Source organism: Pholis gunnellus (assembly GCF_910591455.1).
Source record: "Pholis gunnellus genome assembly, chromosome: 17".
Taxonomy (NCBI): domain Eukaryota; kingdom Metazoa; phylum Chordata; class Actinopteri; order Perciformes; family Pholidae; genus Pholis; species Pholis gunnellus.
In genome coordinates, this window is record NC_136544.1 from 10,135,094 (window position 1) to 10,256,989 (window position 121,896).

General features: G+C 42.1%; 8 protein-coding genes across 9 annotated transcripts; 4 read left to right on the top strand and 4 right to left on the bottom strand.

The window, feature by feature from the left end:
* Window positions 1–13,887: 13,887 nt before the first annotated feature.
* notch3 (notch receptor 3) lies at window positions 13,888–42,525 on the top strand. Its single transcript, XM_079176954.1, has 32 exons — window positions 13,888–14,223; window positions 15,310–15,382; window positions 25,920–26,062; window positions 26,164–26,499; window positions 27,178–27,300; window positions 27,409–27,642; window positions 27,747–27,902; window positions 28,015–28,200; window positions 29,239–29,352; window positions 30,519–30,632; window positions 31,588–31,821; window positions 31,993–32,103; window positions 32,215–32,407; window positions 32,577–32,722; window positions 33,058–33,291; window positions 33,442–33,594; window positions 33,712–33,940; window positions 34,064–34,265; window positions 34,384–34,540; window positions 34,638–34,822; window positions 34,944–35,076; window positions 35,177–35,547; window positions 35,674–36,200; window positions 36,299–36,625; window positions 36,717–36,865; window positions 36,955–37,180; window positions 37,289–37,379; window positions 37,533–37,701; window positions 37,840–38,144; window positions 38,256–38,403; window positions 38,482–38,579; window positions 38,674–42,525. The coding sequence occupies exons 1-32, from the start codon at window positions 14,163–14,165 to the stop codon at window positions 40,159–40,161; spliced, it is 7,416 nt and encodes a 2,471-aa protein (XP_079033080.1). The 5' UTR covers window positions 13,888–14,162; the 3' UTR covers window positions 40,162–42,525.
* Window positions 42,526–45,761: 3,236 nt separating this feature from the next.
* LOC306709962 (retinol dehydrogenase 8) lies at window positions 45,762–48,736 on the bottom strand. Its single transcript, XM_079178297.1, has 7 exons — window positions 48,598–48,736; window positions 47,350–47,487; window positions 47,093–47,254; window positions 46,822–47,001; window positions 46,640–46,733; window positions 46,332–46,515; window positions 45,762–46,207 (listed from the first exon to the last, which is right to left on the bottom strand). Exons 2-7 carry the CDS (start codon window positions 47,444–47,446, stop codon window positions 45,998–46,000), a joined length of 927 nt encoding a protein of 308 aa, XP_079034423.1. The 5' UTR covers window positions 47,447–47,487; window positions 48,598–48,736; the 3' UTR covers window positions 45,762–45,997.
* Window positions 48,737–53,210: 4,474 nt separating this feature from the next.
* On the top strand, window positions 53,211–55,106 carry soul5 (heme-binding protein soul5). Its single transcript, XM_079177479.1, has 7 exons — window positions 53,211–53,229; window positions 53,386–53,445; window positions 53,542–53,623; window positions 53,721–53,826; window positions 54,250–54,389; window positions 54,517–54,680; window positions 54,810–55,106. Coding segments are annotated over exons 1-7 (666 nt in total). The 5' UTR covers window positions 53,211–53,227; the 3' UTR covers window positions 54,922–55,106.
* Window positions 55,107–56,774: 1,668 nt separating this feature from the next.
* On the top strand, window positions 56,775–60,483 carry nr5a5 (nuclear receptor subfamily 5, group A, member 5). The gene is made up of 7 exons (XM_079177439.1): window positions 56,775–57,007; window positions 57,788–57,903; window positions 58,164–58,305; window positions 58,614–59,368; window positions 59,544–59,663; window positions 59,800–59,947; window positions 60,088–60,483. The coding sequence occupies exons 1-7, from the start codon at window positions 56,914–56,916 to the stop codon at window positions 60,333–60,335; spliced, it is 1,623 nt and encodes a 540-aa protein (XP_079033565.1). The 5' UTR covers window positions 56,775–56,913; the 3' UTR covers window positions 60,336–60,483.
* Window positions 60,484–60,870: 387 nt separating this feature from the next.
* On the bottom strand, window positions 60,871–84,293 carry camsap3 (calmodulin regulated spectrin-associated protein family, member 3). Of its 2 annotated transcripts, none has more exons than XM_079177438.1 (17): window positions 83,806–84,293; window positions 77,390–77,646; window positions 70,426–70,566; window positions 70,104–70,190; window positions 68,743–68,881; window positions 68,509–68,648; window positions 68,320–68,404; window positions 68,175–68,217; window positions 68,017–68,072; window positions 67,709–67,745; window positions 65,530–67,621; window positions 65,316–65,440; window positions 64,595–64,878; window positions 64,397–64,481; window positions 63,661–63,779; window positions 63,439–63,557; window positions 60,871–63,320 (listed from the first exon to the last, which is right to left on the bottom strand). In XM_079177438.1, the coding sequence occupies exons 1-17, from the start codon at window positions 83,936–83,938 to the stop codon at window positions 63,021–63,023; spliced, it is 4,242 nt and encodes a 1,413-aa protein (XP_079033564.1). In that variant the 5' UTR covers window positions 83,939–84,293; the 3' UTR covers window positions 60,871–63,020. The 2 variants fall into 2 exon arrangements, with proteins under 2 accessions (XP_079033564.1, XP_079033563.1); XM_079177437.1 differs by having other exon boundaries at window positions 67,709–67,781.
* Window positions 84,294–87,362: 3,069 nt separating this feature from the next.
* LOC306709220 (serine/threonine-protein kinase pim-2-like) lies at window positions 87,363–89,355 on the bottom strand (the record flags this gene model as incomplete). Its single annotated transcript, XM_079177287.1, has 7 exons — window positions 87,363–87,460; window positions 87,578–87,751; window positions 87,969–88,041; window positions 88,470–88,688; window positions 88,810–88,854; window positions 88,956–89,050; window positions 89,310–89,355. 7 exons carry the CDS (start codon window positions 89,353–89,355, stop codon window positions 87,363–87,365), a joined length of 750 nt encoding a protein of 249 aa, XP_079033413.1.
* Window positions 89,356–92,340: 2,985 nt separating this feature from the next.
* On the bottom strand, window positions 92,341–99,345 carry xab2 (XPA binding protein 2). Its single transcript, XM_079177962.1, has 19 exons — window positions 99,222–99,345; window positions 98,675–98,823; window positions 98,276–98,399; window positions 97,995–98,192; window positions 97,610–97,744; window positions 97,348–97,512; window positions 97,051–97,195; window positions 96,809–96,960; window positions 96,588–96,707; window positions 96,340–96,471; window positions 95,546–95,677; window positions 95,242–95,355; window positions 94,964–95,126; window positions 94,676–94,866; window positions 94,399–94,521; window positions 94,114–94,285; window positions 93,788–93,914; window positions 93,541–93,653; window positions 92,341–93,404 (listed from the first exon to the last, which is right to left on the bottom strand). Exons 1-19 carry the CDS (start codon window positions 99,255–99,257, stop codon window positions 93,343–93,345), a joined length of 2,553 nt encoding a protein of 850 aa, XP_079034088.1. The 5' UTR covers window positions 99,258–99,345; the 3' UTR covers window positions 92,341–93,342.
* A 2,241-nt stretch (window positions 99,346–101,586) lies between these two features.
* LOC306709432 (myosin heavy chain, fast skeletal muscle-like) lies at window positions 101,587–112,689 on the top strand. Its single transcript, XM_079177567.1, has 40 exons — window positions 101,587–101,677; window positions 101,801–102,038; window positions 102,301–102,444; window positions 102,580–102,736; window positions 102,883–102,910; window positions 103,056–103,167; window positions 103,262–103,354; window positions 103,440–103,503; window positions 103,895–103,993; window positions 104,089–104,192; window positions 104,275–104,413; window positions 104,522–104,640; window positions 104,746–104,895; window positions 104,983–105,153; window positions 105,249–105,555; window positions 105,818–105,885; window positions 105,968–106,055; window positions 106,135–106,252; window positions 106,351–106,474; window positions 106,574–106,710; window positions 106,816–107,071; window positions 107,295–107,537; window positions 107,640–107,816; window positions 107,894–108,039; window positions 108,154–108,244; window positions 108,338–108,727; window positions 108,826–108,952; window positions 109,038–109,156; window positions 109,323–109,519; window positions 109,629–109,812; window positions 109,892–110,057; window positions 110,154–110,278; window positions 110,646–110,954; window positions 111,043–111,246; window positions 111,334–111,459; window positions 111,569–111,739; window positions 111,873–111,977; window positions 112,049–112,144; window positions 112,250–112,381; window positions 112,576–112,689. Exons 2-40 carry the CDS (start codon window positions 101,820–101,822, stop codon window positions 112,591–112,593), a joined length of 5,823 nt encoding a protein of 1,940 aa, XP_079033693.1. The 5' UTR covers window positions 101,587–101,677; window positions 101,801–101,819; the 3' UTR covers window positions 112,594–112,689.
* Window positions 112,690–121,896: the final 9,207 nt, after the last annotated feature.

Genomic DNA, 121,896 nt, shown 5'->3' on the forward strand with positions numbered 1-121,896 from the left:
AAGATGATTGTATTTTGCCCAATATTGACTTTATCTTAGATTTGCCTTATTTACAGTATTAAGTATTCAGTTCATTCTTATTTTATAGCCCAACTACCTCTAAAGCAAAACATCAACCTGGTATGCATATTGGTATTTTGGTAAGTTGTAAACAACTTTCCTCCTCACGAGAACATGTATATTGAGACTACTCCACCTGAGTGCTGTAACACACCTACAGTGTTTTACTGTGGGAGTGGAAATATCCAGATCCAGAGCATAATTGTTTGGTTTCAGAAGGCTCTGATTACACTGCACGAGCTGGAGCTGTTAGTAGTAGTTTTATGGCATTTTTGGACCTCTGCTGGCCACATCTGTTGTTTTGGAGAAGGCAGCAAATATAGCAGCGGCTAAAACATTACATGCAACACTGACACACGACTTTACCAGAGCTTTAACTAATATGAGGGTGCTCACATAACGTGAAAATTCCAATGGTTTGCTCATTTCACCGTAGCCCCTAAATGCTGTTCTATTATTTGCAGCAAAGTGAGCAATTCTCAGGGTGACCTTAATGGCGCTCATGGAGAAATTACAATAATGAGGAAGTTCTCACACAAGAAAAGGATTTTCATGCATGCTCAGCCAAGGCCACTGAGCACTCTTATCTCTCCCTCATCGATCCCGAACCTCGGAAAGCAGCTTTTCCCACACAGAGTCCCCTCACTCAGCAGCATAAACAAATACACACAGCCTGCCATCTGCATGTGGAGCAGCAGAGCTTACTTAGGACACACTGAGGGCTTATTCACTAACATCAGAGCTACTGAAACCTGCTCACAGTGGCCTAGCTGTGCTATGTCTGGTAGGGAAAGGAGAATAAAGAACAAGTCTCATCTGGGTATGAGAGGAGTAGTTGAGGGAGGATGTAGAGAGTTGGATGGGACCGAACGATGGAACACATTAGGATGTGGAGGGTGCCAGGCTGAGTCATTTAGGTTCATAAAGCCAAAGCCATTTGCCCACACAGAGCATGTGTTTCTGTCATCAGGAGGATTGTATGCCCTGAGTGCCTATCACTTTAGGAGCTTTTTGTTGCTTTGAACATGCCAGCGTTCAGGCCACAGCCCCCATCAGGACATCCAGATGAAACAGGTTTCAGCCTTGTTAAAGCGACGGTAAATATCTCGTGTGAGCAACACATGTGAGAAGAGAAGACCAAACATCCGAATAACTCAAAATCTAGAGTATGCAACAATGAAGTCCCCACCTGTTCGAAGGTTTCACTCAACTCAGTCCAGGTCAAACCTATCCCTTCCAAATACCACAGTAAATTCAATTTTGAAAACTGCATTTGGCGGTATTACAACCGGATTTATGCTCAAGTTATTTTACTCCCATTTGCAAAATGGGAAACCTTATTTGTAATTAGTTATGCTTGCAGAAGTGCAAAAGCCAGACTTGGTATTTGTCATCTTACACAGTCAGTCAGTATTACTGGCTAAATACAACTATCCACTCAACGCTCCTTTGTCCAAGACATTACATGATGGAAAAGGTATTTTGCGAGGGCTGTGCGGAAAAGGAAATCCAGGCATTAGTCACTCGGGCCCCTTCAGTGCTGTCACAGGAGGGACTTTCTGACTTCAAGTAAACGAAAGGATTCCTAGGGACTTGCCACATTTTGCTCTTCTTTGATGTCTCCTTCTTGAGCATAACATCTGAATACTATTCAAACAGTGCCCCCGCATTCATTCATCCAGCCTTGATTTTTGAAACCACAGGGGTGGTGGTGCCTAATTGTGGCGCGTGAGATGTGGTTTGTTTTGTAAAGGAATGATGACAGATCCAGGAATTCAGTTCAGTGTTTCTATACAATCTTCTTTAGTGTCTTCTATGTTTGAAAATGAACTCTCACTGCCTATTCCAGATCATTCCTACACACTGTCACTGGGATTAAAACTTCACATGGAAACATTAAAGCTGAGGGTAGGACTCCGGACTCAGGTTTCAGAGGAACTTCAAACAGTCTGGGACTGGAGGCCAGTTTGCGTAAAACCACTAAATAAGGCGACCCCATGTGAAGGAGAGAAATTCCCCAGTATATGAGGGCGTGGGCAACCCACTACCCTTATTTGTGACCCCCTCGCTCCTGTGCCTCAAGCCCCACTGTGATTGCATTGACCCTCTTCCTCCTTTTGCCCCTAAGGCTGCTCTTATTGTAGCAATGTGGGACTCCAGTGCTTCCTCCTCCCCGTTTGTCCTAGAGGAGCTTGGAGAGACCAGGGAATTAGAACAAGCTGTCGAAACAGCATTTCCGTGGGAGCGCAGGTCAAGGAGACCCCCAAGATGGCCTTTCTCATATATGTGGGAAATCCACCTCCAAAACCCACTGCTAAACAGGAAGAAGTCTGTGTCCCAACTATTCACAAAGATTATAAAAAAAGATCAACCCATAGACTGAGAGGAAATTCAATGTTACTGATCTGACAAAAGCAAATGCAACATGGATAAAGGACAATTTGATGGTTCGGGCCAGCATAGCAAAATACATGATTACATTAGTTACCTCTCACAAAACAGTGTTGAGTGATGTGTTGACACAATCTGTGCTGTTCACCGTACTCTCAACATGTTATTGCAGTAACGTATCTGAACGCATGCATGTGAATTGGAGACAGGAGAAGGAAAATAAATCAGTCGGCATCCACTCGCTTGATTCACAGAACGATTCCCAGTAATTATGTCCCATAAGGGAGCCAATAGTGTAATTAGGGGTTACTACGGAGCAGAGTGTGTACCACATCTAGGATCCCCCAGGGACTGTGTGCCTCAACATGTTCACCAGAGTGTGAGAACCTCAGCTCTTGAGCTCACCTAAACACATAGAGTTGCTCCAAATACCCCACCACATCGTCATCTTAAATGACAAGTTTTACACCAAATGATTCATTTGCAAAAATGTTTAAATGTTTAATCTACACTTTCACGCATATTTATAACATGTCATTGGCACTCCAGATACACTTTTTTTTCTATCAAGTTTGGCTATGTCGGGAGGAGGCCGTGGCAGTGTGAGAAGCCTCTGAGGTATGGAATCTCATGACACACAGTGCAATCATTACTCTTTCCTTTGACTAACAGAATATGAATGACTCAAGCAACAGGTGATTTCAAGACGTTTTTTCTCCTCAAAGCAGCAGGTGCCTGCCTCAGTCCAAACAACCCAGCAGGAGCCTTTACTTTCTAGTGTGAGAACCACAAAGAAGGTCCAAGTACAGATGAGACCGCCTTCTGGCATTTCCAACACTCTCTGAACCTATTCTAGTAAAGTTTGGCCATGCCCACAATAATGCTGTTAAGTTTGCTGGTCAAATATTCCAAAATAATAAAAAAAAATTTAGATCTTGATCTATTTCCACCAATTATATTCCCTCCATTTCCATAGTATTTAAATGTTGTTTCCAGAGCAAGTGACTGTGCCAGCAGAAGCACAGGAATGGTCAGACAAGACACAGTTCAGTCAGTTTTTAATTGATCGATAAATTCTGAGGAAAGGTTGGTTAATAACTGAGGGAAAAGAAAGAAGTTCGAGATAAGTATATACATTAGTGCAGACCAGGTCTTAAAGGGCACCTGTGCGTTTCTCCTATAAGGACCATCACTTAACTGACTTCTGTTTTTACTGCAGGGGCCTGCAGTGACTATCCCCTATCCTGTAATCTAGCCTTCATCCTACCTGTCATAGGTGTTCTGTTGAGAGTCAGTGCCACAACCTTGGAAACTGTGATAGGGGGCATCGGTCCTCATATGCCCAGCCCCCACCTCCCCAGCTTTGATGGTTGAGAGTTTGCAGGGCCTGACAGCTGCTCTTAAATTAGAGAGTAGGAGAGAACACAACAGGACCCTGGAATGTCTGGATTGTCTGGATTGCCTTTCTCTTCCGCAGAGTCCTGGGAAGATGGCTGCAGCTAAGTCAAAGTGTTGGAAGCAGTGGATATTAGAAGATTAATAGATCTGAACAGCAGGGACGGCGGAATTGAACATGTCAGATATTGGTGACAGTCTCGTGGTGTCTGCCCAGGGCCCAATAGTCAGGCCATCCTGAGGTGAAACCTCCTCTCATGCATTATCACACCTCCTTCATTAGTTGCTGGGGGAGACAGTGACCAGGTCATTGGGATCAGTGTGGCTAGAGCCTTGGTTGTAAAATTGCCCGGACAATAAAGTCAGCCTCAATAAGGGTGTAGTGGCCATTCAGGAGAGATTAGCACTACACAGCCTGGGATCCACCCAGGAACACAATCTTCACCTAAAGCTGCAGGACACCAGGCAAAACACAGGTCAAGACAGGCAGTGAGGGAGGAGCGTCACAGAGTTTCCAAACAACAAAATCTTGCAGTCGTGAGGGGCTCACATGAGGTGGAAGAACATAGATTGTAAGGCCATGGGAGAGGAAAACAAGAGATTGATAGAGTGGGGGACGAGAGGATGGGCAGGATAGAACAGACGAAGGAAGAGAGATTAAAGGAGTGGGCTGAGCTTAGAGGCACAAGCTTCCAGATAGTGGGAAGGAGGTTGGATCCAGCCGTCATGCTGATTTTCTCCTCCTCCTGCCATATACCAGTGTGTTGTTTTTCTTCAATATGTTTTAATAAAAGTGGAATTACTGCAAGCCCTCCTCTCTCCTCTGCCCCTGGGTGGTGTGATGTGGAATGTCTGCTGCTTTCTGCCCGCTCTGCACTGCAACCAAGCCTTTCTGAAAAGGGCTACTACTCGCTTCAAACCATACATTTGACCCATGTGACCCATATACAAAGAGCTAAATATTAACCGCAACACAATAACAGTGAGCACGACTTAAAATGACAATGAACCACTTTTTATCTCTATATATGAAAACAAAGCAATGAAATGAGAATTATTCAAATATCCGATTTATTCTCAATGACAGAGGCTTCGAAGGCCCTGTCACAACAGATAATCTGTGTATGTGTTTGGAATAAACTTCAATCAGCGTGGTCGACAAACCTTTAAGAGTTTCCTTTTTAAAGCAGGGTAGTCAGCCCTCAGGCACAGAGCACTTAAGTCATATCGACCCCAAACACTTCACTTTAGTCCCACCCTGTCTTATTCCATTACTGCCTTCCTTATCACTCAAGTGTGCCTTCAGGCCAGCCTTAGCCAGAGGAAGGAATGTGGCGTACACCTTTCAATCTGTGTCCAGTAAACCTGCCATTTCCCAAATTCACCCGTTTTTCTTGACTTGATCCTAAGCTGACCACAGAGCATCGTCAGCCACTTTTTTAATAAAGTACAACAGCTGCTGTGGCGGGTCTGTGTATGATAACATCTTTGACCGGATCTGGCTCTGCTGCTGCCTTCCACGACCAATCCAATGTGATGAAGAGGAGGATGGCTGTGGTAATAACCACACATGTAACCTCACACCACTTCAGTGGGCTGGGACAAAAGGGCCGGGGGCTTCCATGATGGATTTTGCGATCAGAGACTGCTTGGCCGACAAAGCAAGCAGGCCTGTTGATTTTGGCAAGGATTTAGTCTCACGTTGGACAGTGTTGGCAAGATTCATGCCAGACACTGCAATAGCTGCTGTCCATCTACAAAGCCATAATGAGTCAAGTTCACAAGTACACTCATGCAACAAATACATCCACCGTTTGTTTTTTACATAAGACCTTGCAAGAATCAAACTGCAGTGTATGACATCTCTGACGTAGATTACATGGAGATGTATGTGTTTGTGGCAAAAACCCTCATGTTGTGCATGTGTATGTGTATATGGCTGGGTTTGGTGGGTAGGCAGGTACAGGCCAATTATCCCATTCTTGTTTTTTTTAGTAGTAATTATACCTCAGTGGTACACTGTCATTGTTGCTCACTGGCTGTTGTTTTGATTGCGCAGCAGTCAGGTTTAGTGTTTTCTCCCTGTTCTTTTCTTAAGGAAGATCCTGGCTCAGGAGGGCTCTGCTGGGACACGTAGAGGCACAGGTGAGGCTGTGGGTACAGCCTCTCTCACCTCGGTGTGTAAGTGTGGGAACCACTCAGCCGGCAGTAGTGCATGAGTAACGAGGACCCTGAGGGAGTGTGGCGTAATCTCCACCTAATACTCTAGTCTCTTTCGCTCGCTCGGCGGAACACACACGTTCACTCAGAAGACTGAGCACATTCATGCGTTTATCTCCATCAGCATGCAATAAAAACAGCAATCTTCAACTGAAAGCTCATCCTGAAATCACATAGACACGGTCATATTTGTGTTGTAAATACAGTCACAGCCTGGTAAATAACACCTTTGGTTCCATTGTTGGACATGAAGGAGCTTGCATAACAAATCACATTATGAAACTAACCAGTTAGACAAGTATGTGTCACAAATTTGGAGCTTGGTTTTGTTTTGAATTAACTCCAATGGAAATCAAAGTGAGACATAATTACATGAGTATTAATAAAAATGAATCTTTAATACCAGAATTTAAATGCATCACAAATACTGTGAACACATGGATTTGGTAATGACACCACCTCTTGTCCAATGCAGACAGCTAGGAAAGGCTTCAGCCCCCTGAGAGCCTGCAAAGGATAAACTGGTATCTACAATAGATGGTGGATTAAAACACGTGATGACAATAATAAATAACTCCTATCAAATTTCACTATCATCTTCAGCTCTGTGAAGAGCGACGAAATATGGCATCAAAACAACTAAAACTCAGCCACCCACTGAGAACTAAATTACGTAATTGCTAGTTTAGTGCCCAGCCAAAAATGGATGTTTCCCTAAATGAATACAATTTGCAAAACCATGTGCCGCAGAAAAGTATATACATGAATTTTTACACATATTCACCAGTGCATACTGTGCTCGAGGGAAAATAATTGATTTTGCGGTGTAATGTGGCCATCTCTGTGAAGGAATGTAAAGGAATGACAATAAATTTCTGTTCTAATACAGATTTTATAGAGCTGTGTTGGTGGGGCGGTTGGGGGCAGTGGGCTGGCAGCTGTTGCTGGTGTGCGGGGGCCCTCAGGTCTCGGCCTACCCCTAATGGCCAGACCAGCTGTCGGAGTTCTGTCTGTAGGGGCGCGGGGCTTCAGGAGGCGGGGAGGGCATGAGAACTTCCACCCCCCTGGCCTGGGAGGCGGGTCCCCGCCTTGTCTGCCCTCCTCTGAAAGGGGGTGATTGATGGCGCAGGGTTGACACCATGCTTCCCCAACAATTGACTCAGGAGGGACAGAGGATGAACAGAGAGCTCGGGACCCCTCCACGTCTTTCTCCTCTGGTTTTCAGAGGCAAATGTGGGATCAGTCGCAATTATAATTCAGTCATTTTTCTCAATATGTCTTTTATTTGACATTTTTAGTGCAGCATATGCCCCTCTAAACACTTTTCAAGACTGCCACTGCAACCATTCTGCAGACAGACTCGAGTTATTTTTTGCTTTATTCGTCAGATTACTTGGGTTTGAACACAGTTTTGTCAAATGGCTTAAATGACCCTCTGCCTTTGGTTAAGATAAGCCCTCATGTTGCAGCAGGCCTTCAGTGCCCTCTTCCTTACACCAGTTCAATTAATCCTAACAACAGAGCAGAGATCCACGGTGCTTCCAGGGTGGACAGTGCCACGGCCTCAAGCGTGTGTGTCCGGTCATCAGTGGGTATCAGCCCAAAGTCTCAGCACCGGGGCCTGCAAACACAGACCTGACCTTTTGCACTAAACCCCAGGATCCTCCCTGGATCCCTTTCAGCAAGTTGCCAGCACCTCCGTTCTCCTTCAAGATTTACAGCCCCGCGGAGGGATAGAGGAGGTGGAAGGAGGGGGGGGGGGGGGGGGGGGGGGAACTGTCCGGCAGCTGTTCACAGTGGTCTTAAGTAGCTATTTCACACGGAAACAGAGTCATAGCTTTCTGAATTCCTCCAGCTGGCCAGTCTCCAGCCTGGTCTGAAATACATTCCCGCACAGAGATGCCTTTGCACTCTCTGCCCTCCATTCTCACTGTTCTGTAGATGCAAATGCCTCCAGACCTTCCACTGAGTCTCAGTCCACTGTCCAACCCTCTGTAGATTTATACCTCAAATGGAAGAGACAACAACTATTCCATCTTGATTAGTGACAGAGGACCCTGATCTTGGAGAGAAAGGTGTTCAATTCCACAAGATCTCTGTGTCTTTCTTGTCCCACTGTCTTCTGGGACAACAATTTAGCAAGACACATGGGACAGTGAGACGTGAAAAGATTCCCATAGGTAAAAAATCTATTTCCTTCCTTCTATCTGACCCTGTCCCCTGCAGAGACAAGTCATGTGTACACATACAGGATTTAATGGCCATTTAGAGAGCTTGTGTGAATGTCAAACACGTTTTCCCACAATCCAAAAAGAGATCCATCATTCACATGTGTTTACTCTAGGCAAAAAGCCCCAGCCTCTCAGTCACTGTGTGTGTAGGTGTGTGTGTATTTGCGTGTGTGTGTGTGTGTGTGTGTGTAGGTGTGTGTGTGTGTCACAGAGAGTGGGTGGAAGGAAAAGAAGAAAGGAATCACGGTGAAAGAGGATACTGAAAGTATGAACACAACTCGATTAGAAACCTCTGTTTTTTGTAAGCTTGGTGAGAAATTAATTAATCAGGGACTAGGAAAGCACAATGTGTTTTAAATGGTTTATTCAGAACCTTTTGACTTGACAACACAGTCACAATTAGGACAAAACCAGAAGATAAGAATGTAGTTACAAAAAGACAAACTTTTCACATTAAATTAAAAGGCATAAATCCAAATACTTCCTCGCTACTTTCAATTAGTATTGAAAATGTAGAAGATTAAAACCTACATAAACATAAATACCACAGGAATGTCTCTGCTGTTTCCGAAGATTCCTGGGAAAAGCAGAGGTGTTCCTTTTAGATCCAAACATCCCATAACAGAGCAGAAACACAGATAAGTTCTCTTATCACTGTGGGACACTCTTGTGTGTGAGTTCATTGGGGCTGCTTGTGCTATTGTCACACATTGAGACAACATCAGAAGTGTGCCTACGATCTCTTCAAACCTCAGAAGCCCACTACACTTCAAGCTGAAGAGCTTACCCACAACCCCTGAATGATAAAGAGATCATACAATTATGAAGCAGCCATAAAGGAGACAAAACAGATCATCGACCTGAACGCTGCGCTGCAATTGGCCCTGACGTCTGTCTGTAGGGGGTCTCAGCTGCTGATTGGCCATGACCGGTTTTGTAGAGGGGCTTCTAATCCTCTCCACACTCTCTGTGGGTGCTCTCGGGGCTTTTCCCACATAAATCAGTCTGGACTGGGTGGTAAAGTCATCACGTCCACTGTGTCCACAAACACTGCCTGTTAGCACCCCTATCACATGGAGCGTGCTAGCTCTGAAAGGCCACTGAGCATGAAAGGAGGGCACTGGCTGACCACGCTGTACTATATGTAGGCCGTTACTGGTAACTCCACTTAACACTCTACTGTAATAAACATAAAAAGACGTCGTCACTGTTGGAAAAAAGCTACCGTGAGCTTTGTCTTTCAAGGCAACATGATCCCATGGGAAGGCGTATAAACAGCACGCCACTTTTAAGAACATTTCACTTGTCATGCACAAGCATTTTGAGCTTTTCGTATGTCGTTTTAAATAAAACTACTCACAAAGGGACGCTTGGTCGCAGTTTCAAACATATGGTTACCTTTGTGAACGTATACAAAACTACTTGGTTATGTTTAGTCAAAGAAACTACTTGGTAGGTTTAAGAGATGATCACTCTATTATGATGACAAGCCCTGTGTAGCATTCAAGCCTGAGGATTGGCCAGGCGTCCATGACGTGAGGCGCTGGTAACCCCTTTTTTTGTTCAGGTCCTATGCCTACGACCAATGGGCTATCCTGACCCTAACCACTCAAAGTTAATGCCTAACCTCAACCAGATACGCAGCTACCAGGCTGCTCATGAGTATGAAACTATTTTTTTATCGAAATATTATTTTAGGTTGGTCTCACTGACCCCTGCAGTGTATGGACACACTCCCCTGCTGTGTGAGTGCAAAGCAAGGCTGGGTCAAGAACGACAGTGATAGCACGAGCAGTCCATACCATTTTGCCTCAGAACCCATGGGTGGTCTTCCCTTAAACGGCTTTGGTCAGCTTTTCCCTCTTGACACTGCAAAACGCATAGTATCATTCACATGCAGTTCTGGATAAAAGCCTTTCTGTTGGCAATGTGCTTCACAATAGTGCTTGTTATCCCAAGGTATCAAATGCTCAATGGAAGGAATTACAGAGTACTTTGTACAGCTGGGTATACAAAAGCAGAAAGATGGTAGAAAGACAGGTTCTACAATAAATGTGTACACTATGATGTCCTGATTACCAGTTTCTTTTATGATTGCTTATGCACAATTTAAAAAAACATGGGCTCAGTTTGTCAAAGTACTACACACAATTCACACAACCACACACACACACAAGTAGCAGCACACCTCAGATCTTTTGCAAAATGAAACTTTTAATAATTTATGAAAGAAACAATTTTGTCACTGTATGGCACACGTGCAGTTAATTCGGTCTGACTCATTGAACCTAAAACACTTTTAACATTTCTACTTTTCTAATGATATAGTCTGGGTTTGATTTGATAGTAATGTGAGAGTGTAGTTCATGAATGTATTGACCAAACACAACAGACAAGACAAGTACACTGTTGGAAATATGTATTTATCTTGTTGTAATCAGTCAATACCTAAATTAATTTCCAATGTTTTTACAGAAATTCAGAACAGAGCGTATTCTAAAAAGAATACAGTACATAAAAATCGAAAACATTCATGGAGACAAAAACAAAGCATAGAGTTAAATTAAATTGCTAATACTCTCGCTGCTATGTTGGCTTCCATTGCTGTTGTAAACAAGTACTCAACCTGTGGTCTTTTGATAGCGCTTACATCCTGATTGATGAAAATCCAGCACTTAGGTGTTTGGCAGGAGTCAGTCTCAATAATTGCTTTGTATGTGTCATTTTAGTGTGTTAGCAATTGAAAAAACCTATGAGCAATGCTCACAACTGTTCAAAGGGAGCCACTCTATTTTCAACAGAGCACAGAGCTATAAATCCTGACCTGTCTCCTCTATGTTTGTGCGCTTGGAGATTCCCCCTGAGTCCTGCGCGAGAACTTTGTCGCCAAGGCTTCCACTCTCACACTTTCTCTCCAATACAAACAAAACACTGACTTATTTCCTCTGTTTGTGTGTGTATGGGTGTGTGTGTGAGGGGGGGGGGGGGGGGGGGGGGGGGGGGTGAGAGACAGAAGAGATAACGAGACAAAGATGTAAAATGGGGGGAATTAGGAATTCAATAAAATTACAATTTACAGACTAGCGTACGAAATGTTCCACAGAGAAACCAGAGGCGGTCCTACTGCTGTTGTTCACACAAGACGTAGTCCACTGTTCTTTTATTGCTGAAACAATCAAGGAAAGGTCATATTTCCAGAGGGAAGGGCTGGAGCAGCCACCTCCACTAATAAGATCAGAGAGAAAGAAGACAAACTGGAATTTTCTCATTGGCTCTTTACTTTCTGGAGTCAAGCGGCACAGATTGTAATCCTCTCGAACAAAGCATCGTAGCTTGTGAGTGAAGAACACTGGAACTCTTGTGGATCTTTCAGCAGCACTCTTTCAAGGTTGGATGCAACAAGTTTAATTACATACAGGGGTTTGAGAATTCATTAATAGGAGAATGAAGCACTGAAGCATCTTTGTATTTAATTGCTTTTTTTAAGTGACAATTATACTTGTTATTTTGTGCTCTTTAAAGAAACAGGAAGATACACATGTGATGCAATCCTGATCTTGTTTGAATAGGATATTAAATACATTGCAACAATGTGACTGATAACAGCCTCGACCATCAGAGATGTAGAAGCCAGCCTTTGTTTTTCGTGAAATGATCAAGGTCTTCCGTTTTTTTTAGAGAAACAAGGCGGATGGGGCATTTGTAGACTTTGAGTGCCTAGATAGCAACATACTGTAAATACAACTGTCTGTCCCTGAGCACACTGAGAAATATCTCCCTGGGACCTTCTCCAACTGGAAGCCAAAATACTGCCAACACCTGCCAGAATGAGCTGCGAGTGCACATCTCCAGAGGGTGAAAGAGAAATTTCACAGCCAGATGAAAACACAAAAATACAGCTTATTACACCTACTTGTAATATAAATAAACCATAGTGCGCCTTCCTCCTTGTCTCTGTCTAGTTTTCACTTTTATCTGGAGGCGCAGTCAGAAACTATAATCTTGGATGCAAGCCGTCATTAAGATGGCACGATTGGGTGAGATTTTAAAGAGGATTTGCAATCAGTTGCAGTAGTGTCCAAGTGCTGATGAAGAATGCAGGAATAAGTAATCATGGAATTGAGCACAAAAAGCTGCATCCAGCTATTGAAAACGTTGCACTGCCCAACTTTCATCACATGGTGGGTGCCAAATGAAGCAGGTGTCTGTGAGGCCTAACAAGCTCTTTTCACTGACCCCTATAGATGACGTCACATGCACTAACGAACTTCACTCCAAACCAGCCAGCTACATTCATGGCCCTGCCTGTAATTTATTCAAGGCCCAGGACCAGGAATAGTGTGATGGAGAGGGGGAGACGGTGGTGTAGGGGCAGTGTGCTTGAATATTAGTGTGCCGCCCTCCCCTGCAGAGAGAAACTGTGTCATAATGCCGGAGTCCTTTTATGATTCAAATCAAGGCTATTGTCTCTGTAAGCGACCGGCTCCGCTCTGTGCCGCAGAACAACCGAGGCACTATACGCCGGCTGGAGAAAATGAGTCCACTGCAATAGGCTGAGGAGGTGCAGGCTGAGACAGCGGGATCGCAACTCAGTACCATGGGCCGTGGGGATAACAGGAATGTCTGCACTCTCTGCTATCACGTAAACACAATTCACTCTCTTATCTGCAATTCATAAAATGTAAACACACAAACAAACACACAAGTAAGGCTGCACAGGACACACTCTAGTCAACTGCCATAATACAGAAGCTACTTCTCTTAAGACATAAATTAGGAGTCTTATTTGTTTTTTTAACTCATACACTCAAAACTAATGATACGTCGTTATCTTTTTGTCAATGCATTAGCAGAAATTCACAGTTCGCAGCAGAATACATTTTGGTATTTAAAACGCTTCAACCTCATTTCCCCAGCATATAAAACACCCACCAAAATTAACACAAAAGTGAATGAGTACCTCAGCCTCCTGAGTCCTTGTGTTTATATCAAAACAAGTATTCTGTGGTTCAGGATTTACTGAAGATAAGCATAAATTAATATGAGATATATTAGGGGTTGTAGAAATGTTATATTTAGTTTTTTCACAAACTTAGGTAATTGTTGGCTCTTTGTGGCTCTAAAATAACCCATAAAAATCACCTGTTGATTGAATGCTGATTATGGAACAAAAAAATCTACTAAATGTTTTTTGATAAAAGCAGCTTTTCAATTAATGTCTCAGCAAAGTATTCATTTGTATTGGTCGTTTAGACCGCCTCAACTAGTGGTCAATATATTCTCCTGTCTCCATTCTCTTTAGGGAGCGAAATCATTCTAACTATTCTGTTTTTTGTTGTGTGTGTGTGTGTGTGTGTGTGTGTGTGTGTGTGTGTGTGTGTGTGTGTGTGTGTGTGTGTGTGTGTGTGTGTGTGTGTCTGTGTCTGTGTGTGTGTAGGTGTGTGTGTGTGTGTGTGTGTGTTATGAGGGTTATTGTGTCGGTACGTAAAAGTCTCACTGCGCACAGACTATCTCGTGTGGGAGAGAGAGAGAGAGAGAGAGAGAGAGAGAGAGAGAGAGAGAGAGAGAGAGAGAGAGAGAGAGAGAGAGAGAGAGAGAGAGAGAGAGGAGGCGGAGTAACATCAGACGCTGGGACAGATCGGGAAGCAAAAGTTTTTCAAAAGTTTCAGGAGGTTAACCGAGAATCACAGCAGCCTTGGCCGAGCTGCGGAGGATAATACGGGATTGGGACCTAACGCTACACTTTCCGGCTGACTTTATGAAAAAGTCCCTATCGATTTTGGAGCCTTTATTTTTATGTGAACTTTATAAAGGATGTATTTCTACTAAAAGGCCAACTTGAAACGTTGGAAGTTTTTCACCGAAATGGAAGGGAATATTCCATGGATTATTTTGTCATTTTTATTGTTTATTCATATTTGTGAAGGTAAGTCAAATTAATTAAATGCAGTCGCTATGCACCCAGAGCTAGACTGGACATGTCTGAACTACCAAATAAAATAAAATCCAAACGAAATCGGGAGAATATCGCTAATGTTGTCGTGACATGAGACATTTGTATGTGCAAAACAGATATTGTACTTTTTATTTGTATTGCATTTTAGTTTGAGTTACCGCAAAAAGATAGGGAGATAGATACCGAAGACGTTTTTTCTCTAAATACCATACACACAATTGTTTTTGTGTGTATAAATGTCTTACTTCTGTATAGGGGAAAGTGTTTTTTGTTGTTTTTTAAGAAATAACAAAGGATCTCTCTTAGTTTCGTCTGTTAGAGAAGTCTGGTGGTGGGCTATGCCTCCTAGTAAATGAGCGCTGCTGCTCCACCGAGTTAACAAACCCCGAATTGCAGAAGTGGCTCCAACATCAGCAGCACTTTAAATCTTTGGCTGAGGAGCGTGGGCTTGTGAAATGATGCCTAACATAATAGCTGACTTTACAAAAAGGTATTTATTGTATGTGGGGAGGGGGCAGGGTAACAATTTGTTTAAGCTAAATCAGGGGGTGATGCACCGAAGTTACCCCCTCCCTTTCTAAACAAAGACCTTTTAAACAACTGATTTTTCCCCCCTGGAAGCGGTTGAGCAATGACTGTCAGATATGATAAATTAACGTCTCTTAGACAAACTTGTTTCCAAGCAGAAACAATCTCATGTCAGCATGTACTTCTATCAAGGGATCACAAAAGTTTATATGCTTTTTTTGACAAAGTAAACAACAAACAGGCGTGTGTCTGCAAGATGCCACAAGTGGCCAAAGGCCTGCTAAAGACATGCTTGAATTCTGTATCAGTGAGTTTTAAGAATTAAGGAGGTTACATCAATTTAACTATCTTCATAATACTTCACATATAGTTTAGAAAGATCACATACTATTTCAAAGGAGTATTAGTGATAGTATTGCTGAGATTAGTTACTTGTAGGGTTACGTGTTCCCCCTTAGGTTGAAGTGGATGACAAAAATTCATTTGTCAGTTGTCTGGTTCTCTAACAAATTTCTCTAATTTCCACAGGGTCCCGTTGCATGGATAAATACAGACCTTGTGAAAATGGAGGGACATGCTTAGATTCACCTTCTCGGTGCATGTAAGTGGAACATATTTAAAGATCTGACTTTTCTCCTGCATTACTTCTTAAACTCAGGCTTTTTTCAGGCATTCAAACCACTTGTTTGTAAATTGACAGGCTGTTATTTGTCAGTTGGTTCTTCAAAGGTTCAGGAAAAAAATGTAATCTAGTCTAAAACTTAAACAATTCAGTGAATTTGCTCTCATTATATCCTGTTGGCTTTTAATTTACAACAGTTACATAAAAGTGGTGAAAGATGGGACACATTAAATTAGGCCTACACAGATGAGCACCATCAAGCCTCAACATGTTGGGCAGCTACACTCATCTTTTGCACCTGTTAAAGAGCGTTGTCAGACATGTATCACATCATTATGCTGCGCATAGCAAGTCAAGTTTTCGATCTGTGTTTTTCATTGTTTATGTGAGTAAATTTCAAGGCTTTAAAACATTTCTTTGACAAATTGTCTTCATTTGGTGCCTGCTTCAGGCACTTTTGAGCTCTCACATCTTTTGACAGTGATAAGGCTTTTGTTTTTCAAATTGGTGGGGGGGGGTTGTGTAGGAACCTATTACAATAGTCAAGTTAAATGGCCTACAGTGTCTTGCCCGGGGGTCATCTGTCCTTTTTAAGAACCCTTTAGCTTAGGAAACATGCCTGAGTGTCTTGAGATACTTTCATTGATAGAACAAAAACTCCTGGGTTGCCGGCTGCTTCCCTCCAAAACAGTACATTTATTATTTTATTGGCATGGACTTTACAATACTGCAGGGTTCAAAGTTGAGCCATTACCAGGAATGCACTTTTCACAAGCAAACATGAGGGAATTTTTATTATACATATATTTCTTCTTCTATACATGAAAGTAACAACATGGTTCTATAAAGGGTTTGTTCTGCCAGTAGTCGCCATTGCACACTAGACAATGTGTAACTCGACTGCATGTGGAACAAGTAACTACCTCCCACATTTTTTCAATCATTAGCTGGAGCCAAGATGGGTGAGTGTCATTAAGTGAGTCAATGTATAATTGTATGCGGCCAGATCTTTTTTTCTTTTTTTTTCTCAACACATCCAACATCGTTTTTCTGAGCAAATCATTTTGTGTCAACACCAAACAGAAATAGCACTTCCCTACCACAAGTGAAAAGTAACACTCTCAATGTTTTACTTAGTTTCAACATTAGTCTCCAATGTTTTCTCATGGAAGATGCCATTCATTCATCCTTTGTGCTCCTTCAATCCTTTTGTGCTGTGTACATGCGTTAGAGGTGTAAAGGTCGGGCACGTGTCATTACTATGCTGGTACAGTGCCAACAAAATGAAGCACTTAAAGTGCAAAGGGCAATTATGTCTCATAGAAGGGGACATCAAATGTCATACCACACAGCGTAGAAAGAGTCCCATGGCAGGGCAGAGCAGTGGAGCGGAGCGTGGACACATGAGAGTGGTCAGACCAGTCCTAGACAGAGGTGAGTGGTGGAGCCACCCCACCCCTTCCCCTGGGAGCCCACAGAAACGGGAGATTGCAAACAGCAGAAAAGATCCTTTCTTCTACCAGATACCTGCCTGTAACCTGGCACCATCAGAACAGGGCGTAGAGAGGGAGAGAAGAAAGGCCATGGCAAAATGAAGCCGATAAACAGGGTGGAAAGACAGAAACAAAATGCAGTTACAAACAGATAGGCCTACATGTTTTGGCATTTGAAAGGAATTCGGAGAATCAGTAGGAAATAACTTAGCTTGAAATCACCCCTGTTCTACAGAACCACACACACTGGTCTTTCTAGAGAATGTTCATCTGTTCCTACTTGTTCTCCAGACACTTGCTTGTTTAATTTTTCTTACTGCGGGTATCTTCTCAAGCGACCGTAAAACTGAGTGTATGGCAGCTACCATTGTTACTGTCCCAGATACCAATGTATCGTCTCTCTTGTTAGCAAACACAAACACACTATAGCTCGAACATGAAAGAAAGGTTCTCTAGCCTCTTAGTCATTTATGTGCCTCTGAGTGTGGCTAGTCCTCAGTTGGCTTAGTAGAGGTTGCAGGCCAGAGATGCTGATAGGAGATTACAGTGGTAAACTATTCAAGTGAACATACTGATTCCCATTTCACCTCTTTCAGTTGCTCAGTAAAAATCAGTCAATGCTTTTAGTCTGAGTGGGTTGAGCATTCCAACCTTGGTACTAACTTCCATCAGAGATTGACTGCAACTGTTTGTCAGCCATAAATTCCTTTCTTTGTGATTGAAACAATGGTTGAACATGATGTAGAATGACTGGTTGCATTCACTATTCCTAAAGTGATCACATTTTTACACAAAATAATTTGAAACTCCAGTGTACAAACACTGCAGTAACAAAGAAGTGCAACTACAATTGTAAATTGGTAAATAGGGTGGTTAGGGAAATCCAGTATTTACAGCAATCTGGTATGAGTCAACTTGTGTTCAGCTCAGAATCCATGTCAGACGTGGGTTTATGTGAGAAATGGTATAATTAAAGCAGGTAGAATGTGTTTGATGAAGATGATTACCATTGAAATTGATGCACTTCATCACCATATGAATCTTCACTGAAACGAGCCTTTGTGTCTGAGTCTGCAAACACAGTTGTATTCACACATGCACTGGTGGGAGTGTGGCTTTTACCAAACCAGAAAGTAAAAGTTGCATAGTAAAACCCAAAAACATAAACCCAATGGGTAAAATCAATTAGATTTTTTGTTTATAAACTGCCGCAGAATTTAATTACGATTGGATTTTCATCCAATCCCAAAGCATACACTTCCATCTTCTACCAGTTGTCTTTGTTTGAGGGCTGCAGATAAGCACATGTAGGTGAGATTTTGTAGTATGTCTGTTCCAGAGATAAAGATGCTCCGTAACGTCAGCTCTTCAATCCAGCCTTTGCTAGGTTCAAAATAGCACTACACAACATGGCTTACATTCAAAATACAGTGTTGTAATATGAGGTTTTATCTACATTTTCTGACACACTGTTCTCCTTAACAATTAATTTTAAGTAGTGACCAATAAGTCTCCTTTCTATGATCTTACTGTGGCCCAGAGTTTTGAACTTGACAGTGAAGGGTTGATTGTGTCACAGAGAGTGCGGCCTTCTAGGTGAGCAATCAGGAAGTCCAGTTGAAGAGCCTTGGGCCCCTCGGCTCCGCCCTGTGAGCAGAAAGTGCTGCCTTGCGAGGGCCACAGCGGCGTGGCCGGAGGAGAGATAATTAGGCAGATTGAGAGGGTGTCATTCAGAGAGGATCCAGCTGGAGGGATCGGACTGGGGGCAGGGAGTGGGTAGAGGGAGGCTGGGTTGAAGCGAGGGATGGGGGGTGGGGGGGTGAGCTGCGTAGAGGACAGCTGGTGGATGTTGTGATGGTAATCCAGTGAAGTCAGATCTTGACAAAGGGGAAGCATAGGGCCAGGTGCTGCCATTGAGCAGTCAGCCGCCCCCATACTGTGAGAGACAAGCTCGTGGAGGAATGAAGCCGGTAGCTCACAGTCCCTCTAGCACATGTTGCCTCTCACAGCGCAATGGCAACCAGGTCCACTCTTTCTCTCTCTGCGTGTCGTCCCTGCTCTGGCGGCTCATCCTCTGCCTCTGTGTCTCAACACAGTGGCAGATCACAGATTACGTCCAACTCTTTCCTCTGAGCTGAATGGAAATAAACGTGTGGCTTCTTCGCTGCGTGAGGCCCATGGATGGATACAGTGGTCCCCTTTATGTTATTAATGCTTTGCCCTTGGCGTCAGTAGCAGAGTTAGCATATAAATTGTGAGTGTTTTGTTATGACCCGGCAACTCCCAGCCTCTTAGAACATGATGAAGAGGACATCTTTGACTTTGATAGGGAGCAGACTGTCCAGCAAGGGAGCAGACTGCTGTTTCTCTAGTAAAACGTTTTTTTATTTTATTTCACTTCAAAATACCAGGAACTGTTCATTTGTTTAAAGAGAATGGACACATATTCTTTTAGATGTTTTCAATAAGGACAAATTCAGTTTTCAGAAGGGAGAGGGTACAACCTTTCCAAATGTGAAATGGGGCAAATACAAGTTAATTTACAAAAGAAATGCATTTCTGCAATTCACTAAGAAGCGGAAATACACACACATGCCAATGCACATATTTACTGACGGACCATAGCAAAGGGACAGCTTATATTGTTGGCTTAGTTCAGAGCACCTCGGGGCTAGTGTTTTCTTTGGCATCTTTATGGTGGATTAGAAAGGAATGCTTAGTAAGATTCCTCCTGTCCCTCTGGTGCTTTCAGGTTATTGTCCGTACCTCCCATCCATTCACCCTGGTTTTCCCTTCAGGAATGCCTTCAACAATACCGTCAGCCTAGTCTCATTGGAAATGGGATGTTTGGAATGACTTGTTTGATTTGCAATTACTTTGCAATTTTCTGAGGCGACATATAGCCCATATCACTCATGCTGTCCTGACAGGCAGATGGAGCCATTGTCATGTCATTAGGAAAGCTAATGCATTACAGACCCAGTAGTTTGAAATTACTTAAGGAGAGCAGTTGTCATATCTATGAGGAGAGGAGTACTGTCTGACCAAGAGGTTACGCCATCATAGGGAGGAAGATTTGGGTTTGTTGTCCTTTTTTTTTTCTCTGGGTCATGACTTAAGTCTGAGCTGTGGTTCCCAGGCCCCGTCACAGGAAGTTGTGCCTTCTGACCTCCGTGCTACGCACATCCTGTCTTATCAGAGAGGCTTAAGCAGCTTACTCAGCCCAGCCAGGTCTCCATGCTCCTTAACTTTCTCGTCTTTTGAGTCATTTTATTTCACCCTCCCCACATATGCTAAAACTCGTATTATCATTTACTACTTGGAATTTATATCTGAGTATGTGGAAAAGAAAAGAAAAAGTTGCGCTCTCACACGTCACACATTTGCAGAAAACAAACCCAGTGTGCTAATTGATTTCATATTTTTGCATTATTGGCACAGGAACATCTAGTTGGAATTTATGTATTCTTCTTCTTTTTGGAGTCAATGTATGTCCGAACCATATGCTTTTGTAGGGATAAGCCTGCCTCTGAAGCCTCATCCCCTGGTTGTTTGTTCTTATCCGTGAGAAGATGACTTCTGAAGAGACATTCGGGCAGGCGTGATTGGAATAACTGAGGCCCGCCAGCAAAATTTCCCCAGTCTCTCCCTCCCCTTTAGAAGAGGAAGGGATGGGTCCATCATTAAATGATTCAGGAAAAGGCATTCATTTTTCCACTAAGCACATTTTCCACCGACATCTTGATTTCAATGTTTACCTTCTCTGTATTTAAGGTTTTGGGACTTAAATACCTTGCCACATGGATACAAGACAAACTTCCTACATTATTATGTATGTCCACCAGTCTTCTTTAACTAGTACTTCTTTGGCTGCAGTTAAGGTAATAGACATGTTCTGGCTGTTATCTTTTGCTTATTAATAAGAGCCTTTGCCAGTGCAACAAAAACAATTTCATTCTTTCAGTCAACATTGTTAAATTGGAGTGTGGTTCTGTTTAATCCACTGTAATTGTGCAGCAAATGTTTGCTCTGAAATGAATAGCAATACAGGCCATTAGAAGTTCTAAGATCATTTTTGTCACGCCATGGTTTTGCTGTTAAGGCTAATATGAGAAGCATTGGACATTGAAGTTGAACTTTCATGTTAGGTTGGGGATGGGGTCCCTTTTTTATATTTCACTTTCAAAGTTTAATGGAATCTGGTTCAGTTTAGGTGGTTGGGTGGGGTTTTCGTGGTTGAGTTCAGTGCAGAATGCTTTGAAAGACCTCGACCCTGGGATTCATGCAATGTGGTTATGGGCAAATGTGTTGCTATTTGAAAAATTTCAAGGAGCAGTCTTCCAAAAATCTGTTGACACTTGAGGCAAATTGGTTCGGATAGTGTACAGACAAAAAGTTTGGAAAAAAACTACCATCTCTCATTGTGTTCTTTTCATAGCAGTATTAAAGAGCACTTAGCAACAAGGGAACATTTTTTTTATTCACTTGGTGCAGAAGATCTGTGCAGTCCCCACTGCCAGGCAAATGCCAGACATTTCTGGATTTATGGTCGTATACATGTGAATCTGAATCGGAGGTGAGAAGGACGCACTGGCAGCCTTCCTAGCTTTCTAGTCAGATTCATTACTGCTTTTTCTCAAGAGAAAGTTAAATGTCCTTATATTCACATGTTTAATATTCATGCTCTGGGGGGGCTCTGGAAACCTCCTTCTGGAGATTTCAATACCTCCATTGTGTGTCAAAGCACAATTGTTGGAACAAACTTTGCACTTTAAACTGTGAAACACGCATCCTTTTAGACATGATCATACTTAATTACCAGTCTGAATTGGTGCCGCACGGCGCTCAGCGCTACCTGCATATGAAGGGGATCGGTCCTCTGAAGTGCCCCAACTGTCCTTACGAAACCCTGTCTCCCAACACCCCCTTTTTCTCACTCCGGTCTCTCTCACCATGGGTTACTGTTGCCAGGCTACAGCCCAGGCCTGTTGGTCCATGTAAGCCCAGGCCTGAAAGACTAGCTGTTTGGGTCACTGCTCCCCCCCAGCACTTTCATACAAAGGAGTTCTGACTACTTTAGCTCTTTTATTTGGGCCACAAAACACTCCCCAACCCCCAATCTGGCTCTTTGCTGAGAAAGGGAGAGCCAAGCTGGGGAGAGCAGAGCAGAGGAGGCTGTTGGGAGGAGGAGGGGGGATGTGGATGGGATCCTGTTGGCAGTGTGGTGTCAGTATGGACTCGCATTAAGGAGTAGATCTGGTTCCTGCTTGCTTGTAGAAAGGAGGGGGTGAGGGAAAGACGTCTCTGTTGAGAGAAGGAAGGAGACGCTGTTTCCCAAAGATCCTAATATTGTTTTAGCAGCCTTAGACTCAAATGAATTCTTAAAATTTTGATTAGCTCTTTTCATGCAATTTAGATGTTGAAATCTTGCCCAAAGTCAAAAGATAGTGGTTCTGTTGTTGTTGCTCTTCCTCTCTATTAGTTTTAGGAAATGCCCTCTGAGATAGGAAGACTCCTTTATACTTGTTGCTTTGTGGAGCATGACTGTGTGTATGAACCGTGTCAGAGATTACAGCCTCTTTGTTAACAGGTGAGTCACCTTCTGACCTCTGGCAGAGTAGCTGTTATTGTATAGGAGAGGATGAGCTCAGGTTACCCTGCTTCAGTGACCCAGAAGGCAGGAAAACTGGCATTGTGTTACACACATAAAGGTGACAGAACTCACTTACGTAAATCAAACTGTTTTAGTCAGATGATCCTCATACTTGATGTAGAACAACTGAGCAATCACAGTGCACTGCTGTAACGTCTTATTTCATATTAAAGAAATGTTTTGGAGGGTAATTTGCACTTTAAACTCTTCATTAAATGTTTAACAATTGCCATTGTCTTTCTTCTTTCTTTTATTACTTTCTCTGTGTATCTTCTCTTTTATGGGTTCACGATACTACCCTTCCTCAGAGGCTGAGGCTGGTTGTAAGTTTCTTTTCTTTGTGTTTGGGTGTGTAGTGATTGTTGCATGTTGTTTGCATTGTTGCAGTGGTGCCTTCGTGTCAGTCTTTAAAGTTTGTTAAGAGGAACTGTTAATGCATGCGTTTGTGAACGATGACCTCATCTCTTGAGTATTGTGAAATGGTCAATGTGTGTTTGTGTGTGTGTGTGTGTGTGTGTGGTTATGGGTACTGGGAATTTCCCATGAGTAAAAGAGTACAGTTGTTTTGGCTTAAAGTCTGACAGGAGATGTAGATGCCAGACACCCAGAGGTTCACTGACATATGTGGACAGATGCGCGGTGCCGGGGCTGCAGCTGGCAAAAGTCCTCATATGTGTTGACACGGGGAGATTACCCATTCTGGCCATCCCTCCAGTGTACTCAAAGACCTTCTCCTCATCTGCTCCACTCTCTTCCTCAAAGGTCAGAAGTCGACACTCACTAAATATGACTCAAGCCCATTGCGCAACAGCAGCTAGCACCTGCCTTCCACATCCGCCACAAATAAGGCAAATGGGCCTAGGCCAAGGCATAGTTCCTGCCTTGCTGTTCCCAGAGGTAATGGAATCCGCAAGGTTGTAAAGAGCCTGATAAGGAGACTCTCAGGTGCACCAGGACAAAGTTGCATGTCTCTCACAGTGTCCGCACTGATAGCGTACTGATTTGTGTGTTATGGGAGTAGCATGTTGGCTATGAGTCAGACCTAGACAAAAGACTGTGTGTTTTGGCTGCTCAGTTCAGTGTGTATTCGTCAGGGAGGACAAATTATTTATCAGACACAACTACTATCGTCATTCTTACACACACACACACACATGCACACATCTACACTATGATAGACACAAATGAAAACAAATGCACTTTATTCTCATAGCTGAACACACTTCATTCCAGATATCCGCCAACATGCACTTGAACACACAATACTTTCTGGAATGAGTTTTAAATTATTCCCTGTCTACACAGAGTCACGATGGTCTTCCTAGAACAACAGCCTGTTAAGACTGTAGCTCTTTGGCTTTCATGAGCAGTCGAATGCCCGCAATACAGAGTGGCTCCGGAAGAATGTGTCAGTCTGTGTTGTACTTTTCAGCTCTATAAGCAACTTTCTTCACTGGCCCTTTAAAAGCCCTCTTTGTGCCACATTTGTGTTTCATTTTTTAGTGACACCCTAGATTCCAGACATAGTTAATTTGCCTCTAAATAAACCCAGCCAAGCCATGACAAATAGCCATGGTGACCAAAAGTGTGGGGGTGGTGGGGGGGGGGGGGGTGTGTTGAGTCGGGTGTCAGGCTTGCTTGTTCGTCTGTGAGGTTGCTAGGACAACAGGGATCGTGCATTCGGAGTGAGTCCAGTGTTTTCATAGCAAGGGACGAGGGGATTACAGGAAATATGACATGACATTCTTGCTGGACCAGACCACTCTCTCCTCCTCTTCGTCGCCCTCTCCACCAATTCTACCTTCTAAAGACATTCTCTCCTGCAGAGAAGCCCCAACCCACTCCCTGCAGCCTGAGTGACATTATCATCACAATTAGACGGGGGACCTCTGACATTTGACCTCTCAGCGCGTGAGAGAAGGGGGTTGTCGGGGGGGGGGGGGGGGAGCCAAGCTGGCGTTCTGGGGGGCTTTAGGAGATGGAAGAGAAGCTGTAATAACTATCTGAATAACCTTGCTCAACAGTGGTGCTCTAGTGCAGCTTCACTTTAACTTTCACACCATGGGAAAAATCTTCATTCCCAACAGCATTTATAGTTGATACAGATAATTGATTTTTTTTTTTATAGACAAACAAACTATTACTTTGGAGACATATAGTTTATTAAGGGGGGAAGGTACATCACAACAGTAAACGATGAACTAACACTAGTGTAGTGGTGATGCTCCTGTTAAAGAGAATAGATGAAAACCCATTGTTGATCCTGCCCAGGGGTTCCTTTCCAATGAAAGAGAAGACAGAGCCCAAGGGCGGGCCAAAACCTAGCCGTCACTGCCCTGTCATCAGCATCAAACAGCCTGTTTGAAGAGGGGGCTTGTCCCCAGCCAGGGGCTCCATTGTGGGTATAGGGTTACCAGCTCATACTGTACTCCTTAGTAAGTCCAAACCTTGTCTATACTCCCATAGGACTTTTACAGAGTACTATAGGAAGCAATGTTTATATGTTTATCTCAATTTCTGAGTGGAGCAGGCTTAGGTCAGGCTTACAAAACGTCTTCACAGCCGACATAGCGAACGCAGCGCATAAGCAAAGCAACAGCAGAAGCTTCATTTCCTCACGTGTGTCTACACAGGATGCGTTCAGGCACATTATTAAGTGTATGTCACCTGTGTTTTTGTAAGTAGCTGTATTGATTAAGATAGAAGCCTGTCTGTTCCATAAGTTGTGCGTGAGATGGATGACTGAAAATGTTGTTCCATTTAGATACCACAGCTGCTTCTCCTATTCGGTTCTTGTGTGCTGCGTGTAGTCCTCGTTTTTCTCATGTCAGTAATTGTTGGCAGTAATACGTTTCCAGACTGCTGTTTCTGGGTGTGTTCTTTTTCATATACGAGAACAGAGCAAGAGCTGAGATGCGGAAAACTGTAACCGTTTAAGAAGAATGTTAGCTGACATGGACAAACTGAGGCTTTTTAGTTGGAAATAACAGAGGATGTGCCTTGTGAAGCCTGTACGACAAAGAGAGATAGCCTCCCTCCATCTTCAAATTGTTTTGAGTGTATGTCTGTTTTACTTTGTGTGTGTATGTACTGCATGGTAAGTACTTATGGGGTAAGCAATGTTATTACAAATTCATTCCAGGGTGCAGAAGAATTACTCAAGCCAATGTATGAGTCAGCCAGCAGGCCTTGCCAAGGTGTCAGGGGCCCTGATTGCCAAACCCAGAACTTAATGGGATTTGGGCTACACTGGAGTTTGAGTGTCACAGCTCGGTCTTTAATACCTTAGTTTGTCATCTTGTGATCTGTTTTGACCTCCGGGTCAAAGACATCCTAATGTGTGTGTGTGTGTGTGAATTTGTTTGTCCAGATGTCGTCTGGGATTCATTGGTCCTCTCTGTCAGCACCTGGATCCCTGTCATCGATCGCCATGTCTGAACGGAGCAGCTTGCAAGAGCCAGGTGGTCAATGGTATCCCACAATACACCTGTGTGTGCCAGAGAGGGTTCAGAGGTACATTTATCAGAGTTTGTCTTAATTAGAGAGATTGGATCTGAGAAGGGAGATTGAAAGTTCCTATTTTAACTTAATACAATTCACTATTTAATTTCCAGGCCAAGACTGCTCCCTCATTGATGCCTGTGCCACAAGTCCCTGTGCCAATGGGGCCCGTTGTGCCAATTGGAATAACCACTACAACTGTTCCTGCCCACCTGGCTTCCAGGGAAAGAACTGCCGCAATGACATTGACGAGTGCCGCAAGCCTGGCGTGTGCCTCAATGGTGGCCTCTGCATTAACACCCACGGGTCCTTCCGCTGTCAGTGCCAACCTGGATACAGCGGGCGCACATGTGAGGTGTCCACCCTTCCCTGTGCCCCATCTCAGTGCCTTAATGGGGGCACCTGTCGCCAGACCAGCGACCATTCCTACGAGTGTGCTTGCCTACCAGGTAGAATAACTCTTTATAAGTGTAATAGACCACACATGTACACACACACACACACAAAATAAAAAAAGTTAGTGTGCAGACCCTGTTTTTTTCCCAGGCCCTTAGCACAGGCATACAGATGTTCCCAGCCTGATGATGTAGCTGTTAGTGCTGTTTCTGGGATTAACTCCTCCCTCCCAAGTCAGCTTCCTGTCTGCTATTAATAGCTAATGATGGGAGATGGGATGGTGGGAGAGTTGTAGAGGCAGCCCGCCGTCACTCTACTCCACTCTGCTCTTTTCACAACAGAAGGAATTTACTTTATGGGCCTCCTGGTTTCCCACTGGGGGACTGACAGGAAATGTCTCTTGCCAGAGAGGAAGTCATTGAAACTGTGAGAGATTATAAAACAAGCAAACACTGCGGGGAGTGCGGACCTCTGAAGCAGGCAAGAGTCACGGCTGTTGCTGGCATAGTATGGGAACCATCATAAGAAGACGTAAACACTCAGACACCCTCTGAACCTTTTTACTGCCCACGTTACCCCACGCCGTCTCTAGTGTGGGAAATGTAACTCAACGTCATGAGTGGAGATGCTCTGTGTCTGGAACAGGAACCACTGAATGTTTAGTAAACGCTCAGTTGGTGTATGTTACTGTCTATCATAACTCTTTTTTTTTCTCTCTCCTTCTGTCTCAGGGTTTGAGGGACACAACTGTGAGAATAATGTGGATGACTGTCCAGGTCACAAGTGTATGAATGGAGGAATATGTGTGGATGGAGTCAACACCTACAATTGCCAGTGCCAACCAGAATGGACAGGTACATATCTATTAACAAAATATACACAGTAATATCAACTTTAAATATAAATATATATATATCTCATGGTGAGTATGTACAAGCAAATATATCATCTAATCACTCTAGGGCAATACTGTGCTGAGGATGTCAACGAGTGTCTCATGCAACCAAATGCCTGCCATAATGGGGGTACTTGCTTCAACACCATCGGTGGTCATACCTGCGTCTGTGTTAACGGTTGGACCGGAGATGATTGCAGTGAGAACATCGATGACTGTGCCATAGCCGTTTGCTTCAATGGTGCCACCTGCCATGACCGTGTAGCATCCTTCTTCTGCGAGTGCCCAGTTGGAAAGACGGGTACGTGGGTTTGTCAAATGGCCCCTGTGTTTCGCTAAGTCTTGGCTGCTGAATAGTTTATTTCATGTGTTTTTTGTGTGTGTCTTCCTGTGCCGTCCCCACAGGTTTGCTGTGCCACCTTGATGACGCATGTGTAAGTAACCCTTGCAACGAGGGGGCAGTGTGCGACACCAACCCCCTTAATGGCCGTGCCATTTGCACGTGTCCTGCCGGCTTTGTAGGAGGCGCCTGCAACCAGGACATGGATGAGTGTTCGATTGGTAAGTCTGCAATTTCTTTAAATAATTTCTCAGTTACTGGTAATAGCCTCTCCGCTTGGTCTTTTTCCCTTTAGTGTGTTTCATATACTGAACCTCAGCCTTGTGCCCGCAGGTGCCAACCCATGTGAGCATTTTGGTAAATGTGTGAACACAGAGGGCTCCTTCCAGTGTCAGTGCGGCCGGGGTTATGCCGGCCCGCGGTGTGAGATTGACATCAACGAATGCCTGTCCATGCCCTGCCAGAACGACGCCACTTGCCTGGACCGCATTGGAGAGTTCACCTGCATCTGCATGCCAGGTATTCAGGCCTGTTGTATTTCAGCACTTCCAATGAAACAATACAGAACACCTCAATTCACCCTGATCATCCACTTAAGACAGCCACAAACCCATAGCAGAGTGGAACAACTTATTATTTAAACTTGCAGAAGCATCATCAACAATTCTGCCAGACTGATTGCCAGTGTAGACTGTTATGTAATGCATTCCCATTGACGTTGGGGGTGTGGAGGGTCTGCGCTACTCTCAGTGCACTATACAGCCAGACAGGGTATTAGTTTGGACTAAGTGATGGTTTGGACACTCAATGACAAAAACACAGTGAAACTCTCACGCACAGTCCTACATGCATCCTGGGGTTTTGGGAACTATACAAATTAGAGCTGGGAGTCGGGTCTATAGGACTGTATGTGAGAGAGGGCGAGCAGTTAGGGGGAGGAGTGTGCTGTGAATACTAATGAGTGGTAGAGTGGTGGGAATGGAGCGGAACAATAGGGCCCCTCTGTGCTCCACTTTGCACCCCTCATACACAGAGAGGGAAAGAGGCCTTTTCCCAGAGCCTCTCCCCCTCCCCCTTCTTTTCCAGAGACAGGCCCTTCCTCATAACCCTCCTCATCATCAGCCAGCCTGGCAAAGCTCATGTGGAGCTGCTGATTATTTCTGATTCCACGCTAGCCTCTCCCCCAGCACTCTGATCCACACTCTGTTTCACCTCAATGAAGGAACCCTCCGTAGTTTGCTAACGCAGAATGTATAACACGCATCTGTTGAATGGGACACTGACCCAGGGAGGGAAAATGCTCTGATTTCAGGTCAGTATAGTGGGAACACTGGGGATGCTCTAGGGATCTTTTATCCATTCTGTGGTTCAGCAGAGTGTGTGTCAAAGTGTCAAAATCTCTGAGGCCTCCCATGAGAGAACGGTTTCCCACAGATCCTTTCCCCATCGCAAAGAGTACCCACTACTACTGACATAGCCGTACATAAAAGCGGAACATAATGAATCTGCTTCAACTGCAAAAACGTATGTGATTCAGTTTGAGCTTCTCTCTTCCAGGTTACATGGGGACTTACTGTGAGGTTGACGTAGATGACTGTGAGAGCAACCCATGTGTGAATGATGGTATCTGTCGGGACATGGTCAATGGCTTCACGTGCACCTGCCAGCCAGGTAAGACTTCTCTGCCTTGCTGTGATTTTTCTTCCCTGTGTTTATTTCTATCCCTGTTAACAACTCAGAGAGCCAAAGTTTAAATGTCCACAGAAACGGAGGAGGGAGGGCAGGCCTTGCTACTTCTGCCTGCTGGTGTTTAGAGCCCACAAGGCAGCCTGTCCTCTCCTCCTGCCTGAACAAAGACACTATTGTGACCCCCGCTCCCCTCCTCTGTGGAATGTGGAAGGGACAGCAGTCTCCCTCATCTTGCCCTGGTGGTGGTGGGGAACAGCAGTCCTGCTAATGAGATTCTTTTCCAGGTCCTCAATTTACATCTGGGACAGACGTCCCCTCTCCACCCCCCATCTAGCTATTGAGCCGGTGGAGCTGATGCAGGAAGGGGATGGGGGGGGGGTTCCCTAAAAGAGAAAACAATCCCACCGTCTCCTCTAACCCCCCCCCCCCCCCTTTAGCAGCCCAGGCACCAACACACAGACCGTCGTGACACTGTTAATCAACTGAGCAGTGTGCTACGAATGCACCAATTCACCCCTGTCTGGGCACTTTGCCCACTGATTTCAAGCCTGCTCAGTTTCTCAAGCTTTTCAAGCCAGTAGATTTGAGATATTATTACTTTTGTTATCATTCATAATTAATGTATTCATTCATTATTCATATTATTGTTGTTGTTATTGAGGCTGTTGTTAAAGCGAGCTGTTTCTCCACACATTCTATATAATTTATTGTACCACCGAGTCAAAAAATGCCAGTGTAGAGAAGCCATTGTACTAACACACAGAAATGTGACATAACCTGAAGTGAAATAAAGCTGCCTAAATTGGATTTTGCTTCCCAGATATTTCAAACCACCTGATAGCAATATTCATTTATTTTCACATCCACCTTGTGTGCACTACATTGTAAGTCCCTTCTCATAAACAGTATCAAGGTCACAGGCTTTCCAATGCATTCTGTAGTGGTCATCTTAACACTGGTCCAAGTGCACAGATGACATGTCCTTAACCAGTCGAGACGCTCTCAAACCCAACCTGAGCCAGACGTCACTAACCTAGCTAAAGACCTCTGCCCTTCTAAGAAGAGACAGAACTGCCCTCTGACCTGAGCACGGACCCTTCCACTGGACCTTCTTTCTGACCCTTCACCTCTGTGTTTGTATGTCCCAGGGTTTACTGGCACCATGTGTCAGATCGACATAGATGAGTGCGCCAGCACGCCCTGCCAGAATGGAGCGAAATGCTACGACCGGCCCAATGGGTTCGAGTGCCGCTGTGCTGAAGGTAAGGGCTTCTGTACCAAATAGTTGTCAGTGAATAATTGTTAGGATGTACACAGCTCAAGATGTCTTCCCAGGCAGAAGAGCAGATGAGCCTTAACCACTTGTTGGGCTGCATTTGGTCTTTGTTAAGTGTTCGTTGTTTTGGGGGGTCAGCTATTTCCCTGGATGTCTGCTGGCCAAGCAGACTGACTTGAGGCCCCTAATCCCCCTCTTTCCCTCGCCGGCTCTCAGGATCATGGGGTCACTGAGGACCAGTAGTTGCCAAGAAAGGAGCCTTGGTCATCACCCCGACATCTGTTCATCTATTAAACCCCCACACACCACCTCATGCTGCATCTTATCTTTCATTCCTTCACATTCAGTCATGTCCAAGTTTGAAAACAAGCCCAAATACAGTGAGCCACATAAAAGTTTGTCACAAAGACCGCATGTATGAGCTGACTGTGTGTATACATTGAAATGTAACATGTTTGTTTGGACCTAAACCTACCGAGGAGCCTGCTTCATTGTTTCAGTGGCCAGCTGCTTGGTACTCCCTCTGTTTGTGGGCCCCTTCTGTTGAGTGAAGTGGCCCTGTTTGACGTGGCGCAGTCTATTGTTCCCTCCGCCACTGAGAACAAAAGCAGGACTGGGAGGCCTGTGTAGGGCCCTTCTTTACTGCTTTGCCCAACTCGGCACAGCACTACACACATACCACACAAACCAACACACAGACATTGTCGACATGGAAACCACAGTAATCTCAACCCAAAACCTCTAGAAGCTTTTATAAAGAAAAAGTGGGAAACAGACGGAGGAAGTTCAACAAAATCACTAATCAATTGAGAAAAGGTGGAACATTGGATAAAAATGGAACTTTAGAATTATAAATGCTTTCATTCAGAAAAAAAACCTTTGCTGCATCAAATGACCAGATAAACAATCTACATTTCTTCTTTTTTTTTTTTCATCTTTAGGTTACGAAGGGACACTCTGCGAGAGTAATATCAACAACTGTCAGCCTGACCCATGCCACCATGGTACTTGCATAGATGGCATTGCCAGCTACACCTGTAACTGTGACGCTGGCTACACAGGCTATCGCTGTGAGAACCAGCTCAATGAGTGCCACAGCAACCCTTGTCAGAATGGGGGCAAGTGTGTGGACCTGGTCAACAAGTACATCTGCCAGTGCCAACATGGAACCTCTGGTAAGAGGAATAACTTCAAAATCACATAGTCCGACCTTGTTAATTGAAAACCTTTTGAATTGTTTTTGTAATAAAAATAATTCATTTCCAGTGACTTTACTGCTAAATCATGGTGTATGCTCACACATCAATGTAACAACTCTAACTTTAAGTTACTCTTTGTCAACACAGGCACAAACTGTGAAATCAATTTTGATGATTGTGCCAGCAACCCATGTGACTATGGCATCTGCAAAGATGGCATAAACCGCTATGACTGTGTTTGCAAACCTGGCTTCACCGGTAAGGCCCTTTGACGGTGAAAGCACACATTTGAGATTAGTAAATCAGTCCTCATTGGAAATGTTTCATATTTTCTTTCTTCTGATCGTGTCTAAAAATCTCTCCTGCCAGGTTCCAAGTGTAATGTGGAGATAGACGAGTGTGCATCCAGCCCCTGTAGAAATGGGGGGACATGTGTGGATGAAGAGAATGGATTTCACTGCCAGTGTCCGGAGGGGTTTAAGCCCCCTTACTGTTACTCTCAGGTGGACGAGTGTGGCAGCAGCCCATGTGTCCATGGCTCATGCAGGGATGACATCAACGGGTATGATTTGTTTCAGACTTTGTCGCAGTTTTAAGTGGAATCTTGTGTGATATCAAGGAGAAACTTGGCACCAACACCTTGCAAGCTTGTTGCTAATCCTACAAGTCACAACTTGTACACGTAGAATGTGGCATCTTTTGGTGTATTGACTGTACTCCTGTATTTCTAGTTATCGCTGTGACTGTGAGCCCGGATGGGTGGGGAAGAACTGTGACCTGGACAGGAACGATTGTTTGCCAAGTCCCTGCCAGAATGCTGGCACGTGCATCGACCAGCTCAATGGCTTCACCTGCAAGTGTCGCCAAGGCTTCAGAGGTAAGTGTGTGACATGGTAGCACAACACACAGTAACCGCTGGAGTCATCAACATCAAAAAGTACAACACAAAGAGAGGAATACACACGTACAGCACATGCAGTAAAGTTGTAACTGAGTAGCTTATAGACTTAATAGACCATTTTTTTTGTCTAAAATGATTCATACCATGTCCTTCCATCATATTCCTCCTCCTGAATGCCAATGATTTACCTCCCCCTAGTGGTGTATTTAAAAAAAAAAGCCAAATTCATTCACCAGTGTTTGGCCAAGTCTCAGACTCATGAAAATTGAGTTCTGAAATATGTGTTAATGTCTTCTCTGCCTCTCCGACAGGTAACCTCTGCCAGGTGAACATCAACGAGTGTGCATCCAGTCCCTGCCTGAACAAGGGCACTTGTGTGGATGGTGTGGCAAGTTTCACCTGTCTGTGTGAGCTTCCTTACAATGGACCCACTTGTGCTGAGGTCCTCACCCCTTGTTCCCCTAACCCATGTGCAAATCATGCTATGTGCACACACACACCAGACTACTTGGGCTATCAATGTAACTGCCAGTCAGGTTGGCAAGGTAAGCTAATTCTGTACTTCTCATCTCACCGCCTCCTTATCTATTGTGAAATAATCGGCCTTGAATCTTACAGAACGTGTTAATGCATAAACGCTTATGATCTTGACTGTGAACCTAAACCTTATTGTACACTTCTTTTGCCCTTTTCAGGTCAGTTGTGCAATGTGGATGTAAATGAATGCATCTCAAACCCCTGCAAGAACCGTGGGACCTGCACCAACACACTTGGAGGGTTTGTGTGCTCCTGCAGAGCTGGATTTACTGGGCTAACGTGTGAAACGGACTTCAATGACTGTTCTCCTAGTGAGTAGCCACGTAAACCTAGCGTGCTGAATTACTATAACTGTCTGTTGCTATCCAACACAATACCAAGTGTATACTGTTCTTAACCAAAGTCATCTTATCCTTTTGTGCTATCAGATCCGTGCCTAAGTGGAGGGTCCTGCACAGATGGTGTGAACTCCTTCTACTGTAGCTGCCTGGCAGGCTTCACTGGACCCCGCTGTGCTTTAGAGATCAATGAATGCCAGAGCTCCCCCTGCAAGAATGGAGGCACATGCACGGACTATGTTAACTCCTACACCTGCACCTGTAGGCCTGGCTTTACAGGCATCCACTGTGAAACCAACATCCCTGATTGCACTGAAAGGTGAGTGTTTTGAGTCATGGAGACATCCCACATTGTACTTTATCAACCTGCTCATATACACATTTATATGACTTCTGAATATGACAATATAACTTAAGTCCATATGTTCATTCATGTCTGCAGCTCTTGCTTCAATGGAGGGACGTGCACAGATAAAATCAACGGCTATTCTTGTACCTGCCGCTCAGGCTTCACTGGCTCCCACTGCCAATACGAGGTCAATGAGTGCGACTCCCAGCCCTGCCTCAACGGAGGCATCTGTCAAGATGCCCTGGAGTCCTTCCGTTGCTCCTGCCCTAAGGGTTACACTGGCAACCGCTGCCAGGTACACACACAGTCACAGACTCCTCTTGAAAGGTCTTTTAAGGGCCCTGTGTAGTCATGAATTTGTTCTTAGACTAATAAATCCTGAGAATTTTTCTATTTGCCTCTTGCCTACCCAGACACCAGTCGACTGGTGCAGACGCTCATCTTCCTGCCAAAATGGAGGACGCTGTCGCCAAAAGGATGCTTCCTTCATCTGTGACTGTAATAACGGCTGGTCTGGACGTTACTGTGACATCTCCAGGGTCTCTTGTGAGACAGCTGCTCGCCATAGAGGTATGCGGGTATTGTATGTTGTTTAACCTCTTGGCCTGTGTTTGTGTTGTACCCGAGTCATCAAGGTTACATTTTTCTTCCAAACCTTTCTAATCAGGGCTCCAGACAGATGAGCTTTGCCACCACGGCGGTCACTGTGTCAACACTGGGAATGCCCACTATTGTAAATGTCCTGCTGACTACACCGGAAGCTATTGCGAAAGCCAAGTGGACCACTGTGAAGACAAACCCTGCCACAATGGCGCCACCTGCAGGGGATATGTGGGAGGGTATCAGTGTGACGTGAGTACATTTCTTTTACAATACTTTGTGCTTCTCTGTCAGATTTGAGTAAAGTCAGTATTCACACAGTATTCATCACAATTGTGGAGATAATGTAATTGTCATCTGCATGTCCTTACAGTGTATGCCCGGCTTCACTGGACAGAACTGCGAGATCGAGATCAATGAGTGCCAGTCTCATCCTTGCCAGAACGGAGGCACTTGCATTGATCTGGTGGGACATTACATCTGTTCCTGCCCCCCTGGCACACTGGGTATGCAAGCACATATTCAAAAGTGTATTACTCGACATTACACTACATGGGAATACAATATAATAAATGTATAGTATTTAATAATCCTCTCTTTTTAAAGGTGTTCTCTGTGAGATCAATGAAGATGACTGTGCCCCACCTCTGAGGCTGCGCAGTGCTCCCCCCAAGTGCCTGAACAATGGCACCTGTGTAGACAGAGTGGGTGGATACCGCTGCAACTGTCCCCCTGGATTCACAGGAGAAAGATGTCAGGGAGACATAAATGAGTGTCTCTCTAACCCCTGCAGTCCCTCAAACAGTCTTGACTGCATCCAGTTGCCCAATGACTACCAATGTGTCTGCAAGCCTGGATTCACAGGCCGGAGGTGTCAGAGCAGGTTTAGTGTCTGTGAGTCTCAGCCTTGTCAGAGCGGAGGAGTCTGTTCTGTATCCAGCAGCTCTGCACTGGGATACACGTGCACGTGTCAGCTTGTAAGTACACATTCACATTAAGGATTTAAACACCTAATTGGATTTTGTAGTTTGTGCATTAGAGCTTTTGTTATTTCTTTATTGAAAGTTCAACATCTAAGTGCATGAGTGATTGTTTATCCTTAGGGTTATGCTGGGCCCAATTGTGAGAGAAGCATGTCCTGTCGGGAGCTGCCCTGCTACAATGGAGGCAGCTGTGCGCTCACCACGAGGGGGGCGCGTTGCTCCTGCCTGCCCGGTTATGGTGGGCCCCAGTGTCAGCATCGCAGTAATGAAGGCTGCTCTTCCCAGCCCTGTCGGAATGGAGGGTTGTGCACTGAAGAGACCAGCTTCCCCTTCTTCCACTGTCAGTGTCCCAGTGGCTGGACAGGTAAACGGTGCGAGCAGAGCAGCAGATCCATTGATCTTGATGCAACACCCTCATGCCCTCTAGCAGACTGTCAGAGCAAAGCCAAGGATGGTGTTTGTGACAAGGAATGCAACACATTCTTTTGTCAATGGGACGGCGGTGACTGTTCTCTGGCAGTGAACCCCTGGGCTCGTTGTGCAGACTGTTGGCAGGTCTTCAACAACAGCCAGTGTGATGAGTCCTGCAACAACCTTGACTGTCTGTATGACAACTTTGACTGCAAAAACAAGGGGAAAGTTTGCAAGTAAGTTCACTTTTACTGCTAACGGGATTCCCCAAAATGTTTCTCTACTGATCTGAGAAAAACTTGAGCTGATCCTTTTTTTTTTGTGTTTTCTCCAGTCCAATATACGAAGCCTACTGTATAGACCACTATGCTGATGGAAAGTGTGACCAGGGCTGCAACACAGAGGAGTGTGGCTGGGATGGCTTGGACTGCGCAGGAAAGGTTCCAGAAGACCTTGCTGCCGGTGTCTTGGTTGTGGTCGTCCTACTGCCTCCAGAGGAGCTTCGCCGCACCAGCACAGCTTTTCTGCAGAAATTGAGTGCAATCCTACACACCACAATCCGCTTCCGACTGGACCACAATGGAGAAGCCATGATCCGCCCCTACACCCGCAAAGAGGCACGCCTCAAGCGGGAGTTGCAGCCTCATCAGGAAGTCATCGGGTAAGTCAGGCCTACAATAAACGTAAAAGCTGAACTGTTTCCTGTAGATTGTACAATACACTAAACACCTGCCTCTCTGCTATCCTTGTAGCTCGATAGTGTACCTGGAAATAGACAACCGTCTGTGCTCTCAGGGCTTTGAGGACTGTTTCCCTACAGCTGTCAGCGCTGCAGACTACCTGGGAGCCCTGTCAGCTGTAGAAATGCTCCGCTTTCCTTACCCCCTCAAAGAAGTTCGTGGTGAGTAGGGATACTCGAAGAACACAAAATAAACTTGCAAGACTAATTGGGCACACATGTGTGATTACTTCTTTGTCTTCTCACCACAGGTGAACAGATTCCTGATCTTGACCCCATACCTCAATGGGGCAAGCTGATGCTGGTGGGGATAGCTTCTCTTTTCCTTTTGGTCATCCTTGTGATTGGCATGTTGATTGCTCGTAGAAAGAGAGAACACAGTACCCTTTGGTTCCCTGAGGGCTTCTTCCTCAAGAAGGAACCCAGCAGCAACAAGAACCGCAGGGAACCCGTGGGCCAGGATGCTCTGGGAATGAAGTAAGTTACATGTGTGCAAAATGTTATGCTAATGATGTTGTTGGGACTGAATTACTTCAGCAATGCTGTTTGTGCTTATATTGTTTAACATATTTGATCTGTACACAGACACATGCCAAAAACCGTGGAGGAATCTCTCCTTGGAGATCACAGTGACCATTGGATGGACTCAGACTGCCCCGAGCCAAAAAGGCTCAAGGTCCGTTACACACCTTCTTTACATTAATACCTGTTTCTAGTCAACTTACATACAAGCACAAGAGTGTGTATGTACATTTTACAACAACATATCAGCCTGTATTTAAGCCTGCAGTAAGTAACGCAATAGCATTTTCTCCTTCTGTGAGTTCAGGTTGAGGAACCGAGTATGCTCTCAGACAGTGAAGATGCAGTGGACAGCAGGCAGTGGACACAGCATCACCTTGCAGCCGCAGACATCCGTGTGCCCCCCACCATGGCCCTCACCCCACCTCAAGGAGAGTTTGAAAGCGACTGCATGGATGTTAATGTCCGAGGCCCAGGTTGGTATTGAGATAAACTAAGTTCTAAGATTGGAATAAAGATTTGCTGGTTTTCTATACTTTCTTTGTATGATCTGTTGTGTTGAGCGCTTCAATAGGCATAAACTCATCCGTGCCTGTTTTCTCATCTCCTACCAGATGGTTTTACACCTCTGATGCTGGCATCATTCTGTGGAGGCGGCTTAGAGCCCGAGGTAGCAGAGGAGGAGGAGAATGAGGAGTGTTCAGCCAACATCATCTCTGACCTAATCTACCAGGGAGCCTCCCTTGCTGCCCAAACGGACCGCACTGGTGAGACAGCGCTCCACTTGGCTGCTCGCTACGCCCGTGCTGATGCTGCTAAGAGGCTGCTGGATGCCGGGGCAGACGCCAACGCTCAGGATAACACAGGACGTTCACCGCTACATGCTGCAGTGGCTGCAGATGCACAGGGTGTCTTCCAGGTAAACAAACATCAAAGAGTACTGTTTATTGGCCACATCACTTGTAAAAATGCTTATAACTGATTTTAGCACATGTATTGTATTAATCATAATGTTGAATTTTTCATCTAGATTCTGATCCGAAATCGGGCTACAGATCTTGACTCCCGCATGTATGATGGCTCTACTGCACTGATCCTGGCAGCACGGCTGGCAGTAGAAGGCATGGTAGAGGAGCTCATCACTTGCCATGCTGATGTCAATGCAGTAGATGAATTGGGTAAGTGTGTGCACATTTTTATGATAATATTCATTGAAACTATAGATGTGTAATCTCATTGTTTGTTGTCTCTTTAAGGTAAATCTTCCTTGCACTGGGCTGCTGCCGTGAACAATGTGGAGGCCACTGTTGCCCTGCTAAAGAATAGCGCAAACAAAGACATGCAAGATCTGAAGGTATGACATCCACTGAAGACTTTCGCAGCAGCTTGGCTTAAATAGAGTGTTTGTATCTAACGCAGCATCTGTTTGTTTTGTTGCTGTTTTTCAGGAGGAGACCCCTCTGTTCCTGGCAGCCCGTGAGGGCAGCTGTGAGGCTGTGAAGGTGCTGCTGGCTCACTTTGCAAACAGAGAGATCACAGACCATATGGACAGGTTGCCAAGGGACATTGCTCAGGAGCGTATGCACCACGACATTGTGCAGCTTCTTGATGAGTACAACACAGTAAGGAGTCCCCAGGGCCATGGAGGGGTTGGACACCACCTCAGTGGAGTACACACTCTGTCTCCACTCATGTGCCCTCCCAGCGCCTTCCTGCCTAGTCTGAAGAACACCCCGCAGGGCAAGAAGAACCGTCGGCCTGGGGCCAAGGGTTCAAGCCTGGGAGGCCAACATGCTATCAGTCTGAAGGAGTCAGTCAAGGCCCGTAATAAGAAGCTGACCTTGGACATGCAGAGTGCTTTACTGGAGAGCTCAGTTACCCTCTCCCCAGTCGACTCACTGGACTCACCCCACGGGGGAGCTAGCAATGCTGGCTACATAACCAACCCCACTTCCCCTGTGGCCATGCAGTCACCAGGGCTCTACCACTCCTCCATGTCTGTCCCAAACACCCCAATGGTACACAGTAGCATGTTGGAGGGAGGTGGCCCCTTTGCTGTGTCTCTAGCACAACTCAATGACCTGGGAGTGGGAGGAATGTCCTTGCGCTCCATGGCTTCAGATGTCAACCATGGCTACGTGCTGAGTTCAGGCCAGATGGGGCTCAACATGGGCTTGGTCAGTCCTGTCAGTGTACCCTTTGACTGGCACAGCCGGATGTCCTCCTCCCAGTGTGGTCAGCAGGTGGTCAATCTTGTGCAGAGTAGCCAGGCAGGCATGCACCCACAGAGCCCAGCCATGCAGCAGCAGAACATGCTGATGCACCAACAGCAGCTCTACCGTAATGCCATGCTGCAGCCCACACCGGTTACCTCCACACCTTCGATCAGCCCAGTCAAGCTGCCCTCCATTGCTGAGCAGCAGCAGCAGCAACAGCAGCAGCAGCAGCAGCTTATCAACCACACCATCACCAACCAGCAGAGCATGGCCCGCATGGGCACCTCCACCCCACCGACACCCCAGACCTCCCAGCCCCCACCATCCTTCTTCCAGCAGCAGCAGATGTCTCAGCAACCTCCTCAGCCCCAGCCTCCTGCTCAGCCCCCACAGGCAGCCACGCCAGCAGCCCAGGCCACTCAGGCTGTGCCCTCCCAGCCGAGTGGCAGCACTGCAGGAACGGAGGATTACCCAACCCCTCCCTCTCAGCACAGCTACTCATCCGCACTAGATGCCACGCCCAAGCATTACCTCCATTTGCCCAGTGAGCACCCCTACCTGACCCCCTCCCCTGAGTCCCCAGAGCCCTGGTCTAGCCCCTCTCCTCACTGTGTCTCTGATTGGTCAGATTCCACACCCAGCCCAGCAGTTGCTGGCCCTGCCCAGACCCAAATTACTCAAATCCCAGAGGCCAATGGCAAGATGCAGGTGTTTGCATGAAGATCTCATGGCCCCTGCTTGAAAAGGGACCTGGGGTAAAATAATTTGTGGACTGGCTCTTAGGCCCGTCTGTTTATATGTGTCAGCCTGTTTCCAAGATTTTCATTGGATTTGGATTGACTGATTATCACGAGGACCGTCTGCTAGTGATTTTGCAGAGAAAAAAAGTAAAGGGAAATGTGTGTTGTCTGAAAAAACAGCAGACAAATTAATGAAGTAATTCTGTCACAGATGGACTTGTTTTTTATTATAAAAAAAAAAGTATATGAAGAAAACCAAGTCTTTCATTTCAAAGACTTAGGGATGCTCTCCTGGAAACTAACAAACGTTTAAAAAGTAGATAAGAGAAAAAAGTTCAATGTTGAAGGGAATTCATTTATTTTTATTTATTGTTTTTATCTCTCTGAATTGCTTTTTTTAGGTGTTTTCACCCTCTTTCTGTCCTAGCCTCTTACATAATGTGCCACTCCCTCCTATTTTATACGGACCGCCAACATTTCTATTTAGCCAGTGTGGCAAGTGATGGTAAAGGAATATAATTCATCATTCAGACCAGTTAACAGACAGAAAGAGAAATGTTCACCTCTATTAACTGATATTTATTTAGGCCAACAACAACTGGTAAAGATGAGAAACTGGTTCTAGCAGATATATATTTTAAAAGTTGCTCAGCAGTAGTGGTATGTTCTGATTTGATTGAATTGTGGTTATTGATTACTTTCCATGTGAGTATTATGAATAAGAATGTAGATGAGTGTCTCTGAAGCACTTCAAGTGACCAGCCTCAAAGGGCAAGTGTGGGTCAAATACAACATTTAACTGCAATGGATATTTATAATATATGTGTGGCATTAAATCCATGGTAATTTTCCCTCTGAACATTCAAAATAAATTAGCAGAGTAAAGGTTTAGGTGTAATGCTCCAATTTATCGCTGACTCTACAGGAATCTTACCTCCATTCTACTGTTAGCCCTGATACATGTATTGTTTTGCCTTTAAAATCAGCCTCTCACTGCCTTTTTTTAGATTGTTTTTTTTTTGTTCAATTTGTTTTATACTCTGTATATTTGTGAAAACCATGGATACCATTTTTTTTTTTTTTTTAACATCACTTCGGATGTACTAAGCTATGCTCATCAGCTGCTATTTTATGTCACTCTTCCCTGCAAAACATTCCTCCATTTTCAATTTCTTGTTGAACATGGATGCTGTACCGTTCAGCAGCATCCAACACAGAGTAGAGCCAGTTGACAGACAGGTAGAGGTTCGATTTGTCTACGTCCGTCACTGGACTAAACGGAAACATTCCTGGACCATCTGTGGCAGTTGAGGTCTCGTTGACACTCCTGACCTTGTCCCTTGTAGTGTATGTGGTGGAGTGCTGGTCAGTGTGAGGGTGTGGCTGCTGGGCTGTGACTGCTTATGCCCTGTCACTCCTCAGGGAGGTGTTTTATGGCATGCAGTGGGACAGTTCCCCTGCATCTACAGTGGCTCCCAGTCCAGGGGCAGCGGAGATGCATCTTAAGATGATTGTTAGAAGAGACTGAAAGGAAAGAACACTACTATGTAGTGCTGCACCCTTAAACGTTTTACAAAATTCTGAGATGACTCTCCCAGTTGTCCAGCTTACACCTTGTGTTATGTTTGACCAAGTCTTTACCCCCACATGACCTGAGTGTTTAGGATAGAGGTCATCCTCTCACTTACTGTGGACATTTCAGCATTAAAGTCAGTAGATAATAGTAGAATTTTGAGAAAGTAACCATTGCATTTTCATCTTGTGACATCATGAACAGAAATTAGTAGGCCACCACTCCTAGCTACTACTTTTGTGGTGACCTAACACAGCCCATAGTTGTGTCATAGAGTTTGTCTTTCATTCATTGTTTTATCCTGTTCACTATAGACCCAGCTACTGTTTTGATCAGACCTGGGAAACATGTTGTTGTTCACAGTCCAGTTCACATTTTACTTACAAAAACTGTTTTGTTTGTTTTTTTATTTTTATATATAACTGGTCTTTCAATTTTCCTACCAGGTCGCACTAAGTGTTTTGTACATTTCAACCTCCCAACTTCTGTTTGTAAATATGTTTGTTCTGGGTAGATCTTTGCTTGAGAAGTCTTATGTTTCTGAAATGATTATGTACTAAAAAGGACAAAAATAAAATGTACTTCATTTAGCATTATTTGAAGCTGCGGCTGTGACTGATATTTTATTGGTCTTGTGTTATTAGAACAGTCATAGATATTTTCTATCATTATTAATTTCTATACTTGTTTAAAAGTAGTTCAAAATCACTGTACATAATCCTTTCCACGGTTATTCTTTCTACAGTCAAAAATTGTAAAGGTACTTATAATAAAAACTGTAGGGAACTACATTTTTTTGTGTCCTGGTTTTCAGTAATCGTTTCATATTTTAAAAGGAGGATATTCATTAATTCCGGTTCCTCATAGTCATAACCATTCAAATAAAACTAAAAATACAGTTACCTGAGATGAATTATTCAACAATTTTATAATCTGAAATGTTACAATTTCTGTCCAATACAATAGCCAAATAATAAAGGCTGTCTTTGGGTCTCCTGTTAGATAATACATTCTTGAGTTTTTAATCGGAGATTGTGGTATTGGACTGCATTATATATAAACTACCCATTATTTTTGCACACTAACACAAGCTCCAGCCTAAAATAATTACCAAAACGATGACTGAACACCTGTCTGAGCTCCCTGGATCAGCTAGGTTTATATTATAATATTGGATTGTATTAGAATGACTATGTAGCTGCTTGTGATATTATGTCCAATTAAAAATAAGGTAAAATGGGAAAAGATGTTAAAATGGCCACAACCTATTGTACACAAACCACTTCCTGAATAAGGACAGATCGAGATCTCTCATCTTATATTTAGTTGCTACGTTCTTGATGTTTAGCTTGCTCTTTAAATTTGGCACAGGAGATTAAATCCAGACTCGGTCAATTATGGTGCAAAACTGTTAGCAAAAGATGTGAAGTAATAATAGTGAGTTTGGTCTAACTGATGCCATATCTTTTTAACTAAAATAACAATGCAAAAATAGAGCTCAGAGAAGGTTTTATGTTTTTATCACAGGGGTTTTTATTGTTTTTCTGCTTCTGATCCCAGTTTGTTTCTCAGCTTTTCTTCCAGTCAATTGCAATGACGCACAGCAGCGGTTTTAGTCATAGTGGGGTGTAGAGACTACCTACCCGCCAGGACAAGTCTCCCTCGTCGAGGTCTACTGAGACATGAGCTTCAGTTTATTTAGGCTATACAAGAGTGTGATGGGACCAGTACAGGACAAGCAGGACCATTTATCTCCTGTGTTGCTTTGTCCCATCAGGGTATAAATGCTGTCTCTGTAAGAGATTGAATAAATAAGAGCTATGAACTGTGGGGTAGACGTGGAAGACTTTGAAGTAAGTAATGTCAGTAAACCTATTTAGATTACCATTCCAGAGTGAATTGAGATGCAGTAAAGGAAGAAATAAGATTTTTATCCTCGCCTGGTGTATCATCTAAATTTCAAAGGCAATGTCACTGTTTAAACCAAGAGCTTATGGGTAATGATGCAAGAGAACGTATTCTACCAAAACTGGGACTGCAAGTTTGATGACAATACACAGATATACAACATTTATGATACAATTTATATTTATACTCAGGCATTCTCCATGTTTTGGCCATGTTTCAGTTTACATGTTGACTGTTTAGTGGGAGTACTACTTCAAAACACTATTTATATCCATACATAGCCATGTTACAACTAACATAAATCTCCCAAAAGCATTGGAACAACAACCACAATGAATATTGATCAATATTTGTTTGACTGAAGAGCTCTATGCTGTATCGGCAGATGAATGGAGAGGGCTTTATGAATATTGATAAATGGAGAGGGCTTTATGAAATATTCACTGATTCGTCAAAACAAACTGAATAAAATAAGATGTGTTGCTGTGAGTGCTTCAATACAACCACCAGGTGGCCAAGAACAAAAGAGCGTGGATGTTGCTCCCTACGGTGCAACTCAGCCTAACATGACGAACGATATGTCGACTGACTCCACTCTGACTTCCTGTCGGAACAAAGTAAACTGTTGAACCGTAAGTCACCACAATCAGGCGTTTTTGGCATCAATAACTAATGCCTAGATATTTTGTGAAGTGCAGCTGTATACGTTGACGTGTCATACCTTCGTTTCCCTTCGTTAATAGTGGACACTGTTGTACTTTCCAGCGATACTAAACACGTCATAGATCAGTCCGGCACATGGACCCTTTTACAGAGATAGGACACGTGTCCGTCTTGTGTAAATATGACGTCATGTTCTCGTTGTAATCGGAGCGACTCTAGGGGGGGGGGGGGGGGGCACAACTCTGGAGGGGGTTGCCCTTACCGGGGAGAGAAGACTGATACTGTTGCTTTAGTGTAGCTTGTTGATTTCTCACTTAGGCTGCTTCCAACTAGTGCTGGTGAGATGAAGTTTCATGAAGAATTGGTTCACAAAAAGGGTGATACTGTATTTTGCCCTTATAATAATAGCAGGAGAAGCATTGTTGTGTGTTTCTAAAACTGGAAAGTGGCAGTGGTTTAACCGGACAGGGGCCAGTGAATATGCTTGTGTAACTATGATAATGATGTAGAGGGCAGCCTTTTGTTTTTATCAAGGAACAATCATTTTTTATCGTGTCCGGGCGTCGGGTGTCATCAATATCACCATTGGTCTAAAACGGTACAAGCCTCGATAGGTGCTTCAGAGAAACCTTCCTGGATCAGCACAGCATCACTACGTGTAACTGGTAATGAAACAGTCTCCATGTAATACTGACGCCTCTATATGACCTAGACATGATAACGAGACCATCAGCAACAATCTGATGGATTGGCTATTTCTACATAATGCTTGTTATCCGTGCCACTGGGTCGGATTCTGATAAAATCAATAGAAACTCCTTCAGCTCAGACTCCATGCGGGGCCTCCAGCAGCGACCAGCCTACCGGAACTGACCCAGATCCGGCCTCCCTGCAGGCACCGCCAAAGTAAACACAAAATTAAAGTTCCTTGTAGTAGCTGAGTGAAAACTCTTGCAAAAAAATACATGAGTTTTACGCAAGACTGATTCTTTCTAGCCATAACCCCTTTTTTCAAGCAACCAAGGACGCGTTTGCCTTGCACATGACCACAGATGACATAGTTGTGAGCATCTAGTGACTCGTATGCTCTTATTTTCTCTCCGGTGTAATGTCACACACCATGTTTCTTCACCAAATACGCCTTGCCTAAACCTGAGCGTTTGTGATACCTTCATAAATTAAGGTTGATCGTCGTCGTGCCCTTTTAATCTTCCCCCGTCCAACACGTGGGCAAGATATTGCTTATGCAGACGTCTATAAAGGGAGCCTTGGCGATGAGTCGATGCAGCAATGCTGTTGTCAACTACGCAGGATTGTATTCCTCTTAAAATGGTTGTGGGGACGAGAGCCTACTCTGGATGACATCTACCTGTCTGATGTATGAACAATTCTTTATTGTTAGACTCATTACAGTAGTACAGTTAATTAATGACAAGAGAAAAAAGTAAAACAAAAAAATATTCTATAATAAGAAAGAAGGTCCATAAATACGGTGTGCATAGTTACAGTACAGGAGTAATTCACATTCTTGTTAAAGCTAATGTACAGTTTACAGACAACATCCTACAGTTGGATACTTAAAAAACTGTGACAACAAGTGGTAGCTACCACAGTCAATCCCTGTCTCCTTAAGAATAACATGTACAGTCTATGGAAGCTGACAGTAAAATCTTTATTTCTTCCCTGGCCTCCACTGCAGCACGCGCAGCACCCCGAGAGTAGCATTGAACACGCTGCCGTGTTTAAAAATCATCTTATAGAAGGTGTCCAGAGGCAGTCGACCAGTCGGATCTGCATGCTTCAGTGCTGTCATGGGCATGTATAGGCGGTTGGTCTGGTGGCGCAGAGGAGGCTCCTTGGCTGTGATCACTTTAACAGTTTGCTAGAATACAAACAAGAATATGTCAACACTGTAGCAGGGGGGTTTGTTCGTTGTGTGTTTCCCCTGGCAAAACCAATTTTTGTTTGTGACCTTTTAAACTCAAATGGAAATTGTCATCACTTGCCTCAGCCACTTCCTCTGGTGTCTGGCCCAATGAGGCGAAGACCTTCATAGAGTACGGCAGGTAAAGTTCCCGGAAGATTTTGGCGGTCTCCTCGTCCGTCCCTGATAGATCCATCTTCTCTGCGTCCTCATACACTTTCCTTTCAAACTCTGTCACCACAGGGCCCGGTTCCACCAGAGTTGTCCTTGTGACAGAGATAAAAAATAAAAAAATAACATACATATTGGACCACTATTGCATTACAGTCAACACCTTGTAAATGCATTACTTAAGTTGTTGGGAAAACATTTTTCAGGACATGTAATCACTTGATGTTAAACTTCATTGCTTGCACTGCCAGACTTTCACAAAATCCTTCCACAGCGAATTTGGAGGCTGAGTAGACGTCATTGAACAGAAGCCCTGTGTAGAAACAGAAGGAAACCTGCTACTGTAACTCTCTTTTAATGTTTAGCTTCTTCTGTAATTTCACTGACACTAACAAACGCACCTTGTATTCCCATGACACTGCTCATCACCACAATATGGCCGCTCTGCCTCCGCTTCATGTCAGGCAGCAGCTCTCTCACCAGCCGTGCCAGGCCAAAGAAGTTTGTGTCAAAGAGCTCCTTCATGGAATCTATACTTTGGCACTCCAGTGGTCCGATCATGCCGACGCCAGCGTTGTTCACTGCAACAGCAGAGTATGTCGTTATATGCTTGTGGATATTTAATTCACTTAAAAAAAGGGTCTGTGAGGATGCGAAGGAGAGGTTACATACCAAGAACATCCACCCGTCTGTCCGGCAGGCCGTTGACACACTCTTTGATGGAGGCTTCACAGCAGGCATCTAACTGTTTGATTTCCAGGGTTTTGTTTAAGGAGTCACCTGCCGCTTTCTCCAAGGGCCCCCGTTTCCCAAGATCCCTCATTGTGGCAACCACTACCTCAGATAAACAATGAATACACAGGCAGTAAGTAGCTGTAGTTATATCCGTCGTCCACTCTGTTTTTGGTTGAGGAGAGTGAATGGCTGACCTTTAAACCGTCTGAGCTCATCCTTGGCCAGCCGCACAGCCACAGCCAAGCCAATGCCAGACGAGCACCCAGTCACCAGCACCCTCCTGGTTCCCATGGCCGTTTGACCTCTGACTTCCAAGCTTAAAGGGATCCTCGCTGTCCAGTCAGGGAAATTTAATTAAAGGAAAATCCTCCCAATATTATGCCTTCATCACCATTCTGTACAATACAGATGTTATTTTGTGATTCAGCATTGTAATTAACTTACAACAAGGTCAACCCATTTTCCCTAATAATATGTGTAAATTTAAACTATTGATTTATTTCTTTGTCTTGAATGCTATTTCAACATACCCAGAACATGTGCAAGATAATTGATGTGAGAGAGTCATTTTTAATAAGCACAGTAACAACAAGAGTCCAGTCAATAAAAGCCAACACATAGCATTGTATGCTCAAATTGCAGCAAATCTTGCAGCTGCGTTAGATTATGATTTAATGGCATTACTGTATAGTTTCTTTTTTACATGTATTATCTTTACTCTCCTGTATGATCACTGCATGCTGGTGCAAAGTAATAAGCCTTCTAAGATGCCTTTGTTATCCCTTTGTTCCCTCGTAAGCTGATATACAATCCAAATGTTTAAACCTTATGTTGTTGATTTGGAAAATATACCACCCATAAAGCCACTTTGGTAATTGTTCAAAGATTATATTGGCTCTAATCTGATTTATGTATCCTGGAATTTTTAGCTGCCTACAAATGCAAGCTTACGTCTTTAGAGGCCCTTCATTCTCACTCAGAGCTGTAACAGGTATAATCACAGAGAGTATTATGTGAAGTGTCATGGCATGCACAACATGGTAATAAAATAATAACAATTCAAAAATAAAAAGAAATCCAGTCCTATCCCAATTAGTGTGTAATGTAATGAAGGCTAATACTTTCACATATTTACATGGATGCCTCTGAGTTCATGGTTATGCAAATACAAGTCTTTAGGCATTAAAGCAAAAAAAAAGTTAGCCTAATTTTTTATAAAAATCTATAAAAAGCACCTCAGCATTTATAGGATTATGTCCTTAGTTACTCCCCACCACTGCATGTCATCCAAATTACAGTGACACCACGGGGGATGAAATATAGCCTACAAAACGTCACTATAGACTGTGAGTATGACAGATTTTTTAAAACTCCCTATAGGACGAGTCATCAAAGTCCAGAGTCGGAGGCCGGTTTCCGCTTGTAGGTGTTGTTCTACCAACCTGTAGAGCGTGGAGCGCGTCCTCCACAGCGGCAGATAGTGGAAATAAAAACACTTTAACCACTAAACCAGCGGGTCCACAGCGTAACGTTACTGCATGTGTGAGAGGAGCGATACCACACAGCAGGACAGGCGGCTACATAAGCTCGGCGATTACCTAAATGGGTCACAGAGGGCGAGTCAGTGTGTGGGAGTTGTAGTTCTTGAGGTGACTCGTCAAAACTGCAGCACATCGCGTAAAACGCTGTTTGCCATATTACGGACCGCTCACATCACTGTGTTAAGTTATGGGTTACACTTTAAACTATAGCAAGTAGGCTACTCGCGTGAGTCTCAGAATTGGATAGAGAAATTTAAGATTGTTATAATTAGTAGTAGTAGTAGTAGTAGAACAAAATGTCTTATCTATACATTTCTATCAAGATGTAACTATAATTGAGCCACAACAGTCATACGGTCCTTTATACAATAAATAATAATTTCTTATTTCATTCTTCCATCATCTACTGCTCACCATGCGATTTCTTGGGAGTTGGTGACAAAGTACGATACAGTAGCCTACTACAGATATGATTAACATTAGTGCTTAAAGTTTGAATGTTATTACTCGTCAAGAATTGGATTTTAATTTTGACACTTCATTTAAAATTTAAAATGACCGGTAGTGATACTTCAAAATGTTGCATTTCTAGTATCTCAGTTCTTAAACATCACCGTATTTTAAACGTATTTTAAACATAGATATGCTCACAGTTCAATATGTAGCAATTAAATACATAGTCATAGTAACGCATCAACTGTTTCCATATACAGGACAAAGAAGACCATGTGACACAGACAATCAATTTGTATTTATTACATAAATATAACAAACAGTGTTCTTTAAAAACAACGAATGAAACAAAAAATATACTAGATTGTCAAACAAAATCTCCATTTTCTTCTTTAAATGTCGCTGTCAAAGCCACACAGGAGTCGGTTTCAGATGGAGATCTGTAAATAAAAAGTATTAGAAAAAAATATTCACCGTTGGACCATTTTTAACGTCTTTTCACCAGAGACCATACTCTTTTTTTTAAACGTCTTTTCAACGGAAAGATGTTCACTTGGATATTAAATACTTGTTTGTATATTGTACATTGTATGCCAAACAACAATGTTTTGACCGTCTTATTTGTCCACCACTTTGTTTTACTCACTTCCTCCCCATTTAAACTGTGTGCAGCCCCACTCGCTTTCCGTCGTGTATTTTATTTGTAAAATGGCCTAAAAACAAAATGTTATAACGTTTGAGCCAAAGTTCCTGCGCATGCGTGTTCCAGCAGTAAATACACACGTATAGAATGTACGGACAGAATGTACTCTGCTCGCATTACGATGTACATGTGCATGTTGTTGACATACAGTCTATGGTTCCATCTATAAGATGTTTTATATGAAACATTAAATGCGTTCAAATCACGTCTTCGTGTAGACCACATTTCACCGGCCAGTGTAATATGACTTTGTAGAAATACATTCACAGTAACTAATATCATATTTCAACCTACAACTGAACAAACCGTCAACATTTTAAAACAAATTGGTGTTTTGTGACACGTTGATGTTGTAACGATTGAAAAGACGGCGAGAATAGGATTAAGACGTTCAGACCGAATTTCAACCAGAAATCAACGTTGAAATCCAGGTTGGTGCTCACTGGGTAGCAGGACTACAACTAAAAGAAATGTCAAATTACCTTGCTTATGCTGCCCTCTGTTGGCGAAACCCAATGCCAGTAAACTATCCATGCAATAGTTATAAAAGCATACAAACAACCTTGAACAAATAATAATCTATTAACTACAAATACTGAATACAACGCCAATTGTTCCCATACGTCAACGTATATTTTTGCGAGCAATTCACACGACTACACTGTTGTGCCTCGTGATCTGCAGTGCTAGTTTACATTTGTTGATGACTGCCTTGTGTTGCACCGGTGGCTGCTGTATTTGAGACATGAACACACAACAATTTAACTGCAGCAAGAACATGTGCCTACTTACATGTTCACGCACGCATACAAATGTCCACAATTTAAATACGCACCACCAGCTCGTAACCTCTTTCGTGTCGGATCAACCCTGCGCGTACTGATACTCCAAATGCAAGGGGTGATGTGGAATGGTCCAAGTCGCGGTAGAAACGGGGGGTTTTATGCAATGTTATTACAATACTATGCAGTCTATGTTAAAATATCATGAAAAAGTCATGGTGTAGTATGTAAATAAAAAGTAATTGTATGTTATAGCATAAGTATTATACCATAAAACAAATATTATAGGATTCCATGAAAATGTCGTAAATATGTCACTGTAGTATGCCACAAGTTATTCCATAAGAAAGTCACAAAATCACAGTATAGTATGCCATCAAAATGTCATCAAAAGGTCATAGTATTGTATGCCATAGATAAGTCATAGTATAGTATGTCGAAAAAAGTAATTAACAAAAAGTCATAGTACAGTATAAAGGTCATCAAAAAGTCATAGGATTTTATGCCATCGAAAAGTAATAGTACAGTGTTTCGTAAAAAAATGATATAGTATAGTATGACAATAAAGTAATTAAAAAAAAGTAATATTATAGTTTGCCATTAAAATGTCATCAAACAATAAGGAACTCATTGGTTTCTGTTATATATGTTCATACTAAAAATACCTCTCTAAAACATTAGTGTGAAATATTACACTTTCCTCAGTGAGTTGCAGTCGACAGGAGGTCAAATATTAGACCTTAAGGCATTCACGTGAATTTACCTTTATTTCAACACAAGAATTTATTCTATGTTGAAGAACATGAAATAGTCTCCATACTTGTTCAATTACGCCACTTAAAACAATCATCAGGGTCAACATTGCTTTTTAAAAAAGCAAATCACAGATGTTTGATTAAGAACTCCTCCAAAGTCACTTACTTGACTAAGGGGATGGAATAATAAAAAATACAAAAGCATGGATAAGAATATGTAACAAAAAAGTATTTTATAATTTTTTAATTTTACAGTTTTTCTCTTTGTTTGTTTTTTAGCATGATTGGTATTTCTTTTGTTATACCTTCTTTCAATTATGATGATCATTTAAGATAACATCTATACTCAGGCGTATAATTCAAATAATGCTTTAACAATCACATTCTTTAACAAAATCACCACATTTCAGTGTACAATTTCATTTTAATTGTTCAAAGTTCTTTTTTTTTTGTCACGTAGCCTGATTGTGCACTAAAGCTCTATTATCTGTTTGAGTGTAATTGGAACTCATGTTTTGTGGTTGAATGCGTTTTTTTGAAATTGGAACCATCTGTACAGATTTGGTGGTCCCCTGGCACAAAAAACGGTATCGTGATCTTTGGTCTTTTGAACAAAAGGTGTTCAGTAAGAACTTCTTTTGTGACATGATTCTCACATATTAAGTCCATCATTTCTATACGAGCCACTTGTTTGTTTCTGCATGCCAGAGCTATAGGTTGGGACATTCTGTACAACGTGGTGAGAAGTAACACCATGTGGGAACTAAATAAGTTTAATTTATGTTCTGAGACACGTGAGCCACCACCTCACATGATTGTTTTGTCAAAATGTATACCACCTGATATGGCTTTGTACTCAGATGACCTTGTTAAATACAAGCTGAATCCTCTGTTGAATCCTTGGTTATTCACATATTCTAATATTTTGATTATAAAGAAAATAAATCAGGTTTACATGGACTTATACTTGCAAGTGACAAAAGTAAAACAAAAGGGGACATTTGGAGTATTTTGCTTATTGATTCGCAATTCTCTTTTCTATCTGGTATCTCAGTGGCCACTTCAGCTGTGAAATGTAATGGAATCCAATAAATCAGCTTTGTCTTAAATTCTACCTTTACAAGTGTATAATGCTGACACTGTCGGAAAGGCGTCAACAAATACTGACCAGCCTATTTTTGTATTTTACCTATTCTTTTTTTAAGGTTAAAGACAAATGACATTTGTCAATAAAAAGAATACTGTTTTATATTTTCCCATGGTGACTTGAGAGATCAGATTTTAAACATGAAAAGAGATCCTACATCACACTGCAGCCAGCCAGATTAGGATTACCTCTGTCTCATCTATACGCCTCTTCTGAATCATGTTGCACACATTCACCCACCTACATACACACAAACACATCACTTAACATACTTCTAGCTGACCTTTGGAAGATGTTTTTAAAAGTCAATGAAAAGATATCAACACCTCTCTGGCTGCCTCAACCAGAACTGAGCATTGAAAGTGCTGTTCTATTGAATTGTGTTAAACTTATGTGTCCCCACAGAGTAGTCCAAACTAGATCTCTTTAAGATCATCGACAGCAAAGATATGTCAGAAGTTACAAAATGTGTTCTGACACGTGTTTTGGTGTTTGTTATATAATTCTTCACATTATCAATATATAATTATGTTACGGCTTTTGGTTCCCATTGGTCAGATCTGGTTTGTATTGTGTGTCCAGGGAGTGGCCAGTTTTCGTTTCATAACCAGACATGGAATAAATAGTTGCTGTGGACCAGACTGCAAAGATACAGTTTTTGAAGTAACACAGAAGTCAACTCTCTGCCACGATGTAAGTACAATTTTATGGTTCATATTGTCTTTGATGGTATTAAATGAATGAACAGTTCTTGGTGTGTGAACTAAGCTTCAATGCTGTGAGAAAATGATCCTTTTTTCTCTGAGTGAACAAAAATGATTTTGTGAAAACTCTATATATGTGTTGCAGGATTTGCCTTTCGGTGCTTGTTGGCTTCCTGTTGGTCTTAACAGCTGAGGCCAGAGTTGGGTAAGAAATGAACGCACACTTTAAGTAGATTGTCGCATTTGACCAAAATTGGCATTTGTACCTTTTTTTTAAATGTTTGCCTTTCTCACTATACAGAAACTCATCTCAGTTCAAATTCTGTTCTGAGACAGAACAGTGCCTGCTGTTTGATCAGATTTGTAACACTGATGATTACGAAGTGAGTGTCTAAGTAGAAGAGAAACCTTTTCACATTTCAGGTGCAAGAGTCTTTCAAAAAGCCTAAAAGTCTTCTCATGTTTGTTCATGTCCATCAGGTCCGTCACTATGACTCTGTCAATTGGGTTTCAACTGACGAATCATCCTGGTTAATGGACATTGCAACAATGACAGCATTCAGACGACTGTTTGCCTACATCTCTGGTACCGACGAGATTCAAGTGTTATTTATATATGTTTTATTTGATCTATTATTGAAAGAGTTAGTCTTTTTAAGATCTACGTCTTATTCAAGAGAGACACACAGACAATCAGAACTGCACACCATTTGCAAACACAATACAGTGGTGCAATATTACAGAAATCAATGAAATTAGTCAAAATGAGTATGAAGTTTGAAACTTTTTTGTGACTTTTGTTTTTCCAGCCTCTGTTTGAATATGTTGTGCAGCTAAAATCAAAATGCCCCTTTGACCTGACATCATAATTACTGTGTTTAGCTGTGCTCAGAGAGCAGAAATAGTTTGGCGGTGTTATAGAATATTCAAGCCAGAACATTTTGTTTGCTGTGCATTTCCTATTTTTGACCAGAAAAACATGTTGTACTTTCAAAATGTTTGCCTACAGGAAATAATATTAAAATGACAGCTCCTGTTCTCGTGAAACGCTCTCGCAGCACCTCATTCTGGGGAAAGAGCACCTACACGATGAGTTTCTTGCTGCCAGTTGAACATCAAAAAAATCCTCCCAAACCGGCTGATAGTAAGGTAAGCTTCTTTGACAAAAATGAAACACATCAACCTTCATTTAGTGATGCCGTGGTGCCATGTGTGAATTCATTCTGTGAAGTCTACCTTCAGCTCTGGCAGGTAATGAAACGTTGTTGATTTGCAGGTGTACATCAACAAGATGCCAGATATGAAAGTGTATGTACGCAGCTACGGAGGATGGATGATGAGCTGGACTGAAAAAAAAGAAGCAGAAAATCTGCGCAAGGACCTTGATAAAGTGGGTGCAGAGTACAAAAAAAGCTTCCACTATGCTGTTGGATATAACAGGTAAACAAATGAATCATTGTGTCAGCGATAATCAGAAAGAAAAGCCCAAAGACAAACTTCAATATTTGTTGATCATTTTTATTTTGTGCAATAAATCACTGTGTGTGCATTTTGTTTGTTTTTTTGCAGCCCAATGACGCTGTTTAACAGGCACAACGAGGTGTGGTACCTCGTTGAGGATGAGCCGGTGTGCAGCAGCAGCAGCAGCAGTGAGGAAATGGATTTTTCTCCTTTCTCCTAAATATTATAAGCCGTGTGCAATGACAGCTTACAGTAAACACATATAAAGAGATGTTGTAGCTGGACATTGCCTCAAGTCATAAAGTGTCATATGAATAACCTGCCAGCAAGAGCATAGATTTAAAAACTGCTGTTGGATTTGAATCAATTGAATACACCATGCTGTACTTGTGAAGATGGTTGTACACTGGCTTGTTTGTTGTTGTTTTTTGTTCTATTCAATAAAATTACTGCATTGCATTTTGGTGGTTCTTAACCAATAAAAGGCCTCGTCTTTGGACTTATCCTAAAATGTGTCAAAAGCAGCTGGTTTAACAATAGATGAGGCCTGCAAAAGACAACGTCTAATCCAATTTAGAGCAGAATTATTCTACAATACCACTAGATGGCACTGCTTACTTCAAGAATACCATTATGGATTACACATACTGCCTGATATTTCAAGCTTGTCCTTGACATATGATAGGGATTGTTGAAGGTTTGGAAGATTTACCCTATGAGTGAGAGTAGACAGTGTCAGGTGTCTGAAGCCAGACTGGTAAAAATAGCGTGAGGACTCACTATTTTATTGATGAACGTCGTAATCCATTTACAAGCTAATGTGCAGGAGTCATAACCATCCACCCTTGAACTGCCCTATTGCTTTGACGTCACTGTGAGCTTCATCAAAGCAGCCACTGCACCTTATCAAGCACCGGCTGGGGAAGTGGAACAATGTAATCACAGTCCCTGAGTTCAGCAATTGGCTAATATTGTTTTATACTGAGTTAGGTTTATTGGACTTTTCTTGATTGCAGTTTAAGGAGGATCAATTATATTTCACTCGAGAATGAACAGCTGATGTTGAACTTAAATTCAGTGGTGGAAAGTAACTAAGTACATTTACTTAAGTACTGTAATTTACTACAGTTTTGGATAACTTGTACTGGGTTTCTGCATCCTTATACTTCAACACCGCTACATGTCAGATGGAAATATGATACTTTTTAATTCCACTACATTTATATGACAGCTATACTACTTAACATTTTACATAAAAAAACAACCAGTGTCTATCAGTTGTTACCAGTTATACTAAAGAGTGACTTTCTCGCTTAAGATCTCACTCTCAGGTGGTTTCATTAAAATTACCCAAAGAGAAAAAATCATCAACATTTTCACAGAAAAGGAGAAAAAGTAAAAGAAAAAGACTACACATTTGTAGCTAAACTTTATTTTGTCTTGTTTATCCCAATACTCACTTCACAATGCCTTGTTTTTATCTTGTGAACCTTTGGAGGGGCCACACCACTAGGATGGGACCCACTGTACTATATATATGTGTGTATACTGTATATAAAGAAGTTAAAACTAGATACACCTTGACCAGCTACAACAGTAAAATGCTACTTACACATTGATGCAACACTATTTTCTGATATAACAACATATCATTCAAAGAGTGTCTGCAGTGAGTACTTTTACTTTTGCTGATAATGCTTTTAGTATTAGATTCTTTTTTTTTACATTGTTTCACTGGTACTTTTACTTAAGTAAACAACCTGTGTATTCTTACACTGTTGCATAAATTGCAATGCCGCAATACAAAATGATAATTCAGAAATTAAAAAGAGATTTATTTTAGTTTTGACTGTGATTAACTGCACTCTTCAGGTGAACCTTATCTTATCAGCTGAGCGCCAGGATGGCTCAAAGATACTGTAGTGATTTCACGACAGTTATATTCCAGCAGGTGGATATCTGACTGTCCCCCGTATAGGGGCTGGCTGGCTGGCTGACTGAATGGGTAGGACTGCCAGTCAGGAGAGGTTTTATAACACAGACTACAGATCAAAGTTCACTTGTGGGCCACGAACAGCCATCAGTCCACCGGGGCTGTTGGGCCTGCCAGCGGGCCGTTCTGTGGCTCTCCTGTGTCTGTCTGGTCTCCTGATCTCTGAAACAATGAAGATCAGGCGGTGCTGACTCTGAAGCTCATGTCCAATCAGTTATAATGGACCTACCTGATTATCACCCAGAGCAGCCACTTGTCCACTACATTGGCAATTACCCAGAGGATCCGTTAACTTCGGAAGGATCATCAACATGTGAGTATGCGTTAGTTAGATAGTACAGGTTGTAGACAGGTTTCAGAAAATAATGTTTGAATTTGTATAGTGTTATAAAGGTATCAATGTTTTAAATGTCTTGTTTTAAAGTTGGAGTACAACAGTGTCTGGAAATGTATATTTTGAAGAGTTGCGGAAATTATATTGATCACGTCAATGTTAAATTCCCCATTTACAGAAGTAAAGGCGTAAAGTTGTTCACCGTTGTGCTACAGAATTAAATTTGGTAGACTGGGGATTACGTAAGGCTCATATCTGTGTTCACAGTCAAGCAAGTCAAGCTGAGTGATAAGGTAGTGTCTGTGACAAAGGGATCGTCCTGTACTGTTCTCTATTCTCTCAACATGCTGAGCAATAAACCCCATTAGATGACACACTTGTGCCAGCAGCACAGCACTGACCCAGAGTAATCTACGTTATTTTAACTGACTTAACCTCATAACCTACCGTTATTCCAGACGTATTATCAACTCGGAATCTTCTTTGTGACTGACTTGAGATACACAAATCATTCCCAATAAAAGATACAACACAATTTAAAGTCTAGTTACTTGTATTTTTCTAAAAGTAAAAAAGAAAAAGAGAGAACAGAAAAGAAGCTTGACGCAGGATTTGCTTGGCACATCACCAAAACAAAACCCCATTTTACAACCAGCACTTGTTTTCTCACCTTGTGCAACATTAGCGTTCTTCGGCATCAGCAGATTGTGTCGTACTGTACCTTTGACATTCAGCATTAATGGTGGTGTCATTCTCCAGCTCAGGAATTAAAGGCAGATACAGATGGCAGACCAGTGTCAGAAGAGAGCTGTCCCATCTGTGGAGACAAAGTGTCAGGATACCACTATGGACTGCTCACTTGTGAAAGCTGCAAGGTAAGGGATAGAGTTTCTGTATTCTCTAACAGTACCATGAAGCGCTTTGGTGTCTGTATTGACCAAATAGTCACAGTCAACAGCTATAGAACTAAGCTATATTAACTATCACGATTTATTTTTTATATTGTCACTCACAAGACACACAGGATTGTCTTGTGATCCACCGGGAATGAAGCAATAGATCCCAGTCTCTCTCTCTCTCTCTCTCTCTCTCTCTCTCTCTCTCTCTCTCTCTCTCTCTCTCTCTCTCTCTGCAGGGCTTCTTTAAACGCTCAGTGCAGAATAACAAGCATTACACCTGTGCAGAACAACAGAGCTGCCCCATGAACCTTTCGCAGAGGAAACGCTGTCCTTTCTGCCGCTTCCAAAAGTGTTTGGCAGTGGGCATGAAAAGAGAAGGTACAGTAAATAGGGTTAGGAGGTAACCCTACCCCTCCCACAAACATACACACATGCACTCATGCCTTGTACTTGTATTCCGCTCCATTGTGACGTGCCTTGTTCCACTGACATGCATGTTCTTTTCTCCCCCATACGACTTATCTAAGAAGTCATAAACCATACAGTGCTGTAATGCCCCAGATTATAAATGACGACGTTCTATCTGAACCCTAAGACAAAACGGTTACATGAATGAAATCATCTCTGGCAATGTCTTGAAATCTTGTTGAGAAATCTTGATCGTTTGTTTCATCTTCTGTCAACAGCAGTAAGAGCAGATCGTATGAGAGGTGGCAGGAATAAGTTTGGCCCTCTGTACCGGCGGGACAGGCAGATGAAACAGCAAAAGGTGTATCACCAGCCAAACACTGCTCCCTGCAGGATTAAGATGGCAACTACTCAAATACATCGGCCCACAGCACCAAGTGAGCATCACCTAATGGGCAGTCACACAAGTGCTCCATTTTCTTCTGACGCTTTACATCAGGCCCACATATATCCCTCTGGCATGGGGCAGTCGGGTGCTGCCATGCCTCTGGACTGCACTATGAATGCAGACAGGGTGCTCACCCCTCTCTCGCTGCCCTACTCTGGACTGTACCACCGCACCTTCCCCGGATACCTCCAGGAGAAAGGAGAAATGCCTTACAGCTACAGCCCGGCTCCAACAAACTATGTGCACCCAATTTCGGACAATTCATTCACACCAAGAAGCACGCCAGCATCATCCCCCTGCTCAACACTAAGCTCATCCACCCCTTTCTCACGGGCTCCCACCCAAACCCCAGACACCCCCTCATCGGCCACTCTTAAACACAACTTCCTCAATCAACTCCTGGAGGGGGAGCAGGATGAGAGCCAGCTGTGTGCTAAGGTCCTCGCCAGTCTGCAGAGAGAACAGGCCAACCGGGGCAAGCACGACCGCCTAAATACATTCAGCATCATGTGCAAAATGGCAGACCAGACACTGTTTGGGCTTGTGGAGTGGGCTAGGAACAGTGCACTCTTCAAGGAGCTCAAGGTGATGAATCACGAATTATAAAGTTACATAACCTTTTTTCGCAGTGGTAGAAATCTACTGTGTGAGCAGACCCATTTGACACTTTTTGCTATATGTTTGGTGCTTATTTGAGCTCGAAGGTTGTAGTCTTTCATTTACAACTACATCAGATCTATTTTGTTCATGCTTCCCACAGGTGGAGGACCAGATGGTGCTGCTGCAGAGCTGTTGGAGTGAGCTGCTGGTCCTGGATCACCTCTGTAGACAGGTGATCTACAGCAAAGAGGGCTGCATATATCTGGTCACTGGACAACAGGTAACGTTTACCGTTAACATCTGGAATTGTCACGATCATCAACAATGTCTTTGGATTGAACATGTCTTGTTTTGGGTTGCACAGAAACTTTACATTTTGAACTCTTGATCACCAGCTATCTCTCATTCTGATGTAGATTGCGGTGTCGACCATCATCTCTCAGGCAGGAGTGACACTGAGTAGCCTGGTATCGAGGACCCAGGACTTAGTGTCCAAACTGAAGGCATTCCAGTTGGACAGACATGAGTTTGTCTGTCTCAAACACTTAGTGCTATTCAACCCTGGTGAGCTTTTCCTTTTAAAAGTCCAGTTAGACTCTTCATAGAAGATACACATCCGCCTTTTTTTCTTTTTCTTCACGTCAGTCATGCATGCAGCTGCTATTGGTGTTGAGGGTGTATGAATTATATACTTTCTGCTGTAGATGTGAAGTCAGTGCAGAGCCGCAAGCAGGTGGAGCAGACACAAGAGAGGGTGAACAGGGCCCTGATGGAGCACACCCAACAGAGTGATCCAAGACACTCGGACAAGTTTGGCCAACTGCTGCTACGACTTCCTGAAGTACGCAGCATAAGCTTGCAGGTTGAGGAGTATTTGTACCAGCGCCATCTTCTGGGAGATTTGCCATGCAACTCTCTACTCACTGAGATGCTGCACACCAAGCACAGCTGAGAAGATGCTGCTGTATCTTCAAGCCCTCTTCAAACGGTGGCACAGTCCGAGTGTGCTGCTGTGAACTTTTGTACCTCTCTTTAGGCCTTTCAGACCCAACTTTTGATGATTGTTGCAAATAGTAAATGGCATGCTCTCTTTAAAAGCCCATGCTGCTTCAACAATATTTTGTAAACCTGTGCCATACTTACCCAAGTGTCCATTATTAACAGTATTACCACAGCCAAACAGTCCAGTCAATATATGTTGCTGTCAGTATTGTTAGACAGATTTGAGATCCAAGCACTACCAATCGGCAGAAGCGATTAACTGTGTAAAAACTAAACATCTGAATAAAGAAACCAATGTGTATTCAAAACCCACAACTGAATTGACTCAAGCATGGATTAACATTAACATATCAGTGTTGGGGTTTTTTCCAGTATCTGCCAGAAAAGCTCCTTTCTGCAGCACGAACTGATCAACTGCACCCAATCAAAATCCGAACCAAGGCAAATGGGAAAATAAAAATGGGAATGACAAAACATAGATGACGATGATTTTAAAAGTATTTTTATTCGTCTGGTCTAGTTGCCAAGGATAGTCAATTTATGAAATGATCATACATGATGTGCTGGCACAGGTTTGATAAGAAAAGAAAAGGGAAACAACATAAATGTTATGACAACTTCTATGAAATGAATGTGAGACTTACCACCTTAACCTAAAAAGACATAGTCAGAACCTGAAACTAAACATCAAATGCACCATCTAATGCAAACTAAATAAATACACCTCTGGGTAACGTGGGGATTTCTAGGGGAGAATTGCACAGAATCAAAATAATGTTTAACTACCACATACTACTATTTACAAACACATAAATACAAACATCCACCAATTCCATATGCACTCCTCCACACTCGCTTTTAATCAATCATCGTATTTCCTGAATGCGGCTCTTCACGTTTCTTTTGTCCCACATCTGAATCACATTCAAACAACACACAATTTGTTGGAGGCAGTCAGTGATTTGAAAGAAGACAGCTGCACCACGGCAGCTGCTGTAGTGCTAAAGACTGCAAAAGGAGGGGAAGAAGAAACAATTTCCAACAGGGTGTGTGGCGATATTGACCTGATCATAAGCAACTGCAGGGTCAAGAGTTTTTCCTAACAACGTGGAAACACTGCCAGACAAAGTGTTTTACAATGGCGTCTTACATTCCCCCAGTTATAGATGAAGGAGTCTCTCGAGACTGTGTGGGGAAGATGAGGGCTGTTACAGTCCAGAAGGATCCTTCGACAAGAAACCTACTGTTTATATGCAGGTGCACACAAACAGGGAATCATACAATAGGAAACAGACTCCTAGTGACCTTAAGGATTTATTAATCCCTAGACAAAAGGTTTAAGCAATTTGTAGTTGTTTGACTTTTCATTCTCTTACACTCATTCTCATCTCAAACATACATCTCACTAATGCTTAAGCAGCAGGCTAGCTTATTCGTAGCTTACAAAGGTCAACTTACTTTTTACAAATCATTGTCAAAAAAAAAAAAAAAATCTATGTGATCAGCATTCAGTATATATTAAATCAGCATGGATTATCATTTTCACACATAGCTGTATCCAAGAAATAATAAACATGGTAAAGCCCTCCTTCATGTTTCCAGTAATTGTTTTCAAGAAAAGCTCGGATAACATTTCAATTCATCACATGTCGAAAATGAGAAAGCAAGTTAAGAGGAAAAAAAGTCACATGAATTTCATTCTTCTCTCAGCTCTCAAAGGCTGAAGCAATTTGTCCAGCAAAAACATGTCAAAATAGTATAAAAAAAAACATCCAGATGTCTACAGCTGAAGGAGTTGGAATTGAGTGGAATGCGCAAACTATGGGGGCACAGGCAGTTTCTAGGTGTGCAAGTCCAAAGACAACCACAGTAGCCACCACCAGTGCAGCCCACATAGGAACCACCCACTATGCTTTTTTTTTCTGGTCCTGACAAACCAAATGAAAACACCCTTGAATGGAATGAGTGGTTAGTGTGTGCGCCCTACATTCATATGAGAGCAGCATTACCTGCCATTCATTTTCAGCTAAGATCTCCTATCAGAACTGAGAGCTGAGCCACTCGTCTCACTAGACTGGAGAGAGGGTGAGCCCTGGAAGAAGAAGAAAAGGCAGCAAAAGGAAAAGCAAGCAGAATTGAGAAGGGGCGGGAAACTACTCTGGCCCAAAATACTGTGTGGGCGAAGGCAGTGTGGCTGTCCCCTCTTTTTCTTACCTAAGAGTTGCACAAATGACTCCAGGGGCAGGGTAAGGCAAGGCATGAGGAGGCAGGGTGCAAGGGAAAGAGAATTCTTCATCCCAACAGAATCAGTCGCATTACATTTTACAATCCAGGGAGACGAGGCAGAGCCAATCAGAAGCCCTCAAGAAAGAAACTATTGTAACTACATTGGCTGAATGAGTGAGTGATTGGCCCGTTCTCTTGGCATGTAGAGTTGACTGAATTGCTCTGAGGGTCCAGGTTGATAGCTGGCCAAAAGCCTAAATCAGTCATGCTGTCCATTGCTAGTTAGCTGGATTTTGCACAATCTCAAGTGCCTCATTGGCCAAAACAGAGGACAAAAGGAGCTATTCAAGCTGGGAGCTTGTTCCCTGAATGGTAACATCTCTACCTATCTTCACCCAGCTCTCTGACATTATTTGGGGGTGCCAAGCTTCTTGGGAGTTCCTGGGCGCTTTTGCCAAAAGTGACCGGGGATGGTGAAGGCGTCAACACTCATGGACATAGTTTTGGACGGGATGGCAGTGAACTGCTTGCGGTCAGAGCTGTACTTGTAGATGGACTCAACCATCTCAGGTGCAATAATCCGAGGGCCAATACCAGTGAGTCGTACCATCTCCTCAGTTTCAGGGTTCATGGTGTAGACTGCTCTGAACTGGCAGCTGGCATCTCTGAAGAGGATGAGGAAGTGGTTGCCCGTGCTCACCTCCATCTCCTGAATGGGAAGAGACAGAAAAACAACACACAAGTTGAGTACAGTAGAAATCACAGTCACTTATAGCCTAGATAGGGTGGCCCTTTTTTTTGGACTCTGACACAGGAGGGTAGTTTACCTCTACAATCTTGTTTTTCTGTGGTTCATTGACCTTGCCGGCCAGGCAGCAGCGGGTGATAGCATTATGGATGATGAACTTGTTGGACTTAAAGCTAGGCTCCTTGTAAAGCTTTGGTCCTGTAAGACAGAGCATTTCATAATGTTATTAGGCCAACAAAACAATGCTTACTGGAATCATTTGCACAATCAAGTTTAGTTGGAAACAGATGTCTACACTGACCTGTATATTCTGGGATTGAGGCAGGGGAGGAAATAGTGGAGCCATTCTCCCAGTCCTTCTCTCCGTTGTGAGCACTGACTCGTCTTGGTGACATTAGCCTGGAGGGAGAGTGTGAACGGCTAGAGGGAGTCAAAAAAAGAGAGTTTTGTGAGAAAAGTCAGTTATAGACCTTGAGGCTGTGTACATTGTTTGTTACATGTACCTTTGCCCCTGACAACACTGATAACAGTTACTACAAAACCTGTAGTTGTCGATATAAAATTATACACACACACACACACACACACACACACACACACACACACACACACACACACACACACACACACACACACACACACACACACACACACACACACACACACACACACACACACGATACCAATATTTTATGGGAGGCAATTGGTGCTGGCTCAAGATATTTTGATAGATGATTAATAATAATTTGTACATAATCAACAAACACACCGGATGTAATCCTTGTTCGTTTTACTACACTGAATCACAGTTTATTATGTAATGATATACATTTTCTAATGATATTAGATATATTGCCCAGCCAGAGTTTATAATGTAAAATTATATTAAAAAGGTGTAAAAGACTTTTTTTTTCTTTGGGACTTAAAATATTCTTGTTGTAAAACCACACTGAACACTGATTTACACTATATTATGTGCCTCCCACTTTATAAGCATTTATTAAGAAAATACAAGCCATCGTCACTGTGCAGGTTACCTGGGAGACTTCCTGACAGTCAGGCCTCCAGAGTCATTAGCCATGGAGGACAGGTTCATGGTTGAGCGGGAGTACACCTTGGTGCCTAGAAGGAAGAAAAATAAACCAATTTGAGTAACTAAATATAAAACGCGTGTGTAGGAAGACAGCATACAAAGTCTGAGACCAAGGTGGGTAAAGAACATCAGAACTATTTACCAATAAAACCCCTGGCAGGGCTACGAGAGAGGACGGAGTCATCTCTGAACACTGCCTTGGGTCTCTGCTTCTTGACGCCGCGAACTGTGGTGGGTTTCTGCCTCAGCACCTTGTCCAAGTCTTCCATGATCTTCAGCTGGTGTCTCCTCTCATACTCCAGCCGAGTGAAGTCTCCTCTGCGCTGAGGAGTCCCCTCAACTGGTGGGGTGCGTGATGCTGGAGGGGTACCTGGAGTCTGGGGTCCGTCCTGAGCCCAGCCTTCGATGATCATCCACTGAGGCTTGCTAAAAGTAGAAGAAGATACTGTGTAAAACCTCCAATGTGTGACACTGATATCGCTAAACCAATGATAACTAGAATTACTGTTTGTTGACGTTTGCACCAAATTTGAAGAAAGTTTGAAGAAGTTCGTGAGATAACACGTTGACTAGAATGAGGCGGATGGACAGACAGCGCAAACGCATAATGCCTCTGGCCATGGCTTTTGGTGGCGAGAAGGCATAAAAACATAACTGGTGTATCAGACAAATGATGGCAACGATTAGTTTCATTCAATAAACCCCGGACAATAAATCAGTAAATCCTAATCAGATACAGTATGCTTAAAAAATATGGCTAAAATAATGTCCAAATATGACCAATCTTAATGTAAGATATTATATGCCACAGTCTTCATTTGGTTACGATTGCAGGTATCTGAAACAAAAAAAAAGGGTCTCACTTTGATTCTTTTTCTTTTTCCTGCTCAAGTTTGCGTCTTTTCATCTCTTCCGCTCTCTTCTGCTGTTTTTCCAGCAAAGCTGCTCTTCGCTGGGCCATCTCATCTTCCGGCCGTACTTGGTCATCCTAACAATGAAGACCGAAATAAAAAGGCATGAATGCACTGACCTTACAAATGCAGCATACAAGGGCATACAGCAGTAATAATTGCCTACCTTGAAAAAGAAACCAACCCCTCCTTTCGCCTCCGACTCCGTCCGTTCACTCATTGAGTCGGAGAAAGCGTCCGGTACTTGGTCGTCGTCGTCCTCGCCATCTCCTCGCATAGCAGACAGCGAGATCTCTATCAGGCTACTGCGTTTGCCATTCAACATCCCTGCAGTGGCATCACTCTCGAAGGAGCACTCTGATGGGGCACCAGAGCTGCAGCCCCCATCTGCAAGCCTTTCCTTGTTTGCCAAAAGACCATGTGAGGGCCCGGCCTCCAGGTCCATGCTAAATATACTCTGATCGTCATTGGAGCCGACCTCTGACATTGTGTCATCAGGACGGGGAGTAGTGGTAGGAGTTGGTATAGGGGTCAGTGTTGGCGTGGGGACAGGAGATGGTCCAGATGAGCGCAGCTCATCTAGGTTGTCAGAGTTACCAATGGTGAATGAGGACAAAGTCTGGTCTTTGGATTGCCAAGGATTGACACGACGAAGGTGGGGGATGCGGTCCACGTTTCGAGGTGCTGTCATCATAACCCTTGATATGGTTGGAGCCTTAACGTCCAAGGAACGGCTGTGTTGGTTGTGGTTGGGGCTTTTAGGGGGCACAGATTGGGCTCTACGGTGGACTTTAGGGGATTTAGGAGGAGTGGTGTGGTTTATGAGTCTGTGGGATGGAGATGGAGAGGAGGAGGCTGAATTGAAATCTCGGGTGGATTCGCGCGATAGGCGTGAAGGGGCTGGGGTTGAGGTTTTAGGGCTGGAACCTACAGCTTTCTTCTTGACTAAGTGGTTCTGCTGCTCGGTCAGCCGCTGCATGTCACTTTGTAGAGAGCTAAGAGCTGCAGTCAGCTTGGACACGGCATTGTTATAGTCCCCTAGTGGAGCTACCATTTTCTCACCATGAGTCCCAGAGCCCTTCTCTCCTGGTGTACCTGCCTTTTCTTTAGAGTGACTGACCTGTTTGTTGAGCTGTCCTACTTTGACATTACTGTCATCCTCCACTGAGGGGAGCTGTTCATTTTGTTCTTGCTGCTCTTCCTCTTCCATTCGAGCTAGCCTTTCTTCAAGTGTCAAGCGAGAGAGGTCTTCTTCTGTGGATGAGGCGCTGATCTGACCATTCCCTCCTTCCCCTTCGTCCTCAAGCTGCTCCTTCTTTAACTGCAGAAAGGCACTCTTCCCCAGCCTTTGTCGGTGCTTTGCAAAAATGGCCTCAATGCGTTTTTTCTGGGCTTCAATAGCCTTGCGCTTTTCTTCAAGCCGAGTTCCCAGCTCAGACATCTCATTGTTGAGTTGAGGGCTATTGCTGGGGCTTTCTTCAGACTTCTGCGCCCATGTGGTCATCTGAGAAGAAGAAGAGGGGTCGCTGGCTTTAGGAGAATCCATAATATGCTTCTTTTTGCGTTCTGCAAAGCTGGTCATCTTCACACCACTATCAGACACCTCTTTGCCATGGCCTCTGGCAGAGTGTGAACCAGCAGCTGGCGTGGTTGGAGTGGACTGGGCTTTAGGCAGGTCTTCTGACGCATCAGAGTCTACACTGCCATCTCTCAAGACCGAGTCATCATCTCGAGAACATTCAGAGGCGTTTCTGATGCGAGTGGGCTCCTTGGACTCTCCCGTGGGCCGGTACATCATTCCTGAGCGTGGAGGGGCAGAGCAGCTGATGGGTGGTAATTTGTTATGTCTGGAACTAGCAGGGTCATCAGGAGAGTGGAGGTAGAAGCCATCAGGCGCACCATCAGGGTGTAAACGAGGCTCCATCTTGCCCTCGTTGTGGATAATTTGGAGAGCTTCTTCAATGGTAGGCAGCTCTCCCGTTTCACTCGCCACAAGGCCGTTCTCCTCTGCCAACCTTGGAATACTAGGACTCTGGGTGGCCCAAGAAGCTCTTTGTGGACCGTTGGAGCCAGGGGGTTTGCTCAGCAAATGGCTGAGGTCTTCAGGAGGGGAGTAGGGCACCCGGGTCATATTTTGGCCTGCTGGGTTGAGTTGGTCTGAGCTCACAGAGCGGGTTATCACAGGGTTGCCCATCACGATGTCCACATCACTGTCCAGGCCAAAAGGAATGCTGAAGGACACCGCTGACAAGGGGCGGCTAAGAAGAAAAATAAGCGTGTGTAAGTACAATAAAAACAAGTAAAACAAGACAGTGTTTCAATGGTAGTGAATAGATGAGTTCTACCTGAGAGGTTTTTTGCTCCATGTCTTTCCAACTCCTTCTATATGAGACATTGAGGTAGACTGAGTCAAAGATCCTGAGTACAACGGGGGACACACAGACTCGTAAAGGCATGCACACCACAAAAGGGATGCACAAAACAAGCAATACACCAACAAAAAAGGAAAATACGAAAAAAATAATAATATACAACACGAAAAACAACTACAAGACAAACAAGGATTGAGGGGAATAGGTGAACCAGATTATAAAATGATAGCAACATACAAAACACTGTAGCTAATGACGACAGGACACTGTCTTAATCTTACCTGACGCAGGAGAGGAGATGGGTAGGAAAGGCTTCTTGAAGATAGAAGGGGAGGTACTATAAGGCAGAGAAACATTCTTTTAGTTCAAACAAATGCACCATCTAAACAATATGCCAGACTACTAAAAAAGCTAAATCATATTCAGACAGCTTCTGTACCTGCTACCACTCAAGCTACTTGGTGTTACTAGTGTGGATCCATCTAACAAAAAAGAAAACACTCAATCAGACTTTGCCACGGATACTCATTGTAATGATCTCACTGAGAGGATTACACAGTATTACAACAGTTGCCAACACTTACCCAACGTGTCTATTGGCTGAACAAATTCGGGCTTTCGTACTTCAAACCAGCTAAGCAGTTCTGCTAGGAAGCTCAGCAAATTGAGCTAAATAAATCAGACAGAATAAGTCAGGCATTCAGAAGATGGAAGAATGTTTTTGTTAATGTCTCAATCAGTTGATTAATGATCAGGAGTTTGAATGCAAGCACCTGAAGCTCCTGTGGGGTGTATAGCATGTCCTCCAGTGCCAAGTGACAGCAGCTCTTCAGACAGCTGTCACAGAATTCATGGATGAACTGCAGGTTGTACAGGCCGTCTGCTACAGACATGGACTCCTTCATGCAAACATCTTACAGAGAGAGAGAGGGGGGGGGAAAGTGTTAAACTGACAGAAGCATATTAAGTATTAAAAAGCTATTCAGGGCTACAATGTTTGCTGGTACCTTCGAGTCTTAGCAGGCCAGGGCAATAGTAATGTATGACGGCAGCAACAGCACAACCACTGGACAAGTCTTTTACTTCATTCACCACCGGAAAGATGGGCTTTTGTTTGGACTGCATTTTATCCTTCCTGTAGCGGAGCTTTAAAAAAGCAACAACACACAAACAAGTCAATCAAATCCTGCAGGGTGGCCTTAATGGTAATTTGTTAATGTTTATATGAACAATATTTCACATATTAGTTCATGTTAAGACCATCATCAAAGTCAGGGTTTTCCAAACATGGTTGGAAGTCTATCCACACTGTGACACATAACAGAAAATGTTAAAAAAACAGACTTGCAGTATGCATGTAAGAAAGGAAAACAAATAAAGGTCATGCTAATGTGTTCAAGAGAGAGCTATGGCGAACAGATGACAGATGCAACGCGAGTGACTTAATCAGAGCAGAAAGAAGGAAGGTTTTGTCAGGAGAAAAGTGGGACAAATGAGAATCTCAGAAGGCAAGAGAGGGAGAAAAAATGTTTCAGGTGCAACAGTTGAATACGGCATATATACAAACAGCTCACTGTCTGCAGGGACCAGCTGACTAGAAGCTGGTCTAACCGCCACAGACATTCACACACAATCACAGAGGACCAGAGAAACCGGTTGTACATGGCAGGTTCAAGGCCGGCTGGAGTACCAATTGTGATTCATGCACCACTCGTTTGTCAAACAAACAGTGACCCCGCCCTATTGACGTTTCTGCTGTGACGTGCACTTTAATGCAGGTTAGGATGTGATGCACATTAGTATTCTCACACCAGCATATGGAGAGAAAAAAAAACAAAAAACAAACACACCTGACCATCAGATATTTGCTGATAAATTTGATGAAGACACTGGAGAGATGGAGGGACAGGGGGAAGAGGAGGAAAGGAAGGAACTTACAGGAACAAGTTTCCAGTACCAGCGAGTAGGACACTGTCAGAGGAGGAGGAACAAGAAATAGAGAGACAAGGAAATGGAGAACAGGAGCACAAGGAGAGGTATTAAGCCGAGAGTGGAAGAACTAGACAAACTTGAGAAAGGGCTGTGATGACGGTACTTTCTTGTAATGACAAGACAACCTTGTTGACAAAGCAATGACGCTACCCTTTAGTGTTATTGTGTCAACCAATACCGGCTGTGCTTGTAGCATTCGAATGGGTAAAGGCCTACAAGTGTAGCAGAACCGACAATGTGAGGCTTAATCCACAGTACTTTGGGTGCCTTTTCATAGCACAGAGTGCATAATCCTCGACAGATTATCATGCGTGTCTGGTTATAATGATGTGTGACAAGAGAAAGCAATACGCTGGATGTGTAATGCAATACTCACAGAGGGTTGAACAGGTTGGGGCTCTGTCATGGCCTGAGACGTGTCATTCTGGGCTCCTTCAGTACGTTCTCTTAACTTCTGGTTTAACTGAGAGCATGCCAAAGACGACAAAATGGTTAACATGCATATATGACAGATTTACGGTATACTGTGCATTATCGCCTTTGTAAGACACAGTGGGTTAAAGATTTACAGCATCCTTATTTATGTAGCTCAACAGACACTGGATCATCTACAACAGTGGTTCTGAACAAGTCATTTTCCAAACGAATACAATAAAGATGTGTTCGAAACAAGCATTGCTTCTCTTTGGCTTCCTTACCCGATTAACCCAATGAAGCAGAGCCTCCTCCCAGTTGGAGGCTCCGCCCAGGAGCTCGGCCGAACCACACGTCCTCACCGCAGTCACCGTCTCCAGAGCTCCCATGGCCATCAAGGCATCTATCACTGCCAGGTGAGCACTCTGCACCAATCACATGGGAGAAGGAAAAGACAGCGTTAATCAATTACTGCAAACACCATAATGCTGGACACTGACACGTTTACTGCTCTAGCAGGGCACTGCTTACTGCAGAGCAGAGATCACAGCTAACTGCTGCGGCGCGACCATTATGTACCAGCAGCATCCTCCAGAGGTCACCAGAAGCCAACTGTGAGTCAGCAGAAACACCAACACGAGTTTTACAACAAGCAAACGCACACATCAGTAGTTGCGGGTGAACTTTGGACCTGTGTTTGTGCAATCATTAAGTCCTTAAATAAGCAATGGACCCGTAATATGATAAGATGCGTGTCCTAGGACCGTCATTCCTCAGCTGCTTTACCTTTATTTGCCTTCTCTTCAGTGTGCTGCCCTTCCCTTTTTGCACAGTGAAATATTGCTCTATGACTCATGTGCAACAGACTACAGGACGAGGTGTTGTTACTAGATTACCAGGAAGCACAGCAATGAATTCCCGGTAAGAAACAGGGGCTCCGCGTCTTTTTTGCAGTTTTGGCGTATGAATCCGTTTTTGTCAGACAACATAATGGATATAAAATCTAATGAAGATATTGGTTTTTTTTTAACACACAAATACAACAATCAAACCATGAAAATGTCATTCAACATATTTGACGTTGCCAAGCATATGTATCCGACAGACATAAGTGCATTTCATTATAATTGGAGAGAACATCAAAGAGCCCTTTCTAATGACTCGAGCCCATTAAAATGCACCATCAACACTGTCAGCTCAGTCAGACAGAGCGCCTTAACTCTATAAACCTGTTAGCTCATTAGAAGTTTTGCAGGGTATGTGCCACGGATCAACAACCAACAGCACTGTATATGGCTGACCTCCACATTGTTGTCAATGATTTGGATATTTGAACCATTTTATGAACCTTTGATTCATAGAGGGGGTTTATGCCTGATCAGGTACCCCTTTCATTTGTCCAGGTTTTCATCCATTTTTTTTCTTTTGCAATTATTAAGATAATCCCAGTAGCTGGTAAATAAAGTTCTTTCTAGTTTTAGAAAGTCTCAACAGGATCATAGGTCATTAACAAAGTCAGGACGAGAGGTTTTTTTTCTATTAATAACTCCTTTGTTTACGATAAAGAAATTGAACACATGATCCTTCTATTTTTGTATCGGCTAATTGCAACAAGCACCTTGTTATGATAATCAATTCTGGCCAACAGAGAGGACAGGCAGGTCGAAAACAACACATTCCTGTCATGGGGCCACTCCTTCAATCTCCAACCTTCAGTTTTGAGCCTAATCTGTGGAAATCAGTGCCTGTTCCCCTTTACGACTTACGAATTCCACTTCAGAGGCCAGACATTCTTCCTTTAACCTCTTACGTTGTCCCAGATGATGGCTGGTGGCAGTCCAGCTGCGTGCTTGAGCCCTGTCTGCATGTCTGCCTACTCAACACTGATGTAAAGTGCTGACATGGGCAGACCCGGTGCTGTGGCAGGCAGGGTGGGCGATGCCAGCAAAGGCTTGTCAGATAGCATTGGTCCAGGCTCTCTGGATGTGCTGCAGTCAGTCACTGCTGGCCTGCCCTCCCCAACACTGGTGCCACAATGAGGGCTGCTGCTTGTGTGTCTGTGGCATGACTTGTCTGTTCAGAGGAAATGTCTGCAGTACCGAAGGGGGCAAATGGCCTGCTACAGGGACTGGGGCTTCTCAGAGCTAGCCACAATCTGACATAAGTAAAGTAAAAATACTAAAGAGGGGAGTCCACGTCTCACAAACCCCGAAAATATCAAACAGACTTCCAGAATCTCTGCTTCTTAAAACATGGTATGGATTGGCACATATTCAATAAGATCATATATCAACTTTCATTGATGTTATCAATATATTATCATTATCAAAAAACATTCCTTAGCCAAAAATAAGACTCCTGAGCAAATGTAATGTTCTTTCTGATGAAACAGATCACTGTTATTTTCCGTGCATTTGCCATATTAAAATATTAATAAAACATTTTAAGCGTTGTTAATTCAACTTTATGTTTTTTAACAGGGTCTTTGTTAGTGGTGGGGTTGTACTGGGCGGCATTATATTGACCTGTGTTTCTGTGTTTCCAATATTCGGGAAGGGCAAAATATTAGATCATACTTCTCAATATAAAGCATTCCAGTTCAACCCAACTACAAAACTCAGCATTATTTTCTCTGTAAAGGTAGGACTGAGAACAAAAGAAACAAGACTGCTGCTGAATTGTGCCAGTAGCTGTGTTTCAAACACTCAAAGTGATTTAATACAGTCACATATTTTTGCATTTAGCCACAAAGTGTAATCATAGGTCGGAGCTATTGTCACAGTGTGAAAGGAGACAGGATGACAGAGAGAAGGAAAAAAAAAAGGAAATGAAGCAGAAAGAATGACAGACCTAGTGAAAGTGGCCAACCCTGAGGTCATACTGTACAACAGAAGCGAGAGTAGAGGGTGATTCATGACAAAAAAAGGGCAGAATAAACGGGAAGAAGGGGGGTTGCTAGTGGATTTCCCGCTGCAGACCCAGGAGAGCTCGCTAAGCTAAATCACAAGTCTCCCTAATGAGAGGGGAGAGAGGAGCCTGCCAGATCACCATAACAACCAACCAGCTGACCCACAATGCATCTCAACACAAGCCTGACCGCAGCATTGCTCCGTGCCCCTGGCTTAGCACCGGCCCTCTGCTCTGAACAATCCAACCAGCAAACCAGTTAGCACCCAGAGACAGAGAGAGAGAGGGAAAAGTAATACCCCATCAATTAATCCCATAGACATCAAATCTTTAAAAAGGCTCTATGTGGCAAATGTGCTTGCATAATCATGTCAACAACCAGTCGTACAAAGAAGGCAAAGGCATCTTATGGATCATTAAGCGAGATTATGAGAGAGCAAAATCTGATTGTGTCTGAAATATGACTTAACCCCACCCCACCCTTCCTGCCTGGTGCCTACAGAGGGGGAGACAACAAGGGGATCAGCCAGGTCTGGGACCCAGCAGGGGACCTTAGACAAGAAGCACATGGTTATATGTATAAGAACTGTATGCTTAAGCAAGGAAAAGCACGTCTAGGATAGCTTTACACCAAACTTGCTTACCATACGGTAGATATACGTTTAATTACTACTCCACAATCAGAGAAGGCCCAAAGCAGAACAAATGGTGTAAAATGATGGAAAGCATTTCTGATAGTGTCCCACTTCTATTTTCAACTAAGCTCCTGACTGATGCTCACTTGACCAGAAACCTGCCAACACAGCAGTATGATTTAAGACAAAGTGTCAGCGCCTATCCAAAACCAACAGGGGACCGGGAAGAGGGTTAGCTGCATTATAGCTACATGACTTACTTTGTCACTGTGGGAACAAATGCTCAACCCCATATCTAGTGTAATTAATATCAGTACATTTGAACTGGATGATTAGGATTATATTCTACTGTCTCAACCAACAATACATGTAACAAATCAGTTTGATGTTGCGAGACATGGTAGATGCAATGGTGGTCATCTCTGGCGTGTCATCCAATCGTGGATGATGACGTTCAGTCTGCGTGGGAGATTATCTCTAATCTGGGCTGGGCCACCACCAGAAGGACAGTTACCAGTAGGGCGCGCACACACACACACACCCACCCACCCCCACACACACACATATATGCATATATACATATAGATATAGCAAGTAGGGGATGAAGGCAGCTGGGGGTTCCTCTGCTTAGCCCCAAGGATGTGCCATCTACAAATGCTAGCTTGGGTAGCAGGAGAAGTGTCGTTGATTTACTGTTTCAAGATGCATCAATACTCATCTATGTGTTCATCAAAGCCATGTACCTATATTTTCTCAAGGTTCAACATTTTTGGGGGTTTTGTGGAAACTATTACAAGAGAATATCAATGATAAATAACATAAAAGTCCTTTTTTTTACAGATATGTCCAGCGTGCATCGGTTTACAATAAACCGCCACTTAATATGAACTAAATACGGAATTGCATAAGATACCACAAGATGCTTCATATAAATCAATAATGCGTATTTACGTTAAAAAGTTTATAAATATAGTGGTAACAGCATGTAAAAAAACAAGATAAGTAAATAAATACATTTTGCCTTCTTTTCTGAGCTTATTTTGTCAAACTAATTCATTTTTAGATGTGACCTCATTCCTCATATTACCTACAATTCAGAGGGACCATCTTCTTGTCCCAGATCACGCGGCTCATACCATTTTCTTCGTGAATATTTTTGAATCTCTTTACTAAGGAATTTCAAGGTCTAGAAGTTGGGGACAAACAGCCAAAAGCGTCTTCATCATGTAGCAGAAGCTTACAGTTTGATTTGCCCTACTTTGATCAGATTGTGTAGTTTTATATAGAGTGGGTCATTGGCGCTCTGCACTGATGCTGGTCCAGCGACTCAAGCCAGTACCAGCATCTCTATGGGTTAGTGTAAGCCTACATCCCTGGATTTATACACGAGCCAAATTTCATAATTACCGGCAATGAACAAAAAAAATATGTCACATGTGCGATGTATCAACAACGTGAAAAGTCATCAACAGTTTAAGGCTTGGCAGATTAACTGGCAGTTAGTGTTAACTTGTCAGCGACAAACGCGACTCAACATACTTCTCTGTACATGCAGTATATCTTATCCTCTGGTTTGATATGGACGTTTGAAGATTTAATATACAGCAGCGTTGCAGGAGATTGCTGCTGCTGCTGCTGCTGCTCCAAAGCCATTTACTAGCCAAGACCCACATCGATGCTCCATCCTTCTAATGCTGCTGCAGCGTGACCCACTTTCTTCGCTTGCCACACTGTAGCTACAGTGCCAGTCAGCGACAGATAAGCTCAGAGAGGAGCCCAGGGCCAAGCAGCGACTGGAAGGCTCATATACCGAAGCATCAAACGGGCAATGCAGCATTAACAGCACCAGCCGAAATAAGAGTTTAAAGGTTTACAGCTGAGATGGTCCACGGTCTGGCCTGAATGCATCACCGAGAACTGAGAAGCACGCAAGCAGACAGACTCACGCACACACAAAGTACAGCAACATCATGCATGAAGGCCCATTATTGCTGGTGCTGTAGTCTACAAACTACAATTTTTAATCTTTCATGCTAGTATAACAAATATTTTCCATTGAATGCCTTATTGGTGCCGCAGTATAAAATGGTATTTCTGTCAGTGCAGGTGGTTATTGTCAGAAATCCTTCAAGGGAAAGTAGGTATGTGATCCTGTCTGCAGTCCTGTGCAGACCTATAGTAGGTGGACTATATGACCACACATTCAATGCATAAGGGGGGTGCATGTGACATGCTTTAGGCCAATGATTGATGAGATTTTATCAAAAGACTAAACCAATGCACAATAGCAGCACTCACAATGACTGACATTGATGGCAAATGATTGAAATAGATACTGAAACTTACATTGTTGTGTAATTACTTTTTGGAAATTGAGGTAGGTAGGTACAGGATAAGGCGAAACACTTGGTATTTATAAATATAAAGGAAATCCCCATTAAAGCAACCTTCTCCACTCTGTCCTTACCAGCGCTCTTCCTGTGCAGAGTCTTTCATCTTTATCTGTACGAAACAAACTGTCTGGTTCCAAAGTACAACAATAATATTTTCATACTAGATGTAGCTGTACCACAATATTACATTAAATAACATCCAAATGCTCATATCACCAGGCTTTACTGCTTATGGTCACACAATTTCTATGTTATTTAATTTAGAAAATGTTACAAACACACGCACACCTTTTCCAGCATACAATTACGCTAATCAGCAGCAGTGCTGCACCTGCTACAGTGGCCAGGAGACAGCGGCGGTGGAACAAACATCTTTCACCTAAAAACAACACTATCCTCCCAGATCCCTGGAGACTCCCTACTTAGCTTTAAAATAAACACGTGAACTAAGATAACCGGGCAAATGCAGTTGTATGTCACTTTTTGAGGAAGATAATAATCTGCATAGAGAGAGGTTTTGTATCAATACTACAATTGAGTTACAGTGAGTCATTGTTGCGTCAGCTGAAGCAAAAAAGAAGTACATGTTCTAACAAACCTAAAAGCATCCCTCTCCTTTCAGACTGTTAAGATTCCTAAATTGAAAATAAACTTAGTTATCTCTCGTGTTCAGGCTGACGAATTCAGTACTATATTATGTGTGTACAACAGAGAGAGTGAGAGAGAGCGAGAGAGAGAGAGAGAGATCCATTTTCAAGGGGAAAGAGGACAAACCAGTTTCTCTTGATTTAACTCACTGGGCCAGCCCAGAGCACACTCTCTCAACACAGAATCTAAAGTTTCACTAGAACGATTTAGCCATTGTCCGGATCTGGAACATCTATTGACTCTCCCTCCTTCTCAAAGTAGTCCTCCCTTGTGTCACCATGACTGCCCCTTGTCTTAGCAGCTGGATCCACTCATCCTCTGGGATCAGCTGGGGGGCAGCATGGGGGGGGGGGGGGGGGGGGGGGGGGGCAGGATTGAATGAGTGGGGTCTTTTTGATGTCCTTTAATCCCCTAGAATCAAAGCATAAACAAGCCCTTATATCAACAACCGGGGCCCACTCGACCCCTTGGGCTTTCCTGCAGACTCCTGGATAGCAGAGCATCCGGTTCCACAGGAGATGTTCACTCCTTAGGGCGATAGACAAACAACAGCTCTGACATTTCTTTGACTCAATCCCTTCCACTACCAACAACATTGCATGCCAGACTAGTGTGGCTTCATCCCCTATGCGTTTACGGTTCCTATGAGCGGAGCATAACGTTACCATTTTGACGGGTTTGTGTCGGAGGTCTGCATCGGTCACCGGTGTGTCCTGGTCTTTGGAGACGATGCCTCTCTGAGTGAGGAGCTGCAGCAGGGCGACGTTGTCTTTGGGCTGTGCCTCGGCGCCCCCCAGTAATAGGCCGTACGTCCGGCAGTAGAGCTCTGAGGACTGCAGGAGGCGCGTGACTGGCGGTTTAAGGTGCTCCTGCTCATACTGGTCACAGTAGAAGGGGTCACGCAGCTCTGCAGGGACACTCTCTACCAGGAGACAAAAACATACAGACTCAGTTAGACGGGTTCATTGAGCAGTGGAGCCTGGAGAGAACTAGTTGCAAAATTGTACAAACAACATGTTGAGGGAGATGTATAGGTGAAATTATGAATGTTTGAAAATGGAAGGAAATTTCTCTAATTCGTCATCAATGATCAGCTTGAGCATGTTTTTTTTGGTTGATGGGGTGGAAACCTGCTTTCTGCCAGGTTTTGCCGGCAGATTAAGACCAAATACCCTCAAGCTGTAATCATACGAGTGAGTAGAGCAGAGCAAGCATCAAGGTCAGTGGGGCATGATGAGCTCAGAGGTTGGCATCTGCAGATTACAAGATGCTCCGCCACTTGTTTAGAGACTATGTCCATCTCAGAAGCAGACATAAGCAACCAGACCAAAAACTAACAGCAAATGAGAAAACTCAAACTATGTCTCAAGGAAAGGAACGTGTAGTGAATATGTAGCACTCTCTATTAGTAGCTAGATGAAGATTTTTAAAGAATCTGTTCCAACTGGTCTTTCTGTAAATAAACAAACCTAATTATGAAAACAGACGCTGGACACACCCCCTGTGAAACTGGTTTCTCTGCATCCAGAGCACCACACTCAACAGCCTCATCTCTGTGTAAACATACTGGAATAAGTGTTAAAGGGCCTTCTGGGGAAACACGTTGTCTGTCCGAAGAGAAACTCATGAGTGTCTACGAATGTGCCAAACAGAAAACAAAGGGGTTATTACAAGGGAGGTGTCAGTATCATTATAAAGTCCTGCAAGATCCACTGACATCATCAAAACAATACGCCCAGCTTCAAAGATTTAACAATGCCCTGTTCTCCGTCTCTCACACCATGATGACTATAGTTGTCGGACAATATTGTCAGTCGTACCACATGGTCCATTTTGTTGTAAATAAGCTCCTGGTTGCCAGAACAACAATGCTCACTTTACTGCTGTATTCACTGTGACACGCCCACCTCTAGCCCTGGTCCCTTGTACTTACATAATACATGTAAAAGAAACTCCTCCCACGATGACGTATATAAAAAAAAACTTCCCCAGAAGGCAAAGCAGGATGCAAATGCCACTACTGAGTGAGATGAGAGAGATCGATATGAGCATGATTTCCATATGAGACAGTCCGGCCATGAACAATGACTTAGTGTCACAGAAACAAACTCAAGGTTGTGTATCCTTACACAATTTTCCAAAACTGCACACAGCACAAAAATAGCACCAATCATCAGAGAGCACACACCTAATGGTAATTAACTAAAAGGAATAGAAGGTAATACAAAGAATGACCAGTTAGCAGCCTTAAGCGTCATCAAGCCCAAGCCAAAAGGACTGTGAGGCCTCCATAATGTTGACATCAATAGACCCCCAGGGAAATATTTTGATTGAAAACACAAGCTTGCGTGTGCGTGTGTGCGTGTGTGTGTCTGTGTGTGTGTGTGTACAAACTGGAGCAATAGCCTCTCTGTCACTTTCACAGGTCATGGGGTCAGTGCTTATCGTCTCTTCTAAGTAGGAAGTCAAACGTGGGCAAAGTGTATTAACACGTGAACACATTATCATGGTGAGCAGGGAGATCAGTCATAAAGTGGAGAGGTTCGAGGGAGCATACGGAGAAGATTTCGATTAAGAGACTTAATCCCGACCACCTGCAGGTGTTCTGTACTGTAGCTGTAGGCGGAAAACAAAATGAGAATTTCTCTACAGCAGTGCCACATTGTTGTTATTATCATCATAATAAAAAAAGAAACCGAGAAAGACAACAGCACCGTATCAGTGGTGAGCCGGTGTGTAAAACTGTAAAAAGAAACAAGCCATTAAAAAAGTATAGTGGGACTGGCTGCAGCTTTGCCGTCATGGCTGCAACAGTTCAGCCGTGTTTAGCTCCCGTCTGTCCTGACCGACATTGCTCGATAGCCTGCTGATAACAGGAGCCATGTGTCCTTCTGCTTCATTGGCTGACTGAGCTAGCGTGCTGGTCCTGTCACAGGGCAGCACAAACGCATCCAAACAGAGGATGGTGAATATCAGCCACAGCTTAAACCGGACAAGATCCCTTCTCACTTTACATTTAGGTGCAACAATCGGCATTGGATTGCAAGAAGGTTATCACGGTAATAGTTCATGTTAAACTAACCCCCTCTATTAATGACATGGCACAGCAGGTTGCAGAACCTGCTGGATTTGACGATCTAAACTAACCGGCTGCTTACTGGAACCCTTCAGGAACCCTGACACAGATTAAATAATTCATAAGAGCTCAGATATGCAGAAGTGTGCAAGGTAGAAGCATACAGACAGGAAGTTTAAGATCAGCCGTACTTAACCCCTCGTCGTGTTTAGACATCAGCGCATGCATACCTGCCCAATCAAAATACCTAAATATAAATTAGTGATGATTTTGTTTCCTACAATGCCACTTCAGGAGAACATGTTACAAAAGTATTCACTCCGCATTACGTGTTTTTATCATGCTGTTGCCTGTGACTTACAAGTCTGAGCTATAAACACTCATCACGTGGCGGATCAAACACAGATGATTATCCACTCTTCAAACAACAAAGCAGGTTCTGTTTTCTTGCCCCAAAAATTGAGACGTAATGAGAGGGGCTATGTTAATACCCCAACCTACACGTGACCACCAGTTCTGAGTGAAATGGTAATGCCACCACAAACACTACAGCTTAGACATCTCAGGCACGACTGGAAGAGATGATGCATTTATCAGATGTGTGCGTCATCTTCTGGCTCGAAAGGAATATCCGAAATCGTCAATAAACTGCCATTGCATTGCAATTTCAGCTAATGTGACAGTTCATCTGTTCCACTCCCTTGGTCAACCGCACACAAGTCAATGAATCAATAACCAACATCTGATTGAGGCTGCGCTCAGAAGGGAAAAAGCACATGTCAAGCACTACTACACACGAGGAGACTCCCAACCCCCCCCCGAATACATGCACAGGTCAACTTGCCACGAATATGCCGGCCCTAACAGCCCTGTGTATCCTGTACTACATCCTCACTGACAGTGCTCTAGTATGACATGAGAAGCAGTGGCTTTAAATTGCATTAAAGGGCCAGAGTACACAGACGCACATCCTATCGTCGGAGATCGTGATTACATTATGGGTGCTTGAGAGCCCGACAGGACGACAGAGTAACAAAGTGTGCAGGATGCATCTGCCTTTGGGACGTGTCCTCAAGTTAGAGACCAATCAAATCTCTGTGTAACGTTCTGTAGCGTATTCCCTGTGAAATGACTTCTCTTTCAATGAAGTCTCACATTATCCTGAAACACACTGCGACTCAGTATCTGTATCAAGGGGTTAACCCGAGTCTGGGAGAGGTTCATATAGTGAACCAATAGGATTTCCTACATCTTGAGTAAACACTAAAAGCAATTAAACATCCTCCTCAGGTCCTTGTCCCTTGTTGACTCATCATAGTTACCAGGTTGGTGAGAGGATGAGTAATAATTCCTATAGGCTTTCAGTGTGATCTCAGCAGCTTTGTAGCTAGGTGGAGCTAATATGTAAAAGAAACACACGTTTTGAAACATGCAGGTACAAGGTGGTTTGGTTTCACTGACCCAAAAACTAAAAGCAGGAGAGGGTAACAAAGAGACTGATGACCAAAACATCTGGGCAATAAGCCGTTTAATCAGTGGGAACTAAATAGTTAACAGACGAATTAAAAAGCATGGAAAGTTTATGTGAACTAGTTCCTGCCAAGCCTCCAAATCAAGTGAATCAAGAGTATCAAGAGTTTCTGGTCTCATTCCAAAGTAAAGTTACAAACTAGTTTGAGTCACCCTTAAATGATTCATCTGTCACAGCAACTACAAGGGAAGATCATAAATGTCAACCTTGCCCAACGTCCTTTCCTTCACCTTGATTATAACATTATACATAAATGACTTGTCAAGGCATTACAAAAGATCACAAGACACTCCTCCCAGTCTCTGTGTTTGGGGTACTGAGCAGCCAAACATCTACAATGCACGTCTTAAAATGTATAAAGCCTCATGAAGTAAATGTGGAAATATGAATAGAAAAAGAAATGAGTAAAATAGTGTAGTAAGTACTTTTTGACATCTATAACTGTGATAAACCAGCATTAACTATTTAAAGCGTATTAGAGCAAGTGATGAGATTTTATGCTGGTTCTTAATGTTATTATGAAAGTCCAAACATAATGTTACGAGGTGGATCAAACAGCCTATAGGGAACACCCACGTTGTGTGCCGTCTATTGCTAGAACAAAGCATTGTGGGGATGCTAGATCTCCTTTCCTCTCATAAAAAGGATGCTTCTGTGTTTCCTTAGCGAAAGGAGACATAAATATTTGCAGCAGCTCTTTTCTTTAGTATTTAGAGAAACTTAATGTTAGGCACTGTTGTAAATTGATATTTTTACAGAGTCTTTACTTTACACTATAGGTTTAATAGTGGTGAAGATCTTCTAGTGACTATGTTTAAAATGGTTTTCTGTGGAGTATTTTCTGGGGGGTGTGGGGGGGGGGGGGGTTTCATGCTAGCATAGGTATTTCAGTCCAAGCCAAGCCTATAAGCAGCTTTCAGATTATCGTGATTGCACATGGATTCAATTTAGGGTAACTTATATAAAGACTAGAGATCTTTTTTCATTTTGTTGTCATTTGGCGCTTACCAGTTCCTATTAAAAGCTACCGTCTAACCGTAGCATTCCTCTATCTAAATAAAGATATGGGACGCAGACAGTCTGCCGTCTATGTGAAAGTCCATTTTGTAGTGTAAACACTCAGAGATTAAAAATGTCGCCTATTGTTATCATTAGGTTAATTGACCTGGAAGAGCTGAGGACCAGATGACCCGGTCTGCCTCCTGCTGTGCTATCTGTTGTTCTACCCGGCAGGGCTTTTTTGGGGAGGGGACTAGATGATGTCATCTTGACTTTGCAGAAATGTTCCTCATGTTCTTGTATCTCGGCATGGAAAGTCACTTTGACCAGAGGTGCGTGGTTGAGGTGCTAAACAGAGCTGCAGCAGCAGCCTGTGGTCCTGGACACAAGGCCGGCCTGGGACTGTGTCGAACGCAAGTAAGATAGAGGAAACTTCACACATCCAATGTGATCCAAACCTTCAGTATTAACTGAGTATTTACTTACATAAGAATAAGAATGTGCTTCTATACTGCCTTTTATCTTCTGTCATTTAAGTAAAGGTAACCAAGTACTTTAGGATAAACAGTCCAAGACATCCGTCATTAGACTACTGTGTCTACTCAAAATGAAACAAAGGAGCATACTGTTTTTGGTGTCTTCTTTGAGAGATCTAATCTTTAGCAGATAGAGCTCTAAAACAAAAGAGACTTCTTATCACCTCAGGGTCAAGAGCTGGCGCTGTTCTTCTCCTAGTCTCTGGAAACCTGAGGCAAGCCTACGTCTTAAGATACAGTGTGATCTACGCAACACAATTAATTTCTTAGGTGGGTGTGTTGTGCATCACAGGCTTTTGTTGACTGAGAATAGAAGAAAGCCACTGACAAATTACTCAGGTATTTCACTCGTTTCCCTAAAGTGAACAATGAGCTATTTGCACGCAGCTCTTTGGTCCTGAATATGAACTGCACTGTTCACATTGGCTCCTCGGGGCTGTCAAAGCCGAGAGTGAGGAGCGGGTATAGGCTACTGAAAAACATCATCTACGCCCCATGCGCTGCTATATGTAACCGGATTAAAAACATACCCAGTAAGCCTGCAATTTGTGTCTGAAGCCTGGCGGTTAGAAATACGTCAACAAAAAAAAAAATGGGTTATCGTGATAAGGCCTAGGGGGGAGGCCCGTTCCTCTGACTCACACATAGCGCACCTTTAAAATGTGAGTGAGAACAAATGACATGTGTCAGAGCCACAAAAACCCGCACCGTGCATGGTCCCCCTTTCATCTGCTGCTCTTTGTGCTGAAAACCGCTGAGCTATACACACACACACACACTCACACACATACACTCCAGTTACCCTACATGCATGTGCTTTTCGCTACACTGCTGAGCAGGATATAAATATTGACGGTCAACAAAAGGATAGTGGTCTTTACATGACTTCTCATAATAACATTGACACTCACCAGGCCCGCAGCCTGGACTCAAACCCACCTGCACTGCCGTAGGACTTTGCCAACAGCCATCCGACACTTGCGCATATTTTTGCTTTAGTACAGTCATACAAATCCAATGGCTTTATCTCTGGGACCACAAAAGTCTTCCTCATGGTAAGGGAGTCCACCATAGCGAGTTTGCAAAAACAAACAAAAAACGTGAAGCGTTGCTGGCTAAAAAAAAAAAACGCTACAAGACAGTACAAAAATATTCAAGCAATCATTATTTATAGCGGACTGTTCCACACGACCCGGAGGGCTGGGAATACAACTGTGCGTTAAGGTTTTGTCGGGAAAATATCCGCCACGGAGCTGCTTCCAAATCCAGTTAATGTCCCTTTTCTGTGCGGGTTTCGTGTGCGTAATCCCGGTTAAATCATTCCGTACGACCGAGCAAAGCCCCGATCCGCGGGGATGTCAGAGGAAAAACAGTACTATTCCCCTCGTTTTTGCCCTTCTTCGTCCGCATTGCTGTGTATACTCCGTTCACTGTGCGCAGCTCCACTGAGCCCGGGCCGATGACTGACTACCAGGTGCTCCACACCGGCATCACTCACTCATCTCTCCGTCCAATAGGAAACGAGTTTGAGCCATGAGGGCGGGACCTCCCTGTGTGAACACAGACAGCAGGTGGAGGTGTTGGTGTGACTTCTGCTACAGGTTCATCTGCTCAAACGGGTGAACGCATGACCGGACACCCTCTGACTGGAAACATTAGAAAGCTAAAAGTGACCTCATAACACAAGTATTACTGTGAATACAAAAATGTAAGATTTCATCTTTTATATATAAACCACAATGTAAAAAGTAAAGTCCTGGATTCAGAATGTGCATGAGTAAACACAACTGCTAACACCTGTGTGGGTATGCATTATGCATTTAAAAAAAAAGTTGATGTCATGTTTTCAATGTAAAAACCAATGTAACACTCTAGCAGTCAGATAAATGTAGTTGAGTAAAGTCTCTGTATAGAGGTATAAAGTATAAAGAAGCTTAATTGGAAATACTCAAGTACCCTCAGAATTGTACATATAGTACTAGACTGAATATACTTACTTTCCACCTCTGAAGCCGACATTGTGGTCCCTGTACTGCCTGTATTTACATTTGAAAAGTCTCACGTTTTATTTTCTCACACTTGAAAGGCGGTAAATTCAGGGTCAAGATACACTGCGAAAATGTAGGTCTTTAGCTTTCTGTTAATGACTGTCTCAGATGTGATGACCCCGGGTAAACACCGTCAAACACCAGCCGTGCTGCAGTGACCTGGGCAAACTCCATCAGCCTTAGGGGTGCTGATGTGAAGGACCCTGACCTCTTGCAGACAGAAAACAAAAAAGAGAAGCTCTGACCCAAGATCACTGAAGCACGTTATCGATCTTTGGAAAGCTATTTTAATGACTTTGATTTGCTTGTGTGTGAGAAATATGACATTTATCACAATGTGCCTCTAATTTTTAATTGTGACTCAGGAGTTTCTTTTCAATTGGTTTTGAAGTGTTGTTTCCAGAAGCACCATCCCATTGAAAAACTGAAATCTCAAGAGAGCCTCATCACATGATGTTCCAAGAGCACTCAGTGCCCGGCTGCAGTAACTTTGTAAGAGGATTACCTCTCAGCTATTTCAATCTAATTATGAAAGAAACAATGTATCCCTTATTTCATTTAACTCTTATGGTGGTATGAAAACAATTGAAAGCATGAGGCCTTTTACATTAAATACTGAAGTAGATGTAAATCATATTTAATCTAAAAAGACAAATACTTTACACATCTATTATTGGAGCACATCAATCTTAATGTGCTTATTGTCCGATTTAAGAAAGGAGTTTTGCAAGAAATCCTCTATTCAGTGAATGTCAGACTTGAATGCTCCTCTATAAATAAAATGTGCCGTCTGAAAGAAAACCAAATTAAAGCTGGGAGCAGCATTGGTCGGGCCCTCGCACGTTCACCCACATCGAGGGTACTGGCAGGACTAAATGTGTTTGACAAGTTTTGTTATGTTTTGAGCATTTTTAGCCCCTCAAAAACACCGAAGAATTACAAATTCAAAGAGACAAGATCATATTACTCATATCTTGCCTCTATTGATTGGTTGCTGGTCAGTTTTAGGGTTGATTGATTTTTATATTTTTCTGATGATGTTTAAAACATGTAGTGGGAATGGCTGCTCCCCTACATACTAACACACTGTTGCCTCAGAGGCAGGACTCTCTGGCTGCTCCTAAATCCTGGATCGAGACCACAGTCCAGGGTCTCAGCTGTCAGGGCCTCAGTTCTGGAGCTCCCAGCTTGAAGATCTGAGGTTTGCTGCGTATTTTAAATCACTCCTCAAAACCTCTTAGATACACCTTTTATTTACATTAACACATGTTTTATTGATTTCCTGCTCTACAGTGTCTTATCCATTTTGTTTGTTGAGTTCTCATTTTTTATTTTGTTTTTTTGTAGTTCTTTTAATTCCCTGAACTTATTTTAAAATATAATCATGTTTTAGTCATGATTATTGTGTAAAGCTCCTTGTACCTTTGCTTTGAAAGATCTTTTCTTAGGCGTTTTTGCCTTTATTTGACCGTACAGCTGAAACACTTTTAATCAGGCCTAAAATGTTCAATGAAAAGTAAACAACACTCTATGTGTCCTTTATCTACAAATCCTGATTCACTTATAATTTATTTTTTCAAGATCATTGCTGTCAATATTATTTATTCGTATACCATATGTCTTTCACTATAATGGAGGAAAGAGCTTGAAAGTTCATTTAAAACTCAAATTTATTTTCATTGTTCAGTGTTAAATATCACATTATAACATTATAACATTATACATTATGAATAATTTGGCCCAGCCCAAGCTCTCTAAGAAAACGAGGAAAAACTCCTCCAAATCCTGATTGCAGGAAAATGGGAAGAAACCTCGGGAAAGGCAATTCAGAGAGAGATCCCCTCTCCTCGGACGGCTGGGTGTGCTACAAGATCTGCAAAAGCAGGAGTTACTCACGTTCTCCTTCCTGTCAAAGAGGCAGAGCAGCATTAGTATTTGAATGACACTTATGCATGACATTAGATAATATTAATATAATAATTCCAATTACTAACTGGCTGTTCCTTTGTGGCATAACTTTGTCCTGCAGAATGACGATGAAGTTCCTCACGTTCTCCTTCCTGTCAAAGAGGCAGAGCAGCATTAGTATTTGAATGACACTTATGCATGACATTAGATAATATTAATATAATAATTCCAATTACTAACTGGCTGTTCTTCTGTAGAATAACTTCGTCCTGCAGAATGACGATGAAGGAGTTCCTCACGTTCTCCTTCCTGTCAAAGAGGCAGAGCAGCATTAGTATTTGAATGACACTTATGTATGACATTAGATAATATTAATATAATAATTCCAGTTACTAACTGGCTGCTCTTCTGTAGAATAACTTTGTCCTGCAGAATGACGATGAAGGAGTTCCTCACGTTCTCCTTCCTGTCAAAGAGGCAGAGCAGCATTAGTATTTGCAGGACAAGTTTGGTTTGGTGTATTGGTGTTTGTGTGTCCTGTTAGTTTTCTGAGAGCCATGGGTGAATGCGGAGCTGCTCCAGGGTAGCACGCTTCTTGGGGTCCTTGCTAAAACATCTTCGCAAGAAATCCTGGCAATCTGGAGAGAAAGAAGGAGAAGTAAGGTGAGGGCAACGGCTACAGTGATCCATCAGAATGTCAACTGAAATCAACAGATATGATTCTGCTGACATGTTCGTGAGTATGTTTTTCTTACCTTCGGACAGCTTCCTGCTGACCCCCACAAGGTTTCTCAAGAACATGTCGGTGTTAAAAGTTGCATCACTGTGGAGCATTTCAAAGAGGACCACTCCAATATGCCACACTGTGGTGGGTCCGGCTCTGTACCTATGACGATTACACCACTCTGGGGGTCTGTAAGCAAGGGTACCTAGAAGATATAGACATAATAAGGTAATGAGGATGAGGAGCTGTGTCTAATTGTAAAAGTCACAGATGGGTAAGTTAGTGAAGAGCAGGAGTAAAGCCAGACATCGTACCGTGGAATTTGCAATAAGAGGTTATTCTCTTGATGAAGCGGCTCACACCAAAGTCAATGAGACGAACTCGCGGGACGTCCGAGCTCGTCTCAATCAAGATGTTTTCACACTTAATGTCCCGGTGGAAAATGTCTTCCTCATCAAGGTAAATTGCTGCATCTACCAGCTGTTTCAGTATGATCTGACAGACAAAAAGAGAGAGAAATGAGGGATCACAGAGGAGGATGGTTTGACATGTTTTCATGGCTGTGACTCTGAGCTGACTAAAACTACAAAACCCAACGTATCCAGAACCTTCTTTAAGCCATAGAAACTGAAATGCACAAGACATTTTCAGTAGATTGCGTAAAAACCACATCTGTTTATTTTTCTCCTCCAAATAAGTTTAGTTGACCTGGAGCTTTGTCTACCATCTGTTTGACTGCCTCCACTACTGTTTCTTGATCCATCAGAACAATTACTTTGGTGAATACAATGTTACCATGATCAACAGAAACAATGACCTAAAAACTAGGAAAATAAACCTTAAATTGCAAATGAAATCCTTTTAGGTAGTCTCCAAGTTCCTGTAAAAAGTTAAAGACACACACGGATTCTCCAGCAGCTTACCTTGGCCTCCTGCTCTGATAAGGAGCCTCCGTTGCCTTGGATGTGCTTGCGTAGGTCCTCGGCGGGGATCGGTCTCTCCATTACCAGGATCAGCTCCTGGTTCAGATCGTACCAGTCCAATAGAGACACAGGTGCTGACATCCCCACTGATCTACTTGTTGTTTCCGTCATTTTCAACATGATGGCAACCTCCAAGGGCAGCTTCTTCCCAGTTTCATCCTGAAACATCACAACAGAGCGGAGGATGAGAGAGAACCATGATTCATCCATAATACATTCAGAAACAGAGTGCAGTGTTGAATACAGAAGATTTTAACAGCAGCAGGTGTTGCTCACTCACCACATCATAGTGAATGTTCTTCTTGGGAATGCGTTTGATGGCAACCTACGAGATACAAAAAAGACTTGTGTTAGCACTCCCTGACCAGATCGTGTGTGTGTGTGTGTGTGTGTGTGTGCGCAAGATTGTGTGTGTGTAACACTTACAGGTCGATTATCTGCTCTGCGATAGCCACCAAACACAGTTCCAAATCCTCCTTTACCAAGCTCATCCTCCTGTTTGTATTTGGCCCCAAATTCAGCTGAACAGAACAACACATACGATGTCTTAATACAGTAGTAACACCGAATATATGCTACCTAAGCTCTAATATGAAACCTTCCTGTATTATACTTAATATAGATCCTAATTTTACACTAAGATGAGGTCAAACCTTACATTTAATAATAATAATAATAATAATAACGTTGTTTATATAGGACCTTTAAAAAAAGAGTTTACAAAGTGCTTTGACAGGCAAAGCAGCAAAAGCAAGGCAATAGTAACATCACTATACTGACCTTTTAAGGCATATAGAGACTGACTGGTCTTCTTCAGGTATGTCATTTTCTTTTTCTTTTTGGTCTTTGGTCCATCATCGGCGGCGGCCTTCCTCTTACCGACTCTCCCATCCTCCACAGATGTATCGCAGCTTTCTACAGAGGAGAAAAACACCCAGAGGAACATCAACTGTATGGTATTGTTGTGTTAGCTTTTTGTAAAGACTTACACTGATATGTTAACACATGTGAGGCACATGCAAACCCACAGTTACACACCCAAATATTCTTTTAAGTGTGTTTATCCTGGATGTCATAGAGCTTTCCAGAAGTTCAGAACATTGTGTTTCTAAAGTTTGTATTATGTTTGTTTTACAGTCACTCGTCATCAGAGATTGAGGATACCAGCCAGACTCTGCAGTCAAGTCCTCTTTCAAGGTGTTCTCTCTCTTTATTGTTTTCATTCATGTGTTAGTTCATGCAGTTCAAATTAACTATAAATGTGTATACGACTTGTTATCAAGCTAGGCTGTGAAGTAGTTCTATTACACTGTTCTTGATACTACTTTAATTCAATGTTACACTGTTGATGCGAATGAGTTCAGTTAAGCTGGTCATTAACGATTCTATTGGTTTATTAGTTTTCTTCTAAACATGCAGTACATTGTGAGTTTTGTGATGCAATACAAATGTCCCTTTATTAAGTAAGTAATGAACTGCAACATTTGTGTATTGAATGTCTATTGTGATTATTTTATTTGTTGGGAATTAAATGCAAAAGTAGCGGGTTGTATTACCCTTTGTAAATAAACGGTAACATTCGGGCAACGTAAAATCACGGTAAAACCTAGTTATCCTACTATCACCTACCGTAATCCAGTAAATTACCGTTAATTTACTAAGATGAGGTCAAACCTTACATTTAATAATAATAATAATGTTATTTATATAGCACCTTTAAAAAAAGAGTTTACAAAGTGCTTTGACAGACAAAGCAGTAAAAGCAAGGCAATAGAAACAACACTATACTGACCTCTTAAGGCATCTACAGACTGTGTGGTCTTCTTCAGGTCTGTCCTCTTCTTTTTGGTCTTTGGTCCATCATCGGCGGCGGCCTTCCTCTTACCGACTCTCCCATCCTCCACAGATGTAGTGCAGATTTCTACAGAGGAGAAAAACACCCAGAGGAACATCAACTGTATGGTATTGTTGTGTTAGCTTTTTGTAAAGACTTACACTGATATGTTAACACATGTGAGTCTCTAGCCCAATACAATTAAGGTGAATGCAATTTAGTTTCCTTTGCTCACAGCATTGAAACATTTAACAACAACATCTATTTCCAAAAACAGGCTCCTTGTTACTCTGGATAATCTACTAGTCTCACTGTAATCAGTATCTATTGGACCAACCTTCTACCAAATAAATAGTCCAAATGAAACTATAGTGTGTTCGATAGATTATCCGTCCAGGGAACGTTTTGGGAAAGAGATGTTGCTTTTGAATTTTAAAATGTTAATTGTTGATGCTGTGAACACCAAAAATGAAATTCCTCTTTAACACCTGGGTGAAATCAAAACTCTCAGACACAGATCTTTTAAAACCTGAGGAAACTTGGGAGAAATTATCCAAACTATCTGCATAAATAGATGCGATTAGAGGGAAGGGATAATTTGTTTTATTTGTAATTTAAGTGAACTGAAGTCTATTTAGATCAATATACCAACACCCCAGTTGATGTACATTTCTGTAAGAGATCTGAGTACATCTTCCACCACTGTCTGAACCCCGTGTTTAGTAAACTGATGATTGGATACACTCCCAACAGCAGATTCACATGATCAGCTTACCTTTCCCAGAGTGCTTTGAGGAGGATGCCGACTCCTTGCCAAACAGGTTGAGGTCAAGTCTTCCCTCTTTCTCCTTCTTCTTCTTCGTTGGTTGTCCCTCTCCTTCTGTGGCTTTCCTCTTCACTCCCCTCGCACCGAAGCATTCCTTGGAGGTGGATGGGTCGTTACTTTCTGAAAGCCTTTTCCTTTTGATGGGGGTTAAACTATCCAGACAGGTCTTTCTTTTAACCCCCCTAGTCGTGTCATCCTTTCCAGGAGCTGAACGTTTTGACGACATGCTGATATAGTTGTGAACTGTAGAGATATATATATATACGCGATAACTTCAGAGCAACCAGTGTGTCGAATCAATGCTTGAATCTAACTGACTGAATTTGCCAATGTGTGTGTTCTTAATCCGTGGTGAATAGAATGTGGAACATGATGAGTTGTTCTAGCATGAGGCCATGTCTGTACCATCACAGTCAAAGTTCTGGAATATGCAAATGAGTGTTTAGTGCTTTTAATTGAATTGTGTGTATATTCTTATCCACTGAAACGATGCATACAATGCATAAAATACACAAGCGTACAATGCTTGATATTGACTCCCTCAGTCAACTGGATGACTTTACCTATTGAAATGCCCTTAGGTTGTTTTTATGAACCATTCATATTGATCTAAAGTCAAACATTTTAAGGAATAAATGCAAAACTATTCTTTGCTTTCTGGTTGGCAATGTTGTTCAGTCTGTCAAGCCACCATTTTGGTCCAGACTGAAATATCTCAACAACTGTTGGATGGATTGAACTTTGGTCCCGTCTATCCTACTGACTTTAGGTGATCACCTCATTTTTATCTAGCAACGCCAAGCAGTTGACATCTGTGGTTTTTGCATGTGAAGAAATACACTTTCCTGCCAATGTTATAACATTGTTCCACTGATCATTAGATAACAGTAATATCAGTAATATGCCAACACAATTATAATGCTGCACTGTGCCAGCAAACGGCAGGGAAAACACAGCTAGCAAGTGAAAATGGATAAGCATGAACAATGCATTTAAAAGAAAAAAAAACAAAAACAGAGTGAGCTCTTGTCTGTAACAATTGCCAACTAGGTGGCCTTACTGTTTGCCCAAAACAACAAAGAAACATGAAATGCATCATTTCTGTGTGCCAAAAGGAAACATTTGAAACAAACACCAAATGGAAAGTTTTCATGAAGTTTTTATTCATCTTTTTTCTTTCACATGAACTCAGCAACAGATTTAAAATAAATGTTTGTGCCCTTAGTGGGGTCTGAGGATGGTCGTGTTAGCTGGTTGGTCAGTTGGTCATTTTCCTTTTTAGCAATAATAATCTTGTCCATACCAAAAACTATCAAACTGCATTGGGTCACGAGCAGACCCTCGACAACACTGACTGACAGAAACTACAGCATCAATACCTACAGCTTCTAAAATGATCAGTGGGAAAGTAAACACCTGCACCTGGCACCAAAAAGTGGGCATGAGGAACTGACTGCAGGGCTGTTGAATAATGTTTTAAATGCTTTGCTCCTATTATTCAATTCAGTCAAACAAGCTGTTTCTTGAGTCTACGTGTACAACCAGAAAATTATTTTAATATTTGGATGGTGAACCTTTTTTTTGCTAATTTTGAAATCTTTTCAGGATCATTGGGTTTTGTAAGACACCAACATACTAGAGATCGTTAAGCCAACAATGTGAGGCTTGAATGCTCAGCTCCACTTTCAAATGAATGCCTCCCGTTGGAAAAACAAAACAAACAATGCTCCTCCCCTTTGTTTTCTGGGGCAGAGCTTCCTGTCAGAACAAGAGCTCTGCATTTATTAAGTGTACAAACGTGTTAATTCTTTTACAAAATGTTTTTCAGAAACAAGAACTTCACCAGACTTCAGTTAGTTATCATGTAACCACATATTAGTATTTCATAACAGAAGACTGCTCATTTATGCTTGAGCTTCATACTTGAGAAAGACTGACACCATATGGCCAAAAGTAATACAAGTTTATATATTTGCGTACTGTACTACAAAAATCCACCAGGAAGGAAAAAAGGCAAAAATGCTGCCATTCTATAAAGTAAATTGATACAACTAAGCAATTACACAAATTTGGAAAAAAATGGAGCATATTCAATGTCTACAAGATAAATCAGAGGATTGCATCTTTGCAAAATACAGCAAGGGAGGAATCCTTTAGTCCTCTTTAAGTCCTCCAAAGACGGCTGTGGGGACACTCTTCTGTTCAAGCTGCACCTCTGCAAAAGGACAGGACGAAAACAACAATTTACAAATGCATGTTCATGAATAAAACATGTCCACATTAATGTTTAAACAAACACCACATTTTCCTGTTTTACTGCTGAGGCTAGGCCTGTAGTGTCCGTCACTCACCTTCTGGTCCCTGGCCTTCATCACCTTCATCCTCGTCATCATCGTCAATGTCAATCTCATCAGGATTGGCTCGTTTGGAAAGCTCAGCCAACTCGCTGCGAGAGGTGTCACTCCTGCAAAGGCACATGAAGAGGATAAAATTCATGTGTCTCCATTTAGGTCGGAGCATGAAGTCCAATTTTATAAAAAAAAAAAAAAAAAAAGGCATAACTTTTCTCAAGAGAAAACAAAAAGACAAAAGACCGACCTGACAAAGAGAATCTTCTCTTTGGGTTTGGGTTTGTCCTGCTCGGCCTCTGCAGCAAGCAGCTGTGCTTTCTGCTCCAGCATCTTCATGTCATCGAGTCCCATTTGGCCCGGAGCAAGATCTGACACTGGATACAAAACAAATGGTTGGACAAACGGAAACATTAGCATGAGTACATTCATCCGTGTGCTGTTCTTAGGGGTAACCTCAGGATTTTGGAAAAATAGCATGCGTGGCTATCAAATGAATATTATGAAACATCCCCTCCCAAAGTTCCGTACTGCTTATTCAGCTCACGGCTAACAAGTTAGTGCAAGCTCTCTCACCGGTGCCCGTGGAGCTTGTTATTGCCTTCATCATCTGAGAGGACATGAAGTTGACCTGGGTGTTGTATGTGGCTTGGACACTACGTTTGATCCTCAGCATTTCTCTGATCGTGTCCTCATTTCCATGGCGGATCTCAAATTCTTTCCAGGCTTGCCAGAAATTTGCGGTCACCTGAAAGACCCAAGTTCATAAATATATCAAGAGGAATTACGATGTGCACATCACTGATGGAAATGTGGCACTTTATTCAGAAACGGGTGACGGCAGGAGGTGGTTTATCTCACCCGTGGGTCGCAGATCTGCGAGCAGTAGGAGTAGATCGCTCTGGCCCGATCAATCTCGCCAAGTTTACTCTCCATGTCAGCAAATCGCTGACACATGTCCCTTGCATGCTCATCAGGAAGGACCTGGATAAAAACAAAAAGGTATAATTCAGATTTTTTGTTAATTCAATAATGAATACAACATATTCCCCTAAATGCTACACACGGTTCCTTTATTTCAACAGAAAAAAGAACAATACCACATGTTGTCATACGCGTCGATGCTTTTCACATGTACCTCGATAGCTTTCTGGTAAATGGCTCTGGTATACGTGACTCCATAAATTTCAGCTGCTCTCTTGATGTAGATATTGAACATGTGATGTCTCTCAACAGTGTCTACTGCCTGCGTTGCTCTTTCATAGACAGCCATGGCGTGTCGTGCCAATCCATATCCCTCCTCCAATTTGGCATACAACAGGTAAATGGCTGGAAAGCAAAACACAGTGGCACATTCAGCATCAATACATTTTATAAAAAGAATCCTGCATACAAGTTATCAATACATTTTGACAAAGGTACTTACTCTTGGCAAACTTGGCAGGGCAGCCGTCCAGGGCTTGTTCAAATAAATCTCTAGCTCTCTCCAGCTTCTTGCCCCCATAACGATCAATGAACTTGGTGAGGTAAGTGTTCCAGATGTCATAAACATTTGGCCACCTGAAGAGAGCAATACCGCGCTCGTATGCCTACAGGAGGTATCAACAAAGACATTGAAAAATTGTTTAAAACGGGTGGTACGGTGATCAAGGCTAGAATACATTTTGACAATGTTGAATTAGTTAATTAGTGGCATGTTATTACTTTGAAGCTTTCCTCAAAGTAGTTGTGCTCTTCAAGGAACATGGCATAATTGATGATGATCTGTGGCGTGGCGATGCGGAGGTCAATGATGCGATCGTAAACTGCTTTGGTAGACTGAGAAGAAGACAAAAAAGGAAAATGGAAGAATTCAACATATACCACTCACAGATATGAATGATTTCAAAGACCCAGGGGATCAGAATCCTAACCCAATACTTAATATCTTAGAGATAACCTGTCATGTTACCTTCTGTATACCGTTGGCTCATATGTAGTAACATACACCTGTAAACAGTGAGCTTACCTGGAAAGTGCCGAGACTCTCCTCCAGGTCCGCCAGCATGGACCAGACCTTCAAAGACTTGTAAACTCGGTTTTGGACCGGCTCAGATACATCAAAGTACTCCGCCTTCTTGGATGGGATTGCTGTAGCTTTCTAAATTCAAATAATTGAAAGAACAACATATTTCTTACCTCTATATCCACAAAACATGTATACACAAATACACAAGTGGTCTCATTTATTTAAAAAAGTGCAATCAGTAATATTCCGGTCCTTGCTCAGATTTGCCATAATTCATTGGCAGGGACTCAAATCAAGGCTAGTCATTTATCCGTTGCTCAGATTTCACCTTTTGCCCCAAATCTCTTCTGTTGTGAATACTCTAACGGCCTAGAGCCCTAGACCAGTTATCTGGGATGCATTTGGTTTTGTTTCCCCCAAACAAGTGACCATCTCTGCATTCTCTGAAAGATTGAGAGAGCTTCAGAGAAAGCAACCAACAGTATGTAATGATTGTTAGTCACAAGTCAAGCTATTGTTAAAGTTTAAAGACTAACACTACACGAAACACCATTATGATATGCAGCCTCAGGTCAAATCTATGGACTGCTGCATCTGTTACCAGGTGTTAAGTTTGAAAATCATAAGATAAACCTCGACAGAGAAATGTGCTTTCAGGAAGTAAAAATATGAGAATGTTGTTGTAGTTCCTCAGTCCTGCCACTAGATGTCACCAAACATCTAGTGTAACTAGTGCTACTAGTTTACTGATGGCACCTGTAATAATGAGCGCAGACGAGATGCAAGTGTCTCACCCTCAGTATGCGGAGCGCCTGTTCATAGTTCTCATGGCGTAGCTCCATCTCTCCATATTCACACCACACTGTAGCGAGGTCATCCACCTGCTTGTAGTTCACCTTGGTGGCCTTCTCAAAAATGGTCCTGGCCTGAATAACGGTCAGTAAACGTTAAGAAATATCAGGAATAAAAAAAAATAAAAAAAGGGCATCTCAGAACTGGAGAGGGTTTCCATAATGCCCGTGGAAAGCCCTCAATGACTTACATCATCCAGCTGCTCGTTTTCCTCGTAGAATTTAGCGAAGGAAACCCAGAGAGAGTGAGGCTTCCCCGTGGCCTTCATTGGATCTATAGTCTGCACCGCCTCAGTGTATGTGTTGATAATCTGCAGAAGATATAGCGAGTATGGATATATTAGTATAATACAACATAAATGCATGTTTTACCCGTGTAGCGTTTGTTAAAAAAAGACAACCTGAAACGTACCTGCCGTGCATTGCCCTCATACAATTTGACCCGCTTGTGCCACTCATGAACATTATGAGGGTTCTGCCGCAGTAGAACACTGTTCAACAGGAGGGGCCGCCGGGCTATCAGCTGCTCGAAGCGGGCCAGTCTGAGCTCCATGTCGATGTCCTCTGGGAGGAGAGGGACAGAGAGTAAGGCATGCATGACAAGAGAAGTGAAAGCAAGGAACTTGGGCAATATTAATGAATCCACACACACACCATCTTCATTCTTCCCCAACTCAGCTGTGGTCTCCATCTTTGCTGCGATCATGCTCTCCTCAAACTGGGCGTAACTGTCAAACACTTGTGTGAAATCCCGTACTGTTACCACTGTAAGGATGGCCTCCTCATACACATCACGGGCCTGAGAAAGTAAAGACACATAAATCATCATAGACAGTAAGTCAACAAGCTTAATATTAAGCAGCGGTATCTCGTATTTTGTATAAAATATATTTCAATATGATGAAGTGCTGTATGATATGTATAAATTGAAGCTATTCGGATGATACACACCTTCTCAAAGTGACCACTCCTAATGTAATAGTCGGCTAAAGAGCACCAGAGTTTTCCAAGTTGGTCTGTGAAGCGAGTGAGGCCTCCTCGGATGATGGCCCCTACATTGAGTGACGTCACTTTATCGGGGTTCTGGGAGATCAGGTCGCACAGCTCATGCCACAGCTGTCCGACAAATACACGTGGAAACAAGATCAATTTTGCACGTCAGCTTAAGAAAAAACAGGCAAATTTGGAAGTGCATAGGATAATAAAATCTTACTTGATAGTTAGATTTGCCCTCTTTGGACACAAAGCTTTCGTCATTGACAACAGCTGCTAGTCGCACAGCTGCTTCATCCAAGCGGCCAACAGACCGCAAGTAGTCTATGTACTCCTCTGCATTTTCTGGAGAAAGCTGCATGGTACAAATAGCAGACAGCACATGTGAAGGACATTTGTATTATTCTAAATAAGTGTGTTTTGCTTCTTCATCAACATTTGAGCGATATATAGTATGCTGTTAAAGCTTTTTGGATAATTGGTAAAACATTCGCAAGACAAAATCAGCAAATCCAGTTGCCACGGACAGCACACAAATACAACTATTAGTGTTCCTCCTAAATAACAGCTGTTTCATTGAACTAGCTTTGGTAGCGTGCTCTCACCTTAAGGTACCTGCGGTACACTCGGATTGCAGTCTCGGGCAGAGGGAGGTTACGGGCAAAGCGGAGATACAGAGGCCAGATACGCGGGTGCTGAGTAACAGGAAGAGCTCTGAGTGCCCGGTCGAATGTTTGCCGGCTTCTTGTGATCTTGCATTGAGATACAAGGAACTGGCAGTAATCGAGCCATATTCTGGGCATCTAGTTTAAGGAAAGACAGGCGTTAAGTTTCAAGCACAACACAATGGAATGTTATTTTGTACTGTCAAGTGGTTCAGTATTACCTTATGCATGAACACCAATGCTCTTTCATGGCAATTATTGATCTCTTCATATCCTGGTTCAGTGACACATTTCCCTTTGATTTGTTTCCGTCTCTCTCTCAGATAATTGTACCACAGCTTGTAGCTGTAAAATGCAAAACAATTTAAGAAAAAGGTTAGACCATAAGCAAATAGTAGTTGTGCACAATTTAAAACCTGGTATAGCCATCTGGCCACTCATCACCTAAATAAAAAAACAAGGCATCAAACTATAACAATGTTAGTCTCAATCGCAAAGGCACAATATTCATGCATGTTCTAATGTGATTGCTATCATTTGGATTTGCAGGTAATCGCAGCCAACTGCTTTTCAGTACAATGTTGTTGCTTTGTGTGTAACGGTCCTGTCACGTTAACTACCTGCCAGGCAGCTCCTTCAGCGCGCGCTCGTAGATCATGTTGAGGATGGATTTGGCTGCATTCTGTTTGAACTCAATGTAACGCATCCAGCACTTGACCGAGTATGGGTTCCTGATGATCTCCTCTTCGTATGGCAGATCATCGTCCTCCTATCGGAGCCACAAAGCACATAACACGTCGAGTAACGTAACAACTACAACATGAATAACTTAAGAGTTTCGTTTGCTAAAGCTAGCATTAGCGCGACGTTACTATAACGTTGACAATACATCCGTTTATAGATTGTAAGTCAAACATAAATAAATCTGCGATAACTATCATAACCACTAGTTAAGAGCCAAGAATGCTTGACAACAAATCTCTATGATACCTAGCTTACGAACCATAACAAGCTAACTTGTTACACACAAACACACGGCTATGCTAACGTTAGCGCTTTAGTAAAAGTTAGCTAATGTTAGCTAAGTAGCTAACACTCCCTGTCAACAAACGCCGTTATACTGCAGCCATACTGCAGCTATACTGTATATGTAGTGGTGTAACTTACGAACATAACATCGGGTTTTCCGTTGAGTAAAGGCATTTCTTCCAGAGGAGAATAGCCGTTCGAGATTTAAAAAAAAGGTAATGCTAACTGTAGCTAACACTTCGGTAGCAGACAACTCAAAGCGTGTTGGGTGGAGTTGGGATACTTCCGGCTTCGTCACGTTACGTCACAGCAACGTCAGGTCCCATTATTTTGTGCGCAAAAATATGGATCTTGTAGCAAATGTCGTATTTGTGCTTGATCTGCGTATTACAAAGTCTGTATCGTAAATTATATTGTGTCACCTTACCACTGGCAAATTTAACCAGTTGGCTGAGCATATTGCTGACATCATGTTGCAATCTGAAATACACAGTAGTGCACACTACTGCACATTCATTTATGTATATTTTGATTTTGGTAAATGTCGTAATAGTTAGGTATCTGGTAGTGTAGCATGACTGATAATGGAGTGACTGTTGTGATAACCTGAGGCCAGAACAGACCCAGTCTTGATGAGACCGTTTGGTCCAGTGTAAAACTTACACTAAGTTAGTGTGGCTCAAATGACAACATACACAACATATGCAAATTGTGATGTAAATTAAATATCATAACTAGTTTCCAGAAGTTAAGAATGCCGTAAAGTCAGTTTTAAAGTTACAAGGTAAACCTTTTTTACTTTTTGAAAAATAAAACTATTAGTGTATAATTTGTTCTCTCAAAACCACAGTGACATAGTTTTTGAAGGATATTGTATTTCCATAACAGCAACAACATCCTATCAAATGTAGCTCAAGGATAAAGAAATTTGACATCTGAGTTGAACTTATTATAGGTCTTATCTCAGCCTTGTTGGCAAACACTTTTGTACTCCTTTTAAGGCAAGGTGTAATACCACTTGAACTTTATGGAAAGGGCCTTACATTCAATTTTACCAGAGCAACATGAGCTGTGCAAAATATCCTGCAACTATATACCAGCACCCCTTGGGTGCTTCTCCAAAATTAAGTTCCATTTCTGGCTATGGTCATGTTTAATTGCAGGGCAAGTAGAGACAAGCTCTATTATAAAATGATGAAATCCTTCTCGAGTAGGCTAAGTTGGAATCTAAATCATTTGTTATTTAATTATTTGATTAAATTATTTGTTGAAACAAATAACATAAACACAAACATGTTGCACAGCATCTATTTTGGGACATACTTTGGACTTTGGTTAAGTCCAATAGCTCTCTTTAAAACATGTGCATGACATTGTTAACATGTCATACTCTTCAAAATGTATATAGTGTGTGAGGGACTGTAAGCTACAATGCTAAGTTTTATTTTAATTATATTTGTAATATTTGCCAATGATATTCAATTGTATTGCATTTCAAAGATTTGAAATGTGGACAAGCTCCGACACTAAACACCAATGACATTTTAGTTAATCTCAAAGGGCAAAGAACTTATGGGTTCAAAAAGGAAAGTCAAAAGATTTACTAAATAGATTAATATGTATTTGTCGAATTAGCTATGTTTTGTAAATAATTGTATAACACACAGAGTGTGAGTTTTGATCCCATCTTGCTGGATTCATTTATCATTTCTTTTTTGTTGTTTTATTTCTTTTTTTACATTTAAGCAATGTTGAATCTTAAACACGCAACAAGTTTACTAAGATAGGTCTCAGATGAGAGGGATGCTTGACCAAATCGAGAGGGGGAGTGTTGCTGACTGGGCAGTTCCAGCCTCTATAAAAGCAGCAGCAGCCTCAGACTCCTCTGAGAACTGACAGGCATCACAGGTTAGTGCGTTGTGTGTGTTTATGCTCATATCATTTACTTACAATCAAAATTGCATTAATGTAATGTGACTTTTTGTCAGCATGTTCTTTTCATGTCAAATAGTCTTGAAGGGATATAAATAAGCAAATATGTTACTTTCTTTTTTTACTTTAAAGCAAGCTGCTAAATATATTTTGCAACTAATAATAGTGAATTTAGAAAAGTTTGTTATTTGATATTTTTTGAATGATCCAAATAGCTTTGGATCACTGGAGAGACTATGAAACACAGTCGTGTAGAAGCTTATATAACTGACGTAATTGTAAAGGCAAAGCAGATGTATTCATATAGCAACAATTCAAACACAGAGGCAATTCAAAGTGTGTTATAAGAAAGTTATTAAAGTGAGAACAAGAAGCTATACAAAAGCAGAATAAAATCAATCAAGATAGACCAAAAAGAATAATAAAAAAATTTAAAAAAGGAAATGAAATACAAATGACAGCTACACTGCAGTAATAAAAGCTTATGGAGCCACGCAGGTTTGCTATAACAGGTTAAAATTAATGTAGCGTGACTGCTGTTTACTGCTGCTTTAGACAGTGGAAAATATTAAAATTGTCTTACCTCTTCAATGATCAACTCAATCTGTCTTTAACAGCATTCTAAGGTAACAAGCTGTGGCACTCATTTGGGATAAACTGAGGTAAGACATCACCAATCACACAACCTCCATAACAGTCAAATACAAATACTACCATATAATACCACCAAATACTATCACAATGAAATTATTCAAAGTAATCCAAATTCTTTCTTATCTTTTCAGTCCCAAATAAAGTGCAACCATGAGTACAGACGCAGAGATGGGGCAGTATGGGCCTGCGTCCATATACCTCCGCAAGCCCGAGAGGGAGAGGATTGAGGCTCAAACTACTCCATTTGATGCCAAGACAGCCTACTTTGTGGTCGATCCAATTGAAATGTACCTAAAGGGTAAACTCACTAAAAAAGAGGGTGGCAAAGCCACAGTTGAGACAATCTTATATGAAGGAAAGGCACCAAAGGTAAGTGTAATGAAGTGCATGAAACTCAAATGACCCCAAACCAACTGATGACATTAAGATATTGCTATTTTACTTCAGAGACTTTCTTAGCAAAAGAGAATGAGATACATTTTATTTAACTATTATATGGGACTATGACTTTGTGACTTGACTAATATTATTTAAATTAAAGGTGAATACATGCTTTATTTAAATGTATTGTTAACAATGAAATAGGATGAAATCCATCCCAATTTACTTTTTTACTGCATTTTCTTTTTAGACTCTCACTGTCAAAGAAGATGACATCCATCCAATGAATCCTCCCAAGTATGATAAAATTGAGGACATGGCCATGATGACCCACCTCAATGAACCTTGTGTGCTGTATAACCTCAAAGAGCGTTTTGCATCATGGATGATCTATGTGAGTGTTTAGATCTGCATTAACATAAAGAAAAAAACTTGTATTTTCTCGACAGCCACTGCTCTAAATGAAATGTATACAGTATGTCAGATGTAAAAGCAATGAAGTCAAAAGGGAACTTTCTTCCCTTTCCAGACCTACTCTGGCCTGTTCTGCGTCGTCGTGAACCCCTACAAGTGGCTTCCTGTGTACGATGCTCAGGTTGTCAATGCATACAGAGGCAAGAAGAGGGTTGAGGCTCCACCCCACATCTTCTCCATCTCTGATAATGCCTATCAGGCCATGCTCACTGGTAAGATATCGTATTTTGAGAAGACGACAGATGAATTTATCTTTACGTGACACACTAAACAAGACACAGCAGTTATGACCTGTGACTGTATTTCGACAATATATGGTATTTTATGAGATATTAAAGTATTTGTTTGTTTATTTCAGATCGTGAGAACCAGTCTATCCTTATCACGTGAGTGAATACACATATCAGAATAATATATATGTATATATAACATATATAAAATCATATAATATTATGTTTTATGTATCTATATAATATATTATAGAACATTGATATGACTCAAGTTTTCTCCCTCCCCTCTTCTTTCCCCCAGTGGAGAATCCGGTGCAGGAAAGACTGTCAACACCAAGCGTGTCATCCAGTACTTTGCAACAATTGCAGTGGCTGGAGGAAAGAAACAACCCGAGACAGCTAGTAAAATAAAGGTATATATGGTCACTTTCAATGAAAAAATGGAAAAGCAATTGTTTGTTAGTGGATTCATTGCAATCTACAATATGTTTTTTAATGTTTTTGTAGGGTTCGCTGGAAGATCAAATCATCGCAGCCAACCCTCTGCTTGAAGCTTACGGAAATGCCAAGACTGTGAGGAATGACAACTCCTCTCGTTTTGTAAGTCTTAAAAAAGCATAACATACACATAAACGTTTTGAGCTGCGTGTCAAAAACTCTGCTAACTTTAATCTGATATGCTTAGGGTAAATTCATCCGAATTCACTTTGGAACCAGTGGCAAACTGGCCTCAGCTGATATTGAAACATGTAAGTAATTTTCTACATTTTGCTGTGAGACATTTGTTTGAATTTGCAATTGGTATGGTGGTAGTTTTGCAAATAGATTAAAAAATTTGTTGTCACTGTATGATAATATATGCAATATGTAATATATTCAGAAGCAGTTATGTGGAATAGTTTTAGCTACAAGCCTTAACTCAACTGTCTCATATATATTGGAAACATTGAGTCCTAAAATCTTGGGCTTTATTTTGTTCTATGCTTTTGGCAATATTGTACAAAGATATGATGCCTCCTGGTGAGGTTGTGCATACATTTATATATGTCAAATATTTCCTTTTTTTTAATATATTATCAATAATAATAGTGTGATTTAAATTCAACAAACTGTAATTTGACTTTGATTTGTTAATCTTAGATCTGCTGGAGAAGTCTCGTGTCACCTTCCAGTTGTCTGCTGAGAGGAGCTACCATATCTTCTACCAGCTGATGACTGGCCACAAGCCTGAGCTCCTGGGTATGTTACAACTGAAATTTGAGATAGAAATGTAAACAATGCCAGAAGAAACTCTAAACAATACTACGGTATGTATTTCTGTTGTTCTCCTCCAGAGGCTCTCCTGATCACCACCAACCCCTATGACTACCACATGGTCAGTCAGGGTGAAATCACTGTCAAAAGCATCAATGATGTGGAGGAGTTTGAGGCAACAGATGTAAGACAACAATTAGTCAAATAGATAGTTTACTGGGGAAAAGGTTTCCCATTCCAATAAGTTCGGTTAATTTACATTTCAGATGGCAATTGACATCTTGGGCTTTACTGCTGAGGAGAAATTGGGCATCTACAAGCTGACCGGAGCTGCGATGCATCATGGCAACATGAAATTCAAGCAGAAGCAGCGTGAAGAGCAGGCTGAACCCGATGGCAATGAGGGTAATTGTTTAAAAAAAGAATACTATTCTCATCATGCAAGTGTTCTGGTTTGTAAAATACCGTACCAGTGAATATGTATTCAGTACTCCTTCTTTTTCTCTCCATCAGAGGCTGATAAAGTCGCCTACCTCCTGGGCCTGAACTCAGCCGACATGCTGAAAGCTCTGTGCTACCCAAGAGTCAAGGTCGGAAACGAGATGGTGACCAAAGGTCAGACCGTGCCACAGGTAATAAAAAGAAGATTTGAGGTTTGGAAAAAATAGGGGAATGTTTGCATTTTGATATGAAGATATTTGTCTAATAAATTATCACACTAAAATCCTTATTTCTAGGTCAACAATTCTGTCCATGCTCTGTGCAAGTCCATCTATGAGAAAATGTTCTTGTGGATGGTCATCCGTATCAATGAGATGCTGGACACAAAGCAGGCCAGACAGTTCTACATTGGAGTGTTGGATATCGCTGGATTTGAGATCTTTGATGTAAGTTAGAAAAACACATAAGTAGAGATGATATACATTATGAACACTGCCTGCCAATTTAACTGATTATCTACCTGTTTACTGTAGTACAACAGCTTGGAGCAACTCTGCATCAACTTCACTAATGAGAAACTGCAACAGTTCTTCAACCACCACATGTTTGTCCTGGAGCAAGAGGAGTACAAGAAAGAAGGCATTGATTGGGAGTTCATTGACTTCGGTATGGACTTGGCTGCCTGCATTGAGCTTATCGAGAAGGTAAGACAAACCTGTCAGGTAGAACTGAATTCCTGTTTTTTTGGAGTGGATGCTAAATTATTGATTCTTTTTAATATGACAAAATGTCTCTTCAGCCAATGGGCATCTTCTCCATCCTTGAAGAGGAGTGCATGTTCCCCAAGGCCTCTGACACAACGTTCAAGAACAAGCTGCATGATCAGCATCTTGGCAAGACCAAGGCCTTTGAGAAGCCAAAGCCTGGAAAGGGCAAGGCCGAAGCTCACTTCGCTCTGGTTCACTATGCTGGTACAGTGGACTACAATATCACTGGCTGGCTGGACAAGAACAAGGACCCCCTGAATGACTCAGTTATTCAGCTCTACCAGAAGTCTTCAAACAAACTGCTATCGTTACTGTATGTAACCCATGGTGGAGCTGAAGGTAAGAAGTTATACAAACTGGTAATTAATACATTTATGTTAGTAAGGAGATAAAACCTGAGCAGAAACATTGTGGCAATGATTCAGTGGCATTGTTGTAACCTCTCTGGAACAACCAACTGGTGGGCATAAGAAAAAGGATGGTTCCTTCCGGACCATCTCTGAACTACAAAATCCATTTTTCACGAAGAAGAATGCGTAAACACTGCTAAAACGTTATTTATTCAGTCCCATTAATGAAATTCAATTATTTTGCAAAACAGAGGCTGCTGGCAAGAAGGCTGGAAAGAAGAAGGGAGGTTCCTTCCAGACTGTGTCTGCCCTTTTCAGAGTATGTATTGTTTCATATCTTTGGATAACAATCAAAAAACACAAAAAATGTTGACCTATTATCTTGTTATGACGCTTCACAGGAGAACTTGGGCAAGCTGATGACCAACTTGAGGAGCACCCACCCTCATTTTGTCCGTTGCTTGATTCCTAATGAATCAAAGACCCCAGGTAAGACATTCATAATCCTCCTTTCTGCACTTTGTGAAACATAGTTAAATTCTACCCAATATGTATTTGCAATTACCAGGTCTTATGGAGAACCACTTGGTCATCCACCAGCTGAGGTGTAACGGTGTGCTGGAAGGCATCAGAATCTGCAGAAAGGGCTTCCCCAGCAGAGTCCTCTATGGAGACTTTAAGCAGAGGTGACAATAATTTTCAGTTCATGCACAACAAATTTAATTGATTTCATGCCTGCCCAAGAGTTGAAATACATCAAAGTCACAGCATAATTTTCTTGCAGATACAAAGTATTGAATGCTAGTGTCATCCCAGAGGGACAGTTCATTGACAACAAAAAAGCTTCAGAGAAGCTGCTGACCTCCATTGATGTGGACCACACTCAGTACAAGTTTGGGCACACAAAGGTACATTCTTATAGACAATATAAACAGACTTTCACTAATGCAGTTGTCCTGTTCTATCCATGTGTGCTAATGACTACTTTCCTTTACTTGAAAACATAGGTGTTCTTCAAAGCTGGTCTGCTGGGTACCCTGGAGGAGATGAGAGATGACAAACTGGCTCTGCTGGTGACCATGACTCAGGCTCTCTGCAGAGGATATGTTATGAGAAAGGAGTTTGTTAAGATGATGGAGAGGAGGTACAATTATCATGCATGCACTATACTAAGTGGTATCATATTGATATTTCTACATAATCATATTACAATCAAAGTTTTGTTAATATATATATATTTTGTTTTTAGAGAGGCAATCTATTCCATCCAGTACAACGTCCGTTCATTCATGAATGTGAAGAACTGGCCATGGCTGAAACTGTACTTCAAGATCAAACCTCTTCTGAAGAGTGCTGAGACTGAGAAGGAGCTGCAACAGATGAAGGAGGACTTTGAAAAGATGAAATCAGACCTTTCTACTGCACTGGCCAAGAAGAAGGAACTGGAGGAGAAGATGGTTTCTCTGCTGCAGGAAAAGAATGACCTGCAACTGCAAGTGTCTTCGGTAAGTGAAGTCATTTGGACCAAATTCACCAATTAGATCTCAGGAGATACTTGGAGACCAAATGCAGGGTTTGCATTATGTACCTGCTTTACCAAATATCCAGCCTTTCTGCATAGTCAATCTGTAAATAATTGATATTATACATTAAACAAAAACTAAATAATAAACTCATGTTTTCATGGATAATCTAAAATGTGTTACCACATGTATGTTCAAAATATAGGAAGGTGACAATCTCTCTGATGCTGAGGAAAGGTGTGAGGGGCTCATTAAGAGCAAAATCCAGCTCGAGGCCAAAGCCAAAGAGACAGCTGAGAGACTGGAGGATGAAGAGGAAATTAATGCTGAGCTGACTGCCAAGAAGAGGAAGCTAGAGGATGAATGCTCTGAGCTGAAGAAAGATATTGATGACTTGGAGCTCACCTTGGCTAAAGTGGAGAAGGAGAAACATGCCACAGAAAACAAGGTTCACATAATTTGAAATATACACTGATAAAATATTTCTACAGAATCACATATGCATAGATGTTAAGTTATACTAAAGTGTATCCTTCATTCCTTTTTTAAGGTGAAAAACCTGACGGAGGAGCTGGCATCACAAGATGAGTCCATTATCAAGTTAACCAAGGAGAAGAAAGCCCTCCAAGAGGCTCACCAGCAAACACTTGATGATCTCCAGGCAGAGGAAGACAAAGTCAACACTCTGACCAAGGCCAAGACAAAGCTGGAACAGCAAGTGGACGATGTGAGGAAACTATAAAACAGTTTGGGTCTTACCATTGATCTTCCATTGTATAAATACGAAACATTTTTTTTCAAAAGCTTGAGGGATCACTGGAGCAAGAGAAGAAGCTTCGAATGGACCTTGAGAGAGCCAAGAGGAAGCTTGAGGGAGATCTGAAACTGGCCCAGGAATCCATAATGGATCTGGAGAATGAAAAGCAGCAATCTGACGAGAAAATCAAAAAGTAAGTTTTTGTTTGTTTGTAAATGTATTGATCCTCGTATTAGCATACCACACATTACACTCAAACAGTCAGACAGACATCAGACAGTGAAAGCTTTTTGGTCTCCTCTTCCAGGAAGGACTTTGAGACCAGCCAGCTCCTCAGCAAGATTGAGGATGAACAGTCTCTTGGTATTCAGCTTCAGAAGAAGATCAAGGAACTCCAGGTAATGTATTTGACATGAATATTACACTCAGTGAATCAAAACAAACATGTTAAGGTTAATAAGTTGCATTGATATTACTATCATCAAATCCAGGCTCGTATTGAGGAGCTGGAGGAAGAGATTGAAGCTGAGAGAGCTGCTCGGGCTAAGGTAGAGAAGCAGAGGGCTGACCTCTCTAGGGAGCTTGAGGAGATCAGCGAGAGGCTCGAGGAAGCTGGTGGAGCAACATCAGTTCAGATTGAGATGAACAAGAAGCGCGAGGCTGAGTTTCAGAAGCTGCGTCGGGATCTTGAAGAGTCAACCCTGCAGCATGAAGCTACCGCAGCAGCTCTCCGCAAGAAGCAGGCTGACAGTGTTGCAGAGCTGGGAGAGCAGATCGACAACCTCCAGCGTGTCAAGCAGAAGCTGGAGAAGGAGAAGAGCGAGTACAAGATGGAGATTGATGACCTCTCCAGCAACATGGAGAATGTTGCTAAAGCAAAGGTGTGGGGTTTGTCAAAAATGCAAAAGAAAAATGATCTATTGACAATCAGTATGTCTGTGTTGCTTGAATACAAATGTAACACATTTATTATTGATAGGGAAACTTGGAGAAAATGTGCAGAACTCTTGAGGACCAGCTGAGTGAGCTCAAATCCAAAAATGATGAGAATGTTCGCCAACTGAATGACATCAATACACAGCGGGCAAGATTGCAGACGGAGAATGGTAAGTCACCTGTACGACTGTAATGAAAAGCACTTGGTAGGTGAGTTAACCATTTTCAAAAACTGGTTCATACATTGTCCTTCAGGTGAGTATTCCCGTCAAATTGAGGAGAAAGAAGCTCTGGTTTCCCAGCTGACCAGGAGCAAGCTTGCCTTCACTCAGCAGATTGAGGATTTTAAGCGGCACATTGAGGAGGAAGTGAAGGTAATATAATACCCATTCTCTCTACAAAATACGCTGCAACTTAAGAATAATATTAACACAAACATCTTGTGGAAGTAACCAAGAAACGTTTATCCCTAGTACCCAGAATTCCTATTTGCAGTGTATATGTAGGTCAGTAAATAAGGTCTCTTGTCATGTTAAACAGGCCAAGAACGCCCTGGCTCATGCTGTTCAGTCCGCCCGCCATGACTGTGAACTGCTCAGAGAGCAGTTTGAGGAGGAGCAAGAGGCCAAAGCTGAGCTGCAGCGAGGAATGTCCAAGGCTAACAGTGAGGTGGCTCAGTGGAGAGCCAAATATGAGACTGATGCTATCCAGCGCACTGAGGAGCTGGAGGAGGCAAAGTATATAAACAATTTCTACTGTTCCATACATTAAACACATTGTAATACATTGTAGCGTAGGTAATGTTTAAGTATTCAACAAAGATGTGTCCTTCCTTGCTCACTACAGGAAAAAGCTTGCCCAGCGCCTTCAGGATGCTGAGGAAAATTGTGAGGCTGTGAACTCCAAGTGTGCCTCTCTGGAGAAGACCAAGCTGAGGCTGCAGGGTGAGGTGGAGGACCTCATGATTGATGTGGAGAGAGCTAATTCTCTGGCTGCCAGCCTTGACAAGAAGCAGAGGAACTTTGATAAAGTACGTAAATGTTAGAAAAAAACAAATCCAGATTTATTCAAATGAAACCAATAATGTTTCCTCATGTATATAATTCTAGATCCTGTCAGACTGGAAGCAGAAGTATGAGGAGTGCCAGGCAGAGCTGGAAGGATCCCTGAAAGAGACTCGCTCTCTCAGCACTGAACTTTTCAAGATGAAGAACTCTTATGAGGAGGCTCTGGATCATTTGGAGACCTTGAAGAGAGAGAACAAGAACCTGCAGCGTATGTGAACAATTATACTTGAGGGAAAAATACTACTGATTGTAGAGCAGCTCCTAAAAGTGTAATTTGTTTTGTTTTGTATTATCTTTCCTGTAGAGGAGATCTCAGACCTGACTGAACAGCTTGGTGAGACTGGAAAGACTATCCACGAGCTGGAAAAATCTAAGAAGACTCTGGAGTCTGAGAAGACTGAAATTCAGACAGCCCTGGAGGAAGCTGAGGTACAACACCATCAGAAGTTGACAGGGACTCACAAAAAACAGTTTTTTAGTGCGGGCAATCAAACATACATATTGACAATGATAAAAGACATTGGATCTTCAAGTTTATTTTGGTTTGGCACATATACAAAACTAAAAACAATATGCTTGCTCCTACAGAAAAAAGTTGATAATTTGGTAATTTTCAAGTCTGGGTGACCTTTTGGAATGCTGATTTGTTCAAATCACTCTCGAGAAATTTAATGAAATAGGTTGATAGAAACGGCGTCTGTTGCTTTTATCACAACACAACAAGAGATACTATGTTTAGAGGAAATCTTTTATGAGTTATTAACTTTCTTAATTTTACTGTTGAAATTACACCAAGGGTGCCCTGGAGCATGAGGAGTCCAAGATTCTCCGTCTTCAACTTGAGCTCAACCAGATCAAAAGTGAGGTTGACAGGAAGCTGGCAGAGAAGGATGAGGAGATGGATCATATCAAGAGGAACAGCCAGAGGGTGATTGACTCCATGCAGAGCACTCTCGATGCTGAGATCAGGAGCAGGAACGATGCCCTGAGAATCAAGAAGAAGATGGAGGGAGACCTGAATGAGATGGAGATTCAGCTGAGCCATGCCAACAGGCAGGCGTCTGAGGCCCAGAAACAACTGAGGAACGTCCAGGGACAGCTCAAGGTGGGTTTGGTTGGATTGCTGGATGAAAAAATAAAATGGTTTGAAAGTAAAGAAAGTTAAGATTAACTCTTCATTTTTATGTTTTCAGGATGCCCAACTGCACCTTGATGATGCTATCAGAGGACAGGAAGAGATGAGGGAGCAGGTTGCCATGGTGGAGCGCAGAAATGGCCTGATGCTGGCTGAGATTGAGGAGCTGAGAGTCGCTCTAGAGCAGACAGAGAGAGCACGCAAATTGGCTGAGCAGGAGTTGGTTGATGCTAGTGAGCGTGTGGGACTGCTTCACTCTCAGGTTTGTTTTCAATAACTCACAAGAAATTAGTAAAATACAATAATAAAACATCATATTAAACATGGCTTCCTTATTTTTAACATTCAGAACACCAGTCTTATGAACACCAAGAAGAAGCTGGAGACTGACCTTGCCCAGGTTATGGGTGAAGTGGAGGATTCAGTTCAGGAAGCAAGAAATGCTGAGGAGAAAGCCAAAAAGGCTATCACTGACGTGAGTTTACATCTCCAACTCACCTATGTTATGTTTTTGTTCTACCTCCATGCACTGACAATATATATTATAGATTGTGAAAGAATTAGAGACCATTGTATCATTTCAGGCTGCCATGATGGCAGAGGAGCTGAAGAAGGAGCAGGACACCAGTTCTCACTTGGAGAGGATGAAGAAGAACCTGGAGGTCACAGTCAAGGACATGCAGCACCGTCTGGAAGAGGCTGAGAACCTCGCCATGAAGGGTGGCAAGAAGCAGCTCCAGAAACTGGAGCACAGGGTATGCATTTTATACTTTAAATGCTCATCATATATGAAGTTTAGGACGTATATTTGTGCGTGGAATGAGTAGAATGAATTCAACCCTTTTCAGTACTAATATTTTTGATGAATTATTTCTCATCGTGTTACAGGTGCGTGAGCTGGAAGCTGAGGTTGACGCCGAGCAGAGACGTGGAGCTGATGCTGTGAAAGGTCTTCGCAAATACGAGAGGAGAGTGAAGGAGCTGACCTACCAGGTAAATTATTATTTAACTGGTAACTATCATGGTTTGAATCCGTTGGTAAAAAAACATATGTATCCCTACAGGCTGAGGAGGACAAGAAGAATTTGATCAGACTTGAGGATCTGGTGAACAAGCTGCAGCTCAAAGTCAAGTCTTACAAGAGAAATGCTGAGGATGCTGTGAGTCAAATAGATAATGTGACACATGGTTTACAGTTGATATAATAATAACGTCACTCTTAACTGCCTTGTAGCTATGTCAATACAATTTCAATCCCTTCACAGGAGGAGCAGGCCAACACTCACTTGTCCAGGCACAGAAAGGTCCAGCATGAGATGGAGGAAGCTCAGGAGCGCGCTGACATCGCTGAGTCCCAGGTCAACAAGCTGAGAGCCAAAAGCCGTGAAGCTGTAAAGGTATCTTGGTTGTTTGCATGATCACAGTACCAATTGTACTGACACAAGAAGTCAGTAAAAGGATTTGATGCTGTGCACTTTTACCATTGACAGTGTAAATCAATATCACAGCTTATATTGTACCCAATCATTACATATTTGAATTTCCACCTGAGAATAACTATGCTAATTGATTTTCCTCTCTTTTTCTTTAGTCTGTTTCTGCTGAGTAAGAGTCAAGTTGAGGCCTTTCAACAAAGTTCATCAAATATGAACCAGTGGCTGGGGCATCTTAAACTTATTAATAAAGATGATAATTGACATCACAATCCAGAATCCTGTCATTTCCTTTCTGACAACTAAATGATTATGCTGTGCTGTGTTATCTTATTGTATCGGCAGCACTATGAGTGTGTAAGAACAATACCATCCATCCATTTTCTTTCCACTTATCCGGGCCGGGTTGCAGGGGCATTTCAATCAGGAGAGACAAGTCAGATAAAAGAAAAGATCATAGTTTATTATTATACAGAGGATATGTGATGATAAAGTCCTGACAGAGTCTTTGGCGCTTAGACTCTACAGGGAGATGTGTAATCGAGGGGCGTCTGCCCTGAGCAGCAGCAAGATAGAAGATGGCTGATAAGGCTGATAGAATGATGAGTTGATGAAGTCTGCGAAGATTGGGTGTTGATAGGGAGGTGGAGGGGTGCGTAACAGCAGCATGAACGTACTGAAGGTAGAGAGACAATCATTTAAAAAGAGACAGCAGCAAAACTACGGGCTTAGACATACAAGAGTCCTCCTGACTGAACTTACGAGCTTCATCAGGCTCAGCAGGGTATTCCAGACGGCCATCTCCCCAACAAGGTTTTCAAGCTCTTCCTGGGGAACTCCAAGGCATTCCCAGGCCAGACGAGATATACAATCCTTCCAGTGTGTTCTGGGTATACCCATTTCTAAGGCTGAGCCCAGCCCCCCAACAAAAGAAGCTCGGTCACTTTCCAAAGCTCATGACCATAGGTGAGGGTAAGAACGTAGATAGACATGGAAAATCAAGAGCTTTGCCTTTCAGCTCAGCTCCCTCTTCACCGCAGCGGTCCGGTAAAACCCCTACATCACGGATGACATCGCACCAAAGCGCCTGTCCATCTCCCACTCCATTTTCCCTCACTCATGAATGAGACCCCAAGATACTTAAACTCCAAAGCATGGGGCAGTGACTTACTCCCAACCTGGAGGTCACAATCCCCCGATTTCCGGCAGTGAAGCATGACTTCAGAATTGGAGGTACTGACTAATCCCGACCGCTTTACACTCGGTGTACAATACGTCCTTCTGAAATATTGTTAAGTATAAACCTGAACAAAATGGAAATACATGTGTTTGGGAAGTGGAAACCTTAGATTTGCAATATGGTGGAAGGATAATATTATAATATTATAGGTTTTAATAGTTTTTTATTGTTTCAATCAATCAATTTAATTCTGTGTATTGGTACAAACATACTTTTTTTTTTATAAATGCTGAATATATATTTTGATTGGTTACGCTCATACACTCATACAGACATCATGTGAACATTTTTCTTACATTTTTGGCTGAATTTTTACATTATGATTTTCTATTACATCCCCCATTATAATGTGTGCAGCTGTCAGACTAAATGATTCACATATTTTGAGTAGGATGGTGTTTTTATTGGCTCCTTAACCCTCAAAATCTAGATTTACTAAAACCAGACCACAATATTTGACCAAAAAAAGAAAAAGAAAAATTTGCTGGTTGTTTTATCTGAGATCAGAGCAAATCAAATTCTGCTTAGGACTCAAAAAAGTCAGTTTCCTGTCCTGCATCCAATGCTCTATTTGGGATGTCACAGGCGATAAATAGATGTAGATGCACTCTGTCTCCTGGAAGAAATTAAAGCTTGACTTGGAATCTTGGATCAGAATGAGGTCTTAAGCCTTTAATGCCCCTACGTATGCTATCCCTTTGGGCTTTTTCATGGAAGGGTACTAGGATTTCACATCACGTATACTCCTAAAGGGAATATATGGTGAAAGGGTTAGCATGCAGCAAAGGAAATCCACACCACCAAAGTGGATTTCTTTCCATAGCAGAATCCTAAAAAGTTAAATGTAAAAGGAACAACATATATAACTCATTGGTTCAAGTAATGATCAGATTTTTACTCAGATAACAGTACATATGGCACAACATATATTCATTTGTAGATGTTTAAAACATCAATTTTGAAGGAATGACATCATACAATCAGTATTGGGAGCAAAAGAAGTTTTAAAGAAGTAAGAAATACTTGTGTTGGTCACTTTAAGTCATCACATAATCTGCTCAAATCTGTATGTGTCCTAAAAGCCAACTCAAACTAAGTCAACATAAATTAAACCAAAAAAACTTAATGAAATGGGTTTAGTGTTCATGTTTAAAAGGTTTTCTGTGTTTTTGCTATTTCACTTATTGCTTATTTAACAGATAGTCCTCCTCCTTAGTATCACAACTAGATGAAGTTCATTTTGCCTTGTGTGGAGCTTATTTTAGGCTTGATCTCAAATGAGTTACCAACAGTTTTCATGTCCATTTAGGGAGTTATATAACAGCTGATTGAATGTATATGGATAGTACCTCATCTTTAATTTTATTACAGGAATATGAGATGAGCCCTTGCCCTGTGACTGTAGACCAAAGAAATGTGGTGGGCATTTCCAAAGCTAAGCTCTATGAATGAATCTGACATGGTACAAAAACATGAATGCAATGTAAACTCTGATTTTGATTTATAAGACACGAAAATAGTGCACAAACACAACTATAGTATCTCTTCATGGTATAGCTCAACAAAATAAAAAGTCAAATATTTTTTTCACTTTGTTTTAGGATGCCCAACTGCACCTTGATGATGCTCTCAGGGGACAGGAAGACATGAGCGCAGAAAAGTGGCTGAGCAGGAGTTGATTGATGCTAGTGAGCGTGTGGGACTGCTTCACTCTCAGGTTTGTTTATTTTCAAAATACATTAAAAACATCATTTGTTTCATGGCTTCTCTTTTTTAACATTCAGAACACCAGTCTGACGAACACCAAGAAGAATTGCTGATAACTCACCCATGTTATGTTTTTGTTCTACCTCTATGCCCTGACAATGTTTATTATAGATTGTATCATTTCAGGCCGCCATGATGGCAGAGGAGCTGAAGAAGGAGCAGCACACCAGTTCTCACTTGGAGAGGATGAAGAAGAATCTGGAGGTCACAGTCAAGGACATGCAGCACCGTCTGGATGAGGCTGAGAACCTCGCCATGACAAGAAACTGGAGTCCAGGGTATGCATTTTATACTTTAAATGCTCATCATACATGAAGTTTAGGACGTATATTGTTCAATGAGTAGAATAAATTCAACCTTTTTCAGTACTAATATTTTTGATTCATTATTTATCATCAAGTTGATAATATGTGCTGAGTAATTTTTCTTTTTCAGTCTGACATTGCTGAAATAAGAAACAACATCCTTCTGGAGCCCTTTGACAGAATTCATAAAATTTGAACTCGCTGTTGAAATGTTTTCTTGTGATGTCAAAAACTGTATCCTCACATAATATTATTATTTACTCTTTATTTACTCTCCATTTTATTTATAAAAGTCACCCAGCAGTTAGGTCAAGCAGTTGACTCGTTGGGCAGTAGACTGCGTATCTGGTTAGCTGGGTGGGTGAGCTCTTACAGATGAACATTTTCCTTCACTCTGAATAACCATGAGTCATGCTCACAGAGTACAAGGAGAGCAATTCTAAGTTCCCCATAGCCACAATAACACCACATGCTCCATGTGGACGGTGTCCCCTAAAGCTGCATTGTCACTCTGCACTGGTATTCAGTATTTATTACAAATGCATGCATATGCATAAGAAAGAAAAGAAGCAGCTCAAATGTGTAATTACTGCCATAAATCTGGATTGTTAATATATTATATATATATAAATATAAAAAAAAATACTTCCACTTCCACTTCTGTGAGCACGCTGTACTATATCTTCTTCTTTGAACCAAAGAAGTCAGCAAGCAGGAACTGTACAGATCGACTTACAGACTTCCTTATCAATGGAAACAATCTGAAACACCATTGCACTGTTATAACAGCAAAATCAAAAAGTTATCAAAATAATTTTTGATCGAAATAAATAAATATTATATTTGAGAAATAAATAGATTATTTAAGAAAATAAATATTTTTAAACTCCTGATATGGTGTTAATAACGTCCTATAAATATATCCTCCTCTTTATGCCAAATACAAATCACTGCTCTCTCCCATGGCTGGATTTATTTTTGACCAGGGTAATACCTTGTGGTCTCCTAGTATGATGACAAATAATGAGCCAAGTCTGCTCGAAACTTGGAAATGAAAGTAAATCTTGGAGATGATCTCAGACTTTCCCTTCATTAGATCAGTCAGTCAGTATAAACTCTTCCACTCACTTCTTTTCCACCCCTCACAGGAAAATATTTATGCTATTTATAAGGACCATAGTTCTGGTGTTAAATGATCTGAGTTGGCAATCCTGCTAATCTCAGGAGATATACAACACTTGTCGTTAATGGAGAGACCACGGCCAGAATTTGTTTTCAGATGTCTGAGATTAGTATGTCATGCAGTAACTATACACCAGTGACATTTCAAGGCTTCTCCAAATGTAAAACTCGTCACTGGTTGTGATGTCAAAGTGAATAGGACACATATGCCCATCATAAACTGTGTATTTATTAGATAAAATAATCCACAAACGATACAGTGCTCTTTTTCAATTTACCACTGGGTGTACTTTAAAAATATGTCAAACTCATAATATTGTCATCTCTTATGATGGTACCTTTTTACGAGGAGTACAATTATATAAATTTCTAATTTTGTGTTGAGTTGAGGTCTATACATCAACAATGTAGGCATTATGTAAAGTAAACTAACAAATACAATTAATTTGACACTGCACCATGTCTATTTTGGTACAAATCACAAGACTTTTCATTTAAATTGATGTGGTTTTACTGAATTTGTTTTGTAATACTATAAAGAACTCAAAATACATTTCTATTTTTATAATATCTATACAGTACGTAGTGAACATATCACTGTCAAGCACCAAGGTCAAGTATTCCCTGACCAAATTGTATGGGACACTTAAGCTAAGTGTATAAGAAACAGCTTCAACTGAATGGCATCCAAGACGGGTTGGTGCAGAAAACTGTTCTAAACTGACTCTAATAATATTAATAATAGGCTCCTTCAATTTTTCACCTACAATTACTTTGCTTAACTTAGACCGTTTTCATACTATGTCTTTTTTTAATGCAAAACTTACCTTGGTCTACTTGTTTTGTAGCATCTTGACATACACAACTATGAATTTCTGTTTGGATTAGTTAAGGTAAATTCTTCAAAACAAAAATATTAGAAACGAGTCAATTGCAATTATGTTTGAATCTTTCATATTATTTATAGTTATAGTCTCCATTAAAATGCCACAATGAGTATAGACGCAGAGATGGAACAGTGTGGCCTTGCGGCTATTTACCTCCGAAAACCATGAGGAGAGGATCAAGGCCCGGACTGCTCCATTTGATGCCGAATCTGCCATCTGCCTTCTTTGTGACTTATCCTGATGAAATGAATGTCACGGGCAAACTTGTCAAAAGGCACAGTTGGGAAAGACGGAGTAAAGGTAGGTGACCCTATACATAGAACCATACTATTATGCGATGTTACTGATGAACTTTGTAGGAAATGTCTCTCAAAATCTCAAAACCTTTTCACTCCGTATTTATGAATCACTGTAAGACGAGAGGAGTCCATCACAGGAACCCACCAAAGCTGATAAAATCAAAGAGCTTCATGCACCATGGTTGATCTACTAAAGTTTTGACTTTGCTTGAATGAGTATTACATTTATCATTTAGATCTGTTTGTGCAAATGTTACACGTTTTTGTTCTTCTCTACTAATGCAGACCTACTCCCGTGTAGTTGTGGAAGCATACAAAGGCAAGAAGAGGACTGACGCTCCAACCCACATCTTTTCTATCGCTGAAAAGTTCATCAGTTCATGCTCACTGGTAAGAGCAAAGTTACAATGTTAAAATGTGTTGAAATGTGTACATATGCTTGAACTTGAAACTTTGTAAACTTTGTAATGATGGCAAAATGCAGGTAAAATTTGTTGTCAAAACTGTTAGTGAGAGGAAATAGTTTTGGATGTCTAGCTTTTACAACTACAGTTTTCTATTGAGCTCCCTTGAGGATCAAATTGTTGCAGCCAACCCTCTGCTGGAGGCCTATGGTAATGCCAAGACTGTGAGGAATGACTCTCGTTTTGCAAGTGGTACATCAAGGTAAGATTCTGAGACTTTTTCTACTTGCTCTCTTAAAAATGTGAAGTTAAATTCATCAGCATCCATTTTGAGGTTAAATTATGGGTACAGTAGTTGCAGCCAAGGTATGAACAGGCAGCTAGTAAGTGATATATACATTGAAACATAAACTGACTGCCATCTGTTGGTCTGGCAGCACTACAGACGGCTACTGCAAAATCATTCAGGGTGAAATCACCGTCAAAAGCATCAATGATATGGAAGAGTTCATGATAATAAATCAAAGCTATATATATATATATATATATATATATATATATATATATATATATATGAGGGAGCAGGTTGCTCTAGAGCAGACAGAGAGAGGACGCAAAGTGGCTGAGCAGGAGTTGGTTGATGCTAGTGAGCGTTACCACGATTGCGTGTGTTGTGTATCACTCAAAACAACATGTTACGCCTTGAAAACATTTGCTGGTCTGATATTTCTCCAGGCAGCTTGCAAGAGGAGTTAGTTAAAGCAGCATTCATATTTGCACTAACTTAACATGTAGTGCTTAAACTGAGTACTGTGGACTCTTTGGGGTCCATAAAAAATGTCTATTTAACGTTACATCAGTTGTCAACAATGTTACAGGCCATAATATGACTAATATGTTAAATATTACCAGCTTTTTTCTAATAAAATCTGCTCTACTTTCTAGTACACATAGTGACTCAAAACTACAACTCCTCTGTTTATTGTTTGGGTGGTTTTCTTAAATATGTTTTTCTGTTTGTTTTTTTCAGTCTGCAGTCATTTTACACATCTCTTATCATTCATTTATTCACTACTTCAGTCAGTTGTTGCTATAATTTGAATGGCCAAAGGGGGAGCATATTCATCCTCGTCCATTTATGACACGGAAACTGGCCCTTTCAGACATAACCTTAACTTGAGGGCGAACGTTGCTTACCTAATGTTAGTTCAGGTGGATTTTGGCTATCTTGTTATAATAATTATGTATCATTCGAAAACCAAACACCTCTGACTCAACGATTAAAATAATCAGGCAAATGCTAATACTAGGTCAATAGCAGTATCAGGCTGTCTGCAATAACATGCAATCACAGAAGAAAACTCAAATTTAGGTGATATTCCCACACCACTGACGGTGGATAGATGAAAACTTCAAAAGCCACAAACCATTTCAACAAGCCGTGTGCATCACTTTTAGTGTCCCTTGGAAACAGTTTTCCTTGTGTTGTGAGCTTCTTGCAGCGCGTTGTGAAAATGCTGCATGTGTCGTCAAATTGGTGATGGTTTTTTTTTTCAACACACTTGCAAATAGAATTTATTTGCTTGTGTTTTCTTAATTTGTAGTGTGTCTATCTCCCAGCTCACACAAAGCACTTTCAGAGTGTAAATCTGAAACCATTGGCAAATTGCTCTCTGAGATTACAGTAGGACTTAACATTGAGTCAATGACACTCACTGTTGTGGAATGACAATTGGCTTAATATAAATTCAAAACCATTGCAAGTATTCAAGTACTGTCCTGTGTCTTGGCTGTGTTCAGAGTGGCCACAGTCAGAATAAATTAATAGAGACAGGTCCCATTCATAAACATGAAATGAAACAGCAGTTAACTCAAGTCTTGCAGTGTGATTTGAAAACTTAATTTCTTATTTTTCTTAACTTCATCATAGTCTGAAAATGCTGTAAGAAAGGAAGTTGAGAAAACATCTGGTGGACAACCTTTAACAGAGTTCATAAAACATCGACAACCTATCCTTTTTTTTTGTTCCAAAGCCGAACTCAATGCATCAAGGCAGCACAGTTTAACTTGAATATAGGACCAGGTTAAAAATGTATCATACAAATGATGTATGGTACATGATGTAACTTTATACTGTATATAATACATTCCTACAAACACTGGCCACAAGTAACTCATTCTCTCTCTTACTTTCAGGGAAGTGACTCTGCTGAATGAGACACAAGACCAAGCTGAGGCATTTTAACAGAGTTCATATGAGCCCCGGATCATTTTCTTCTGTAAATCTTCAATAAATGTTAAACATGTCTCAAGTGTTCCATTTCCTTTGTTACACCTCTTTTTCATCGTGTGTAGTTGAGACACACAAATAGTTTACAGGAAACAGTGGCTGATATTGTAGTGAATTAATAGCTCTGTAAAATGTTAAAAGTATGCTCTAGGCTGAATTATGTGTTTCAACCAATCAAGAGCAAACAAGGTTTAATTTCAGTTTTTATTGTTTGGCAGAATAATGGGTTTAATTTCAACCTACCTACAATTTCTCTCTTTGGATAAGCAGCTAAAACAGCATTATCTTTAACTGCATACATTGCATTGACATTTGAAAAAGCAAAGCAAGGAGTTCTTATCCACACCACGAAGCTTGAAACAAAATAGACCAAGTGTATATGCATACGTAACATTTAACCAGCAAAAGGAAAAAAAGAAAATCAAAAGCTTTAACAAATAACCTACCCAGTTCTGAAAATAAAAACAATAAACTTGAGTCGTACTACAGCAAGAGCTTCTAATTAGTGTGGGAAAATCAAAACTACGGATACAATCTTATAAACATTCTTCAATCAATTATTTTCCGAGCCAATTACGGACACTTTACATTCATCTCTGTTGCTTTCCTCAAAAGAAAATGTACAAAGTGGCACCTGACTATTGTTTATTGCCGCCATCCTTCCTATCTTTCTTTCCACCCCCCTTTCCCTTTCCTTGCACTGCCTTTTCCTTCCCCTTCCCAGGATCCCCTTTCCATTTATGTCCGCCTTGAGCCATACCCTTCTGCAGCCGGGCTGTGTGAATCTTCTCAATCAGAGAGAAGCAGTCTTCATCTTGACTGACGGGGCTGATCATGTTCTCCTGTTCATGTGGGTTGGGAGATGACGGCCTTGAGTTGGCTTTTCTGGGACTTGCATGGCGTGGAGAGCAGTGCCTGGACATGACATCTTCTTTTGGGACAAGGTTTAAGTTGAAGGACAGGGGCCTGCCAGGTCCAGGGCTCAGAGGGATCACAAGGTTATCTCCAGGGGCTCCTAGAGTGAGGAAGACTTCTGGGAACGCACATGGTTGGTTGATATTCTTCTGCCCCTTTGGCACATAAGCATAGATGAAGAAATGAATCT

Bases quoted from the DNA above. Each gene is read 5' to 3' on its own strand.
- notch3 (XM_079176954.1), top strand. From the start codon at position 14,163: ATGGAAGGGAATATTCCATGGATTATTTTGTCATTTTTATTGTTTATT. The intron at 27,903-28,014 runs GTAAGTCTGCAA...TTGTGCCCGCAG, and splicing joins CATGGATGAGTGTTCGATTG to GTGCCAACCCATGTGAGCAT. The intron at 36,866-36,954 runs GTGAGTAGGGAT...TTCTCACCACAG, and splicing joins CCCCCTCAAAGAAGTTCGTG to GTGAACAGATTCCTGATCTT.
- LOC306709962 (XM_079178297.1), bottom strand. From the start codon at position 47,446: ATGGGAACCAGGAGGGTGCTGGTGACTGGGTGCTCGTCTGGCATTGGC. The intron at 46,734-46,821 runs GTGCGTTTGTTA...GTTTCTACACAG, and splicing joins CAGTGTCATGGGAATACAAG to GGCTTCTGTTCAATGACGTC. The intron at 46,516-46,639 runs GTGATTACATGT...CTCTGTCACAAG, and splicing joins GCAATGAAGTTTAACATCAA to GACAACTCTGGTGGAACCGG.
- soul5 (XM_079177479.1), top strand. The intron at 53,446-53,541 runs GTAAGAAATGAA...CTCACTATACAG, and splicing joins ACAGCTGAGGCCAGAGTTGG to AAACTCATCTCAGTTCAAAT. The intron at 54,681-54,809 runs GTAAACAAATGA...GTTTTTTTGCAG, and splicing joins TATGCTGTTGGATATAACAG to CCCAATGACGCTGTTTAACA.
- nr5a5 (XM_079177439.1), top strand. From the start codon at position 56,914: ATGGACCTACCTGATTATCACCCAGAGCAGCCACTTGTCCACTACATT. The intron at 59,664-59,799 runs GTAACGTTTACC...ATTCTGATGTAG, and splicing joins ATCTGGTCACTGGACAACAG to ATTGCGGTGTCGACCATCAT. The intron at 59,948-60,087 runs GTGAGCTTTTCC...TTTCTGCTGTAG, and splicing joins CTTAGTGCTATTCAACCCTG to ATGTGAAGTCAGTGCAGAGC.
- camsap3 (XM_079177437.1), bottom strand. From the start codon at position 83,938: ATGGTGGACTCCCTTACCATGAGGAAGACTTTTGTGGTCCCAGAGATA. The intron at 70,191-70,425 runs GTAAGGAAGCCA...GCATGCTCTCAG, and splicing joins TGCTTCATTGGGTTAATCGG to TTAAACCAGAAGTTAAGAGA. The intron at 67,782-68,016 runs GTAAGATTAAGA...CGTTGTACTCAG, and splicing joins CATCTCCTCTCCTGCGTCAG to GATCTTTGACTCAGTCTACC.
- xab2 (XM_079177962.1), bottom strand. From the start codon at position 99,257: ATGCCTTTACTCAACGGAAAACCCGATGTTATGTTC. The intron at 94,867-94,963 runs GTAAGTACCTTT...TTTGCTTTCCAG, and splicing joins CCCTGCCAAGTTTGCCAAGA to CCATTTACCTGTTGTATGCC. The intron at 94,286-94,398 runs GTGAGATAAACC...TGGGTCTTTCAG, and splicing joins CGCAGATCTGCGACCCACGG to GTGACCGCAAATTTCTGGCA.
- LOC306709432 (XM_079177567.1), top strand. From the start codon at position 101,820: ATGAGTACAGACGCAGAGATGGGGCAGTATGGGCCTGCGTCCATATAC. The intron at 104,896-104,982 runs GTAAGTTAGAAA...TGTTTACTGTAG, and splicing joins CTGGATTTGAGATCTTTGAT to TACAACAGCTTGGAGCAACT. The intron at 109,157-109,322 runs GTAATATAATAC...CATGTTAAACAG, and splicing joins ACATTGAGGAGGAAGTGAAG to GCCAAGAACGCCCTGGCTCA.